Here is a 144,179-nt window from a genome sequence, read left to right as displayed (position 1 = left end):
ACAGAAGGTCTATCAAATCCCACTGTGCAATAATCATGATTGAAACAGAACAAAATCTTAGATGCTTTTTACCCAGTGAACTTGAAATCAGCAGCCCCATAAGCTTTAAAGCACAGCTTGTCAATACAGCAAGCTTCTCCCTCATACATTACCCCAATGACATCCCCAATAGAAAAATAAATCACAAGCCCAAGCTTGGGGGAGCACTCTGAATTCAATGGTCAGTGCAGGGTATCAGGGAGAGAACAAAGCATCTAATTTTTCTCCTGCCCTTTTCTTCTGCAAGCTCACACATCTTTCCATTCTTTCCTTTCCTTGGGTATTATTTTCTGGAACAACAAAAATCTGTAAAACTGAAGCCATTTTTATTGACTTCTGGAGCCACATATTACATCTGCTCCAAGCTTTTCAATTAATCAGCACATCTCTTCATCACACGCCCTTTAACTCTACTTAATAAGTTACCGGCAACAAGATCTGTTTTACCATTCTCCCAAACTTTCCTGTCCCATCCAATTGCATACTGACACCATTTGTCCTGGGCAGACACTTAGGGCATTACATGGGGGGAAGAGGGAACAGAGAATTTTTCCATTGCCAAGTGTTTTGAGTCTGCTTGATTTCAGCAAAGGGAATGCTTTATGTCAGGGGTACCTGGTGACACTTTCTGTGCAGCCAACCTGTGCAAGCCAAGGGAAGCTGTAGCAGTGTACAGAAGCTGATGTGTCCCACTCCCTCCTGACACACTTGGTTTTGTTGGCAGGGTGGGCATCCCAAGACTGGGGGCAGCAGAGGGATTGTCTGACTCTGGTTTCAGCAACTTTTGTTTCATGGAGCGCCTGGGCTGTTTTACACCACACATTCCCATCCCTCATATCCTGTCCTGGCACCAGTAATGTGCCCCAGCCAGCAGTGAAAGCAGCAGGTTTTCTCCCTCTTGCAAAATTAACACATGGTGGCACAGCTAACATCCCCAGGCAACAGCATTCCTGGCCTCTGCAAGTGCCATGATCTGCTGTGAGGGCACAAACTGCTGCCTGCGTCTGCCCTGCAGGAAAGCAGCAGGCACACGAAATGAGGTTTTCCCTCCTTTTCAACTTACCAGTCTCTTGGTACTACTCAGGTAATTATACCAGTGTGTCTCTTTGTACGCTTTTTTTATTGTCCCTAGTATTCCCCCAGCAAAGAGCTAAGGAAAACATCAATTTTCTAAAAGCACTCTGGCTTAAGCTGGCTGCCAGTGATGTAATGTGGCCATCCCTGAAGTCCAGTGCGTACAACTATAACCAAAATTATTTCTTGTTTCCAGAACAATTTATTTAGCAAAGAAAGGTCTGTAGAATAGAAAACATACACTGAATCGCTTTTCTTTTTTTTTTTTTTTTCCCTCCATGAGTACAAGAAAACATTTTTGAGGGTCTATTCTAAAAGGTATTTTGGTAAAACACTTACCTAACAAAACTCAGTGTCTGCTCTCTGGCCTCTGCCAGTGGAAAAATGCATATTCTCAGCCTCAATGCTTCCAGCAGTAGCTTTGGATTGGTGATGAGGACAGTATTTTCACCCCATGTCATTCTAGCATTTATCTGCAAGTGACGGACAAAACTGTTTTGTAGTGAAAGAAGCACAGCAAAACATTGTTATTGAAGATCAATGATGGTCAGTTTTGAGATGTCCACTAAGATAATGATACAGGAGTTTTTTTACTCATCACTTAATAGATGTTTGAAATTTCAGGAACCAGTCTTTCCAGTACAGGTACTAATGTTAATGCTAAAGAAGGGAATGCATCAAAGGGCTAAAGCTGTTTGATTGCCAAAATACCTAATTTCACTCTTCTGAATGAAGCTTTTTTTTCAGTTTTTAAACAAGCCACACATCAAGCTTAATCAAGATTAATATATTTTAATAAAACTTTTAAACTACAACAGCTTAATGTGTCCAGAAACAGTATTCTGTGGTACCAGTACATTCTTAATTATTTTTGTTTTCCCTCTTAATAAGAGATTGCCCCTGCTCTTAATAGCGTTCAAATAACTCTGGTGAAATTAAATGAGCCTGCTTCTCTTAATAGCACAGCCATATATTTGCAGTCTTTTTAGTGTTCCCTCTGACTTTTAGAACTGTTCCTCTGAACTCATCCTGGTCATTAAAACACTTTCCAAAAAGCTGAGGTAACTCTCACACCTCATCCCGCGGCATATAGATTGGCCACTCTGAGGGTTACTGACATATTTGTTAATGGCCCCTTGGGTGTTTTCACCATCAAATTATGTTGGAAGACCCAGGACCAGCTGGGAGATGTGAATTCTCCCTTCTCAAAACTGCTGTGAATGAATCTTATGGTGTAGGAATTGGGTATTGACCCATTTGTAAATGAGGATTTACAGTGACTTTATACTTCCCACAAATCCTTACCCGGTCTTGGGAGCTTGTGAGGCTGGTGCAGCTGCTGCCCTGGAATCTGCAGGTGAAATTACACCCAGCCTCTGCAATTTATCCCACTGCCTCTCCGATCTGTCCAACCACCTCTCCACAGCCACCCTCCCCAACACGAATGGCACCAGTCTCACCCACAGCAATTGAGAAGTGGCATTGCCTGCTCCTCCAGCCTTCTGGTTGTGCCACTTATTAAACAAATGTCTGCCTTACATAGGGCTCTACATTTTAACTCTTGGCTCCCCCTCTCTGGGCAGTCTCCAGCGTGCTGCTCTTTGGTCTGGTTTACACCTAAATACATTGTCACTTTCTGCCTATCAGCAGGAGATGGTATCCTTCAGTCCCAGTTAACTTGAAGGGCACACAGGTATCTGGAGAAGTTACTGTGACAACCACACTGCCTAAAGCTCATTCTCTCCCCTTTCTGGGACACCTTAACAACAGGTTAAATTCCTTCACACTTACTCAAGATATTTTTCTTTGCTAGTCTCCCTGGCTTAATGCCACATGGTTTGTTTTCACAGCAACAGGATACGTGGGAAGGCAGCCCATCCCATCCATGCCAGTAAAGGGGCTCGGGCCCTTCAGCTTTTACTCCAGGGAGCACCCTCATTCTGAGCCATGCTCATCCAAGATGTCTCCCAGCTATCCTCTCCCAAAGGTTTTTCTAGATGGTGGAGCTCCCTCTGATAGTGATACCATCTTGTTCATCGCATGCAATGTGATTTCAGTCAGTGTGCACAGCATCATTCACAGAAGGGCCTGCATGAGGCTGGGTCCACACTGCACAGCAGTGCTGTGCTGCTGTACTTTGGCTTTCCTCTAGGGCACATAAAGCTCCACCCCATCAAAGTCACATCAAGCTCCACCCTATCAAAGTCACATCAAGCTCCACCCTATCAAAGTCACATCAAGCTCCACCCTATCAAAGTCACATCGCACCTAAAGTATCTCCTGTGGCGGCCCTGGGGGCTGGATTGTGCCATGCAAGCATACACCATTTTTCCTGGTGTTTTACTCCATAAACAAATTTGGGTTTGGCCTGCATTTAAAAACAACAAACAAGCAAACAAACTAGCAAAGCAATTTAGGCTTGTTAAAGGCTAGGTAGTGTTTCCTCCTCTTAGCTGATTCTTAGATTTTTTAAAAAAGAAACCTCTGGTAGGTAGAACAGGTTTAAATGGTCTATTACCCCTTTATATTCTTTCTCACCAAGTTCTTTTGGAAAATAGGAGTCTTTAGGCACTCAAAATGCTTTCTAGCCAACAGTCGGAAAACAGCCTTTGCTGAGCTGCATTTTCTATAGCATTTGCATAAAAATACAGTTCAGTTCTCACTGTATGCTGCGAAAATCTGACTCTTTTATTTCCATTAAGCTGGAAACTGTCCATATTGCCATATGTAGCCATTTTATCTTTCCTCATTCCTTTCTTATAAAGCACAGCCCTTGATGCCAGCTTGCTTTATGTTTTTCCCATTCACAGGGAGTGAAAAAAACCAGCATGATTCCTGAAGAGACAGCAGCAGAACAATAACTTTGCTTACAATCCAGAACAGCAAAAAAATCACCAAATTTAAGCCATTTAAGCCACCCCACTACAAAAACAAGGTTCAAACTCTCTGTTTTCCTAGTGTTTGCTGGTTTGCTAGTGGGCTCTTAAAATATAAGTGATAGCAGTTTTCCCAATATCTTACAAAGTGGAATGTTTAAAATAAATACTTGATATTCAGTCATTTAACAAAACAGAGCTTCCTATTTCTGGTTTTATGTGATACATTGTACTTAAAATCTGTGTGACAGTGATGCATTTCTGGCAGCAAAGTGGAATATCTGCAAACATTTTCAATAATCTGGTATAAAGTTGATACCTTGCTGTTCAGGCTGATTTCATTCATACAGATCATAGCATCAGCTTTAGCAAAGTTACAGGAAATATAAATTCATCCCTTTTAGTTTGTGTTTACAGAGTCATACATTTTTTATAGTTCTACAGGCAGAGAGATTTCTGTTTAAAGCAGCATTTTTTGGAGAAGACTATAGCACCATCACATGATTTCAAGGTGATTATATATAAATGAAATAGAAAATTCAGAAGGCAGCCCCTTGTACACGTCACGATGAGTGGGTGGCAACGATACAGTGAGTGTTTGCATAAATGTTGAGCTTGTGAGCAGAGTTGCTTTAACTAATTGCACTGATTTTGGTCTGAATGCCAATTTTGTGTCCGACTTTACCATCAACAGACTGTACCCTCTCCTCAAACAGTCCAAATTTTCCCTGGTTTTACACATCTAACAGCGTCCACTGCTATTCAGGAATCATTAAGTCTAGTCCCATGTCATCCCTCATGCCTTGTTTGCACTAAAAAAATAATTATTTAAGCCTTAAAAACATCTGACCTCCGATTTCTTCTCTTTGACCACACTGCAATGTTAGAGAACAGAGCTCAGAAGAAAGCACTTTCATCTGACTCATTTCATTGTAACACCTTTATCTCACAGAGCCAGGGTTGTGGGGGCGGGAAGAGGGGAAAGTGGGGTTGTTTTTTTCTTCTGTTGGATTTTTGTTTGTTTGTTTGTTTGTTTTTAAGGAGGCAGAGAGATGCCTCCTGAACACAACCAAGTGCAGTTGGAAAAGCAGGGGCTCAGTTCAGCACTTTGCACATGTCCAGGTGTGGAGTGACACTGATTCCAGCAGCATCACACAGAGAAATCTGCTTGGTTTTGGACAAGTCTGTGCCAAGTGACTGTCGTGTCCCTTGCATGTCTGCAGGGGAGCCCGCAGCTCCTTGCTGCTCTCTGGGCACGGGCAGGGAGGCGAGCTCCAGGCTGCTTGTATTCCCTTGTGCTGGGATGGGGAACAGTTGAGCGGACAGAGAGGGCATCGCTGCTTTGGAAGAGTGGAATAGTTGGATGGGGAGGGAGGGAAAATGTTACTTCCTGAATGAGTCACGTCAAGTTAAAGCCTCTGGGTTGTGTACAGCAGCTGAGGCTGGTGCTGTCACTCAGTGAGTAATAAAGGAGATGCCAGCTCCTGTCTGAACTCATTTTTTATTCTGGTACTCAGGGAACTCGCTCATCTCGCTAACTCTTTGCAGCTCTTGCTTGTCACACATGCTGGGTAAGGGCTGCCTATCCCAGAAAGGCAGACACCTCCCCACCAAATGGGGAATCAAAGCCAAGCCCGGAGGAGAGAGGTTTAGCCACAGTGTTTGTTTTGGGATTTCCCATCTCAACTGCCTGTACAGGTCACTCCCTGCTCAGTAAACCCTTCCCTCCTGGACTTTCACTCAGGCACAGACTCACGCACAAGAGGCAGGGGGGAAAGACAGGCTTTACCCATGCCAACTCTCAACTCTCATTTCCAAGGAAAATTGCCCTCTCAGGCAGTAAACAGCCATTACCTTTTGGGGGGTTTTCTTGCTGCTGTTCAGCAGCCACCTACTTTCTCAGTAGGCAAGAGACAGCCCTGCTTTTTAACACTTCTCATTGCATCATATAAGAACCAGCAATCTTACCCAGAACCTGTCCAGCTTCAGCAAACGATGCTCGGATCCAGTGGCACAGTGTGAACAGGAAGCTGCAACCAGAGCCACTTGGCTGTACTCATTTTGGCATACTGGAGTGCTGTGGGCAGTGTTCCCATTGCTGGTACATTTTTAATTTTTTTTATGAAAATATAAGTGAAACAGCATCCAAACTGCAAAGCTTCCCAATGAGGCACATTGCCAGTGCTCCTTGTTGGCCAAATTGGACAGAGGAGCAGGAGCACCTCTGCAGCAGCAAAGGCACTGAGACAGGCAGGGGCTGGATAAGCTGGATTTCCCTGAACAATAACAGGTGAAAATGGAGACTTTGTAGAAAAGAAAAAAGAAACAAACAAACAACCTCCCCCAACCAATCAACCAAAAAATACCACAAACAAAATCCCTAAAACCAAACAGAAACAGGACCAAGGATAAAGTATATAAGGGAAGCTCTTATGTCAGTAAGAAGAATTATAGTGAAATTCTGTCTCACTAATGCCATCATCTTAGTTATCCTTTCTGCTTCCTTTAATACCTGTCAGTCATCACATCCTCTTGCTGACTTCTGATCTTCAGCTGCTCATCTTACAACAAACTCTCACATGGTTAACTACTGGGAACAATCCCATCCCAGTAAAACAGAGCTACTAATCTTAGTAAGAGTTAGCACCTAAATTACTTTTTCAGGACTAGGGCCCTGGCACATGAAGCTTTCCAGGCTTCTGCAGCTGCCATAAAACTGTTCAGCATCAAAAGAGACCTATACAAATTGTTTAAGCAATGTTAAAACCAACCAACAACAACCACTGGATTTGTGGATTTGTGTGCCTGGTTGCACAATGCCAGAGCTGGAGCCCTTATCCATGCCCACCTCCAGCCCCACTGCAGCCCTTGGGCTTGGGTAGCACCAGCCCTTCCCAGGGATTAATTGATGGAGATTCTGAACTTTGCCTTTATCATCAAACACCTTGGCTGGGGTTTTTATCTGAACATGTTAATTACCTGTACGTTGTAATTGCAGCACAGCTACAACCCCCTCTCGGATTCCTGCCACACTGGTGCTCGTGGTCTCCATTCAGCAGGCTTACCTGCATGCTGCCCTTCTCCTGGAAATCCAGTGGGTAATGTGAACTTCAGCACAAAGGAGCTGAAAGAGGCTTTCTGGTCACTAAAATGGTGATCAGAAAGCATTTTAAGAGTATTTTGAATCTGCATTTTCAAGAGAATGAGCAAGATCCACAGCTGTACTATACCAGCAAAATGAAAGTAGTCTTAAAAAAGGTAAAGTTTTGCCAGACAGATCACTAACCTTGGATTCTAAATAAATACAATATAAAAATACAAAAATCATTCACAAAGAGAGTGACAGAGTGAGAAATTGAAGCTCATCTTGGCTGCTCACTTGTGTTTGTGCCCAATGGAAGGTAAGTCACCCCACTGCATTGAGGGAGCTGTCCCACATGCTGAGAAACAGTCTATGATTTCCATAATGGTAAAAGGACAAAGTCCTTCCAGGATGAGGCTTGAAGTGACTCTGCAGCCTCAGAGACAACCAGCAGCTAAACCAGATTTTGCCACAGGGCTAAATAAAGAAGATCAGTGTTTAGCAAGTAACTTAGACATCCATGTTTCTTTTTCACATGGCAGAACTGGACTCAGAAGAGTGAGGAAATGCACATTGAGTAATTTCCCCAGATGCAGAGTGCTGACTTTGTCGGCCATGATCTATGCATTACCAAACCTCCATGCAGAGTGTTTCAAGCTTGTTCCCCTGGCAGCCAGAAGCACGAGCACACAAGGGATGCCATTGGCAAGGAAGGGCGAAGGAGGCAGGCAAGGGATGCTACTCTGCTCCAGCTTGCACCACAGATGCTCACCTCCTCTCCTCCACACAGTCCTGGCCTACCAGGCTCACATCTCATCTCCAGCACTTAAGGGTGGGAGAAGTCCTTCCTTCACCTCAGGATGAGCTCTGGTCTCCTTCGCTTGTGCATCACATTCCCACCACCTAGGTGTGAGCTGGGCAGTGGCCTGGCAGCTTGGGGAAGCACAGGTTTGTTATTAAAGGTACCAGGGTGAAAGGCTTTTTCTTCTTGTCTCGTTATCCTTCCTTCAGATGAGGATATTTTTAAAGTTTCGGAAAGGATTCAAGTCAGATGAGAAAAAAAGCCCCAACCACTTCTAGGCATATTTATAAAACAAATAGTCTTTTTTATTTTGCCTACTGGTTTATTTTTGCACAGGCTGTGCTCTCATAATGTGATCTTTTTCCTTGTTTTGAGGGTTTGTTTTGTTGTCTTTCTTTTTCTTTAAAAGGAAACCAATGAAAAAAATCTTCATCCTAGTGGCTAGTAATTTTCAGGTTAGATATGAGCTAAAATTAGAAGCAATGATAGAACTTTTGTAGGGCATACAGAAACAGAAGTGCTGCTCATTTCAGCTCAACATTTCAGGGTTGTGCATTTGTGGAGGTTTTGGTCTTGCAGACCACACACAGACCTGACAGCCTGTATTTCTGATATGTAACTGTAGAGCATACTCAAATGCTCTGCCTTCCTCTCCAGAGCTGTTAAATGGAGCCAAAAGGATTTTTCTGCCACAGACTGCATTCGTCAGTAAATGGGCAAGATGCGATTGGGATAAAGACTAAAATTTCCATTCCAGTTTTTTTATGGTCCCTCCAGCAGCATTCAATGCTTTCTCTTCTGGGAGCCTTGCTGATGAGCAGGTTTTCTGCCCCAGCCATAAAGCACATCTGACAGCAAGGACCTACAGCCCTGCAGTCCCTGGGGGGAGGCCAAATGATGGCCCAGCCACCCTTACTCAGATTATTTCAACACACCAGCCAGTTGTCCCTTTTTGTGGATTTTCCCCCACCTGAAGCAGCTGCACAGGACTCCCCAAGTCCATGGCTCGGGGGGTGCCCTCAGCCACCACACTGTGCCTGGCTCCTGCCACCCTAAATGCACTGTTAAGGCTTGGGGCAACATTTGACTGTCTTTGATGAACATTATATGTATTTTCAGGCAATGAATCCCTGCTGTGACAAAAAATACAAAACAAGGGAAATAAAATTGCATAGGTTGTTGTTTCAGCTTGGGATAATGACTCCAGCAGCATCTGCAGGCTGACACATTGCTTAGATTAATGTCGCTTTCAAGAACGTGGTTTGATTTTTCTTTTTAACATTTGTCTTTATCAACAAGCCACTCACCTTAGCACCGAATAATTGACTCTGCCTTGAAGATGCTAGAGCTTGTCACCATGCTTCAAATATCGGGCTGCAGCTCTTCCAAAGCCAAGGGAAGAAGCCAAGGAGACAACAAGGCCTCACCTACCTGTGCCATGGTGGGTTTGGGTGTGCTGGACCACCAGATGCCCTGGTGAGGACAAGCAGCACCTCACCACTGCTCCCAGACTTGACTGCTCAGGCTTCCCAAAACATATTGAAGCTCAAAGGTTTACCCTAGATCTGCCTGGTGAAAGGATAAATGGGAAGCACTGCTTGTCATCCAGTCCCCCAAAATGGTAGTCCAGACAGCTCTTTGTTGCTTTCTTCCTTTCTAAAACTTTTTTGTTTTTTAATTGACAATTTAAGCACACTTTTAGTTCACTGGTAAATATGACCAAGTGCAATCACTGTATAATAGAGCCTCATGTTCATTTTTAACCACGCACCAACCATCTTTCCATGCAGAAAAGAACCCACACCAACAAAAATCATCTTGACTATGAACCACCTTACCACTTTCTCCAAAGAGCTATTTTTCAGTAGTATTTTAAGCACCAAAAAGGAAAAAAAAAGAGGAAAATCTTTAAAGTCAGCAAGACAAAGGTAAGATCCGTTCAGATAAACATAAACGTGATGGCACAATTTTTTTTCATCTTCTTTCTATCAAATCTAAAAAATTATTTTTAATTGATTCTTGAGGCAGTTTTTGAAGTTCAATAAATGCTTCAGAAATCAGTTGGGAGTCCACAAATGTTAATAGTATTTAGCTCATTTCAATAAAAATGGCCTCATTAACATGCCAGCTGCTAAAATGCGTGATACCAACTGTGTCCTTCTGCCAGCCTGCAGGGAAGCATTTCTACTTACTACTCAGTTTTGCTTTAAGAGACCATTTAGAAAGCATACCCATTTTACTGGGTGCACTGAACGTGCATGCGTTCGGATAATAATTACTTCACTACTGCCCTGCTCCCAAAAATGGTTTTAAAAGTCCCTGGCAGTTCTTCCAACAAGCTGAGCTCAGGCTGGCTTTCTTTGAGAATACTTTTTCCACAGGCAAGTAAAACCTCATTTGCTCTCTCATCCATCAGCACAGAAGGAGCCAGGTGAGCAACGTGCCTGTCTGAGGCAAGAAGTTTTTTATTATGGCTCTGCTAGGTGGAAATAAATAATCTTTGCTCATGTCTGCTGCTGTCAAGCCACAACCATTGTCTGCAGCTCCCTGCACTGTGTGTAAGCACCTAACCTCCAGCCTTCACCCATCTACACCAACTAAGGATGACCTGCATTTTGGCTTTAGAAACATCTTTTCAACTAGTGTTTATGCATTGTGGTTAGATTTCTGAGACTCTTGGAATGAAAGCCATTAGGAGCTCTCAGGAGTGGGGTGATGCCTGTGTTTGAATGGACACAGCATCCAACTCCAACTCATCAACCTGTTATTCAGGGCAGGAATAACATTTGGAAGCTCATTTTGAAACTTAATTTGCTGCTTTAGGCTCCTTAAGCCAGCTACTGCTGCTGCCACCCTCCTGCCCAGCCATGGCACGCTGAGGGCTTGACCCACTGCTGTGGTGCTTTGAGGACACGTTAACAGTAGCAGCATTAATGATGTGCCAAATTAAACCATGCCATTAGGCCACAAGGTAAGTAGCACTGTATGAGTATTTCCAGAGAAAATGCAGGACACTATACAATAAAGTACTGATCAAGTCAAAGACATTGGCAAAACCCAACCCAGAAACACCACCGACAAGTGGTAATGACGAAAATTTCCATATCTAATACGTATCTCCAGCATAAAGCTGTGTTAATAATTCAAGATCCCAGCTCAGGGAAAACAACTTAGTGGCCTTTAAGAGTTAGGGTTTGATTCTCAGATGATATGAATGCCTCTTCTTCGTGCCTACATTTGTAGCTGTGCTTCCAGCTGGCGCCGTACCTGCCAGCAAGCTGTTCACGCAGTTAAATGGCACTGGATGTGCCAAGTAATAGTCATTTTACCCAAACCAGCTTGGATAGCACACACATGCCAGCCTGCCTGCAAAGCCATGTCCCCTCTCCATGGCAGACAAAAGTAGCGTGTGACTGGCTGCACCACAGGTGTCCCCAGTGCAAGCCCAGGGGAGAGGACAGCAACCACACCAAGGAACCCTTTTCTCACAGTTTTAGAACATCCCAAATGCTTTACCATGACCATTCCATTCTGTAAGAGACACCATAGAGTCTGTGAAATCCTCGTCATGCTCAGACACACCTTTGATGGGGAATCACAGGGGGAACTCAGCCCCCTGTGGCTGAAGAGCAGCTGGGCAGGATGCAACCCTAAAAAGCAGACCAGAGTCTGTAAAAGATAAGCAAAATGAAGCAGCAATGAGGAGCCACTGCAGCAGCAGGTCCTACACATGGCTACCCAGAATCTAGGCCCAAAAGTCCTTGTCATGCTGCAGCTCCTACCCTGGATGCTGGCCCAGCAGGATGCAGCTCAGACACTTCAGCACAAAGATCTGAGTCCATATGACCAATGTGAGTGGAAACTAAAACACGAGCCACCAAACATGCTGATTTGGCTCTCCTACCTCATGCTGCAATAGGAAAAAGGGAAAACAGGAAGCAGGACTCTGTTTGAAGCATCACAACCCATTTGACAATTTCCTGAGCCCCTTGTGCAAGTAGAAATGGTGTCATACACCTGCCTTCATCCTCTTTTTTATCTACTCCTTTCCAAATGCCATCTAGGACTGTTAAAAAGGTGATGGATTTTCCACTGCTCACATTAGCATCCTGCTGGGTCAGAGGCACAAGAAAAACCTCCCACTCCAGCCCCCTCAGACCCACCACAGCTTCAGGATCTGGCAAACACCAGAGAGACATCCTACCTGCATCCCAGATGTGCCCCAGCCTCTGCAAAACCTTGCCAGTGAAAAGATAAAGTGCTCCAGCTCAGTGCACTGCCAAAATTTCTGCAAAGTACAGCACTCTAGAGCACAGTGGGGATGGAAAGAGAAACGTGTCCTGCACCCATGGTGAGTGCACAGCCAGCAAAGCCCATCTGTGACTCTGTGAGGCCCTGACTGCTTGGTGCCTTTCAGTGGAGATCTGACTGCTGTTTCCCCTTGTGCTGAAATAAACCCCCCAGTCCTGTGGCAGGCAGGGTGACACTCCAGTGTCTGTCACCACCCTGGGCAGCCTGTGCCAGGGAGATGGAGGCATCAGCCCCTGCCATAGCCATCAGAGCTTCGAAAACAATTCCACTGCCTGTTAGTGATTAGTCTCAGGACATCTCAAGTTCACATACAAAGCATAACTAAAGAGAAAGTGAGGTAGACCACAAGCAGAAAAAGCCACAGGAAGACTGAACAGGTTATGAATACCCAGTTCATCTGACTTCACTATGAGGTGCTGAGCACAAAGCCTGGCAAAGATCCTCCAGTGCCATACAAGGAATCAGGGTAAAACCATGGGGTATAATCATGGGAGCTAATTAATACAAAGGTTAAAATACAAAGAGCTTCAGAAAGTGATTTGAGTTATTCACAGGAGGCCAGCCTGCCCAAGACCATGGGGTGTAAATTGCTTCTGTGTTGTCCTTGAGGACATCTTTGATGACCAGAGCACGGCCACAGGTCCATGTGCAAACACTGGGACCCCTACCATAACACTGGGCAGTGGCAGCCCATGAAGGCAGGGGAAAGGACACTGGAGAGGCCCCTGTGCCTCTGGCCACCCAACTAGAGGCAAAAGGTGCCCTCCTGGAAGCTAAGGTGGTGTGTGGAGCACATCAGGCTGTCTGCTACATAGTCCAACCAGGGATTTCAGCCACCAAGGCCAGCTTTGAAGAGCTACAAACAACTAAGTATGTTTTTATTTTTAGATTTCACTTACCAGGCTCTGTGAAAAGGCATGTCAATAGCCACAGTATTTTCAAGTTTCTCACCTAAGCTTCTTTCAAAGTGCAATTATGGGGGTTTTTGGCATTACAGACTCGAAGGTGCAGGCAGCAGGTTGGTGTTCTCCAGACCTACATGTTCATAGACTATTCCCTGTAAATCATCACTCCCATCCCATCCGTGGGCATCCGTGCTCCCTCCCGGAGCACCCACCGCAGCCTCCTGAGTCACAGGGTTGGGGGCAGGTGCCCCAGCTATGCCCTTCCCCCTTGGTTTTATTTTGGGTCACCCGTATTTCGCTGGAGAGGTCAGAGTGTGGCAGCACAGCCGCAGCTGAGGCCCTTCCTGGAGGGAGGAAGGGAGCACACAGAGCTTTTGAAGCAGTGATAAGAGAGAGCACTGCAATTAGGGGTTTGTAGTTTCTCTGGCAAATTTGCATTTTAAATTACATTTTGGCATAATTGTGTTTCATTTTTCTTTTTCACTCTGACTTCTGTAACTTTTATTATTTCCTAAGGATGGTTTGGAATGCTGTATAAGACTACAATAAAAAAATGAACAATTTTCTATAAATATTTTTTTTCCTCAAAATATTCCTTTGAGATTAACCATTGTGGGGGGCAGGAAAGTCATCTGAGATGAGGGGGAGCAAAATAAGCTTCACCCTGAGGAAGGACCTGTGGGTTCTGGCTTATTACCCCAAGCTCAGCAGAAAGCAAGGGGGTCCTTACTGTGAAAACCTCCTGGCCAGGCAGACATCCCGACCCCACCACGGGGAAAAATCCCAATTACCAGCCCCTTCACTCCAGAAGTTCACAGCTTGGCCCTGAGTGCTAAACCTAATTATCTCTAGGTGCCATTATGCAAAGATACCTTGACAGCTCTGCTGTCAGAATAGATTAACCCACAGCCACAGACCCCTGCATCCCCTCCACACTGCTGCTGGTTGTGTAAAAGGTTAAACAGTACCAGTGTGTTGTTGCTCCTTCATTCCCCATCCCTTCCTCATGGCTTCCTGCCACTCACCAAATACTCAGTGCTGCCCCTTGAATTGGGAGCAGGAGGCTTGGCCCCTGACAAAGATATAAATATGCTGAGCCCCCACAGCTGGCTGTCCATGCCATGGGAAAGATGTGTGAGTTAAGAGAAGTGCCTCAGCTCCCTCAGTACACCAAAAAAAAGGATATCTACATCTCTCCAGCATGCTCTGAAGGGCAAAGAAAAGCCAGTCAAGACACACTTCAATCCATAATAAAACAACACTGCTGCTATTGTCAGGCATCTGAATGGAGACGTGAAGGTTAGATGAGCCTGTGTTATATTTGATGCTGTCAAATACTGTTTGAACACAAAGTGTGGTTTGTGTTATTGCTGCACCCCCTGCCTGCAAGGCTGTCCTGCAGTCTGAAAGGACCTCCAGCATGTAACGGGCTCATTTTTCTGTAATTGCAGAATTCTAGTCAAGAAAATGATGGGGACTTTGTATTTGAATGTCACCTCCAATATGTCATGTTAATTTTCCTTTTTTAAGACCCTCATCTGGATGCTAATGCCAGATGATTATGTTGGTATATGAAACCAGTGCAAGCAGGTCTAAGTAAAAGGCCACCAATCCAAATCCCATCAGGACAGTGGTCGTGGATTTATTGGCACAGTGGTCCCAGTTTTGATCCAAGTTAAGCCAATATAAATTAAAATTAAAAAAAAAAAAAAAAAAAAGATTGATGGCTGGTGGGGGAAGGTCCATGGCTGGTATTAATCTGCACATCTCCTCCAAAAGCAGTGCTTCTGCAGAGACTGACCCTGAGTGGACATGTCCATCCTAGCCAAAGTGGCCACAGAGAACAGCCCAGGGGCTGTTGCTGTGGCAGGGGTGAATGCTGCTTTCAGCCTTGTATGCAGAGCTTTTATTTGTAAGCTGCTTTAGCTGTTTTATACACACTGTGTTTCTGTCAGAGGGGGAAGCAAAATGGGGTTTTCCTCCCTCTTCCCCCATCCTCCAGCCCATGCAGTAGTTTCACTATGTCTAGATTTTGCCACTATAAAAAAACTCCATTTCTGGGGTTTGTTTTTTTTGGGAGGGGGGAGGTTTTTTCAGTCTTTTAAGACAGGAGAAAGAAACAACTCAATAAATCAGTGCTCTATTTTACAGCATTGGATTAAGACAATATCCTTAGGATACCACTATTAATTAATGATCCAATCCTTATAGCTTCTCCACAGTGGGATAAAAGTTGGCAGAACAGAGAAGCTCCAGATGGAGGAAAACTTCTCTGTCAGATAAGGCGTTATGAGTGACAAGCCCCTGCCATTCATGTTTAGAGCCACAGACATAAGCCGCTTGTTATGCTGCAAATCAGCTAAAAATACCCTAAATACAAACATTTTTCTTCTCAAAACCACCTGTTACATCAGAAGCATTCAGAACATTCTGATTTGTGCGTAGGAAGCACCTTGTTTTTTCTAATGAAAGAAGAAGTTTAGAGCAGTAAAAAATAAGAGGGCAAAGGATGAACTGTGGCCACAGCCCAGCTTCAAATGCATCCCATTAAAAGCTCATGGAATAAAAAGTTACATAGCACTAGCAGATCACCTGCAAGCTCACACTGGGTGAAATTTTAAACTGATTGGCTGTCCTTTCTTCTTTTTTTTCCTGCAAAAGCCAGAATTTATTCTCACTTCTGAGCTTTTTGGAGAAAGCAGCTCATGTGGGTTTGATGCCAAGTGCACTGTAATAATAACAGCCCTAATCCAGAAGCCATAGGCAGGAGCGCAGAGCTCTTTACAAGAGCTCCAGTTCATGGGCAGGAGACCTCTAAGCCAGCACCTGAAAGGTTTCTTGAACCAGTAAAATTGGCTGCAAAACCTTTCCAAAAGAACTATTTTTAGCAGATTAAAATGAGGGCTGTGATGAAAATGAGACTGTGACCAGCAATTCATTCCCATAGGAGCTGTACCAGCCAAGCCACCACCCTGGCCCTTCTTGCTTCAGAACCACAGAGACATGCACAACTCATCCTGCTCCTTTGAGTTAGTCAAACATTTTGGACTTTTCCTGCATAAGGGGAGCCCTGGATGAGCCAGGATCTCAACTTACACAGTCAGGTCTAGAATTCACATGCACTGACCCCCCCAACACTGACTCAACCCCAAACTCCCCACTCACATCTCCTGTTCCCAGCTCCCATGATCCTGGTTTACTTAGGCTGTAGTAACCACTTAAACCCTCTCCTCAAAGTTACATAATCTTCTGTGTTATTGAAGTGGCCTTTTTTTAACTGATGAAGATTAAGTACTTCATTTTGCCTCTTAAAATCTGTGCTCTGTATCATCTCATGGTTTTAAAATGCCTGGTAGGATTAAACTCAAGACTTTGCACCATTAGGACCACTAAAGCTTTTTCAATTTCAATCTCTGTTTTTTTGATAAGACAAGAGGATACCATATAAATCACTGAAGTCTGTTATTTTTAAACAGTGCCCCCCACTCCATCTTCAGAAAGGAAAGGATAATTTGAATTTTAGATTTTAAACACTGATCTCACTTGAGACTCCTTCTATCCCAGATAGTGATGTTATGCTTGCTGTCTAATTAGAAGAGATGGATTAAGCGATAGATTTATCTCCTACCTTGGAAATTACCATAACCATTATTATAATAGTAATATCTACATCCTGCAGGATCCAAAAGTGCTTAACCAGATAAAGAAATCCTGTTTTTATTGCACACATGTAACAGCATTGGCATCTGGAACATCTCCAGGCTAAAAAAATTTACAAAAACAAACAAACAAAAAAAAAAAGCCAGGATACAATCTAGTGTGTATTTGTGCTAGGTGTAAAGCACATCTGAGGGGTGCTCACTCCTGTGAGTTTTCAGTGTAATTCATAGGCTTAAAAATAAATGTACACAGAAGAAACAATAGCAGTCCAGCCTCCACAAAGTAAAAGGAAATTAAAAAATAACCTTGCTTGAGATGGGTTTAGATAACTTAGGTGCCTAAACCCACAGCCAAACTCTGAAATCTCTGCTTTAGATGTTGTGGAAGTCTGTATGCACCTCTTTAAAAAATGTAGTGCTCCTCAAGGGTCTTGTGGAGAGACAGAAGTACTTCAGCCATGGTAGACACCATGGTTAGACATTAGAAAAAGGTTCTTCACCCAGAGGGTGCTTGGGCACCAGAGCAGGCTCCCCAGGGTGGTCACAGCATGGAACCTGTTTAAGTGTTTGGACAACACATTCAGGCCCATGATGTGAACATCTTGGGGATGTTCCTGTGCAGAGTCAGGAGCTGGAATCAATGATCCCTGTGGGTAATTTCAACTTATTCTGTGATGTTGGTGTCCTACGTACACCAAAGCCAAACTGGGTAACAAAAGTAACAGCAGATAAATACGTGCCCAAAGGTGCCGGATGAGTATAGCTTGTGAAGCAAAGAGAAGCCAGTACTAGTAGCTACTGTGCCAAGGAAGGGGCTCAGCAAGGGTTTCTCACTAACTTTATCATGCCTTACCCTTCAGGCCACAACACAGCTGCAGAAATAGAGCACCTTTGCCTGCTCTTTTGCTTTTCAAATCCTGCATTCCCACATCATTTCAGAGACTCCTTGAGGTAACAACTATAAAGGCCCAAGCCTTTAGAGCAACAAATTTCAGTAACACCAGGCAGGAAGACAGCACAGGCAGGGTGAGGTTAACAGGGAAAGTCCAGGCTGCCTTCAAGAGGCTGAGACAACTCTCTACCAGGAGAGGAGCAATGCCTAAAAACTACTGGCTGCACCTGGAAGGCGGGTGCTCAACAGGTGTAAAGAAGAAGGAGAACCTAAATGTTTTACTTAATCTTCTTAATTCAGAGGCAAGTGACAGAGAAGGTGGTTTTTAGCCAAGCATGTAAATCAGGGCAGTTTGCAATTGTAGCTGGCTTTATAGAATCCTGCGCTAAAAATCAGTAATTCTTTCTGGCCAGGAGGAAGATTATTATCTGTTGTAAATTGTCATACTTCAAAATAGCACATTAATTGCTGTGATAATTTACACCAGCTGAGAATCTTCCCTGGGGACTGTGTTTATTACTCAGCTTTGTGTCTCAGACAATAGCGGTCCCTATCACGGATGGGGTCCTGTGGTACTTTCATCATACTCATAATAATGGAAAGAGATATAAACCTTCTGTCTTTCCATTTTGGGTAACTAATGCATCAGCTGAATTGGATTTAATTGCATAACAGTGGAAGTGAAGCCTGGAAGCACTGATGGAAATCACCTTTGGGGGTTTTCTTCCTCTTCCCCCTGGTTACCTTTCACTAAATGATCATCCACATATTTACAACACTGCAGAAAACACACACTTATGTTTCAGTGCATAAATAGCCAAGCTACATTTCTCCTTTATAAAACAAATTTTAAAATGTGTGTAGGGAGCAGATGAGAGGGAGCATTGGGGTTAAACAGCTCAGCACTTGAATTTACCCAAATAAATATTGAAAACATTTTTGGCTCACTTCCTCAAAATATGACCTGTCAGTTGTGTTCAACTTGATAAGGTCTTTTAAAGCTAAAAGTAGTTGTGTGGGTAGGGCTGGCAACACCCTGCAAAGTTACTTTGGCTTTTCTTTTAAAAGCAGAGCCCTGTGAAACATTCTTTATTAATGCAGTAAATGTTTTACAGAAAAAAAATCTGCAACCCAAATAACCAGCCTACATTGATACTCCAAGAAAAATGCACTGGTGGGGGTTGCTGGGCTGCCTCTCCATGCATCCTTCCCTCTGGGTCCCACACTTGGCCTCGCTGTAGCCTGGGGCAGGACTAGTGCAAGGAGAGACTCTGGCAGGGCTGGCAACTCCCGCAGACCCCCTTCATGTCCAGGCACCAGAGCAGGGGCTGCCCCACACTTTTAGTCACACAAAGTGACACTTTTAGTCACACAAAGTCCAACATAGGTGTTGTCTGTAACCAGTTTACCTGCAGCCAAGCTGGAGAACACTGGAAGATTTGCAGGAGCTCTTTTGTTCACTACGTGGCCCCTTTTCCCCTCTCCTAATGCAAACAGGCTCTTAACCATCTAAACAGCAGCTCGGAAATGTTTAGAGCAAATGTATTCCCAGCGGCTGGCAGAGCTGTCAGTGCCTGCCAGGGGGCTGTGGGGAGCAGAGAAAGGAGCCAGGTGGGGCTCCCCAAGATGGTCAGCACCTCTAGCTTTTGAAGATCTCCATCTTTTTTGGAGTGATGGAGCTGCCTTTCCTAAAATCTGTGCAGGCTGGACTTAGTCAGCCTTCATGCTGCAGCCTGGACTTGGTCAGCCTTCATGCTGCAGCCTGCAACCTTGCATGCTGGCAACCAACCCCCTCCAAAGACAGAGGTTCCATCTGTGCTGTGTGTTCCCATTTCTGCCACACTCCTGGATATCAAGAGCAAAACTGCTGCCTAGCAAAGTGGTGTTACTCGGCTTCAGCACAATACTTGGACACAGCCCTAACCCAGCACTGTTACCAATCTAAACTCTGATGTCCGTATTTGGAATAAATCTTTGTTGCATGAAATTTGAAAAAAATTCAGAGGAAGTTTGAGGCATGCTATAAAATACTTGATATCAAGATAATCTCCTTCCAAATTCAGAAAGACAGTAGCAGCCATAATTTGGCTCACCCTCAGTTCCCTTCACTACCATGGCAAAAAGCCTTCCCCACCCCCCCAGCATTTGGAAGACTTGTTCTTGTGGCTGGCTGGGGGAGAGGACCCCATGGGGCAGTGTTTACTACTCCCATCTCTGTAAAAAACATCTCACTTGGAAAACACACTGCAAAGGACCTTGGCTTTTAAAAAATTCAAGGCAAACAAATTAGCCAGTACTCCTAAGTGAGTAATCGTCTCCAGAGACACCAACTACCCCAGAATGGCTGATGTAAAGTCACTTTTAAAATGGGAATGAATATTCATGAGAAGCATCACACTACATTCACCCACTTGCTATAGAGCAAGCCATTCCATAAATCCTGATCTCATTCCTCTGATAATGATCTGTCACCGTGCACTGCAGGTGACAAGGACCAAGTTGCCCTGTGCCTTTGTTTTCAGGAAGAATCAGGTCATTATTAGAAGTTTCCCTTATTGTTTTCAATGCAGCCCAGTCTGACAAGAAAACTGGAAATACTGCTGACATTCCAAAGTTTAAAACTTCTAATTTCCAATACCATCTGCAGCAGCTGTTATGATCAACTTCCCCAATAAACAGACTGAGTTGTTCAGAAATAACATTTGGGGCATGGGAGCAGGGAAAACAGTAAGGTACGAAATAGATTTCACTCCCAGGAGCCATGCCATGGGGTAAAGACAGCACTTCACCTAAAAATACGCCTGTTAGGGACCCCCTGCCTCCCTTGCACCATCCAGACTCTTCCAGTTAATCCAAGTGACAAGAATGAGCAGTTTCATCTCTTTGCCCTCAGTGCATCACCACCAGCACCCGTGGTGCTTTGCTGTCAGGAATGGCAGATCCCGGATCCCAGTGGAGCGGGTACCACCAGTTTTCACTGCTGGAGCAAGGAGGGTTGAGGCTGATGAGCAATGCAAAGGGCAGCAAAAGCATCAGCACCTCCCCTGCCCACTTCCAGCTGAGCACGAGGCTGTGGGAGCAGCCATTCCCTCAGGTTTGTACATGCCTAATAACCAGTAGGCTGTGGCACTCAGCAAATTGTCGGTCTCTGGCTTTTTATTCCTGGTTGTTGAAGCACAAACGTGAAAAACCCTGTGAAAACAGGTGATTGTGCTCTCAGCCTGTTGGTTCAGGTTTGTCCTCCCAGCACTGCCTTAGCAAAAGGCTAGGAGGGAAGGAGGGAAGTGACTATTAAGCTGTAGAGGCCTTTGATCTGGTCTGTTAAGTTTTACAAGGCTTTAGAGCTGGACAAAAGTTAGGGCCTGCACTTCTCATCCACTGCTGCCTTGGGAGGTTGAGCAGCAACAAATGCAGCTGGACAAGCTCCTCCCACCTCATCCTATGGGCATCCTTTGGCCTCCTTAGATTTTTTTAGAATGTACCATGGTCAGCCTGGGGACATAGGTGGGAATTAGCTCTGGGAAGGCAGGGCAGATGAAAACTCTACTCCAACCCAGCCATGCAGCATTTCTGGCAGGACACTCTCACCCTCTCCACAGAGGAAGCTTTTGGGGGCTGCAAGGGAAGGAAGAGCAGGATGAGGCAACAGGGCTGCCAACAAGCTTCCCTCTGACTGTTTCTTTGCTTGGATGGACTTTGCTGCCTCATGACTTGTCATGAAGCTCGGTTAAAAGACAGCATGTCTGACCTTGCCCAGATGCAGCTCATTCATCTCATGGGATTGATGACACACTTTCATACAAATTGAAATGGTTTAGATAGGTATTCTTAATGCATGGCAGGGTTTCGTTCTGTGAGTACTCCTACAACACAAATCTCTTTAAGAAAACTTACTTTCTGTTTAGCAGAAAGTTAAAGCGTTTTCAAGACACTGCATGGCAGAGAAAAAAAATAACAGAAAAGTGTCTTCAAAATAGCCCTGGTTACTGGGAGAGCTATTTGTGCACTTTAGAAAACATGACCTCTTGTGGCCCAGGAGAAATATGGTGAGCACATTGCAGCAAAGAGGTCGGAGAACGTGAATGTGACTCTTTTCCTTCCCTTTTGTTTGAAACAACTACAAAAGCAGCTGCTATTTTTCTCACACATGGGTTGTGGTGCGCTCAGCCTGCGGGCTTGTTTCAAGAGCTGCAGAGGATCCCGCCGGGGCCTGTGGGAAACCAAAGCTCCACACCTCTGTGAGCCAGCACCAGGATAACCGGCCTGATGCACACAGCACCGCGTCTTACAGGCTGCTCCCGAAAGCGTGGGGCTAAGGAATGAGGTTCTCTGCTGCCATAAAGTCACAACGAGCTTCGAATGTATTAGAGTGGCCTCATCCAAAAAAATCCCTCCCCTCTTCTGTACAGGAAAGACAAACAAGCCCTCTCTGCTCCAGGGAGATGCTTTCACAGAGAAAGCCCAATCTCTAATGTAACATGTTCACAGAGTTTAAGAGAGTTTTGTAGCATGCAAAAATACTCCAACTATGGTTATGTTATAAACACCTGCAAAAGCAGATTAGAACAGCCTGATAAAATGCTTAAATAATACCCTAGGTTAATTTTAGTGCAATTAAAATTTCCTGCAGCAGCTCATTAATGGAGATGTCAGTGATACTTCACTGCATGGCATATCTTGCAACAGCCCCCGGTGACCCTCATCACCCCTTCTCACACCAGCCTTTGCAGCAGCAGCAGGTTTGTATTGAATCATCCATTCCCCTGCTTTGGATTCCACAAAATAGCAAGGAGAGTATCTGAAAAAGGCCTGAGGTCTCTTTTACTTGACAGTCTCATGCTAGCATTATTGAGGATGACTTTCACTCAGACTGTAAACTAAACCAATAGGATGTGAGGTTTAGCAGGGGCAAAGAATGTCCTATAAACAATAAAAAACCCAGCCGACTGTCAATTAAACTGAGTAATTAAAAAAAAATTATAAAAATCCCTTTCAGAAATTAAGCATACTAGTCCTGCCTCATCAAAAGGTCTTATTGACCTTGGGAAAGGGAAAACATCCTGTGGCTGTACTTGCTCTGGGTGATTTCCCTGCCAGGGAAATCCCCTTCATGTCCCTAAGCTGCCCATCCCCAAAAAGGCAGCACAGGTGCCTGTCCACAGTCAGGCCCTGCTTCCTATGCGCTGTCATGCCTTGATAAGAGTGTCCCCTGCCCATCCACTTCTTCTCTGTGGCCTCATTTTCCCATGCTGGAGAAAACCAGAGCAGCACCCAGCTCGATGTCCCTACCCATGGCCAGCACTCAGCTCAACTCTCCCAGTGTCCCAGTATTGGCCTGAAGTAACCCATTTGTCTTCTCCTTATTTAATAATAAGATGAAGGACATAGTCCCTAATTGAAAGCCACTGATGTTGACACTGTTGCCTCAGTGGTGGGGATGAGAGGCACTGCATCTTTGTTTCTGCTCGATGTCAGTGAAAAGAAAATTCTCATATTAAAAAAGAACATTTCCCCATGTACAAATAAAGACTTGGCTGAAGTCTCTGGGTAAGATACATCTGTGCAAGTCTTTCCAGCGGATGTAGAAATTTGTTAAACATTTCCATCTGCTGACGACTCTGGCCATCAATTTGTCCTTCTAAATTCTTAAGTGGCATTGGTTTTCCAACACTGAAAAGTGGGAAACTTTATTTGTGGGAATATCCAAACCAATAAATATTGCACAGACATGCACACAGGAGGGAAAAACAAGGGTGGCAGGTAATGCACAGGCTTGTTCTTGCTGATTAGTAAGGGGGGTTTAGGAGTACTCACAAACTCTTCATGAAAATGGCCTTTTAGGCAGGCTGACATCACCCAGATGTTTTTAATTACAATGACTCTGGGACTAATTTCTCTGCTTATCTGTCACTGCCCTCCAGCACTGGTTCCTGTTGATTAAATCTGCCTCAGTAACAGAGTACAACTTTGGCTGGGAGTTTCCTGGTGATTGGGTGTTAAGGCTTCACTGCGTTTTCATGTAAGTTTATAAGGGAGAGCAGACCCATAGTATGCTACCTCTTTTGCTCTGACAGGGGTTCAGAGTGTGCTCCTGTCCCTCTCTCCACAAAAGTAGTCCTATGTGTCCTCACAACCCCACAGGCCAGAAGCCAGTGGCCACCGTTTCCAGAGGGGACCAAGACCTGCAGCTTCATATTGAAAGGCAAGAAGATCATCTTTGAACATAAGGTCCTCTGCCCTTAGTGGTGGAAATAGTTCATCCCACAAGTGCAAGCCCTTCTCCCTTCCACAGATGGAAAACTCACAGGGCTATGTGAGACTCCTCAGTCTGGGACCAAGCATGTCATGCCACTCAAGCCCGTGAAGGCATCACCATTGGACTTAGCAGGGCAAGAGAAAGTTTATGGACTGAGACCCCAGCTCCAAACTGGAACAAGGCAGCTGTACCAACACAGCCTGGTAAGAAAGCAAAAGCAGCATGAATCACTGGCAGCTCAGTGTGCCAGCAGCAGCCAACAAGCAGTAGTTTTTTCTTCTATACCCTTAGTGATTCTCCAAGTTTCAGAGCACTTTAAAAAGCCCTTATGAGTGTGGACCAGGATTTGGGATCATTAAACTAAGTGAAATTTATGTTTTTGCAAATCTCTGAGAGGACTTCACATCAAAGCCTGGTCTTGAGAGATATTTTCAGTCATTTCACTGGCTTCACTGGGGACGTGTATCTTGTATATAATTTAAACTGTTTCTCTGAACCATTTTAAGAAAGCTACAGGGAAGAAAAGCCTGTCCTGACAATAGGTGACCCTTCATTTGATGGGATCTGGGGTAGTCTGTATCTCTGTTTTGGTCCAAGAAGTCCCTTTTCAGGGCAACACTATTAGCTTTTATGAACTTCCCTTTACATATTTAAAGTGACTGTAGTTCCACTGTAGTTATAATTGTTCCAGACACACATTAATTTTGATTTATTAACTTATTCAATTTCCTGTATTGTAGTCTTGCCCACACTGTAAGTAATTTACTGTTTTAATATTGTGGGTCAATACTAATCATATCATCTGTAAGTTGTTTAATTAATAACAATTAGCACCTCCCATCAAGAGCTCATTTTCCTGAATGAGCACTGCTAATGTGATTTTTCAGAATCATTACCTGTACCCACTCCCAGCTGACTATTCAACATGTTTCACCAGTAAAGACACTTTAATCAGATACAGTAGCTTGTCATCTCCCATGATTTTATCAAAAATCTTGTCATATTTACTTTTCTTAAAGCCTTGGCCCTCCAGCTGAGTAATATGTGCACCTCATTTTCAATGTAATAAAAAAGTATTGATACAGCATGTGAGTGTATGAAAAGAGCTTTCCAGCATAAACAGCAGTTCAAAAACCAAAGGGAAAATAAGAACTAAAATGGTCTCTCTACAGATGTGAGTATATATTCCTTTCCTTCTTATGATTTTAAGCTGACTTCTGTTTTTTCTGAGTCCACCATTATCTTTTAATATCAACCACTGTCTTTGCTGTGATGTTTAACATGGAATGCACAGGTATAACAGTATTCAAGCCCCTTCCATATAGATCTCTTCAACCCCTCTATGGTATGACCACTTGGTCTTTCATGTCAGCAATAAACACAGATATTAAAACTCAAATTAATCAGTATCTATTTGCAAACCAAATACTCATCTTCTATCAGTTTTTCAACAGAAAAAAAAAAAAATCTAGTTTCTGAATTTAAACTGAAATTAACCCCCCAAAACCTTCACATTAATATGCAGTGACATGTCCAGTGACACAGCAAAGGCAATGAGCTGTTACGCTTCAACAGACATGGATTGGTCACATTCATTTTAACATAGGAGCTAAGCAGGAATGGAAAAGAACTAGCAGTGTGTTGGAGGTGGGAAAGCAACTCATCTGCACAGTGGTTGGCCAATCCTGGCAGCACATCCTCCTGGGTGCTGAAAGCTTACATGGGCTTCAAAGAGGCTTAGATGAGCTCCTACAAAAGAAATCCCTCCAGCACCATTATGGAGCACCTTTACTGGGGAAATTCTTGCTGGAAAACTCCACTGTAGCTCTGCTTTCCTCTGGGTGCCCACCAGTATTTTGGCCAGAGGACAAAGCAGAGCCAGAGGCTGCTATATCCCCACCTACTTCTGGGTGTGATTCCCACCAGCAGTCTTCCCCTGCGTGGCTTTAAAATCCAGAAGTGAAGGCAAAGGATCAAAAATCCTGCCAGAGGATGCTACCTGAAGGGCTCAGAAAAGCACTGCTAGCACAAAACCTCCCCGCACCAATGGAAGCAAAATAAGACAAAATATGCACACAGCAAATTTATACAATATAACCCAAATTATTGCTTTTCATCCGACTTCCTACTCAATTTCATTATGAGAAAGGTATCTTCTGGGTGTAACCAGCTTAAGTCACTTGCAAACCACACATCACTTTTGTTGTCATATTAGCATAAACCCAGACTTTCCGTGTGGTCAACAGAAATGCACACAGGACAGCAGCTCTTGCGCTCTCACGACCTCCCAAACCACCCCAGGAAATGTGGTTAACCCCACACAAAGTACGGCAATGCCAGCAGTGACATAGCAAACAACATGACATGGAAAAAACCCATCAATATTACTATTTTTACACAGATAAAGTAATGCAAAGAGGGGTGAATGAAGAACTTGAGCAGAATGGACAGCCCCACAACAGACCTGAGCCAGATCCTTCACCCATCCTTCTTTCTTGTGGTCCCCAGCATGGGATGGTCATTGCTCTTCACCACATCCTCACTTTTCCTCCCCTGAAACTGGCTCTGCTGTGGCAGGTGCCCATTCCAAGTTTGCTCTTTCCCAAAGGAAGGGGAGGCAAGGGAGCAATTAATACAAAGTTTCAGAAAAATTCATAAACCCCCAGACATGGGGGTTAACATGTCAAATGCTGTTCAAAAAGATATTTACCCCAACACAGCTGGAAAAGGTGTTACAATACAATCCTTAACAGCCACTTTATCTTAATCTTCTGTGTTAAAAATTAAAGACTGTATTAATACAATGTCAGACTAACTTAATAGTACTCCTTTATCAAGTTGATATGATGGTAGCTAATTATTAAATGAGTTAATGTACATCTTGTTATTTAATCTACCATGACTGATAGTGAGCTGTGTCAAATACTTATTAGACACTCATTCCCTTTACACCTAGCTAACACTAACATGGCCCACAATTAAACACCCATGCTCCCTCACTGCCAGGCACAATCACACTGTCCAGCATGAGCCCACTAGATATTCCTTAGTCCAAAATGGGAGCTTCATTCTCAATCTGCCTTATACTTAAATTTCTTCATTCAGTTCAACATCAGCTTTTTCCTTAAGGTGGTGGCACTAACTGAGATACAGACAAGATGCTTAAGAAACTCTAGAGCTTATCAGGCTCTAGAAACTTCATTGAAACATCCTTGAAGCTTCATTGCAAGAGGCTGAGTGGGAATCCATTGAGACATGGCTTTTGGTCACAGCACTGCCAAGGGAGATGTTTCCTTTGACCACAAGAGGTCTTGCACTGTCAAAGGATGACCGTCCCTCATCATGAGGCAGCTGCTACAAGGTACTGCTCAGAGCAAGCAAATTTCTTCCCCATTCCCAGAACTGTTCAAATTTATGTTGGACAGGGTGTTGAGCAACCTGGTCTAGTGGAAAGTGTCTCTGCCCATGGCAGCAGGGTTGGAATTGGGGGATCTTTACATTCACTTCCAAATCAAATCATTCTATGATTCTGTGATTCTTGAGCCACACTCTCATTGCCTTTCTGCACCACCATTCAGTTCATTCAATTCATCAGCATTCAGCTGGACACAAAAAAACCCAAAAGAAAGCCACCCTCCTCTCTTCTTCAGCCAGACCTGCTGGCCACTCCTTTTGGGGTTGCCGTTAGGGTCAAACTGAGCCTCGAGGTAGGAGTGGTGAATGCTGTTGTACTGAAGCAAGGCTACTGCTCTCGGGACCAGAAAGGGTGGAGAAGAGGAGGAGGAGCAAGATGCAAAGCTCAACATACCTAGTTTGCTTTAGGTCTTCTTGAATTTCTGCTCTTTCACCACTAAAAGAACAATTGCCAGTCAAACTGACAAGCAGCCTAATATTGCATTCACCTCAGACATCAAAAAAATACACCCTTCCTTTGCAGAAACTTCTCACAATCACCTAAAGCCACCAGCAGAGTGGGGCAATTTCAGACAGGCAAGCACTTTCTAAACACTTGCATGAGCCATCCTGCTAACTCCCCAGCCTGCCCCATCGCTTCGGCTTTGTTTCAGCTCATGTCTGATTTCAAACCTCCTGGCCAGGGGAGCATGTCTGCAAGCAGCCCTGAAGTTCTGACTGCGTGTGAGTTTGCGAATGGGATTTAGCAAAGCGCCTCTGTGTCTGTTTATACCTCTGGAAAACATCCCAGTGGGCTTTCAGAGGAATCTGAAGGCTAGGAAAATGAATGCTTTGAGTTATTCACACACCACTCTCACTTCTCTGGAGAAGTTTTTATAACTCCTAGCAGGCTTAGGGCAAATCTCCACCACGGCTTTCGCCTTCTGTATTGTAAGATGGCCTTGCAACAGGCCAGGGCATTTTGAAGTTCTTTCTACTGGGAAAAATCAAGAGTGGAGCAACTGGGTATTTTATTTGTTGACTTACTTGGAGGAAAGGGCAGAAGTCAGGAAGTATAATATTAAAAACCTTTCATAACTTCAGCTCATATACCATCTCAGGAAAAGGCTTAGTCCTAAAAATGGAAGAAAGTTGTTTGTCTGTTCATAAAGAAGTAAATTGAAAATAGATTAAAATACAGACTGTATAAGAACAGCTTCCCACCTGCCTATGAACGCCTAAGGGAAATTACCTGAAAATGCAGAAATTGTTATACAGATCAAACAAAAGCACTTATCTATAATTACTGGACTTATCTGTTTTTCTCGGGACTAGCAGCAACAGCTCCCATTGTCAGGAATAAATACAGTGCTGTGATTTGTATTCTCTTCTTCTATCTCTTCCACCAAGATCACTCAGGAAGGACTCAGTTTATTAAAAAAAATGTTTCCTTAACTTCACTAAATAAAGGCAAATTGAAGAGATTTGACTAGATACATGAGGGAGGGAAAGAGAGCAAGAAGAATAACCAAAAGCTCTTTAGAGAGGATTTTCTTTCCTTTTAATAACTTCAGAGCTGGACCTGTTAGTATTTCAAAGACTTTTGAAAGTCACCTGGGAAACTCCTCACACTTCTGCTACGTCCTGGCTCTCATCCTACTTATTCAATAAATAATTATTAAAATTTTAAGTATTCACAGAGGAAACTTCCTGTTGCTTAGACTGAACAGGCTCCTGCCAACTTGACAAGCCAACACTGCACTGATGATACCGAAGCCAAAGGATAATTATCTGGTTTATATGAAACTGAAGGAAGCGAGTGCCCTGCTGGTTTGTAATCATTCGCTGTTGGCCAGTGGCCATAGGGACTTGTCTCCATCGCACGCCCTCAAGTTTACAGCTTTCTTCTGGGAAAAGATGTGCCTGTGCAGCTCCCACTCAAAGGTGAAAGTGGTTAATCATGCTCTACTACTAGAGTTAAAGAGGCAATTTTAAATACAAAATAATAGAATACCAGAAATATGTCTGTTATGCCCTAGGTATGCCCAAAATGCACCTCAGTGTGCAACACTGACATCCAGATAATCTGTCTGTGTCACATTTGGCACCACACGCAGATGGAGACCCTTCCTGCGTGAGTGGTCACACCTCCAACTGCAAACGCTCACAAGCCTACAGCCATATCCTTGTTCTATAGCTATGTCTATGTCTTGTCAAGCTATGGCAAGCTTAGGACAAGATATGGTTTGTCCTATAGCCATAGACTTGTCCTGAGAGAGAACAAGTCACTCCTGCCTGAGCTATCACCCAGCACCACTGCATCCCCAGTGTCACCAAATACTGAGGTTCCAGGCGGGAAACGAGACGACTGTGCCCCAATTCCTGCACTCTGCAGCCACCCCTGCATGTGCCAACACCTCCCTCCCTGCCCCACAGGCCTCAGCACCCAACGAGAGACCAGGCAAAACCCTTGTGCTGGGGCCAGGGTGGGAGCTGTTTGCCATCTCTGTCACATTTACACTTGCCATGAGGCTCTCGTGCAAGTGGGCAGCTCAGAGGACAGAGCATGGGGCTCAAGCTGTGGGGACAGACAAAGCTGAGAGGGATGGAGATATCAGAAGGATGAGGTAGGACTGCCCCAGGGGGGTAAACTGCACAGGCTTGGTAATCAGAGCATCTCCCAGTAACTTCTAAGCCATGAAACTGTCATTATGTCAGAGAGGATATAATTGCTAGAGGGATTATTTAGTTAATCATCAGAGGACAGATCCATTATGAAAAAAAAGAAAAGCTCTATCCACGGGGCTCCCAAAAAATCAATTACTGGAAATGGTCTACTGGGGCTCCCTGGAACCACTATTGGCTTAACTGATTATTTCTGTTTTAATACAAATCACACACTCCCCCTCACATTTTCATCCACCCACTTCCTGGAAGCCAACCTGATGCCTGTGCCTGGATAAAATATTCAATCAATCTCAAATCAGTGTTGCTGCAGCCTTTTAGAGATGAGAATTTAGCTGTTAGATATTTTTGAGGCCTTTATTGTACCTTTAGGTACAACACTAAGCTCCTCCTCCAGCCCTCCAGACAAGGGTATGTCCCAGAAAATGCTGAGCCCATTATCCATTTCCAAGGATAGCTCCTCCATCTTTCTTTCTTTTTCTCCAAAGATGATAGAAAGTTGGTACTAAGGTGCACCAACAGCAAACTGTGGTGCTTTTCCGTGGAGAAAGGTCCAAGCTCTGGTCATCTTCCTACCACTTTCTCCTCAGAGGAAAGGTGTAAGCAGAGAAACACATGTCTGAGAACTGCAAGTCTTCACACAAGGGTTAGGATGAATTTCTGAATCAAACACACTTTTAGGATAAAATTGGATTTCCCACCAAGCAACTTTTTGCAAACCTTTGGCAAGCTTGCTTTTTTGGTAAGCCATCTAAAATCAAAATCCTTGGATGAGGAGGAGGGAGAAAGTGATAAATTTTGGTTATAAAGATATCTATTTTAAATCTCTCTCCCAGGAGTCCATCTCATGCTCCCTGGACAGATTTTCCATCAGAAACTGTCCCACGCATCCCACCCAGAGATGGTGCACCTGCTTAGCAATGCAACGCTGCACTGCCTAAGCACAAGAGCCTGTGGAGAGAGAGAGGTGAACCCCACAGGGTGAGCCCTTTTAAGGAACCCCAGTTTCCCAAACTGCAGCAACCATCTCCTCCTGCCTCCAGCCTCAGCTGCTGAGGAGGAGCATTTCATCATGCACCATGGTCAGGGGGCTGGCAGGGGAAAAAACATATGGGAAGAAAACCTGAATCCTGATAGCTCTGGAGAGTTTCTAAGCAAGTATTTTTGTATTTGTAAGGAAACCAGCTTCTTTCTGCAGCAGCTGTAATGGGTGTTTGGGCCAAGACATGGCAGAGGTAAAAATCTTCATCTTGCCTCTGCACTCTTCCATCCTATGGGCCCCAGCCACTCACCCCTCAGCCTTCTCACCTTGCTTTCTCCAGCCTCACTGCAGTTCCCTACAAAACAAAGCACTGCACTCTCTGAGACAAATAATCAAAATTTAGCTTTTTCTGTTTTGTTTTTTTTTAACAATGGTAATTGTTAAAAAATTGTGATTGTATGGTGAGGGTGCAGCAGGCTGTGAGATGTCTGTGTTTTCCCTTTCAAAAGCAAGTGATACTGAAACTAGCCTCTTCTTAACTTCATCTATTTTTTGCTAGCTTTGGGGTTTTCTTAATATGCAGTAGGGAGTTTTTTAGGAAATGTGTTCTCTTCATAGCTTTTTTTTTTTGTCCTACAGTAAACCTTTTTAAAATGCTGAGTATATGCTTGCTCAGATAAATGTGTATCTGAACACACAAGCAATTATCCTATTTTCATATAATTAATTTTTTTCAAGCTTCTATATGCATTTCCTGCTCATTTGACCATGCAATAATTAATTAGCATTAATTATCTTAGATTACACCTTCTCCATCTACACACAAATTCAATTAGAAAGGCAGGCTTTTTACAGCCCACTTCAGAGGGAGCACCACAAGGAGTAAAAACATTATCAGTGGTGAGGACATATTTCACACCTGCCAGAGTATTCTGAAAAACTATTACTATTTTTCAAGAAACACTAACATTAAAATCAAAGACAGAAACCCATGTGGTCTCTGCTGCATCCATGCCAGGGACTGGACCTTCCCCCTTCACTGTCCCTCTTTTCCACATCCCTGGGGATATTTTCTTCCAGGAAGAAAGGGTATTTCTTTCCTCTGGATATATCTGTACTTTGGAAGTTCTCTCACTGTCTGGACCACTCTCATGGCTCTTTGATGTCCTCTTGTCCATCTCCAGCTGATGCTTGGAAACACACAATTTAAAGCCCTCATGTCCCCAGTGCTCATTACCTCCAGCAGCTCTTTCTCTCCACTTCAGGAGCCAGCAATTATAACGGAGGACCAATCTCTAACATTGCTGGTAGATGAAAGGATTTCACCTCTGCTTTGCTAAAAGCCGAATATGTGTTTTTCCATGCTGGGTGAGCATTTTGGTTTCCTTCAGGAGGGGCATGCCCACTCAATCCAGGGAGAGGCAGTTGGGGAGATTTTCTGGTAGTGTAAGACATTTTCAGCCAAACCATTTCACCACCTTTAGACCAAGGCCTGCAAGAGTGGGATTGGAGGATGTCGTGGTAATCTCTGTCCTCCCAGATTATTAGGGATGAGGTGGCAGGGAAAATTATCACTCCTGGATAGCTAATGCTATCTGGATGCTACAAAAAGCCAACCATAAGTCAACATGAAAGGAAGGAGCAAAGTGCAAAAATCCAGATGACGCAGCTTAGCACAGAGGAAGGGAAGTGGTAGCAAAGTTTTCTTTAGAAGACCAACCACATAAGACAGTGCCCCTGGGACTGAAGCTTTTGAAGTACCAGCGCAAGGAGATTAATCATCTTGCCATTAAAAAAAAAGCAAAATATAGAAAAAAACACATCTAACCTGAGACTGTGCAGATGAGCATCACACTGATGTGGGAGATGAATCATCTGCCACCTGTGCTGACTCACAGCTGCTCCACGGGAAGCAGCTGGTGCCAAAGGCTGTGCTGCTGAGCCCCTGCACCCACACATGAGAGAAGACCCCCCCGCTAAAGCCCCCAAGGAGGGAGGGAGGGAGCCAGGGATGGGGGGGAACATGTGCCATGATGCGACATCTCTGTGCCACTGAGTCAGACCCTGTTCATTGATAAAAGCTTTGGGTGCACATGCCATACACATGCATATATGTGTACATATGAATCTTCATATATATGTGTCACTATGAATATGCAGTCATACTCACACCCCAAAACAATACACTTAATTTGGCAGCTGTTGGCACTGAGGGATGTTTGTGACTTCTGAGAAACTGAGCATCCTTCAGCCACATGTCATAAACCTGTCACTTGGAAAAGGGAAAGGAGTTTCCCCTCAGGGCATGTAAGCAGCTTCTTATCCTAGCCTTCCCAGCAGGGCTTGGTCCAGTCACCATCTCCTGCCCCGTCTCTGAGTAGGGGATTAGTTCCCTGGAAGTGTTTAGTGGTGCTCCTGAGATCTCTGCTTCCTTGAAGGGGAGCTGGCAGTGACATAATGCCCCTTTGCCCCTTCCTTATGAAGCTCCTTTCTGTGGCAGGAGCCATTTCCTCCCCAACAGATGTTGCAAGGAACAAACTTGGCCTCTAGGTACAGTGGCAGGTGTGCAGTCCCCACACCTGCCCATGCAGCTGGAGGCTCAGCTGTGGCAGGGAGAGCACCACCAGCACCCTCTTTCCCAACAAAGCCAAGAGGAGATGGGAAAGGAGGTGGGAGAGATGCAGTAGCTACCTTTCCAGTGTTTTGGTCTGGTCCCTTGCAGAGCAGGGTGAAGAAGCAAGAGATTTGTAGGCTGCCTGAAAAGAGCATGTTGAGCCTGGATTTTGGAGTCATGAGCCTGCTGTTCAACTGGTAGTCCTAACTTTGTTCCCGGAGCACTTCAGAACATCAACCAAAACACCTTTTGGTTCTCCTAGGCTTCCTACATTTGCCTGAGGATTTTTAGCATGTGTCTCCTCAGCAGTGCAGCCATCAAGCAAGCCTGGCATTCCTTTGTCTCCTCACTTTCCCTTGAGACTGTTTCTGGCAGGTGAGATTAAACCAAACTGCCCCAAACCATCCAGCAGTTCTCCCTCCCACCAAGTACAAGGGGACCAGCCCCCAGGCCCAGCCTAGCCCTGGTGCAAAGAACTGAAGTAATGAGGGAGGATGGTTTTCACATGTTGGTAGAAAGCAGGTCAAAGGATGTGCCATCAGCTGGGATGTAGCTGCACCTTGTGGCTTCCCAGGCCCCTCCAAAAAAGTGTCTTCCATGGAGGAAATATGCTCACCAAACATCCCTCAAGTCCTCAAGCGTGGCTTAGGCACATGTGATGGTACTCCTTGACTGTGCACATGTGGAGCCATCTCTCAGGAGGCAGTCAACAGGACAGCTGTGGTCCATTACAGGCAAAAATGAGGTTGTCAGGTTTTGTTTGCTTATAGAATTTGGTTGTGTAAAGCAGCACCAAGGAGCTAAACTTTGCTGGGCAAATTATTTTCTTCTCACTAGGTTAATGATTTGTATACAAATAGATATGCCAGAACATGGTTACAGTTCATTATCTCATGGAGCCACGACCAAAAATCAGAAAGTATTCCCTCAGGACAAAGCAGCTGGGCAGATATGTTTGTATGATGGTTGCCAACATCTAAAGATCATTCCCACACAGCAGACCTAAGGATGCAGAAGCTGCCCTCAGGGTTGGCATCCCAGCCAAATCCTACAGGAAACCTCTTGACACCTTCATTATTGTGCAAATGAGAGACTTACACATAAGCGTTCAGGAGGGGGAATTCATGTCCCTGCACATTTAAAATCCTCTGGAAATGCCTTGCCCGTAGTTAAATGGAGTAAATGAATTAGTGTTTAATGCCACCACAGGCTGTGTCAGTACCTGGCATCCCCGGTGGTGTCTCACGCCTGTGGATGCTGAAATCGCAGGAGTCAAGCAGTACCGCTGGCAGCAGCAACTTCTCACCTCTGGCAGCCGGGAGAGTTTGCACAGGGAAATCTTCCACGAGACTGAAAGGCAACTGCAGGGGCCAGTGCTGCCAGGTGTCTCCAGCAAAGAGCCTTTCATCTGGGCAAGGCAGAGGTGATGGGGAGGAGGGTGGGAGGCTTGGGAGGAGCCCTGTTCACTCAGGTGGTGACTCCCGCAGCACTGGGATGTGGCCCCGAGGGCCAGGATTGCCCAAACGGCTGCAGGAGGGTGTGATGGGAAGAGGGGGCTCTCCCTGTTCCCTCGTGTTTTGTGTCAGGAGGAGAAGAAGTGCAATAGTTTGAGGAGGTAGAACCTCCCTGTTCATGTAAGAACAACTTCTCTTTCCCTCAGTGTCCCAAGGAAGATTTAAGTTTATCCTTGTGCCTAGTCCAAATCCCAGCTCCATGAGACCTAGCTCCCCCCACGTCCCTCATGCTGTCTCCTTGCACCACAATATCCCGCAAAAAGGCTTGTGCCTCTCTGGGCTGCAGGATGCTGGCATCTCCTTCTCCTATGTCTCCTTGGAAAATAAATCCATTAAGGGACAGAGGATAAGGATGGAGGTGGGAGCAGCACACTGACGTCTCCCACACCTAACAAGGCTCACCCTTCCTCTCAGCTGTCCCTGCTGTGGACTATACCAGCCCAAAAGCAAGCTGCTGATGTTCAGCCCCAAGGGAGATCAAGCCCTTCCCTAGGCTGCCCTCTGGGAACCCATAACATTTCATCAGAACAAGAAAAAAAAAGCCAGAGAAAAACCCCAAATGTCCCAAACCAAGCAGTCTCAGATTTTTCTAAATGAGAATTTAAATGTCTGCCAGCCTATCTGCCGATAGCAGAAAGCAGATTGCATGTGTAACAGGATCCAATCGAGTCAGACAGTTCCAGGGAGAGCTTAATATTAGGACTATTGGCATTCACAGCCTTTGCTAATGCTTAACGATTGTTTGTGCTGATTTGGGTTGGCTTCGCAGTGCCGAGAACACTTTCTGTTCAAAACTGAGAGAGACCATCAAGGCTTTTACTGGTTATCTTGGTGGCTGCCTTCTTGTAAATATATACTTTCCACACATTAATGTTAAATAAATACATTGACAAAATTAACAAAAAGAAGTCAACTCCCCAGACTCTACTCTCAGATGGACATCTTACAGGCGATTTTCCACCCAACAGCATTTCCTTGGGAGAAAAAGCACACCTGCAGGCCTCAGGGATTTAATGCCATTGAAAGCCTGTAAAAAGCACCAAAAGAAGACAAGAAGTTTCTGCTGCCAAGGGCTACCTCTCTCTTCAGGGAAATCCCTCTCTAAATTGCCCCTGTTGCAACTGAGAGCTGTGCTGCTCTCTTCAATTTGGTGTGTGAAAGCCCAGGCAGGTTGGGTCACACTGTCACTCTCTGAGATTGCTCCCCTGACTTTAAAGTGCCTGTGTATTTAAATTAAAAGCACTTCTCCATGCTTTGGAGGTGAGTTTGGCTGCTCACTGAGCTGTACCAGTTGGTGTCCATCCTTCCTCAGGATGCTCTCCAGTTCATCCTGTAACAGCACAGAGGCACTTTGGAAAGAGGTCCCAAGCCCTCACCTCTGGGGAAGGCACACCAAACAGAGCAGGCATGTGGGGATGGCCACCACACACAAGACTCCCAGCCACACATGTGAGACTGATCAGCACTTGCAAGGTAAGTACAGACAGCTCAGTGCCTATTGCTTAGCACCTAACAGCACGAAGAGTGTCAGCTCCTTTTTGGTGGCTTGGAAATAGATGTTAATCATTAAATCTCATTTAGTGTTTCCCACGGGATGAGGCCTGGCATACTATGAGTGTTTTTTCTAATCCACTGGAAGAAGGAAAGGCCAACAGTTAAGTGGGGAAAAGTGGGGGGGGGAAATCCTTTTTTTAAACCTGAATAACCTTGAAAGCCACATGACAACCAATGAATCTATTAGGAGGAACAGCCCCAGACCCTCAGCAACCTGAAACATCCCACCCAGAGCAAACCAAGGTTTGCTTCTCCCTTCATTGGGCAAGAGCACTGACAGCATCCTGCTTTCCCCACACTCAGGCCAGCCAAAATTTGTGATACCTTAAAACAGGGCCAGTTTTACAGCATGAGGAAAAGGAGATGAATGCAGGCTCCCTGCTTTCTTAACTGCCCTGTGGAGAGGGAGGATGTACCTTGAAAAAAAGCTCTCCATGGCTGCATCCTGTGGATGCTGCTATAGCCGTGGTGACGGGGATGCCAATCAGTTCCCTGCAGAAAGGAAAGGCTGTTGCTTTCCTGTGGGACCACAGGGTGGACTGGAAAGGTGACTGGGAAAAGAGATGAGAAGGAGGAAGGATGAGAGGAAGATGAGCCCAGGACAAGGCCTTTACTTGCCAGGTTTCCTTACACATCACATTTCATACCCAGCTCAGTGCTCTGCTGCAGGGCAGCTCCCTGCCTTCACATATCATACCTAAAGACAGAAAACAAACAAGGAAAGCAAGACGGGGGGCAGGTAATGAGGGCATTGTTAAAAAATGCAAACTCCCTGCAGCTGCTGGATCAACAGAATATGCACACAAGGTCTCTGCTCTCCCATGCTGCTCTTCTCCACTCTTCCCCACCCACAGATACCACTGCAGGTGTGTGCGAGCCAAAAGGGCTTGAAGGCATCATTAAAACAGATTGTCACCTCCATGCACAGGTGATGCACATTGGGTACAGCAATGCCATGAGGAGGCTTCAGACGAGGCTTTTTACCTCCCCATTGCTGCTGATCTGCACATAGCAAAACCATGGAGTTGGGAGAAATGTATCTATAAGTTTAAATGGACTGAAATGCCAAAAACATCAATTCTAGGTGATGTTCAGCTCCCAAACCAGATCTTGCCCACCTTGCCTGAGGAAAGTTTGTCCTTAGTGAGACTCAGACTCTGGCCTGCACTGAAGCCTCAATGACAAAATTCATTGTTCAAAAGCTTCACCAGAGAAGAATAGTCTGAGACAGCACATGGTGGGGGACAGAATAAATGTTATCTGCTGGGAAAACATCATGTTCAAAGTGCAAGAGGAGCAAATGAAAAATTAAGAGCTTGTTTTTCAACATGTAAAGTGTGGGTCTCACCTAGGTTTGGAGTGAAGGGGCATTATATTCATCAAACTTTTAAGCTGTCTTTCCTGAGAGCATTTATGCATACATATGTTTACATCCCTGTCACTAGTCTAGTGCAGACACGTATACACACGTACAGGCAGTGTCTGCCTTTGCTTGGGATCGGCGTCTTTGCCCTCAGCACAGCTGACCTGGTGAAATCCCCCAGCAGATGTCCAGAGCTGTTACAGACATCAGCCTCAGCAAACATCAGCTCTGCTGCCTGTTCGTTCTCTCTAATGCAATTAGGACAGATTAACATGGGTGACTAGATGTGAAAGACAACTGCACCTCACCATCCCCATCCCACCCACATTTATTAATTTGAGTCCTGCCCTTTTCATAAACTTGTTGCTCTCTTGACCTCCCTCAGATGGAGATTTTTTTCTTGCTCAAAAATTAAGAAGAGTTCTGTCAGGGAAAGACAGCCAGCTGGAACAGTCAAAGCCACAGGAGCCCCACAGAAATAGCCCACAAAGTTTCTTTGAAAACCAGGACTCATGTGGGAGCTTCATGAGCTCCCTAGTGGCCTAGCAGCCACCTCTCTTGACTCCTTTGTCAATCCCTGGCTTCAAAAGCCCTGGAAGGACTGTGAAATTAACACCATTACAATTCTTTTTGCATGGGACATCTTGATTTTATCTGTTCACTTTGGGATGCCAGGCGTCTGCTCTCTGCATAGACCTCCAGCAACAGGGCAGACATCTTCAGGTTTGTGTCATGCTTTAGTCACAGTAACAGCACAAGTGGCTTAAAAGTGTGATCCACTGACTAAATTGGACCACACAACCATCTTTTCTTCCTTCTCACACAGCACAGCCTTTAGGCAACCAGCTAAAGCACTATGATGTGTCTTTTAGACAAACCCTTTTTGGAAAGACTCTGGCACTTCCCCTGCTAAATTATTCCACAATTTAAGAAAAAAATGTCACTTGCTCTTAAAAAGGAGAACCTTTCAGGCTGAATTCCTCTAGCTTTAGCCCTCATCTACTGTGTTTCGTTTTGTCTTTGCCTGATTCCAGGTTCAGTCCACTCCCTGGCATCCTAGCAAAGAGCAATGTAAGGTGTGCCCCCTCCTTCACTTATGACAATGTGTTCTGTAACTCCCTAAGTGTGGACAGCCTAGCAAATGGCACATCTCCACTATTTATCTTATTCCAAGCACACAGATTTTATTTACTGCATGGTCTCCAACCGGGACACTATTGTTCTTCCTGAGACTCTTAAAAAAAGTCCGTCATTTTCTTGGCAGGATAGAAACATGGGTATGTAAAGGACTGGAGGTGGCTTCTGGTCCATCTTTGGCCTGTGTGGATGTTTCCTGACAGGCTTTACCCTGCTGAGCCTCTGGTATAATATCTTCTCCAGGCAACTTCTTTAAGTGCAGAACAATCTTTACAGTCAGAAATTATTGTCCCAGCAATAGATGTGCATTGCTGCCAATTAGCCCAGGTTTTTCTTGCTTTATTTCCAGAGGATGTGAAGGGCAGTTGATCCTCAGCATTTTAACAGAATTTAACATGGAGCAGATGACTTACCCTGTCCTCACAGCTGCCAAAATCCCAATTCAGCAAACCCTTCTGCTCGGGGGAGAGCTTTGCTGTATAAGCTGTCATTCCTGCAGACCACCTCTGAACTCCCTCATCTAATTTATTACTGGAAGCACAGATCTCCAGCTGGCTGCATTTCTCCATCCAAAGCTTCACCAAGCTGTGAACACCAGAGGATACCTCCCTGTGGAGCACACTTTGCCCTTGGACAGCACCATTGGGCTGCTGGCTCCAGAGCAGCCTGCTCTGCTGATGCCGAGCCTGTGCCCCTCCTGCGGACCTGTGGGCAGGGGCAGGTGCCCTTCACTGCCAGTGGGTGACTGCTCAGCAAATGCTTGTGCAGCACCTTCCTAAACACCTCCCTTCCCACCAAGGGGGCTGTAACAATCCTCCTCTTGACACCCTCCTCTCTTTCCTCTTTATCTGTCTCCAAAGTAAAAAAATCCTCCTCTTGCTTCCTCATGAATGTCAGACGAAGAACAACCTCTCCTTGTACTTGTCACAAAATTTAACCCCCATTTTGTCTGCTCAGTTTTCCTAAATCAGCTGTGCCCTTACATATGTGTCTTTCCAAGCTGTAATCTGTCCCCCAGAGTCTCGGTGGTGCCTGTTAAATCCTGGTCTGCTTCTGTGCTAAGTATCCAAATACTTCCTGTTTATTTTCTGTACTTCTGGCATGATTTCTGAAGGAATTAAAACCAAATCTGTTTTTCTTTGCTAAATCCCTCTGCTGATAAGGGTATTAGTGTTTTTATTTACAAATGGAAGAGCAAGACAAAGTAGGACTGGAAGTAAAAATCTCATAAATTGAGTCCCTAATTTGAAATGTCCTGAAAACATCCAGCAGTTTAATTTTCTGAAAATGCCAGATAAATATCCTCTAAAATTCATGCCTCTTAAGGTGCTTCAGTTTAGGGACCTCCTACCAGTGGCATCTCCACTCCCTTGGTACTGAAGAAAATTGAGGATCCTGCCACAGAGGTGGAGAGCTCATCCACAGCTTTTTTGTGGAAGGAAGTAAGGTAAGTACATTGCAGGCTATGTGACAGAGTCCTTGGTCACAGATAATCTTCTTCTATCAGAGCAATTACTTTTTAATGTGTCTCCTAATTTTTCAGAGATGGAATTAGCAAGGCAGACATCATCCCAAAATCTGTAATTTTATTTTTTTTAACTTTTTACCAACTTCATAAAGTCATTCTTTTTCTTGTCTCTCAACACCTTATCAAGGGAAGCAGAAGACAGGGCAGGTTGTCACCAACAAGGAGCACTACAGCTGTTCTTCATTTTGACAATGGCATACTACACTGGAGGCAGTGGCTGCATGCAAAGGTGCATGTTGCCAGTTTAAGGCTGACCACTGAACATGAACATCCAGCCCTCAGCCCTGCCCAAAGTACCTGCTGATACTAGTGACCAAAAGCAAATTCTACCTGCATCACCTCACTGCCAGCCAGAAAGGGTCACACTTTGGCACATTTTGATGACAGAAGAAACCTTGTGATAGTGAAAGCTGCCCCAATAAGCCAGGAAGGCAGCTGCCTTTTCGTGAAAGAAGAGAGAATTTGAGGAGTTTTTAAGCTGCTCTGGGTGGCAAGAGCTTTGGCTGGTGCCTCATAGCTGCTGAGCCCTGACAGCATACTCTTCTTGCTCTTCAAATCCTGAGATAAAAATGCACCTTTTAATATAATGCAGTGACTGTGACTCTGATGTATGTTTGCATCTTTCAGCAGAGCTTCTCAACAGCTTTTTGAAGAAGGGCAGAAGGTTAATTGTGTATAACATCCCCACATTCACCCAAAGAAAAAGGACTGAATGTAAAGCTCCTTCCTTGAGCTGCAAAACCCCAGGCTACTGCCAGTTCATGTCCAAATGGGAGATTCTTCAGGTGTCTTGCCCCTGAGGAGATATGGTGCTGACTCCCTGCCTAAATCAGCAGCAGATGTGTAAGAAAAAAATCAAAGCAAACTGACAACTCAGCTAGGACCACAGACAAACTGTTCTGCCAGAGAAGGAAATCAAAAGAGACAAAGACAGCTACAACATTTATCTTCTTTATACATTGCTTCTTGATTAGAAAATCCACACTAAAGAGATCACCGGCATGCATGCATTTACATTGCTTTTGAACACTATTTAGCGGCTTAAATGCATACTGAAAAGCAGTTATCTTTGAATATAGCTTTAATTTACAGGGTAAAATTGATTTAAGCAGAATTTAACTCAATATAATTGTGCCTGCACTAAGGGTATGAATAAATGTGACGCTTCTGCTCAAGGGCTGAGAATTTCTGAGTCACAGGGCAATGGCAACCCTGTTGTAAGGTTTGGGTTTCTCATCTGGATGCATTGGGAGAAAGGCAACCAACAAGTCCTACTGAGCTTGTTAAAAAAGACTAATGATTAAAAACAAAAAAGTAAAGCTCTTTGAGTCACACAACCTTGCATTCCCTGCCTTTCCCAGCTCCTGCCCAGGCACACAGCTAAGGCTCCTTCCAAAGACTGGCATTTGTTGAATCACATCCCAGGTGTCTATATCAGCCTGTTTAACTGTTTCATCAGTCTCTTCTAGTTTTCCCTCGGCACTTTTCCCTTTGCAAAACTTTCTTAGGAGCTAGCTTTCATTATATGCCAGGAAATCACAGGCTGCACTGCAAAAAGTGGCACATATCCTTGGCTTCTCTCTGTTAACAGCAAAACCTCTTCCTTCCTAATTGAGAGATGAACTGTAGAAAATGACCAAATTCCTGATACCTAAAGCTGCATGTTTAAATATATACATTGGAAAATATCTAACTGAAAGGGATCAGTACTGATTACTGAGACTGTCACTAGTGTCACCAGCAGACATCAAGCTCATCTGGAACAGAGACACCTTTCCTCAGTGCTACAGACATGAGGAGCCTGTTTTCAGATACCTAATTTGAAGATGTGGTTTCAGGAGATCAGTGCTCAGAGCCTCCTTCATCTTCTATCATGGTGTTCTGAGGAATGTGAAGTTGGTTTCCAGGGAGAAAAGACACTGAGCCCTTCTCAGGACCCAGCAGCTGTAGGAATTTAGCCTTCCATCCATCCTGTTCAATTTGTAGTTGAGTAAAAGTCATGTTCAGGGACAGAGGAGAGAGAGACCCTTGAAAACAAGCAACTGTTCAAGCTGGGACACTTTGGTAAAGCTGAGAAGGCAGAATGAACACTACTCACTTCCAGCAACAGAAGCGCCAAACTATTACAAAAGCCTCCCGCTCCCATCCCTGCTTCACACAGGCTCTGCCCACACTGCTACGGAGGGCTCATCATATGCAAGGGATCCATCCCTGTCACCAGCAGAGACCAGGAGGAGCACACAGGAGACTCCACAGCCTCGGCCACCTGCCTGCTCCCTTAGCACTGCTGCGGAGCCGCAGGGCAAGAGCTGCCAGCAAATGAGGTGATGCCGAGCAGTGCAGCAGACCCCATGGGCAGCACTCAAGGATCCATGCCAGGATGCCACCCACAAGGCTGTGGAAGGCATTGAAGATAAAGAGAAAACCAAACATCAGTAGAGAAGGCAGAGGGGAAAAAAAATCAGTAAAGGATCTGGCAGCTGAAGCCTGCCTTTCCACTGCCCAGTCCACCCGAGCCCTAAGCTATTCATGCAGCTGCAAAATGCTCACAGTTCAGGGGTTATCAAAGGATTTTAATTACTCCAACAATCAGAGAATAGATGGATACAACTACCAAATGTTGCTCTAGCCCAGAAATTCAGTGAGAGACGCACACTGTCACATACAGAACCTGACACTAGTGCAGCAGTCCTGGTGGCACCTCATTGCTCAGTGATTCTGAGGAGGGTTAAAAGCAGTTTTCCTCCCCAGAGCTGGACTCACTGATGGTGTAGCTTCGAGCCACCTGATGGCTGTGTAATGCACTTGACAGAAACACAGCACAGCTCACCACACTGCTGTGACAGGCATTTGCCTGTGGGAGAACATTCAGCCACAGCAAGCCTGACTGATGAAGTGAGACTGGTTTCCCTCTCTGCTCACAGGGAGGTGTTTTGGGGAAGGGCAACCATGCTGCTCCTGTCCCCCTGTGAATGTTGGTCTGTGGTACTGGGTTGATACACTTGTTTTCCCAGCTTTGCTGCCTTTCCCAAAGGTGCTACAGTCCAGGAATAAACACAAATGAGCAATGCTGTCAGGCTGGGGACTAGGATGAGCAGAGCAGGAAGAATTGATTTTGATCCTGAATGTCACCAACTCAGTTGCATCTAGGATCTATACACACTGCTGAGCGCTCTTCCTTTGCAGGTCAGCTTCTGGCCCTTCCCTGGAAGGTTATTACCAGAAGTCAACAAAGTGCCACTCCTCAGGAGTCACCACAGATCTGGTGTCTATCCCTCAGCCCAGACCTTCCCCTACATCCCATGAGTAGAGCTTCTGCTTCTCTTGCAGGGAGGATTCAAAATTTTACCCTTAGAACCAAGAAAAAGCAAGCCTGGGATGCCAAAGAGACAATCTGTACCTTCAGAAAAGGTCCTCCTGCTTCACCTTTGCTTAAGCCTCTCTCACCCCTTCTCCTCTGCCAGGGGCTTCCTTGCTCCAGGGCATTCATCCCAACCATGATCCTGGGGGCAGAAATTGCCTAGCAGGGTGCCAAAATTCAGGTTTTCCAGCCATAAATGCCTGAGCAATCATGAGGCTACAGTCACCTTAGAGCCATAAACACTAAAGAGCAGCACAAAGATATCTACAGCCACTAGGAAAAGCCAAGGGCTTAAAAGTTGAGCCATCTACAGCTCTTAGGAAATACACATCTCCCAGACTGACAGCACTGGGCAGACAACACATCACAGCATTCCTGCAGGCATCCCCGGCCACTGGGCACCTCGCTCCCAAAGAGACAAACAAAACTCCTATGTGTTTACTCTGCAACAACTCATTTGTGCAGTCCTGGAAAAGCCCCTTCCTGTCCAGGGTAGGAATGCAAAGACATGACAAATAGTGATCTCTGATGAATTCAGGAGGTAAAAAGTGAGGTGGCATCCTGTCATCAACATGAGTCTGACAGGGCCACCTCCTGCTGCTTGCCCCAGCATCAGTGTGATCCCTCAGCTCTGAGGTTGGACTCTCAAGCTCATGGATGAGCAGATGTCTCAGGACCTGAAAAAGCCCTGCTGAAAGTATAAAGCAAAGCAAAACAACAGTTCACTGAACTGGTCCTGTTCCCTTTCTCTCACCTTGTCCCTCTAGGGCTTCTGGTGGATGCTGCTGTGATCCAGACATGGGCCCATGAGAAGTCAGGGCCCCTTGTGACAGAGACAAATGTCTTCTGGTTAGAGAAAGGACATGAGGGATTTTCTGCAGGCTCATCACATTGCAGCAGACAGTCCTATGGGCTCCAGAGGTTTGCTCAAGAAGGTGAAATAGGGTATCTAACAAATTTCTTCCCTCTCTCCTCACATAGCTGTTCACACTTTATTATGGGGGCAAGACAATATGGATAAAAACAACACGAAAAGTTGAAGTCTCAATAGAAACAATTGAATTATGGCTCTGAACTGGTTATTGCAGAGAAATTCAAAATCAGAATCAATTTGTCCCTGCAACCTATGTGAAGTGGGTAGCTAATACAAATCCACCTATTCTGCAACATGGAGTACAGGATGAAATATTATCTGCACTGTACATCTCTCTGGATGTTTCATTTGGGGCTTTGAGGAGGCCAAGTACATTACATTCCTTCAGTAAGTCAGTCAGGTTTGCTCTCTGCAGCTTTAGGAGGAATCTGGCTGCAATCTGGCCATCCTGACATCCTTGACAGTGAGCAATCTTTCCTCTAGCAGAGGGGGCAGGGTCCACGCTCTTTGAAAACGCTGGATTAATTGTGTGCAATTACATGCTGTACACATAAATGCTCTAATTGTAGGATGCTTTTTACCTATGTTTTGCCCATGAAAAATGGTGTTGCTGGGATAGCTTTAGAAAAAGCTTCAGAACACTGAGCTAAGTGTGTTTAGCACATTTCCAAAGCTGCATATATGTTTCTTACAGAATATACTTGCTTTGAGGAATGCATACAGCTTAAGTCAGGGAACAGCATATTTGAGAGGTAAATAACTTTTTGCCCCCAACTCTTTAAGGGTGAAAAAAGTGTGGGGGGTTTTATGTCACTTCCCACAGCGGTCATGTTCAGTCACCTTTCTCCCAGTTTGATAGATACAGCAAAGCAAAATGTGTCAAAATATCTCCTTCAATAAATACATTGAAGCAAACAGAACTACTCCCAGGGAGAATTTAGGTTCATGTCCCTCCCATCAGGCTGCTAACAGATACCAAGTAACAGACATTATAGAACACACTACATTTGACAGGGGTATGCCCAACAGAAAGCCATTGTCTTGGAAGCCAAAAGATCCTGGTTTGTCAAGATGTTAACAGGATGGCACCGGGTCATTTAGGAGGTTTGTAAGTCGAGATAGCTGACCACAAGCTGGTGGTGCAGGGGAGGCTCCGGTAAATGTGCCTTGTGCTCCGGGAGGCAAGATAGTACTGCTGGTTCAGCAGGACTGCCCTGAGTTTATTGAGCCCGGTAATTACAACATGCTGTCATTAGGGCAGTAAAGTTTAAAGAGAGAGAAAGTGAGAGAGAGCAAAGAATAGGGAAGGGAACCACACCTATGTCAGGAAGCATTTAAAAAATGCACGTGTTTCTCACATTCATATATGCAGGTAACACATGCATACGTGGTCTTATATCTCCAGCACAGGAGCACAGTCAGAAAACAAAAGAATCCCAGCTCAGTTTCAAAGTCCTGCTTGTGGATTTTGGGTTTGGTGATTGTTGGAGGAGTTTTTTTGGTTTGTTTTTTTTTTCCATTTTACCCACCCTGTCTGTTACCCAGGTTTGCAGCTGCTTGCTCATGCAAAGAGAATATAGGTCTTTGCTCCGATGCAGCAGCATCCTGTCAAAGCCAGCCACCTGCCTTTTCCAGCCACAAAGGGCTCACGGGCATGGGAGGAATCTGAGCCATGCAAAGGAGGGTCACCTCACCCAGAGCAATGCAAATTGCTGGAGAAAAGCACAGAGAGAGAGGCAGGCCCTGCCAAACCCTGCCAACAATGAGCCCTGGTTGGGCAGAACTAGACGGTGCAGAGGATGGAGCTGTCTGCAGTGCTTTACGAGAAGACACAGCACTTTGAACACAGTGAGAGACTGAGCAAGTTCTTTCCTTGTCATGTCAGCTCGATGTGCCACACCAGGGGATAAATCAGCCCCACACTTTAATAAAACAGGCAAACTTAAAGAAGTTTTAAATACTGATTAAAGCCTGCTGGAAATCAAGCAAGTGCTGTGAAAGCATAAAAAAGGGGCAAAACTGAGGCAGACCTTGACCATTTTTTGCATTATTTACTTTTCCAAAAAGAGAGAGACCTGAGTCTATTTGCATAGATTTAGGCTGCACAAAATGCTGCTGAAGTCAGCTCTGCAGAAGTAAATACAAAGGTCTTTGTCAGAAGCCCCATGTGTTTTCTTACAGGATAGGCTAGCCAGCCCAGCACCTTTCCAACGGCTGGAGAGAATGAGCCGCCTCAAAAAGGTACAGTGACATTCTGGCACCATCACAGAGCTATTTTAGCAAGTTGTAAGGGCAAATTTTTATCTCTAGTGTACTTCTGAAATGTTTCGCAGAAATTAAAGTAAAACCAAAACTCAGATAGCAACCTGTGATATGAAAAACAAATTACTCAGTGATGACCTGAACTTCCTAGAAATCACCCTGATCTGCATCAAATGCACATGATTTGTCTTCTTGCTGAAGCCCTTTTTCACCAGCCTGCCTGTGCCAGGCAGGAGACAGATGGAGATTCAGCACTTCTTGGGCAGCACCGATGAACGCAGCGCTTGTAAACCTTCTCCTGGCACCCCCTGGGGTGGAGGAGACACCGGAGAGGGAAAGGGGGTCTGGCCGGAAAGCTAACGCTCTCCTAAAATCCTCCCGGGCCCCGCACGCGTCCCGGACAGGCCGGAGGAAAGCAGCCTGGAGGCTGCTCAGCTCGGCGCAGTGGGAAGTAGAGGGACCCGCTGGAGGGGAGTCCCCGGGGTCTGTCCGGCGCTCGGGACTCCGGGCGGTGTTTCGGCTGTGTGAAAGCCCAGCGCCGGTTCCCAGAGAGGCGATTTTGCATACTTTTACTGCTGCTCCCACCAGCTGCCCAGCCGAAAGGGCTCCAGCTCCGCCGGTGAGAGGCGGTGAGCGGCGCACGGAGGGGATGGCAGCGGGGACCTGTCCCCCGCCGGCGGGGGCTGGCAGCCTCGGGGGCATCACCCACCGCTCCCGGGGCTGCGGGGCTGGCGACGGCAGCCAGACCTCCTTCTGCGGCTCCAGCTGTCGCGGGCACGACACCGTTTCTCCGGCGGCAAGCCACGAGCCACGAGTTTGGGAACGGTGCCGCTGGTCCCGCTCGTCACGCACCGAGCCGCGGGCTGCGGGCGCTCCCGGGAATGAGTGTCCGGCTCACGCCGCGCTCAGCAATCCCCGCTGGCGGCCCGGTGTCTGCTGGCACAGGGCTTCATTTTGGGGAAGCCTGCGGAGATTTTGTCGATTTTTTCCCCCCACACTTCTCTTTCTTGGCTTTTCATTTACGCTGTCAGCCGGCCACCGAGCGCTACCAAGCTGCACCCCCAAGCCTCCCGCCACAGCCCGGGGAGAGCAGCCCGGGCACAGCAGACGGGCTCCCGGGGCCGTGGGAAAGCGCCGCCGGCCCCCGGGGACGGGAGGGATGCGGGACGGGGGGTGTCCCACGGGGGGTGGCGGGGGCTGGCGCTGGAGGGCGGTACCCTCCGCCCCGCCGTGTCCCGCGAACCCACCGGCGACAGCAGAAAAGTCGGAGGGAGGGGGGGTAGGCAAGAGGGCGGGGGTGGGAATCCCCAAAAGGCCGAAAGAGCGTCAGCGGCCGGGAAAAAAGCCCCGCGCGGTCGGGACCGGGACGGCGCCGGTGACGGTGCTGGGGGCGCCCCCGCGCAGCGCGCTGAGGGGGGGCGCGGGGGGGGGCGGGGGCAGCCGAGCCGCCCGCCCCGGGCGGGGCGCGGGGCGGGCGCCGCCGGCAGGGCCCCGCGCGCATATTGATGCGGGGGCCCGGCCGCGCTCGCCAAGGAGCAGAAGGAAGCAAGATGGCGGCGCTGTAGGAGCGGGGAGCGCGGCGCCCGGGCTGTGCGTGCTGGATGTCGGCGAGGCTGAGGGACGCGGCAGAGGTCAGAGCGGGATCCCCGCGCCGGCCGCCTTCTCCGCCCGGCACCGCCGGGAGGTGTCGTGGGGCAGCGCCGCGCCGCGCCGCCGGGGGTCGGCGAGGAGGGGGCGCCGCCGTGGGTCCCCCAATATGGCTGATTGACAGGGGCGGCGGGGGAGCCGGCGCCCCCTCCCCACGGGGCCGGACCCGGGCTTCGCCTCGCCGCCCCTCCCCGCGCCTTTGTCTGCGGCCGGGGGACGGCGGCCGGGGGCGCCCCGGCTTTGTGCCGCTCCCCGGCCCCGGGCGGACACAAAGGCGGGCGCAGCCCGGGGAGAGGGGAGAGAGGCGGGGGGCTTGTGGGGCATGGGGAGGGCGAGGGGGTGGCGAGCGGACCGCGGTGCCGGGGGGCTCGGGAGGGAGATGTGCGTGCGGGCGAGGCGGGGGCTCTGAGCGAGGCCTCCCTTTTTCCGTGCGGTGATCCACACGCGTGTTTTGCCCGCGTTGCTAAACCCCGCCGTCGGGGCACAATGTGGCCCCGGGATGAAAAGGAGAATCACTTTCCCGAGCGTGTTCCCCTAAAATAACGCTTTCGGCGAGGTCAGGCTCGTTCTCCGCCAGATGACAGACAAGAGCAACAACCTCACCACGCCTGAGTCGGACGCGCGCTCGCTCCGCGGCGTTTATCTGCGTTAAATCACCCCCGTAGACACCAGCACTCCTTCTCGTACCCAGAGTTAAAAGGGGGCTTTTCGGCTCGCTGTCTGAGTGCTGGAAATTCAGCAGACTCTTTTCTGCTAAGTAATTTTCTTTTTCGGAGTGAGGTGAAGGGAAAAGTGATGTGGTCTAGCGTACTTTCATCGAAACGCTGCAGCCAAAGATCGCATCACAAGATTTGCTTTCCATGATGAGCGGCATGCGAATGTGCAAGCTTTGAGCAGTGATCGGCAGCTCTGAATATATGTTCAGCATCATTTTCTTTTCTTCTTCTTCCTTTCAATGTGAAGTTTTAAAGTTTCAGAGATGAGGGGATAACACTGTCCCTAGTGAAAGCAGGTCAGTGGGTGTTGTTTGTCGGCTAATGAGGCCGTTCTATTCGCGTGTTAATGGTAGGTTGACTTACTGCAGCAGGGGGTGAGTGCAGTCGCACATTCACTTGTGTATCTGCATGTGTATTCCACTATGGCACTTTGGAGGTTGTAAAGTATAAAACAGGACGTAGTTGCCGAAGATACTGAGCAGGGAGATGTAAATGGTCAATAGTCATGTCTAAACTGGATTTATAGGGGAATCTGACGGCTGCTGTTAACTCTCTGAAATAATGTACCCATCTTGGATTTTATCCCTCAGAAAACCACCATTTGGAACCAATGAAAAAAAAAACCTCTGCCAGGCAGTATTTTGTCTCGCTCATGGAAAACTTAGTATGAACCCTGCCAATGAAGTCAGAAAACATTTAAATCTAGAAGCCAGAGTTAGGGGAGGAGGGGAAAAGGGGAAGGCAAAGATGTGGAAAACAACAGTGTTTTGGTGGTGGGACTAAACTGCTGTTAATGTGAGATGAAGAACTCAAAAGTCATCTATCAGTGGAAAGAGTTGTTACATTTTGGGAAGTGACATAAAAAACCCTTTGTGAATGCATCCAGGGGATATCAGAATGTGGTTTTGTATTGCCCATTTTGAACAAATCTTCAAAAGAAGACAAGGTTGAACAGGAGACACTGAGGCACCTGAATCTACCGAATTATCACTGTTGGTAGTGAGGTTTTTAATGAGAACTTTGGCATTGTGGTGATTCACTGTGGTGGCTTTTAGCCAGGAAAACTGGTATTGTTTTGATACAGTGCACATGGTCTTAGACTTTGACATATCAGCGTTGTTTAAAGAACAAGAAACGTGTGCTTGTTGTGGAGTTATTGAGTTATTATGAAGGACAGATTTCCAAGGTCTCTTGTTGGTCCCAGTGCTGCACTGGGTAGCAGAAAGACGAGGTTGTAAATGTTTTGGCTTTTGCACACAGGATTGGGAGAACCTGTAGTTACTGCTGGAATGGACAGCTGCCAAAGTTGGATGGGACTGTTCCTTCTTGCCCAAGCACTTCAGATGCTGCTGGCCTGTGTCTTTCACAGTGTTACTTTATTAACAACAGCCAGACAGCCCTAAAGAAAAGGGGGGGGAAAAAAAACCTCATATTTTGGAAGAAATCTGCTGCTCAAAAAAACATGAAGGTCAGGCTAGATTAATGTTACTGACCCTGGTAAGGTTTACAGGGAGTGCCTCACTCCTAAGTTACTTGCATGGACAGTAGTGTTTTTATCAGAGTGTGCCTAAGCAGTGACTTCAAAACCTTTATTCCCTTTTGTTCCAAGAGGAAGATCTATTTCATGTTTCTACAGAAGCCAAGTAAGGTCCTTTTTAAAAAGTTCACAATTTGTCAAGGTGGAATTCCAGAAGAGCTGTCAAATTTGGCTTGTCACAGCAAGTGACCCCTCTACCTCTCTCACTGGGCTGCTGCACAGTAGCTCTAGGCATGGTAGCAGCATCTGTAAACCAGCTTCACAACTGGAGCTTGGAAGTGGTAGAACAAAGTTGCCAAGTTTCAAGTAGAGTCAGTGGTTATCTTGGAAACTGCACTGGAGAACACAACCACAAATTATTTTGGCAAATAATATAGAGTATTTATTTAGTCCAGCTCTCTGATTGCTGTTAAGGCAGTCAGCCAGCAGCATCAAGTGTTGTGACATCATTTTGAAAGGCAATGTGCTGGTTCTGAAATGGAGTGGGATGTACTATGATTCACTATTAAAAAAAAAAAAAAAAAGCTGTAGTCAGAACAGAGATAAAGCATATGACTGCATCATGGCTGAAAGCCAAAAAGAGAATTGTATGAATCAATCACACTTGCAGCATTATTCCCATCCCTTACTTCATAAGGCTGTGAGTACCATCTTACTCATTTAGTGATATTTCTGCAGCAGAAATATGCTTTTGAACACTGAACAAGTAATGACTAACAAGTTGCCATAGTTCCGGTTGTTACTTTATCATCAATGCTTACATGTTCAATTTGCATACCTCGTCCCAATAATCCTAGATAATAAAACCTTACAAATGGAAAGTACTATGAGTAATCACCCTCGCAGTCACCCATTGAAAAGAAATCACTTCTGCTTTACCTTAGGGTAGATAAGTTTGCTTAAAAAACAAAATATATATGTGTGTGTGTATATATATATGTGGAGAATCACTCATTTTGCCAAGGAACTGCTCAGTGGATGGATGCAGAGATGGTTGAGGTTAAGGGATAAAATTCTGACCCTCCAGCATCAGCTGGACGAATCCCAAGGACATCTGATGACTGACCCAAAAAGGTTGTTTGGATTAAAATACTGGGAATGTGCCTTGCATTATGTAGCAGGGAGGAAGAAGGTAGAGAAAAACAAGGTCTGAGAAACAGAAAGAACAGCTAACTAATTTTACCTACATATCTCACACCGTTCTTGAAATGAAGAAAAAAAAAAACATCCTAACTTATAGGTGAATCAGAAAGAGTTTTCTACAGTAATGAATTTTAAATCTGAGATCACTTAAGAGACAGTTGCTTTGAAAAACACTTTAACAAATAAAAGTCATAAAGATTTAGATTTCTGTCTTTTCAAGCAGGCTTGTTCATGTCTGTAAAACACCTTCTAGAATGCTGAATCATCTTAGTAACCTGAACAAAATTAAGGCTGTCTTTAAAAAGTGAAGTTTTCTGTGGAGGTGGGGATTCCAAGTTGGAGTGCCGTTGCCTTGTAGTATACATATGGCAAGAAATCCCAGAAGGATTATTCTTACAGATAAATAAAGGCTTGCAGTATTTGACCTAATTCCTCGTGTGTGTGTTTTTCCTCTTACGAAAACAAAAATAAAAAAATAAATACAGGAGGCATTTCTGTTGCAGTGTGGAAAGAAATAGGCTTGTTCTATGCTCAAGTTCAGCAAGAAAGGATAATTCAGCATTTTAATCAAGTACAAAGTTTTGTTAAACCACAACAGACAGTTTCAAAGAAGTGAGCAGGTGAGTTTTTAGATAGCTAAGATAACCAGGAATAGCTCAATAACCAAATACCCCTTAGAAGTGTCTTCCCCAGGTACAGGGCAGTACCATCCGCATTATGATTAAATACTATGATGCAATTTAGACAACATAAAATAATCTTCACATGTTCCTACAGCGTTACCTCTAATCTGAAATATATTCTACATGTTTTCCCAGCATATGAATATTGGTTTTACCACGTGTATGCACAAGGGAGGGGAAGTTTCCAGGTTTAAGTTGAATTTTTGCAGCTGTGTAAAGAACATCTTCTGGATTCTTTACTCTACATGAGCTACCCTGTCCTTAAACTCACATTTCAGTGACTAAAGTTTAAGCAACTCTTCTGCCTGATCTCCTTTCCAATAACGCATCAGCAGTCCAAGTTTGTGTTCCAGTGTCCTGGCGTGAGCTACTGTAAGTCACATTGCGTTGGGAAAGGATTTGGCTCCATTGCAGCGAAACCCCGGCTTACCAAGTGGGTAGGTTTAGGTCAGGACGATGACTCTCCATGTGGTTGCGTGCACGTGGTTTGAGTGTTTACAAACAGTGTCCCAGCATCCTCGGCAGCTGCCTTGACGCAGCCAGAGCGGACGGATTTCTAGGAATGTCCCTAGTCCTCATGGACAGCGGAGGAGGGGTGAAGAAATAAAAAAATGCAGAGTTTTAAGAACACATATCATAGTTTGGGTTTTGGCTGAGATTTCTGCATCCGTGCTGCATTCTAGACCGCTGGATCCTTTGTTGAATGCCTTTGTTTTTTTTCCTCTGTGCTTTAGCGCAGTCTGGGCTGTCTTGACGGGTTTGTCTGGAACAGACTGACCGAAGTATGAGATGGGGGTTAAGGGAATTGTTGCAAACGTTTCAAATTATTTTTGTGCCCCTCCTCCCCTTTTAAAATATATATAATTAATTCAAGTCCCAAAAGCTTTTATGACAAAACAGCTCTTTACAATATAAGAATCCCACTGGAAATGGTTATATATTTTTTTCTTAATTAAGCATGATTCACTGCCTGTTAGGATACTAGAACAATTCTCTTTTTTAAAAAACGAAAGAAATCATGAATCCTACTAACTTTATGAGTAAAATCAAATAGCTGAAAGTCTTTATTACTTAATGAGACATGTTGACACAAAGAGGTGTTGCTGTTACAAAAGCTTATACCACTGCAAGGCAAGTTTTGGATCTCCATTAGATGTAAGAAGCTTGGTGGAACTTCCTGCATTTACCCAATCAAGTAAATAATGTCACCAGTCTGTTGCTCAAAAAAAACCAACAAAAAACCAAACACCAAACCCCCCAAAAAAGAGGGGGGAGAAGTGGTGTTCATTATTGGGTTTGCCTTGCAGAGATGAAAATTCTGATTCTGTAGAAATGCACTGTAGCTGGTCACAAGCACCCAACTGACAATGTGTTTCATGCTCTCCTCTGTGGACTGAAACCAAACCTGTCAGGCCAGTTCTGGTCTTCAGAGATACCTGAAGCCTATGCCCTGCATGTGCTGTAGCACCTTATTATCAGAGGTTCTAATGCTCCTTATCCAGTCCCATGCACATTTTTCAGATTTTCTTAGGCAGTTTTGCAGGAAGCACTCAGAACATTGTGCAAAGCACAGCACTTGCTTTACAAAATGAATCCTAAGATCTGTTTTCTCCTCACAGGGAGGAAGCAGTTGGTACAAATACCTCTCCCATGTTCTGAATTTGTCTGGATGAGTCATGGTATTCACTGTCATGCAACAGTAGGAAGGCTGATCACAGAACTTGTTCTACACACAGCTTCTGCTAGCAGTTCTATGTTCACATTGGTTGCTCCCATTTCATGTTGATGTCTATTAAAACACTGTAATTTTGTAATTACACTGCAGTGGTGTCTTCTCATTTGCAGAACAAAATTATTTGTGTCATATCCATAATCTGCTTCTGTTTCAGTAAGCTCTTTAACATCTTTAGTTTTCTTTTCTGGTCTTTTTTTTGACCTACAGTTCCCATTACTCTTGCAGTAGTGGGTAGCAGAAGGTTGCAAGCAAGAGTAAAGCATGTGAGAGGATATGTGACAAAGGCATTCCCAAGTTTGTGCTGACTGTTCCTTCTCTTGCCACTTCTAGCACTGTTAGAGAGACCAAAGGGTAAACATTAACCCTGGGCCTGATTCTGGCAGGAGAGTTTTGCCCTCATCTTCTTTGTCCTTTAGTATCTTTCCAGATTCGTCCCTTCAAATGAAAGACAACAACTGTTCATGCAACACTCACCCCCATTTCATGCCCCTGATGCTTTTTTTTCATCTTTGTTTAATCTGTTTGTTCTTTCAGTGCTATTTCACTTGTGTTTGAAGTCACATTCTTTGAAGTTGTAAAATTTTTATACTTGCCAAAGGACACAAAACTCTTTCAGTTCTTATGTATGCAAAAAGGAGAAAAGAATGATTGCATATTTTCTCTTGTGTGCAAATAGCATTACTCTCCTGCTCACGGTAAAATGAGGAAAAGGAATTGTTACAGTAAAACAGGAATTTCTACTGTCTTCCCAAAGTCAAAGACCATAGAAGTGAGGTATTTCCATGAAGCTTCAAGTGCATCTACAGCTTAATAAAAGGAATGCCATTTATCCCTAAAAGAGAATATATGAAAGCTGGCAAATACATGGGACTCACCTCTTCCTGGGATATGAAGCAGTGGCGGTATGTGTGTGCACATAGTACAGACTTTAACATACTTTCTTTTCAGAAAGTATGCTTCCTCTGCACTCTTTGCTTGCTTTTCTATTTCATTTCAAGTTTATACGCCCAAAAAAGCTCTGAAGTATTACCTAAATGGCAACACTAAAAATCAAAAACATGAAAGCTGAACAATTGGAAAGGGTCAGATTTAACACATTTAATTTTGTGTATCTAGTAGGTATTTTGTGGGAAGGAAAATGTATGCTAGTGTGTTTCCCATTCCATGCAAAGGTAGTTGCAAATATACACATCACATACCTAGGAGCAAGTGAAAATACAGATCAAATGGGGAAAAACACTCTTGATATTCATAAAGATGAAAACTGCACAAAGCGGAAAAATACAGCCTTTTAGTTTTCTATGGTGCTTTCCATAGTTTACATGGAACATTTGTTTTCCTTAAATAAGTTTAGACCTGTACTTTTCTGCTTCCCTGTAGTCCTTAATGCAGAGAAGCTTCTGTAGGTGTGAGAAAGCAGTAAGAAAACCAAGAACTGTGCTGATCTCTTTTCTTTCTGTCTTTTACTGTGTGTAGTGTCTGGGAAGTGAGAAATCAGGCAGGAAAATACATATTTCTATCTCTTTTTTCCACTGTGTCTATGCTGTACAGTTGACAATACATTAAGTATAGGTGGCTTTTTTTTTCCCCAATGTCAGCTGACTTGTGATCCTGCAAACTGCCGTTTTCACAAAGCTCTATTCATTTTTCTTGGGCTCGCCAAGATATACCAGAAACACTTGGAGAAGTGAGGCACCTAGTCAGTCATATACTTTGTATTACTGAAAAAAGAAAAAGAAAAGTAGTTTTGGGGCTTTTTTTTTTGTTGTTTTTTTGAGGGTACAAGGAGAAGAAATGGATGGAAAGACTACAGGTGTAGAAGCTAAAATAATTTTTAGTTAGAAATTCCACCTTTTCAAAGCAGTTGCAAGTTAACATGTATTTTTGCTATCGAATGTAGACTTTGGCTGATGAATAAGAAGTTATGCTCCTGGAAGAGCGGTTCTAACTACAAACAGAATAGTTGCTTTTTCTTGAAACAACAAGCTGGTTGGAGGTACTTTGTTGGACAAGCTGGAGCATGAGTCTAATTCAGGATGGCAACTCTGATGCTTCTAAATATAAGGAGGGTGGATAGAGTGAAATTAATTATTGCACATTAGGAGGCACCTCATATCCCAGCCACGAAACAGAATCCCACTGTGCTTGGGGCTGTACAAACATAAGCCATTTTTGTTCTGTCTTACTATTTAATTCAGTAAAAGAGGCAAAGAAAAGGGGTCTGGCAGCACACAAGGATGTTAGTAACTCTTGTTTATAGCAGAGGCAGGCAGCTCCCTTTGAAAAAACTAAATATTTGCAGTAAATAAAGCAAAGCTGCTATTAGTGCCTGGTCTCTGTGTGTGTGTGTGTGTGTGTGTGTGTGTGTGTGTGTGTGTGTCAGAGGAGTTCCTAAGCAGCACTGCTGCAGACTTTTCCCCAGGGTGCTGATGTTAATGAGCAGGCAAAACATGCAAAGAAGGAGAGAAAGGGTATAAAATTAATAAGCAACACTGAGATCCAAAGCACACAGAGATCATGCAATGTGGTACAAACCCTGCTGTAGTCATTCATTTCTGTGCCTTTTTTTCATAACCCTAGAAGACCTACAGGAAAGCTGTGGTATAGCTGGGAACTGAACCCGTATCTGCTAAACCCCAGTGCTTTACCCATGATACTCTCCTTCCTGCTCATTCAGAAGTTTACTGATCGTTTTCTCTGCTTACTAAGATAACAGAAGTATCAATTTTAAGAAACAGAAACTAGACACTTTTCGCTTTTTTTTAGAATTTGGTTTTCAGTAGCATTTTCTGTTGATTGACAACATGCTCTGTGTTTGCTGCACAAACTTTTGGACCTCTAAATAAGCAGCGCTTACCCAAAACAACTCAGCAAATTAAAATTAAATAAATCTCCTTATGGAATAGGATGACTTTTTGCTCACTGCTTTGTGGCAGTCTTTAAACCATCCACTCCAAGTGAGAAAGGATGCAGGGAAGAATGTTATCTCCATTTTATTGGCACTGGAGGTGTCTCCATGTACCTCCAAACAAATAATTAAAATAATAATTAAAAGTAGTAGGTTGTGTCAGTTAATCACAGTGTGTGAAACAGTTATGACATTTCTATAAGTAAGTACTCCAGTTAACTCCCTTTAATACCCTTGATCCTCCTATTCATTCAGGCAAGATTTCCCACAGTCTGCAAGCCGTTCATGTACATCAGCTTCAATCTACCACATAATTCCCATTTGATCTGTTTTATCAGTTAAAGGTTTGTCAGGGACCATGAATCTTCATGCTGACATCACACTTGGTAGCAGAGCTTAAAGGAGGGAAAAATACCAAAGTAAAACCAATATTAATTTGTTGTCAGAAATCTCTCTGCTGAAGATGGGATGCAGAAACCTGCATTAACCTGACATTAACCACAGCACCATTCATAGCCTTCTGTTCAAGAGTCTGCCTTCATCTCCCAGATCTGAATTGGAGATGGTAAGCTTTAATATCTCTGGCCTTTGAGAATTCCTTTGCTGTGGGTCATAGTCATAGCTCAGCCTGCCTGGTTACGTAGTGCATTTAACCAAAAGCCCACCCTATTTAACTTCAGCACATTCATGGACTTGTGGTACAACCCATGATGATCTGCATTTGGAAATAAAATCCAATAGGTAATTTAGCTTGTGCAGCATCTCTGGATGCTGGTAGATGCAGTTGACCGTGAAGGACAGATGGATTTTTCCCTGCCATGTTTAGAGATACAATACCACTGCAAACTACTTTGGAAAAAGATAGAGCAGAGCATTCAGACTTGCCTCCCACAGATGCTCCTCTCCCCACAGCAGTTTGGACGTTCAGCCAGCCGAGCCTCATGTGGCTCATGTGCACATGGCCATGCTTTTTACAAACACCCTCCTAGGTGTCCCCAGGCACCACTGGGTGCCACACTGCAGCTTGTGAGAGCTCCTGTTTCTCACCCATGGTCTGGTTGCTTGTAGCAGTTGTGGCTAAAGGCAGGGCTGTGATGGGCTCTGGAGCCTGCTAGCTTGTTCAGGTTTGCTCATTTTACATTGAAGCAATATTCACGCCAGGGGTTTATGGCAAGGTTGTCTACAGTGAGTCAAAAATAGAAACTTCTCGATAGCACAGTAGCATTGGAGAGCGCTAGCTAGATGTACACACAACAGTGAGGGTGCTTTTCTGCTTTCCAGAAACACCACTAAGGAATTGAGTAACACTTACAGTAGGGCAGGATTTCAAAAAGCCTATGGAAATGAATGGACACTTTCATTTCTTTCATTTCCCACTAACAAATCAGGGACTACTTCTTGTCCAGGTTTAAGAGATGGGGCTTAACAAAACAAAAGTAGTTCGGAGCAGCTACTATTTAAAACCAGAGTTGCATTATCACTCAGAGAAGACTGCCTTAGTTCTGCTTTGTTTTAGCAGGCCACTGGCATACAGTGAGAAAGAGGTTTGAACAGCTGTGTCTTGCAGCGTTAAATGGCCTCCCATAGCTGAGGAACAAAAAGACAAAGCCCGTTTCTTTCCAGCTGCTCAGCTAAAATTGTATGCACTTACTTTTGCTACTCTCCTCACCAGTTCAGAGTTCAAGGACTCATATATCTACCATACCTTGAGTTCAGATAACAAGATATAACTACACGGAGGGAATCAAACAGAAAAGTTCCTGTTCTTCAAAGACGAGCACTTTTTCTGTACTTGTTCCCCTGTTTTGTTTCGGGGTGTGCACAGTTTATTTTTCTCCCTTTGTTTTACTCTCCCTCCCGCTCCCCCTCCCGCTCACCCTCTGCTGCGTGCACACCCTCTTCCAGCCGCCTCTCTGGCTTGCCGGGCCGAGAAGTGCAGACTCAGCAGTGACTGGTAACACTTTAACTCTTTGTCCTATTCTCAGCTCTCCCAGGAAAGGTCAAAGCAAATGACACAGCTGCGCTTGAAACAGAGCCACTATAATGGAGAGGGACATTGACCACAGACTGTTCCCCTGTCACATGTTTTAGGTTTTTTTTTCTTGAATAATATAAAGTGTGTGGCCAGTGTGAGGTGAAACTTTGCATAGGTTTGGGTAGCTGTATCTACTTATTTCTTGTTAAGAGGAAATGAAAGACTTGTGACTTTTATTTATACTGGCCATATCATGCAACTTCTACTGATAAACAGAAATAATTTAGGAGCTACTCCCTCTAATGCCTGAAACGTGGTCTTAATTTCATCAGTGCAAAACTATCAGAAAGCTATTACAGACATGAGGTCTCTGTTACAAGTCTTTGAAGTCATTTTGAAAACTTTGGCAATGTGCCCTTAGACAGTTCTTTTCCCTAAGATCCACAGTTTTGCATTGTGTTCTGGGACCATGTGGGCTCCAATTTTAGTGACTTAGGACAGAAAGGAGTTCTATTTTTCTTAAGAACAATTCAGCGTTGCCATTTGCTTATACTGACAGACGAACCTGCGGAGCCACCATCAACATTAGCACACGTCCACGTGTGCCACGTACAGGAAAAAGGTTCCCACTTGCCCTTCAAACACCCCGCCGCGGTGTCTCGCAGGGCTGCGAGGGCTAAGCGCTGGTTGGCTTAGCGACATCACACTGGCGCCAAGCTTTACCTCTGGGCTTTGGCACTCCAGGTCATGCTGGTGTCTCGCCACGTGCTTACGCGCACATGGCAGCAGTGTTTATAAACATGACCCCAGAACTCTTACGGGTAGTTATGAAAGAGGCAGCAAATGCCACATCCCGCGCACCAGGCTGACCTAGATCGCCAGTGCTGGGAACGAATAGCGAGGCGCTTGTACCAACAAAGGCTCTGAGAGACGTTCAAAGCAGATGATTTTGCTCCCAAACTGTTTTGAAGTATCATTGCCACCATGAGAGCGTTTTCCACCGTAAACTAAAAATAACTACTATTAACTAGCAGGAGCGGCGGGGAAGTGATTCAGCAGCTTAGGGATAGGAGTGACTGTATTCTTCAGCACTCTTAAGTCTGTTTCTGCATTGAACTAATTCAGCACATAAAATTTTCACAACGGGAAGAAAATGCAAAGATAGATTACCTTGCCTAAAAGAAAAGAACACTGCATGATCTTGTAGCTCCTGATTGACAGTTCCTTTTTTATTGCTTTATTAACACTTGCACTCAGGCACTAATGAATGCTTTGTAGCCAGGCTATGACCATCCATTTAGGAAAAAGATGCCTTAGTAATTTCAAATGAAACACTTCCATCTACAAAACATGAATACCGCTATATGGCTGATTTGTTTCTTTGACAGGGGCCTTAAGGAAAAAAGCATAGCTGAAATGCTGCTTCAGTGAACCAAGCACCGAATGCTCAGCTACCAAATGTTCATGTTCTATCTTCATATGTATATTTTTTACAGTACACATCTACTGAAAAATAGAAAGCATCACTTTGTCACCCTTGAAGCTCTTGAAAGAAGTTTGTATTGTATGCCAAAGTGCTCCAAAGCAGCTTGCTTTCTAGAAGTTAGCACTTTATAGTAAAGTGGAGTACATGATCCAACAATTAGTTTTTGACAGATTCTAGCATTCTTGAAGTTGTCTCAGAAATCCATGTATGTGGAGGAAGACAAGTAATGTAACTGTGAGTGAATGCTTAAGACAGTCAGAGTTTTCTTGAAAAAGCTGCTAAATGAGCAAAAATAACCCATCCCAATTAAAAATCACCACTTTTCACTTTTGGAACTGAAGAATTTAATCTCAGCTTTGCAAAAGCCTCCTAAATGATGAAAAATTCTTTTTCCCTTCCCAAATAGAAAGTTTGACTTTTCAGAAGCAGATGAGATGGTAGAAAGATGGAGGTTCTATTTTATATTAGTTATTGTAATACAACTTAGTGTTTGTAAATATCATAATGATAAAGCCTGTAGGAAAGACACACTATGAGCTTCTTCATGCCTCTTCTGCAATACAGTTCAATCTCACTACTGAATAAAATTTTTCTAAGTATAGATGTCATCTTTTCCAACTATACTCACGGCAGCTGTGCATTAGAGTTGTCAAAATTCCTGCGAAGTTTCTTCGCTATGTAAACAAAATGAAACAAGAGAGGGTGACACATGTTCACTCTGGCTTGGTCACTAGCTCATTTCACGTGGTCTCTGATAGTTCTAACCTGAGCTGGGGAACTGCTCTGCAGGTCAGCCCCTGACCCACTGCCAGTTTTGTCCAGTCTCCTAACTATTTTTAATCTTGTATTTAGAATGTGAGCAAATGTACTTGGTCACTTATTAATGTCTTTGCACTGCTTAATGTTCATTACAATGTTCATTACGCTGTATATAATAGACTTAGAAATAAGAATGGAAGTACTAAAAATAGGTCACTGCTCTGTTCCTATTTTAAGAGCTCTTTGTAGCATTTCTCCTGCCTGAGGAAAGCAAATCCACCTTACTGTGAAACTGTACAAGTATGGGCAGAGTGAGAGAATGGAGAATTAGAGCCTTAGTGTAAAATCATCCCTTAATGTATATAGCTTTCCTCTTGGGTACATCGTTATGCATCCTCTGGAGTCTTTCTTCAGAAACCCTGAAGCACAGTTTAAATTGTTCTGAATCAGAAAGTATTGAGGTTTACAAGAACTGGATTATTAGTATTTATGATGTCTGTGGGCTTTACCAGTACATTTAACTTAACCAGTGTAATAACTTTACAGATACACAAATTCTGTCTGGTGAATCTTTGACTCAGAGAATGTTCTTATTGTTTATAATATTTTCTTACATATGAGGAGCTTCTTTTAGTCAATGAAGAGAATATAAGGGAAGAAGTGCTGCTTATGATGAAGTTTATTTTATTCAATGTTTTTAGTTGGGGGCAGGAGGTAAGGGAACAGTTTAAGATTACCTGCTACAGGGTGAATACTGCCATTGTGTCAGTTTAGATGAGTATCTCAAAATAAATACAGACTCTGTCATGGGTTTGTCCTCTAGGTAAAAAAGCAGTGGAAATCTTGTTTAACAAGTTCAGCAAAAGGCACACCTAAAGTTTAATTATGTCTTCAGATGCATGGGTGCAAGTCTTACTAAAGAGTTTTACTCAACTCCCAGAGAACAGACTTAGGACTTTTGATTTTTCTTATACTTAGATGGACTGATCTACAGTCACGACAGTGCAGTTTGGGGAAGAAAATCCCTTGGCATAATAAACAACTATTCCCAGCCACAGCTCTCTGCCATCTAGGTGTGGGGAGAGAGCAAGAGATTAGCAGCACCAGTTCATATTTTTCAGTCAATACTCCTCTTTCCCCACCACTCTGAAAAGCCAGTCTACCAAAACAGCAGGGGAAGATGAAGAGGTGAAACAGCACTTCTGGTATGTACCTGAGGGTTTTGTATTAATGTCCGTTAGAGCTGGGAATCTTGGATAGGATCTGAATTTCACATCAGTTGTGCTCCAAAAGTTGAAGCACTCAATGAGGCAGTGAGAGGGCTTCCTGACCTAGGACGTAGACAGACAGGGGTCAAATTGTTCCTCTGTCTCTCTTACTCATTGTTTTCTCAGCAGAAGACGGTTTCTTAACAGACCAACTGCTTATTGGTTTTGTGCACAGAGAATAAAATGTACAGAACACCTGCTGGACAGTACATTAAGTTACACTAACAACTGCCCTCAGCACTCAAAGGCAAAGTGGGAACATACAATGCGTCTCCAAAATACACGTTCAGCATAAACCACTGGCAGAAAATGTTTCTCCTCACCCTACTTAAAAACATAACAAATCCTGTAAATTCAAGAGTCACAAGAACTATAATATGCAAATAAGAAAACAAAAACAATGAAAGGAACAAGGAGCATTTCAGATTTTTTACAGTACTGGAGAAAAATACCCAGAGGTGTTCTTAGGAAAGCAAGAAAATCCCACCTTATAGAGTGAGTTTAACAAAACAAAAGATGGCTGAGCCATACCAGCAATGGGTCTTCTTCATATTCACAGGATTAAACCTGTGAGGTGCTGAGTTTCTTCCTACGTCTTTCAGTCCTACAAGAAACGCTACTGTGCTTCGCCCATCATCCTGACTTTGGCCATGGCCAACCTCCAAAGCTTCAAAATATGACAAAAGACCTATTTCTAGTAGTCCAGTTATATATCAATGAAAGAAAGCAGCTGCATATATTCAACAGCCAAGCTGCAGAAACCCTGATTCATGAATTCAACAGAGATACACCAAAACCAGCAAAATCAGACCTTCTCTTCTCATGTTTCACTATCCTGGCAGCCTTTTTTCTTTTTTTTTCCCTGATTTTTTATCCTTGCTGTAGGTCCACAAATGTGAGCATGGTTTTCTCAAGAATGGCAATTTCCATGAAACTCCATGCAAAAGAATGTCATGCTTCAGTGTAAAGTTTTGATGTGGAAAATTTGGGTTAGTTTAATTTTGAGGGGAAGAGTGGCCGGCATCTTTCCTTTGTAAACTCCTTTGTGGCCTATTCAAACTTTCTTACACTCTTATCCAGGAAAATTCTCATCAGGATATACTAAACAGCCTTTCCCTGTACCAGTGTGCAGCAGTGAGAAAGATGGACAACCTGTTCCTAAAAGTTTTATAAAATAGTCATGGAAGAGACCATTAGTTCCATCTCTTGTTCCATCCATTCTCCCAAGTCAGCCAAATCATAAAACTGGCACTTTTGATAAATAGGTGGATAATCTCCTCTAGAAGACCTCTGCTAATAGAGATTCTGTACTTTTCCAAGTCTTCTCATTTTGATGAACATTTCTGCCTTTTGGGCAGATAAAGCATTCCAGCTGAAGCTCTGCCAAGGCTTAAGAAGAAAAGTAATTTAAAGCCTGACAAAACCACAAAAAGAGCCTGTGCAAAAATTGCCTTTTTTTTCTCAAAAAGGTTGACATAACTGCTCAGCTTGATGTTCACTCTAACTCCAGGAACTCCTGTTTCTCATTCAGTGTTTTTGCTCATGATTGTTCCTGACTTGAGACACTGCCTTCAGGCTACCAACACAAGAAACCACCTAAGAACTTCAGGAAGAAAGCTGGTGTGTGAAACAGAGAAGTTGGTGTCATCAAGGAGGAGGAAGTGTATAGTGGGGGGATCTTAACTAATTACACATTTTTGTGAGGGTCTGGTGATCCATTAGAATGTGTATTTCTTGGCCAAGGACCATGCCCATGTTATCTGGGCACACGGCTGCTTTTGCACTGCATAATGCAGTTTTCTGCTGTGGATGAAGATCTGGACAATACAATGAACAACCTCACTGTAGGCACTTGCTCAATGTGGCAGTAAAGAGAAGCGGGAAAACCAGATCCAACACAGTACTTAATCTTAGCAGTGTGTATGGCTTTGTTAAGCTGTAGTGAATGAAGACAGAAACATGTTTCAGAGAATGCAGAACACTGGAATATATTTCTCTTGAGCTATAGTGCCAAAGGTGTATGGTTTGTCCATGGGAAGATCTAAACTCTCCTTCTCTTTCTTGTTCCTATGACATTTTCAGATGAAATTTGCATATTATGAGTGTTTCCTTGTATTCTGACTCCAAATACAATAGGTTGTGCTGGATCAGGGCCTCAAAACGGGCAGCACAGATTGAGGGAGCAGGAGGTAAAGCACAGTGAAAATAACTCTGGAGTGGGAGCTAGATAACATACATTGAAGACAGAGCAGGGCTCTGAGGAGCTACCTTTGGCTCTCTAGCACAATTTGAAGAAAGACTAGTATTTAAAGAAGGTAGCAGCCAACATATTTCAAATTGCTGAAAGGAAACAAAGACAGCGGGTGTGCTTAATCTAAAGACCTTGACATCACAGCCTGTCACTACTTAAGCAGGTTCCTTTGTAAATAGCAGACATTTCTGTGAATTAGGACCATGTCTAGGCTCCTGCTCCTTAAGGATACAATCTATAGGGGGTTTAAGTCTCATGATTTTGGCTATAAGCTGAAGGTTGGCAGAATATATTACTGAGAAATTATACATTTCTCTGAGGCATTTGCCCTTTAGCAGACCATGACAAAAACAGACCGTTTACTTCAGTGTGGCACTTCTCAGCTGCTGCTGGCTGTTTCCCTGTGTGCTCCTTCCTCTAAAGACTTCACCACAGTAGAGACTACTGCTGCTAAAACAGGGTCCAGAAAATCTCTTACCAGGAACATATACAGACTGCCTGCCTACTCCAATACGCTATTTTCTTAATTTGTCCATTTTTACAACACCACATAAAGTTGTAGTTTATGCCACCAGCAGCAAGTGTGGCCACTTCCACAGTTCTCTGTAAAGCAGTGGCACAAACTGTTAAATTATCTAAAAAGAGCAAACAAGTGTTGGGGTTTTTTCAAAGATTAGATTGAAAGATCAGGGAAAAAGCTCTCTTAGTTCTTTCTTTTTGTTTCTAGTTTTAATATTTAATGAACATGTGATATTGTTTTAAGCTAGACCTGATGGTCTTGTGAAGTTAGTATTTAAAGCAGATGGCTGCAGTGCTTTAATAAGGTGGTTACTATAGAAACACAGCACTGTGAAAGCAAGAGTTTCTGTAATGCATGGTTCCCTCACTAAACATTTTAAAGACTCCTGATCTACATGTAGCAGGCTCAACGAATACTAACCAAGAAATGGAAAAGAGAGATAATATGCCTGGAGTATTTACTTCAGCTGGGGTCCACTTAAACCTAGCTGGATAGCTAACATTTTTGTGGCTTACTAAAGAGCTGCTTGAAACAACATGAAACATGAGAAGAGAGATAAGCAAAAATATTGATGGAGGAGATGACTGTAGGCAGGAGACAGATCATTTCAGTTATCTTTTTTTAGAAAGCAAGCAGGACTCAAACATTAGCACAAACAAATTTAAAAATGCAAAACACCCCCAAACAGTTAGCTAATACACCCAAATATTTACTTCATAATCCTTGGGCTTTTTGTTTACTTCATCCTTGTATATTTAATGTTGCCTATCAACACACTTGTTGCAGCCTAATGCATGGGGAAGGACACATCATGTACTTTCAAGGATTTGGGCTTTTTATTACTGCCTCTGGTTTTCTTTATTTTGTCAAAACTGTTTCAACCTGAAAGTACCTAAATTCCTCTCCATGTACCAAAGCATTTTACAGGCTATGACACAGACTTTAGAAATCCTTTTAAAATGTTAATTATATATATGAATTTCATTTGACCTAAATCAGGACATTCAAGGGAGTAAATTACAGTCTTTTTTTAAGGGTTATGGGTTCTGTGTGCAGAACTGAGCAGGAAAGTGCTACCTCATCTGATTGTGTCCTTCCCTCCAGGGAATTTAGAAGTGGTTTTCAGCAGTTTCAGAGGGTGAGTACATGGAAATATTGGTTGTAGAACTGTAGAAACTATGGAGCAAAGAAGATTTCAAAGCAACGCTGGATGTAAAGACAGCACTTGTGAGAAATAAACTTCCTTTCATACAATCTGGGCATAATGCAGAAACTCCTGTCTTGCACTATAGTCAGCAACAGCACTGACCTGGACTAGGTTCAGAGGGAGCAGGAGACAACCAAGGCCTTTTCTTTGTTTTATCCTTTCTTTTGTTTCTTTCTGTTTTCCTAAACTCAGCAGGTGTTTGTGCTTGCTTGTTTTTTTCTTTCCTCTGTACCTTAAAACACCTAAACTGGGCAGGTTCAGTTGCAGGGTTTGCCTCTGTTAGAGAGCTGAACACATCATCATTTTAAAAGCAAGAAGGGAAAAAAGAACCTGTGAGAAACACTCAACTAACAGGGTTTTCCTCTAGCCTGAGACTTAAATTCTTTCATCAGTTCCTGTTTCTGTATGGTCATATCTCATTCCTTTATGGGCTTTTTCTATGACTTAAAACTTTCAGAGAAGGAAAACCACATGTGATCTAAAACACCTCCCACTTTTCTGTTTGTCACTATGACCCTCACCACTGACATCCTCTACACACCAGTCAAGGTACATCTTACCTACTTAGCTCTGTCCTTTCGTGAGGCTTAGCCTGCCTCATTGCTCTTTGTACTTCTCTCATGCCTGTAAAGTATTACTGTGAGCAGCACTGGCCTCAGCTTTGCAAGTTTAGCAAGTCTAGAAGTCAGAGGTATTCCCTACTCTGCTTTACTTACTGTCTGCTTTGGTTTTGATGTATTTACAGTGCAGCAGTAGAGCTATGAACAGATACTCAGAAACAGGTATCAAACCCTTATCATGATGCTCACTGTTTTAAATAATTCTTCATTACAGCATTCACTCTCTGAGGATGACAGTGACCCTCAGACTATCTCCACATGCACTTACAGGTACATTAAATACACAGGCACAGCACACAGAAACAGACATCTCCATCTCTATTTTCTAAAGGGGAATATTTTTAGGCATGACAGATACTATGAAGGAACTCTGCCTGGCTGCACTCAGGATAGATGGGGCAGGCTATTTTAGGTTATTACATAGCAGTTCTTAAAAAAGAAAGCTTTGTAACTTGCAGGCAAAAGCTGAGGGAAATCTGTCCCTCAGACAGCAACAAAAGGAGCCCTAGGGGAATGGGTAGCCCTGTGGTCTGTAAATAGATTTAACCCTGGACCCATTTGGTGGCCTCAGGAGGACCTGTGTGATCCATGAGCACCTCTTTCCAGTCCTGCTGGACTTTGACTGCTGCTCCATGTAGGATTGTAGTGCTTGTACTGAAAAGCTTTTTCCCCTTTTCCTTTCATTAAGAAGAACATGAACATGAGTGTTTTTCCACAGTGGTGATTAATTAATTTCACAAATAATGTCACTGACTGCAGTGAGATCACATGTGAGAACTTACATGCATCCATGGAAGAACTCACTCTATAACCCTTTGGGAAGAAACATATAATAGTGAGGGGAGTCAAAAGGACATTTTACAACCTTCCTGTGTCTAACAGGAGGGCCCCTAGCTCAGCAGATGCCTGAAATCATGCCTGTGGTACATAAATAGCACATAAATATTTTTTCTGTATAATCTGTTAATTATTTTTAAGTGCAAATACTGGGTAAAGATGCAAAGCTTGGAAGCGCATTGAGTGTGATGGTGTAGGGTTGGGAAAATCCTTGCACCCTAAACCTTAAAGTTCTGCTTTTATGGTAGAATATGAGAGTCAGAAAGCTCTTTGTAGGAAGATAACAACAGAAAAAAAAAACCCAAATACCCAAACCCATGCTTAGTATGGCTTGGAATAGGAACATTCTGTCACTTGCCTGTTGTGGCACTGGCTTATTCTCTACACAAGCAAAAGTAGAAGTGATCACTATCTCATAGCACTATCTAGGTTAGTCCTAAAGGGCTGGAAACCTTTCACATTGATGCAGTCATAATTAAATGTGATCCAGTTGCATTTGTGGAATTAACTAATCACCGGTATGAGTAAGGGGCTCACAAGTCAGCCAGAAATTACTGTGGGAAAACCTCTGTGGGTTAAACTGAAAGCTGCTGAGAAATGTTGATATTTAAATGGCAAACACAGTAGCTCAAGAACACGGGGAATAAGCAACTCTGCTACTAACATTTCCTGGCATATGACAGTTTTGATAAGGGGATTACTCTAAACAAAATTCTCACTCTCACGTATGTTCATAGCTTTAATTAGACCAAGCGTAGATGGAAATTCACAGTCTGCTTAACCTATTTAAATCTCTCTGATATGTTCCCTTTGCACACCTGTTTGAAATAAAGTGTGAGTGGAAAGAATAACCTCGTGGTGCTCTTTCAGACTTTTATTGTACAAGATAGGTGGCTTTGTCTGCCTGAGTTGCCCTATTCCTTAGCATTTAGAATATTTTTTAGTAACAACTGGGATCTGTGTGTGGAGAATGCTTGTTGGTGTGTGCAGCAGGAAACTGCAAGGAGCAGGCTACAAGAGGATACTGTAACCTAAGTAGCATGAAGAGTCCACTAGCTAAGTCTCATAAATGGCCATGATCGTGTGCAACTGATACATAATCCTGTCCCAGTTCTGCCTGTAAATTATATTTTCTTCCATAAAACTATACTGTTCACTCTTTCAAAACCACAAATTTGAATGTTACAAGCTAGGGAGGGGGTTACTGCTGGTCAACAGGAGCTACCCTCATAGGTTGAAGTATGAATACCAAGTCTCTAATATGTGATTTTACATTAGCTTTCCAAAATATTCTGTGTTTGCTATATTGGGTGTTAGGTGTTAGGTCTGTTTAATTTTGAAAAAAAACATATGCAAGGGGCTGAAGATCCTTACTACAAAATAAAAAATCACTATTATGTAATAAAATTAATGCAGCAGTTGACTGATGCCAGCATGACAAGGATTACACAGCTGTACCCACCACACCTATCAGCCATACCGAGGAGACCACAACCCGCAAGCTATGCTCTGAATTACAGGGGTTGCATATGTGCTGACACTCTTTTTAAACCAAAATTCTAAAAAGACCTTCTCACAAGAAGATGTAACCACATAAGAAGACTCTTGATTTATTAAAAAAAGAAAGAAGTATGCTCTGTGAAAGTCCCTGCCACACCCCCATTAAAATGATGCTTTTTTTTTAACTTTTCTTAACTCACTGAAGTGAGTGAAACGAACCTAATTTCAGTGATCTTGGGATTATATATTTAAGTTTGATTAAGCAAATGCTGACCAAATACCCAGGTATAGGGCTATGAAGAATCACATCAGCTTTTCATTAGAAAGCTTTCATTAAATTCCCACCTGAACTGTATTTCTAATGAGCCCACCAACCTTCGGGATCAAAGTTCCTGATGATTTATATTTTAGCAGCAAGCTTGGCTGAACACTTGAGTATTCTGGGGTTTTTGCCTCCTGACTTCTCCCTTTCTCTCTCCCCCTTATTTACTCTGTTCTTTCCCTATCAGTATGTGCCACTGTACTGTACATGGTGCAGTTACATTAGCATTTATCTGATGGAGCTGAAAGCCTAGATCTTTCTCTGTAACTTTTGTGAGCCAAACTTTAAAAGCTTCTCCTTCTCCTCCCCCTCCCAGATCCCTTCAGGGAAGAAGCAATATGAACAACAGCACGCACAGATCTCTCAAGAATACAAATTATGTTCTGAACAGAAAGTTGGCTCATGCATGTCAATTACTTGTTATAAAGAATAAAACATTCACCTATAGTTAACCTTTAGAGGGAACGGAAAACACAAAAGTTATTGCTTGCTCTATGCTTTTTACTGAAGTGGCATCTGGCAGGATGAACTGTGTAGGGGTAAAAAAAGTTGCTCTAAAGGATTCTAGGAGAGTAATTTTGAGCCAGCAGAGAGAAAGTCTTGAAGCAAAGGACAAAATTGATTTGTTGCCAGGGTGTGCAACATGGGAAGAAGAGACATGCTCAGCAGTGGTGCTTAATTGTCCTTTTTATACTCATTGCATACTACTGTGTGTAGTCAGAAAAAAAAAAAAAAAAAAAAAAGCCCAATCCTGAGTCAAATAATGGAAATACAAAGGAGTTTGGCCTGCCTGATCCAATAGTCCTGCTTAAGCTCCTTGCTTATGTCTGTTACTAAAACACCTGTGGTTTTAGTCACTAGAAGATGTGCCATTAATTATTTATCATGATTGTTTCTGGTGTATCTATTAGTCAGTGCTTTTTCAAAATGCTTTTGCTTTTTCATTTTTGTCCTCTATTGCACGCTCTCAAAGCAGTAGTGTCTTTGGGAGACGGCTGTATTGGCCTATAGCGGCACAGTTGTAAGCCTGTCACTCTCATTAGACAGGATCAGCATATTCCATGACTTACTAATGTAAATATATGGAAAAGTACAATTACAAGGGCAGGAGGAATAGAAATTGCTTGACCAGAGTGAAAGCATCAGAGCTGATGGACAAGGTAGTGAAACAACCTATTGAAATCAGATAAACATTTTTTATGAAGATGCAAAAACTCAATTAGAGTGTCTAACTCTTTTTTTGTCCTCCAATATTAATAATAAACTGGACCTCACTCACTTCTACCCTTGCCTCAAGTCCATGCTGCTTCACACTGTTAGGGAGAACAGACTCACACCCTTCACACTGAAGTGTTGTGCTATATAGACTTCTTCACACATTGCAAGGACCAAAATATCCACTACAGTTTAGTGGATAAAATAAACTTCTTAGGGAACTTTAGAAGCTACAGATTTTTTATTTTATTTTTTTTTTTAATAATAGAAATATTTCCTTGGTATCTCTCTGGTACCTGTTTATGGGTATAAAGTCTGGTTTCATAACAGAAGCCAAAGGCTTCTCTGTTCATAGTTCAGACCCAAGTGGGAAGTTGACGTGTGAGGTAATTTAGTAGTCTAGACCCTGACCTGATGATGTGTACCTCAAAAGCCACGAGGAGTAGTTCATCTCCTCACTTGCTCCAGACACTCACATTCCTGACAGAGAGAGGCTGGTGCATTACTGTAATACTATCCATGGTGACAGTCAGGTGATGAGGTTGTGGCTGGGGTTGCTCAGGTCTTTATATTACTCTTGACTTATGGTCACCTTCTGAAGGTGAAAGCAGAGCACTTGAGCCAGGCAACTAGACCACTGGGATGTAACGGGGTACAGGAACTACATTAAGTAATTCCTGGTTTGTTTGGGGTGGAAGGTCTTAAACAAGGGCATTTCCTTCTTTGGGAAAGGGGTACTTGCAATAGAAAGTTATTTTTAGTCACTCTGTGTCCCAGGGGTTGATACACAGAGCCTTGACCTGTCTGCTGATAACACATTACCTCATTTGCAGCTTCACTGTTGACATGTGCTCCTCTATGTCCTTGCTTGAACCTGGCAGGCACCATGTGGTACAGTTGTCATGGCATTGTCTGAAGGATTAAGATGCAGCAAGGAGGTTGCTACCTTTCAAACCAATGCAGAAGCCCCAAATAAATTCTCAGTAGCAACATATCTTAACAGGAATGCTTGAGGGACAGGCTGACATCTGTGTTATACCAGAAATATCTGGAACGGTACCGTTTTACAGGAGTGTAGTAACAGCCTCACTGTGTAATGACATTGCTCAGACCTTGAGCCAAAACTCAACCAGTATGACTGCTGAAATCAGGGGAGCTACGCTGACCCACAGCAGTGCAACACCTGCCCTTGTCTCTGCTCTTTCTTGCAAAATTACCAGATAGTTTTTGGGCAAAGCTAACAGGGCATCCTGGGCAAGTGTTCAGTCTCCTTATAAAGCTTGTCACAAACAGTGAGCGGCTACCCAATGGACTCCCTTCCTCCTCTCTGCCAGGTTTTCACTGCTGCCAGCACAACGCCACATCCATCTGGACAGGCAGACAAGTCAGACTCCCTTTGGAGGCAGCCCGGCTGCCTTTCCACAAATTGGCGCAGGGTTGGCATGGCAGCGTGCCGATGGACTGGAAGCCTTCCGCCGGGAGTACGCGCGTCACCTCTGTGGCACGCTCGACATCCCTTGGCCTGAGGCCCATGGCCTGCAATCCTGAGTCAATGCTCACACTGGGTTTGTCACCCAGCTGACAGTGTAGTGACCTTACTGCAGGACACAGATTTGGTTCCACGTGCCGTAGAAAAGATATCGTATAAGCCATTTGATAATTTTGAATGGGGCGTTTTCACAGCACATCTTATGAACTAACTAGATCGGTAAATTCATCCTCCTGTATTTTTGCCACACCAGAGACCTTTTTCTCATCGTGTCCATTACTGTTACCACTTGGTCACACCACACTAGCTCTTAGAAGGAAAGAAGAACTACAACTGACATTCACAGAAACCTGAAGTTCATAATTTTGTTAGATTAGTTTTAAAAGGAAACAGAAAATCCTATTTCTTATCTCATTTCTTGCCTCTATAACCTCTTTTTCACCTCTCGTTTGCTCTGTTCACTTTCTGCAGGTTGAAAAATATCACTGCTTTATTTCAAAATATGCTTTTGTAAGCTTATTCTTCCACTATCCAGAACCTCTTTTTTCATATTTAGCCTTCTCCATTTCACATTCTCACTCATCCCTTCTTGCCCTCCTTTAGGATCCTTTCTTTGATCTCACTGTTTTACCCAAAGAAAGCCAGACATCTGAATAATCTAACCAAGGTCTGCATCTGTATCTGGATATACACAGCATTCTCCTTACTCAATTTGGCAGCTGCTTCCTCCCAAGGCACCTACACATTTTCTGCCTGTGTGACTACCCTGCTTCCCTTCATATCCTTCAAACTTCTCTCTTCAGTTCCTGCAACCAAACTTGGCAACTATCTTCTACTGTTTCCAAAACAGTTCCTTCCCAAGAAGGGACTTCTTCTAGCACATTCCCAGCTTTCTGACCCTTTTAGTTTGAGCCTCTCCAGCCTTTCACGTGTGTGTCACTTTACTGTGTGTGAAATGTTCTCTGGGAAAACTTGTTGACTGGCACAAAATTCCTACCCTGAAGCTGCATGACTTAGGATGCATTTAAACAACACAGAACTTTTCTAAACTGTACCACCTGTCTGCCTATCCCCTTCTGAATCATTGCTCTGGGCTTTATTTCTGATTTACCTTCCCCAAAACATTACTTATCAAGCTTCTCTCCATAGAAGACAAGAAAGCTGTAAATCCATTGTACTGTCCTTAGATAGTCAAATTACAATAAGTCTGTTGCTTGAGCAAGGCCTGCTCAGTTTTACTTCTCACCTTCTCACCTCTGTGATCCCAAACAGGGAGTGTCTTCCATGAACCTGCTCCACTGCCTCCTGAGGAGCTCCTAGCATAACCCCCACTGGGGATTGCAAGGTCCAGGACTTGACAACTGTCCAGACTTGTTCAAAATTACCCTTCTCTGTTTCTCCTCTCTACTTCCAGTTCTTAAAGACAGTGTTCCCTAGTGTCTCTGACTTGTGGTTAAGGTTCTGTGTCTGACAGCTTTCTGCTCTTTGGCTTGAACATATTTCCTTTTTCCACGAATACTGGTGACTATTTTGCTCACTACCACAAACTATTGCAGTCATACATCCCTGCTGTGACTAGAAAAATATATATTAAGCTAGTTTCCCATCAAAAGGAATAATATGGGATGATACTGTGCATTTGCACATGTCCATCCCCCACAAAGGAAGTCTGATTCAACTGTTTGCTTTCAGCCATGTATGACAGATTTAGTGCTCCAACTGTTGTGAAGATCAGAAGCTGAGAAAAGGAAAAAGACCCTGTAAACATCCCAGCGAGGGAACGACAAATGCATAACTTCACATGTTATTAAACACCAGAGAACCATCATGGGAGAGAACCCTTAAACATGTTCCAGCCACAGGAAAATCATCCTGTAAAGCCTGAGTTTCACAGCTGAAACTCTCAGTCACCCAAGAAAAGCAAACCCAGGGTAATCTTAGTCTTCCTGAGGCTTGGTGCTCCTGAAATTACCTGCTTGGAAAGCATGCCATGGGTCCCAAATCAGGAATAGCTCCCACTCCAGCCAGAATAATTTAGCATTTGCATTTCAGCTCACGAGTACCAAATATTAGTTCACAACATGTGTTCTTCATGCTCAGAATTCCAGTAACTACCAAAAAGACATTACCTCTTAGGTTCACACTTGGTTCTAAAAAGCTCTGTAACTCAGGATAATAATAGGTATATACTGATTCTAGAGGAATCATCAGCCTGTTTGGGTTATTGGTCTACTAATCCTCCTGTTACAGCACTTTTACTTCCTCAAGAATGAGGTGTCTGTATAACCTGCTCATTGCAGAATGATCTACTTCAAAGGGATAGAGGTACAGCTTTACAGGATCCTATTAGAGGTGTTTATTCAGGGGAACCTTCAAGACAAACCAGGAGGTTTTGAGGAAGTCTCAGACTACATCGTATTTGTACTGAAATAACTACCATAAAAGGCAAGAAAAATTATTTTACATAGTGCTAAAGTGATTTAGAATAATCTGTGCAAGGCTATAGGGAAGAAAGAAAGCATATGGCTGAAAACACTCAGGAGTATTCTGGCTTGCACAGTGTCATGCTCACTTATACAGTTATTCACATTTCTATATATAGCTCTGTGTATCCCCAAGATTGTCAAGGTGTTCTGGATAGTTTGCATAAATAAAACCCCAACATGTAAAGATCACTCTTTTCAGTTCCTGCTCTTTCCTTACTTCGAACAAAAACGTAGTTAGCTATTTCAGAGGAAGACAGATTTTTGTGCCTGTTAATAAGGCTACTTCATCTTTCTGTGCTGAGGATTTGTGGCTAACATAAAGGGAAGGTGGATTTACATATGGAAATATTAATCCTACTTTCTGTAGCATTTGGCTTTTCCTTGTAACTAAGTTTATTTACCTGCTTAGCAAGGTAGTTCCAGTATCAAGGTGAAATTGCTACTGCACTTTTTTTCTGTTTGTTTGTTTTCATAACACTTTGTCCTCAACTTCGTAAGGCTGATTCAGGCAACTGTCCACATACTGGTAGGATCTAGTGGAGGTCAGCAGCAGTTCCACAAACTACATATAGGACTGCTAACTGAATGGCATAGGTTGGTGTTATGTAGAGTGGGCTACCAAAGCACCAGCAGTCCACAGCTGAACTCGGGTATCTTGGGGAACAGTTGTGTTCACAAGCATCTGACCTGTGCTCATTCTGTGGTCAGCAAACCTGCATACCTGACTTCTGGTCAAACAGGCCCTAAGGACCATCTCTCCAGCAGCATTCAGATGTTTGGAGAGTCAGACTGGTATTTCTATAATTCCACAGTTTCTATTTATGTTTGTAAATCCCCATGACATATCCATCTGCAGGTCTACGAGCTTAAACACCACTGCACAATTTGGCCCATCTTTCATTAATTTCTTCAGTTTTGCACTCAAGTTCCGCTGACTGCCACGCTGCCATCCCTTCATAGCCTCAGCAGGAATAACCACGGCTTCCCCTCCGTGTCCCTGTGCACTGCGGGCACTCACCCAGCAGTCTGGCTGTGCATGGAGAGCTGCTTCCTCAGCAGCTGGCTCACACCCAGCGAGGAGGCTGCCTCCAAAGCACGTGGATGCACATGCAGCTTTTTCCAGCACAGCAAAGCTGTCCCTTGCCAGGTCTTGAGATCAAGGTCCTCAGAAGGAGCCAACTTGCTTCTCCCTTAGGAGTTTGTCCATTCTGCCTACAGGAAAACTCTTATGTGCTTGAAAGTTTCACAGCAATTATTCCCAAGTTTAGACAACAATGAACACACATGCAGTGGAGTAGCAGTGAAAGCAGTTCTCAGCATTTCATGTACACACAGGGCTGATGTTAGTCACGCACAGCAGCCAGATAAAAATCCAGCCTGTTGCTTCATGATCTCTGATTACTGTGGAAATCATTCTGTTGCCCACTTTGCAGCAGTCACCTCACCACTGCATTCTCCTCCTGAATTTGCTGGTTTTCCCCATTACACAACCCACTTAGCTATTTTTTCCTGAATTAAAGTTATTCCCATTCCTTGCATGTTTCCATGATTACTCTATTATTATCCATGATGTAATTAAGAGTTCTGCCCATTTGGCATGGTGTATACTTTCTGGAGTAATGCAGCACTCTGCATGCCTACTTGGTGCCTTCTGGTTTCCACGCAAGGCCATGGGGGAACAGACGCTCAGCTGAGCAGCAGAACCCAAAGGGTTTCTCACTGAGACCTAACCTTCCTGGCTTCATGGAAAATCTATTTATTCTCCTCACAAATACCCAAAATACTTTTGGAATAACAGAAACAGAATTCTTCAGCTAAAGCATATTTCCTCCTTTTTCCCTATAATTAAGAATTGCCTGGAGTGACTCACCTTTCCCCATACATCCCCTCTTGATGACTTCCTCCTGGACTGTACCCTCCCAGCAAAGCTGGCAGCCACTGGGGTGTAAGAGAAGAAAAGGACAACCACCCTTGATATTTTCTTCAGACAAAACTGTTCCTGAATTGTTCTTTCTTTGGTGTGTTCATTATTGTTGTCCATAAAATAATGAAAGGAAAAACATGTCTATGTTAGCCTGTCAAGGGAAGGAAGCAGGGCAAGAGGCTTGTTTTTAATTAGTCATTTTGTGAACATTTGTGCAAGGACAGAGTCTGCTGCCAAACAGAATCTCAATTAGCATGTCCCTGTGGGCAGACCTTGCTTGGATTGATCTGTGACTTACAAAGGTGACAGAGAGAAGATGCAGAAAGGATTTGTTTGCTTTTTTATTACCTCCCTCTTTTTTGTGTTGCTAGGAGAGGAGACTGGTACAGTGGGTGGTGTATAACTGGGAGCAGTGACCCAGTTCAATAAACCTGGCTTGGCTACTGTGGGATTGGAGCGAGACAGTGCAGAAGAGCTGGCTGGAACCACACCAGCCACAGAGCAAGAAGCTGTTTCTAGTGCTTTGTTAGGCAAGAGAGGTGAAACATGAAGCAGTAAGGCAGGGATGAGGAAAGATTTGAGAAAATAAAAGTACACTGAGCAAAGACACAAACCCAGAGAGCAGGTTTTGTCACTGGCTGGAAGTTCTTTGAAAAGCATGTATCAAGTTCTCCAAACTTGGAGAGGATTTTGGGGAGGGCTGGAGAGGAACTGAAGGAAAGGAATACTTTTTTCTTCAGAAAAAGTTAATGAAAAATATTTTTTCCTGCTGAAAACAAGGTGTGCATCCAGGCTTAAAAAACACATGATATTTCACCAGAGATATTTTAAAGATTTTGGTGTTTTTGTCACACAGCAGAACAGTGTTTTGCATCACTGAAACTCCCTGAGGAGTGCAGTAGCGTTTCTCAGCATGTTAATTGTCACATAGTGCAGCGGGTAGCTTCTGCTCAGGAGAGGGGGGTGGCAGTGAAGAGATTAAAATGATGATTCAATCAGGAGACTCTCAGAAATCTGCCTAGTGACATTTTTTTTTTTAAAGACTCAAGCTCTGTGGCATAGTTACAAAGGAGAAGTCTTAATTAAAATTAACAGGCAGATGAAGCATTTGAATGGGCATCTTTCAATTCTTTTTCTCTTTCAGCTCTCAGTAAACCCTCTTCTTCTTTTCTGTCTTTTCTCACAACAGCTTAAGTTTGCTTGAACAGTTTTGCTTGTCCATTTTCTTTCCATCACAAAAAAAATAAAAAACCTTTAAATTGTACTCTCTCTAGAGTGCCATGCAAATAACTTGCATTTCTATTATTCCTTTCAGCAAGGAATAATTTAGAGGCAGTTCTGCTTATCAGCCTGTGAGTTAGTTGGTATATCACTCCCTATCCCATTGTAGTTTTTGAAACAGGCACACAAATTAACTTAGGGTCTGCATCATGATTAGCTTTTGCTGGGTGTCCATAACAGAAGTTACACATGGTTTATTTGAAAGTTTATCAGATCAGAACAGAAATGTTGTTCAACTCTGGCTCCAGCTGCATCTGTTTCTGACACCTGTTGATAGTTAGGGATAAAATTTTATGCACTAGGACAGACAAGCAGAAATTCCAGCTTTGGAGATCCTAAAGCTAACATGAGCCCTTGAGCTTTTATATACATATACATACACATATACATACCATACAAGAATTCACTGCTACTAGCAAAAGTCATGTCATACTACATGAATTCAGATATTGGTGTTATAAATTATGGTAATCAACAATTAAATTTGCACCTCCTGTTTCACTACCCTTTCATCATGCAGGAAAAGCAGGCAAAGCTCCATTGTGTGCTTTTAACAAAGAAATGAAAACCCAAACCCATTCATATCCTTAAGCCAAATTTTCCTGACTGAGCAGATAGGAAAGAAAGCATGTACTCTTGACTAAGTGACAACATTTAAAGGACACACACATGAAATCTTTTTGATTATCATCATCATATGCTTAAACAGAGCACAAGGCCAGGTAATTTGGCTTTTAAGTTTGTTACATTGCTAGATTTTGGAAGCTTTCAGTTGAGCAACTTGCTATGTGTGTACTTTGCCACACAGAACAAGCCTGCTTGTTGTATTTCTTGCTAGGGTTTGGAATTAAAATGTAGATTCAAAGCAGATGGGGATGTTTCTGCAGCAGCTGAATAGAAATACACAGAAAATGAGAAAACTCATCCCTCCCCTCCCCCTCTCAAACAAAGTCAGCTATCGTCTCCTTCTGACAAAGGCCTATTCTTTTGCAGACCACATAAAATTATCTATCTGGTGAAGATCTGAATTTATGTACTATCAGGGCCCTTTGTGAAGTGCTGGTGAGCCCTTGGGCCAGCAGAGCCTCATTGCTTGTAACGCTGCTCTTCAACAGGAGCAGAGCGACCTGTTCAGGAACTCCTTCAACGCCTGTTTTACATACAAATGGAAGGGAAAACAAAACAACGAGAACCAAAATCAGTGAAACAGAAAATGATTTCCTAGATGGCTGGTACCTCACTGGCATTCAGTCTAATCTGTTCTGTATTGGAGCAGCACAACAAAGCCATCCTCCTGGATTAGAGGTTAGTAAGCACAGACAGCTGGTCTCCCCCTGGATCTTTCCCCTACACTGACCTTGCACAGGGAATCCCTCTCTCCTTTATCCTTAGATAAACTCCCATCATCCCTGAAACTGGAATAACTGTGCCATCTCACAGTCCCATTGCCTCTGCATCTGTCATGCATCATTGTGAATCACATTTGTTTTCAGCAGGGAGTTTCAAGTCATTACCTGCCTAAAATAGGTTCCAATCAATGTGTTAGTGACTCTGAGAGTTTTCTTTACACAGGAAGATGTCTTGTATTTGGATTTTTCTTTTCTTGGCTATTAACTAAGCTCTGCAGCAGATGATGACTTAAAAAAATTAAATAAGAACAAACCCAAAAAACCCATCCCCCCCTCTTTCTTTCTCTAGAAAGTCAGAAAATCAGCTCAGTTTCAAATCTGAATGCTAATCTCTGCCATTCTACCCTTGGTGGGTGCATTTTACTTCTACAAGCTTTGGATTCCCCTCTTCACTGCTGCGGTTTCTTTTTCTTAGTCTTTTCAGTGTAATTAGTCTCAGCTGTGATACTATGTATTTTCTTCTTCCCCTGGGCAAAATATCCCCTCTAAACAGTTTCTGCCTGTTCTTTCCCTCCCTCTTTAAATAGTAATTTACCTTTTAAAAAAACACAACTGCCTCCCTCTGTGATACTGTCCTTATCTCTTCCATGCACAGCAAGAACAAGAATTTCTACTTCTTGAGAAAACACCAATAAGCTCAAACAGAGAAAAGGTCAACTGTGACAAGGATTATGCATTTCTGAAACTCCTTCTCCTATCTAAAAAAGATTCCTACTTTATGTCTGAACTACAGAGCTAGGGTTTACCCTTGCAAAACCAAAAATCTTGCTATACCACTTGCATCACCTGCTACAAGGTGATGATATTGTTCTTCATTATGATAAAAGCTTGTTTTTCTGAATTGCTAGAATGCCATTTAAAGCTAGGAAATAATAATCCCTTTCTTTCACCCCTAAAGATAGCCAAGAAAATTCTTAACTTTGTTTTACAATTGCAAGGAATAAAAGAAAAAGGAATACAGAACTTTTTATGTGACACAAGAAGTATCAGCACGAGATTTTCCTAGATTTTCTTTCTTCCTCGTCAGCTCTCAAATACAGCTAAAGTTGAAATGAAGACAATAAAAGCAACCAGCTGTGAGGACTGTAGAACAGAGGAAAAAAAAATATTCCGCCCATCCAATACGGATTCAGTTTTCCTCTGTAAAGCATTCTTCAATTCTGCTTGGAAGACAGACACTGAACATGGACCCAAGTCAGATAAGAGTATGAATAGCTCTCTGGGTATGGGGAATCTTTCAGGAATATCCCTCTTATCTAAGACTTTGTGCTGTCATTTTGACTTTCTGGGGCTCTGCCTCAAGTGCTCAGATGCTAAATACGCATTCAGGATCAACATCATACAGGGCAGGAAACTAATGCATCTACTTTGTGCATTTTAAAATCACCAAAGATTTTAAGTGAAAGAAGCATAGTTTCTCATTTTTCATCTGGGGTGACTTGACTTTAACTAAGCTTTGTGTTGTGAGTAGAGGTAACAAGTGAGAGAACTGTGTAAATCTTCCCAGCAGATGATCTATTTGACAGCCTAACTTTGTCAAACGCACTGTCTAACTATAACATTGAAAGAGAAAGCTGATGATCTTTGCTCTTTTGAGGTGTCAGGTACTTAATATTATCTGTCTTCTTCATTCAGATATTCTAGATTCTTTTTTCCCCTTTGAAAAAAGAGAAGATTAGAATGAGATGAAAAGATGAGAAATACAGAAACTAGAGTTAAAAAATAAACTTAGAAGGCTTACAGAAGAGCTTCCCTTCAAGCAAAAAATATAAAGAATCCAAATAAACATTGGATTAAACACTTGGTATTACAACAGAAGAGCACTGTGGGAGTTACAGGGGCATGACCAATATACAAAATGCCACCACTACTTTTCCTGTAATCTACGGTAGCACCTTTAAGTTACAAGAGTGTAATGTTTCTGTGTAAAAATCTGATCTCTGGCCTATTCAACATTAGTTTTCCCATCCATTGCAGTGGATGCAAAAGTTTATGGTCCCTCTTTTCCATGTACAGTCCATGGAAATGAAAGTAATAAAGTAACAAATAATTTTGTAGTTATGTAAGTTGTTGTACCTAAAACTAAATCTAAATGATAGTAAGGCCACAAATTAGAACAAAAGTTAAGAACAGGTTGTTACAGCTGCTCTTCTTTTCAGTCGGCTTACTGAAAACCCACTAAGTCTCAAGTCAAGCAAGTTCATTTAAAACTTAAAAGCTTAGCTGTTAGTTTTACAATGTCTATGAATACTTCATCTCTTCATCCTTGAGTTTCTGGTTGGAACAAACCATCCTATATCCTGTTCTATGTGCTCAACATTTTGCCATGCCACGCTGTACACAGTTCACAGGCTGTGACCATTGTTTTATAGTGTCTGGCCACCCTGAATCCTTCAGGGAGAGCTACTCAGTTATGCTCAACATAACATGCACTAGTTACTGTTCATGTCTTCATGTGTGAAGTGTAAATCTACTTCTGAAAGGTAATATTGGGAGTATTTGCCTTAATTAACCTGATTCTGTTTATTATAAATACCTATCGGTAGCTTTAGCAGAAAGAGATAATGATGCTTACAAAATGTGTTTCTTGCATTTTGTGCATTGTTATGTATTGGTTACTGCAGTTCCCTGTGAGTCTGTATCTGTGGTTGTGACCTATATGAACAAAATAACTGGCAAATGCTGCTGCCCTGTTCCAGCTGGAGTGTAAAGGAAGTGGTGTCACGTGCAAGCCCAGCATCATTCAGTAACTCTCTGTGGGGAGTGAGAGGGCTCTCCAGAGACAGCCTCAAAGAAGTGGCTTCACAAATCCTACAGGCGGGATCTCAGGTCAAACAAGTGTGTGTGCTGGTGCCAGGCCAGATGGGAGGAGAGTACTCCAGTACAAGTCAGCAAAACTGGGAAGCCATTTGGAGCTGCTCTGCACTGGAAGGGGGTCAAAAGCTCATATGGACCAGTTCCTATAAAAACTGCTTTGAATCAAAGTTATTGCAGTTACATGGAAACGAGTGCCATAGTTGCAAAGCATGAGCTTAAGCTTTCAAGTAAGTCAGTGCAAATTCTGCAGTAGGTTCCTAGTGAGCCAGATCCAGAGGGAGGCCTCTGTAATTAACACCCAACAAAGGTCACTGCCTGCCAATTCCAGAGTTCACAGGCCAATCCCCACAGGTGCTGCAGGGCCATCCCAGCAATGGAGACTTGAAGACTGTTGGTCGGCAGTCCTTGGTAATTTAATCTCTAAAAACTACTATCAGTGTTTTTAGTCATCAAAACTTTTAGCAACAGTCTCCAGCTGCTGCACTGCCTTCCTCCAGCTTCAGCTTCTTGCAGTTCTGTGGAGCACACTCCCTCATCCCCATCCACTTCCTCTTATTAACCTTGTAATGGAAAATCTCTCTCAAAATCTCTCTCTCTCTTCCTTGTTGCTATCTGAAGTGCACCAATCTTTCCTCCAACACAATCTGACACAACAAACAGAGGGAGAGTTATTACTGCTGACCACATATTTAATCTTTTATAGCAATTTCCTTTGGAATCCTGATTGAGCTTTTCAGTATTCGGTAGACACAGGCCATTCCCAATGTGTCTCTTGTAAAGGGGACTGCAAATCCTTGAGCTCTGTATTTCCCTCCTTTAATTTAAAGCAACAGCAGTGCTTACCAGCATCTAGTTATTTCCACGACAGTTCGCTTGACCAAGGACTTAAAACCAAACATCAAAGAAGCATCTTCCATATCATGGAGGTTAGATTCATTTACAAGGCCGTGCACATTTTTACAAAGCAGTTCCTCAGCCATTAGCCCACAGTACCAGACTGGTTTTATCACAATCTCAGGATCTTTTGTCTAATTCACTGGCAGCAGCACCACTAGAGTTAAAATATTTTGGTGTTCTGTTTTAGCTCGAACATCTTTTTGCTGATTTCCGAATATCTTGTTTTACAATAGCCTCCTTCAGGCAATAGAGTCCAGAGCAAAATTTAATCTTCAGAGAGCGTAACAAAAGGAATCAGTCTTAGTTACCAAAAGATCATTAAGTAGTACCAGCTGCTTTCAAGACATTGAATTTTTTCAATGAAGACAGAAAAACTGAAGCTCAGACTAAGACTTTTATGGTGCCTGGTTATATTGCAGTGTATGAGAAAACATCTAATAACTCTGAAGACATTTCTGCCTCCACAGCTCCAGGAACAAGGGCTGGAGCAGGGAGCTCAGGCAGAGGGCGGCTGGGAGTCCCTGGGATATCCATCAGTTTCCAGGATGGGACTGGGGCCCTGCTGGATGATGCTGACACATAGCCTGTATACACTGCATACTCAGGTAGCCCCTCTGCTTGAAGAGAGGAGCATGGTTTTGTTGGGACCTATCAGTGACAGGACTTTAAAAGTGCTAGAGGGAAAAGGTAGGAAATAGGAGTCATCAGCACCCTGAACATAGAGTCCAAACAGCTTCATGACAAAATTTGTCTCTGTCATGCTACACACTTGATGCACAGCAGTATGGGGACAGTATTCTGTCTCTAGCATTCACCTGACTTACTTTAGTCCTCCACATACATTTTTAAAAGTTAACTGCAGATACTCTGGGATTTTTTTTTCCCCCCATCTTGTTTTCAGTTCTAACTTTAGATGCAACTAACTTTTCAGAACATTTGCTTAATCACCAATACCTATCAGACTTTTAAGACAATTGTGGTTTGGGAAGCTGGGGCACACATCTGATTTATTAAACACCATTTCTGCAGAAAGCTTTTGTGAGCTATATGAAACTGTTAGGAAGGTCTGTTTGCTGGGGAATGTAATAAGCAGATAAAACTTTGTCATTCATCCTTGTCCCCCACCCTTCCCATAGTAGAAGTATTAGCTCATTTTCTCATAATCAACCTGGCTGACCCTCAAAGGTTGACAAACCAAAGATAAAGTGCCCTTTGCATTTAACAGTGACATGCATATTAGCTTAACTGACTGCATTAGACATTGAGTATCCTGATAGATGTCTGCTCTCTTCTCCCAACTCCCCCTGCATTTTTTGTTTTTTTTTAAAAAACAACTATTCATTGCCCCCAGAAACTGTATAAAAGTAACACTACCAATCACAGACTGTGCTGTATTTCTCCTGAGTAAAACCAGTTACATATATCAGAGCTTAATGCCTATCATCCTTGCTTTGCCTCCAAAACTGTTCTCTCCCTGATGTGTTTGGAGGGGAGCAAGGGTGACAGAGGGACCATAGGTTTGCATTGGCAAGAAAAGCAGGGACTGTGCTGTGCAATCCACTTGGCATACAAGGACACACACACACTTACGGGAACTCAAGCACACAATGCAGGGCGTTCTTTCCTACACCTGCATTCCTGAGCTTAAGACCACCACAGCTATGAGGCTGCTGGCTGAAGGACCAGCCTGGCAAACACTCTGCATAACCTTGCCAGGTAGGAGCAGTTCTGCAGGGCTTGTGGGATCAAGTCCTCATTGCTGGAGGTGTGGATTTAAAGAATGGAAAGTCACCTGATCCTTTTGAGGAGAGCTCCCCTGCTTAGGTCCTCTTAGGAAGACTAAAGAGAGGCATTTAAAAGGCTTCCATTAACTTGCATCGTCTGTAAAAGATGTTTACTTAAGCTGAAAAAAGTCTCAGCTATGATTTATGAGTTTCATTCAAAGTAATCTCATATCTTAGATTTGTCTGTAGTTCCCAGCTTTCTAAATCCAGTTGAGTGTGTACTTTACAATGGTGAGCTTTTCATCCACACTGCTTCTTTGTGCACTAAGAGCATGGCTGTGTTGTGGACAGACAATAATCAATTAGTGAAGTGGTATCTCGTGACTGAGAATATGAAGTGGGCTTTGCAGAGGCTGACAACAGCTCTTTTAACTCACCCGTTTCTGTATGTCTCTTAAATATCCCAAAATATCAAAGGTCTTTCATTAGAGCTTCAAACTCTCTCAAATCCATGCAGGCCACTAGATACCTCAGAAGACTATGAACTGATGTGAGCTGGCAGCAAGTGGCAAGTTGCCAGAACGAAGAACAACCGACTGTTTTCAAAGCTTTGAAAATATTTGAAAAGGAAGGACAGAGAGAGAAGTGTTGCACTTCCCTTCAGGACTGCTCAAATGCCACTCTTACAAGTGTCAGCTGTGGGAGTCTAAAAGTCTTAGTGAGAGTTAAATCACAATCTGCCAGTTCCCCTGGCTCCTTTTAGCTTGGCAGCAGTGAATTTTCTGCCTCTTCATGTTGCATCCCGCCACAAAGGGAAAAAATTAAACAGGAGAAACAATGTTCCTTTGAATTACTGGAAATTAAAGGAAAGCAGGAATGCCAGCTCGTTCTGGGGTCCCAACTGTCTCTCAGCACAGCAATTCCAAGTTTTTATCCAGTCTTTTAATTTGGTTAAAGGGAGAAACTTTCATGCTAGAGCTGTGTTTTTAAGCAATCATCCCATTCACAAAATCTAGACTTGTTACCAGTTTCCAGTTTCCCTGGAATATTGATATTCCACAGAAAGGAAAAAAGCCTGTAACCTTGTAATAATCTTTTTTCTCTAGTAGTTTTCTTACATGTTTCTTGTAACAAAATACATAGAACTCACCATATACTGCCCATTTATGCTTAAATACTAAGAAGTTTTAAATGGCTACGCATAAAACCCACATCCTTTGCAAGTGGGGCTAGAACAAGATAAGAAACTGAGAAATGGCCTCAGTTCTGTGGAAACATGAACAGGAGCCTATCACTTGACCCTCAGAACAAGATTAACAGCAGTCTTCTAAAGAAAAACCTAAAAACTCTCTTGGCAAGGGATATAAAACTAAAAAATTAGAAAGGGAAGAAAAATACTGTAGCCAAGATGGTGACTACCAAACAAATGTTTTTCAAGCCAGGCTTCAGAAACTAGGCTAACATGTCGATAAAAGCTGCCATGATGTGAAGTTGGTGTCTCTTGACGGACAATTTGCTTGGGTACTGAGCCCTTTTTTCTAAGAAGATCAATGATCAAGTTCTTCCCAAGTTTGTATATTGAGTATTCAAAATGAAAATACAGTCCCACTTCTTCATCTCAAACCTGAAGCTGAAGGGGATGGCAACAGTACCCATGCCGAGCTCTCTTGTGTTCTTGGAACTGTGGTACAGCAGCACAGACCTTAGCTGTTCTTACATCGCCAGCTGTCTCTGGTCATCAAAACCACCTTGTCTTTCATCTCTGGTATATCTGGAGATGTAACTGTAACTTTTCTCACATCTGGATTTCAGCCCAATAATCCATGCCATTGTTGTGTGTAGATTGCAATAACCCACATGAAAACTGCTCCTGAAGACCACACACAAACGCAGAAAAGCTAAATGGCAACCTTAGCTCCAGGGAGCACCTTCTCATAGACCTCTAAAAATGCATTAGATTCTTATCTTCTGTGGTGCCTCAGCAACAGCGAAAGTCAGAAGAGATGTTTGTGTGAATAGTTCGAAGACTCAAACACAGAAAGGTTTTAAGGAAACAACCTTTTCTATAAAGCTCTGCTAGAAGTAACAAGCCTGCTCTGTTGAGTTCAGTGTGATTTATACAGCGAGGGAATAAAACTGCTTAGTTACTGAGGGGAAATTCAAGGTAATTCATATAGGTTTTTGGAAGATCATACAAATACATGTTATAGCTGCTTGTATATCAAGCATTTGATTTTGGGGAAAATCTAGCAGAGTGTAGCATGTGCATAGTGTCTCCAGAGAACAGACTGTGGGTTTGCCATGTGACCTCGATGCATTTGGTCAGGGAACGAATGGTATGGATATAGATCCACCTAGGGAGGAGACTGGATGTCATGAACTGGGTTGTTTATTCTGTCTAAGGGGGGAGCATTAATGACAGTTTTCAGTTACATGGGGAGAAAGAAGCCATAGCACAGAAGGAAAAAAAAAACCCAGCTCCACATGTCTGTGGCAGATGGGAAGGGCTGATCTGAGGTTATATTTTAAATGGTAGAAGCTTTCTAATAAGTTAGATTAATTACTTCACGTCACTGTGTGTTATTATGCAACCCTCATCATCAGAGACTTTTAAAAAAAGGTTGGAGTGGACAGGTACAGGTCTGGCTGGTGTTGCCCTGAAGTCAAGAAACAGGGCACTGACAAACCCATTTTTCCTATGTGTTAATGAGCAATTGGTCTGTAAGTCACGAAAGGCACAAACTGGGAGAAACAAATCTAAATCACAAGTGGGAATGAAAACACATTTTTAAATTAAATCATGCAACAATTAAAACAGTGTAAGATCTTTCCAAAACAAGTACCTTTGTTTTGGCTCCTCCAGCTCCACTGTGTAGAAGTGAAGCCTCAGCAGGACATGCAGGGGCAGGCATCATCTCTCACAGGGACACAGGACATCTCGTGGCTCACTGCACCTGTCAGGGATCCCCAGAACCTGCCCCTTGGCTCTATCAGCACACACAGTGTACACTGTGTAGTGTGGGAGCTGTCTCTGGCTGCCTCTCATTTCTCAAAAGACAGCAGCCAAAAGTTGAGTTCACTACAACATCCCAGCCTAGGTGTGGCAGAGCCATGAGAAAAACAGAGGAGGAATGTGTAGAGTATAAAGGCTACTGTAGTGAGGCCAGAGAAGGGGCTGAAAGCTCTGCTTTACCATCTGGACATGCAGGAGTACCAGAGCAGACCTTGGAGCCATCAACCTTCTCTTTGCATTCTCCCTGCTCTCCTCTCTGTATGACCATCAACTTTAAAAAAAAATTTAAGAAAACTGCATTTTGTAAAAAATTCTGTTTTCAACATAACTGTGAGACCAACAGGATTTCCTATTTAAAGTTCAAAAGATAATGGAAACCAGAGCTGTGTGAACAGGTTTTCTGAGGACGCTGCAGCCCACAAGGTTTTATTCTCTTCTATCAGTTCTTCCGCTCATATGTCTATTTTCTAATGTTTCTGTCCCAACACGATGAAACCTTGAAATTTTTAGCTTTGCCAGTGTTTTTTTTTCCTATCCAGTGGTTTTTCACTCTGCCAAAAGCTGTGATGAAATCATCATGGATAACTGACCTTTGACTAGTGCTAGGAAGTCATCAACCCAAGAAATCCGTGCTATATCCAGGTCTGAAGCCAAATGGACAAAGATCACAGAAATTGGAAGATAATGATGACAGTGACCTCTTGGTAACCCTCCCTAAACAGCAGATTGATAACATCAAGTGTACCTTGAGGAATGGTTCAGCCACCAACGCTTGCTTATCCTGGCATGCTCACAAGAGGCTGCACAGCAGAGCTTGGCCAGAACGGCAAGAGCAGTCAGCTTTTGCTCTCGGGGAGCTGATTTTAATCAGCAGCCCGTATCACCATTGCCATTTGATACATGGAATAGCTGAATTACTGAGAGGAAAATCATCCCTCAAATCACATCCTTTCTGCAGAAATCAAAAATGGATCAAAGCACCAGTTGTGCACCTGATTAACACTGCTCAACACACCTAGCCTAGCATATTAGACTGAGATAAGAAAAAGAGGGTTTGTTCTGTTTTCCAACCCAAACATCTTTGCCAGTGTTGAATTCACAGCACCAGGGAATTACTGAATTAGGTCCTGTGTGGGTCACAATTTGAAACAATTTTGCTGGTCCAGACTTCACAGAGAAGTTTCTCATTATGTAAACTCATCTCACTCAACACACGCTTATTTGAGCACCACTGAGATTTAAGACTGTAACTCCCATTCCCGCAAGCTTCCTATTGTAATTATCTAAGATTCTCAAAAAACCAGCTAAGATGAAAGTGTGTTTTAGTTCAGCTTCCCTGTGTTTGTTAAAGACATCTAATAGTCAGGGTGGTGCTCAAGAAATTGAGAAATACTGGTCTTAGAGTATGTTAGCATCCCTGCACCCAAGGTAGTACTAAACAAGGTAACTTGGGGAGCAGTGCAGCTCTGTGGAATGGCCTGTCCATACAAACCAGCTGGATCCACCATACTCCAAACCTAAACTATGGAAAAGAGCTCACAACTGGCAAGAACAGACATAGATGCCAACGTCATCTTGAATGATCTGGTTATTGCAACAGGACGGTCCTTTTGATTCTTAAATTCAACCTGGTTCTGAAGTTTGACCTTTCGAGAAACGTTTCAAATCTGGTTATACCATGGTGGCATTTAAAGCAACTACTTTCGGAGCTGAGTTTTTCTAGAAGTGCTACATAGTAGAATTAGGTACAAAGTTTGTATGGAACACAAATGACAAAAAATGGGAACTGGAGAGCTGTGTGATGTGACATTATTATTTCTGTTTACTCACATTTTATAATCCTAAATTCATTTCCTTTGCATAATTGTTTTTTCCACCTGTATTGTAGAGGCATTTAATTTTACTTCCCTTGATTTTATGCAATTGTTAAAATAGTATAGTTTTTCACATCTGGGTAAAAATTACACAGTATCCAGTCTTGTTGATGAGTAATGTAGGAGGGGAAATCACTGTTTAGCTTTACTATCATGCCCTCTGTATTAAGGTAAAAAATCAAACTGATTCAAGTGCTTTTGCAATTAGACCATTGTATCACTGAAATGCAGGAACTGGTGTCAGTAAATTGAGGGGGGTTTAGCACTAGTTGATTTTAAAAATGCATGAATTTCGAAGCATCTGGCTTGGATAAGATTTAATGAATTATTAATCCTCATATGTCACAAATCCCATGCTCTTCATTCCTGTATGTCTGCTTATATCTATATTCACTAGTCACCATTTTCCCTGTAAATTAAGGATAAATTAGCCATAAATTAGGTAACAAATTTTATCAATCCCACATTTTCTTTTGTTTGACACAGATTATCATAGATCTAAATGCCAGAGAAGACAATTATATTCATGTAATATGACCTTCTGCAGAATGCAGTCACAGTGTCATTGAGGAGTTTCTAGATTAACCCCTTAACTGCTCTTTAAAGTGACAAGAAGAAAGCAATATGTATATTTTAAGAAGAAATATAGCTTTAACTAAAAAACTTCAAAGGACAAGCAAGGTATGACACCCTTATTCAAATTATTTTCAAAGCATTGTTAATGGCCTAAATAAATAAGCTATCGAAATGAAGAGACAGTTGAACGTAGTGCAAAAGTACCCTATTGTAAGCCATAGAGCCCAGCGTACAACAGTGTCCTTGTCCTTCTGGAGCCTCCTTTATATCTCCCTTGAAGTTTCACTGTGTTTTCCTCAGCCACACATATTCAGTGGGGCAACAGTGATGCTGGTAAAGAGCAGAGGAAATCCTTAGGGGATGTTGTGGGGTTCTGAGCCTCAGTTCACCTTGGGTATGAATGCAATCCCTCTTGAAGCTGTCCTGGTCTTACGTCTCCTGTCCTCTAAGGTCATGTTGTTTCTCTGTGTATAAACTACAGTACTTTAAGTGCAAAACATATAGGAAATCCTTAAACTATACCACATGTGTTCAACTTTTTATCCCAGCAATAATGGAAATGTCTCACTAATAAGGAGCTTTGATGTGTTACATCACCCCTTAGCCATCTGAGTTCACAGCACATCTTTTCTCCTCTAGGGACTCTGGCAGTTGCTTACAGGTGTTAACCCAGGGCACAGCTGCAGCAACTGGTCTTCAGCTAGGCCACGGAATCATATCCCATAATATCAAATCTTGGTGTTAAGTGTCATTGTAACTGCTTACGTATCTTGTTCCAATGTTAAAGAAGTTTCTGAATGTTAATCAGAAACAATTTTGCATGTATGCAAGTCCAGAAGATTTAAGGTTTTAGAACAGAAATTGAGCTTTCTGATAATGTCATGCATGAGTGCCCTTACCTAAGTAATAATCACTTGTGCCTCTTCTCAAATTTTCATTCATTAGTGAAATAGGAAAAAAACCCAAACCTCTAACTTCAGGAGTTTTTTCACATGTTGCAAGTTCACTATTTATAACTCTTCGCCAGAGGCATGAGCTTCAGAGGAGAGATGCAACCACACAACAGCACATATGAATACATAGCTGCAAGTGAAGCCAGCTACTGTACACAGACACAATAGGAGCAGAAAGTACAACTTACCAAACTGGAGTTTGGCAAGACATATGGGCAAATTCACCTCCTGCTGAGAAAGTGCTGGAGGGGTTTCTTGTCTGGGAGCAATTTAGACCTCTGTGTCATCTGGCAGTGGCAGAAGGGTGCCAGCAGGATGGAGGCTGTGGCAACACTCTGGGAACAACCCAGTGAGCATCAAAAAGCTTCTGGGTATCTGACTTCTGCTTTCCTGAATGTCATACTGATAATCAGTTGAGCACAAGTCAGCTGAGACTTTGATCTGAGGATGTGTATTTCTGCTGGGGAAAAAAACCTCTGAGGAGATAAATGTCTATCCCAGCTAACCCCAGAAGGGGAAACAACCGATCTGACATCCCACCTTTTGGTCCTTTTAGGTCCACGAGTGCTCTACCACAGCTGTTCCCCCACCTACTTTTTCTCCTGGGAATCTTTCCCAGTTTTGCAGAAGATTGTACTCCCCTACAGTGGGTGTATTTATCCATTCATTCATCTGAGCTGCTTTGCATTCACAAACTCCCCAGACACAGGTGCTATAGAAAATAAGCTATGAACCTCCAGAACTGGCTAAAACTGAAGAAAGATTTTCTGTGGAAAAAATATGACACAACTTCTGCAACTGATGCTGCAGAAATGTCTTGTTGTACTTGTAACACCTTCCACAGTATACTGATAAGAGGTGGCAGGAATATGCCAGACTAGTCCATAAAACAAACAACAAAAACACTCAGGCTCTCATTCCGTGCCTAGTTTCCAGTTTGTGCCCTGTGTGCAACAAGAAATAAATGTACATACATCGATTGTGTCTGAAAGAGTCAAACAGTGGCAGTCTGAAATATAACTTGAATGCATATTGATGGGATGAGATGCTGATCCATTTGCACAGTAATGTGCTATATTTAAGTCACGCATCGTGGCATCTTCAAAGAGGCCAGTCATAATTATGATGGATTAGACTGCAGAGTCAGTCCTAGATGCAGTAATTGTTTCACAGATGCTGCTGATGTGACTTGAATTTCTAATGAATTATAGCTGAAGAAAAATATGTGGCGCTTCTAAATGGTCTGGATAAAATACAGCTATGGGAAAGACTAAAAAGAATAACTGCTGCACTTGGGGGAAGGTAGATTTACTTTGAGAGGTAGAGAGTTCATCCCACAATGATTGTAAGGATGACCACAAAGACTTTTTAAGGTGCAAGCAAGGAAGAGTACTACTTCACGGTGTCCCAGTTAAAACCAGTAATAAAGATATTGTGGCCATTTATTTTTTGCCAGTCCTACATTACAAATGACATTATTTTACATTTGCTGTGATTTGTAGTTGCTTGAGGAAGATTTTTACTCAGGTGTGTCTTGAGGATAATGAATAACTTGAGTGTAGATAGAGAGAGAAAGAAGTATAATGCAAAGTCACCCCCATCCTAGATGCATTTCAAAGAATGCAAATCTGGCACTTTTAATGCATGAATTAACTTTGTATTCTGAAGAACCAAATGATTCCCATGTTCTTTGCAACATCTAACACCAGTGCCTTTTTAACTGAAAGTGGTCAGAATTTGAGGGTACATGAGATCTTTAAGAATGCCATGAACGATAATTCACCTCATAAGGTAACTTTCTGGGTTTTGAGGACAGCATGAACCTAAGACTCTGTTCTGACCACTGATGTGCTCCTTTGAGGGGTTTCCAAGCTAAGTTTAGAGAAATCAGGGAGCCCCTACTTCTAAAGAAAATGGTGGGTTTATCTGATAGATAGTAAGGAGTTGAGGAAGAAAGACTGCCTGGGAATTCTCAGAAGGAATTTGGTTGCAACCCGCAGGTTACACCGAAAAAAGCTGCAAGGCAGACTTTGAGGGCCAGACAAAGTTTCTCACAGCTTAGTTGCACAGACTAAAACTTTTTAAAGAAATAAATCTTTTAGAAGCAGCTTGTCAGCACAGTGTTAATTACTATGGTGCCCTTTATTTCATTTCATACTTGCGAAATGCAGCAGCCTACACACTCATGTCTGTGGTTCACCTGCAGTTTTTAGGAATGAAAGGTGTGAAGGCAAAGAATGGCTTCCAAATTAGTCTGGCATTTTATTTTTGAGACACTCCAGGAGCATCTTCCTGCTGCCTGGCCTAGAATGACACATCAGAGGAATCCTATTCACACAGCTTTCTGCTCAGCATGGAACATTGTCTCCCTGGGAAAGCTACAAAGGCTCATGTCTTGTGGTACTATAAAGCTAGGGTGGGAAAGACCTCTAGAAGGGAATAAGCCTATACTACCATGTAAAAAAAACCCAGGCAAGACTGACAAACATATTTTTCCATCTCCCTGTTCTTAGCTTTCCCTGCAAAATTTCTTTTTTAAAGTACTGTTACTCTTGCAGCAAGAACTTCACTACTTCTGTTATAAAAAAACATAAAAAATGAAAAATTGAGTAAAGAAAGGAAAAAACCCCAAACTTCAGGAGGTCAAAAGTAAATCTAAAAACAAGTTTGGCAATCGAAGGAAATAAATATAAGTTATCATATAGGTGCTTGCTGGTCAAAATGTGCATTTGAATTGTCCTGCAACTGAAATCAGAGGTGCAAGCAGAGAGAATTCTGCTGGATGCAATGTATTTAATGAATTAATATTAGTTATAAAAGCATTTTGGAATGATATTACTAAACTGAGTACAGCAATACTGCACTGAAAACTATATAAATTACATTTAAATAACATCTAAATTTACATTTTAATAACATAAAAATATTAATGTAGGATAAATACATAAGCAGAGCAACCATGATGGGAGAATTTTTTCAGTATAGTAGTTCTTCCTATGTAGTGGCAATAGCAGCCACATGTAATGCTTTTCCTGACTGCAGTCCAGGCACAGCTTACCTGGTAATGGAAAACGCTTCAGATTCTCCGTAATGCAAACCAAAAATAAAAGCTTCAGAACAGACATGCATATGTCCAGATTTTCTCTGTGCAACTTCATATCAGTAAGACCCACTGTCAGTCTGCTTTCTGTCATTTGTGACTGGTTGAGAACCATAAACCAACAAAGAATAAATAATGCAGAGTCAAACAAAGGCTTTATGTATGTGAACTGGGTCTGTGAATTCTGGGAAGATGCATATGAACAGGATTAGATTGTCATTGTATGGAATTTGCTCACTGCACATTGTCAGTACTTTTATCTAGCTAAAAACTTCTCTTTGTAAACAAAGAGTATATGAGAAAATGGGATTTCCCATACCAAAAAAAGAAGAAAAAAATCCTAGCTCCACAGCTGAAGAGCTCAATTCAAAACCCAATGCACAGTTTAAGCCATGCTTGATGCCTATATATAAATTTGAAAGGATATTGATACCTGAAAAAAAGCATTTCCATCAAACCTTTCATAAATCACTCTATTTCTGTCAACATTACCGATCTGTTGATGAACTGTATGAGTTCCTGAGGACAGCAGTCAAGCATGACTTTGTCCTGTGTATTGTGCCACTTGCGTGGTCTTTAGGAATTCCAGTTTAAAAAGACCCTGTCAGACAGCTGAGGGCAGAAAAAAAAGGTTTTCCCCTCTAATTGGAAACTTGGTGGCGATACTCCAAGTCAGACAAAAGAGGTTTGGCACACTAAATCAAATTACAGGATTAGGACCAAGACCAACCATAGTTTCAACATGACTTTCTGCCTTACCAAGGGCAAAATGTGATGACAGAGGAGTCTGTGCAAATCATTCAAAAGCAAAGAATATTTTTGCACCACTACAAGAGATTTCTTCTGGTAAAATACCTTCTTGTGTGTCATATGGGGGTAAGGAAGTCACTCGGTATTTTCACTCTCTTTTCATCTTGAATAACAAACCTTTAAGAAAAAGGGACACCTGGGGGTGCAAGATGCACTAGGATAGTGAAACACCCCTTGGGTGTTCTTGCAGGCTCATATGTGTTTGGGAGCTGGTCAAGGCAAGGGGTTCTTGAGTGGTGGAGGAATTGTCAGTAACTGTCTGTCCTTCAATGGAAACTAAAACTGACTTAGATTCTTTCCTTGTTCCTTTTCTCTTTCAGATACGTTCAGAGGGTAGCCTTGTGGATGGCCCCGGAGCAGGCCAGATGGAACAGGGCAGAACCAACCATGTTGACGGCAATAGATTGAGTCCATTTCTAATACCACAGTCTTCTCACGTTTGCCTGGCAGAGCCTTCTGCAGTGAAGCTACAGAATGGGAGTCCAGCAACAGAGAGGCCTGAAGTGGAAGTAAACGGAGAGCACAAGCCGCTATTCAATAAAAGCAACTTTGGAGTGCCCCACCCGAAGGGAAGTCCAAACAATTGTGTTAGCCCTGACCTTTTACAAGAAAAGAAAGTATATTCCAAATATATGCAAAATGGTGGGATCAAACGCACTTTTAGCGAGCCCTCTCTGTATGGACTTCATGAGAGCAAGAAAGTGAAACAAGACAAAGAGGTAAACGGAGAAAAAGCTGAGCCAGAAGACAATTGTGAAAAACCAAGTGTCTCCAATTGTTACAGTGAGAAGAAATATGAGAGTTTTACAAGACAAGAAAACAAAGCTTCAGATTTGATACCATCTACAAGATACAACAGCGTTGGTTCAGAAAACCCTCATGACCTTCCAATTCAGAATGAGCAGGAGCGGGAAAATATTCATTGCCATAACAGGGACATTGTCTTACTACTTAAGAACAAGGCAGTGCCAATGCCTAATGGTGCTACAGTTTCTGCCTCTTCCATGGAAAGCATGCATGGTGAACTCCTGGAGAAAACACTGTCTCAGTATTATCCAGAACATGTTTCCATAGCAATGCAGAAGAACACATCTCATATTGATGCCATTACCAGTCAGGCTACTAACGAGTTGTCCTACGAGACAACACATTCATCCCATACCTCAGGGCAGATCACTTCCCCACAGACCTCAAACTCTGAGCTGCCTCAAGTGCCAGCTGTAGTGGTTACTGAGGTCTACAACACAACAGACTCCAGTAAACCACCTGTATTGCCAGGTAGCTGTTCACTTCAGAAACCAGATCTACAGCTACAACAACAGATTCCAGGCTATGATCCTCACCAGTTACCTGTAGGAAACAGTAATATTCATGGAAGCATAGGGCAGGTTCCCAACCAAGACCTCTCTCTAAGTTCCAGCAGTAACCTGCAAGCTCAGAGCACTGCTCTGGAAAGGTACTCTGAGCAAGCAGAAAATAATGGTGCTTTCTTTACACAGAACTCAATGTTTCACAAAGATTCCTCCACCACTCCTGCTCCAGAAATGAATAGTGCACTGTCTGCCGCGGTGCAAGAAGGACACCATTCCTATGACAACAGATGTGATGAAACTCTTCCTGGGGAGATAAAAAATGAAGGGCAACAGGAGGGACCAATGTCAGAAAGTCCCAGCCTCAGCCAACAACAACTTCACCCTCAGCAGAGCCTTCTGCAACAGGCACAAATGTCACAACAAGATGTCAGTGAAAGCAACCCGCAAGCTGCTGTGGCCGCCTCGATTTCGCAGCGCCCCAAAGAAGTGACGCTGGCGTCAGAATCTCCCCTCCAAAACCTGCACGCACACAAAAGTGAGGGTGAGTTGCAACAACACTATCAGCATTTCCCAGGACAGAGAGAACCTGAGACTCCTCCTGACAAAGAGAAGGACCAAGTGAAAGAGCCTGTACAACAAGCTCAACATTATTCAAAACCAGGCTGGATAGAACTGGTTTCCACCCAGTTCCGCCAGGGAGAGCCTCCCCAGAAGCCCAGTGAAGCATTATTGCGGTCAATTCTTCAGTACCAGGCAAGCACAGCCCAAGCAGTCTATACAAAACAGTATGCTGGAAGTCCTGATTCATTAAAGGGGCCTTCAGGACAGGCCCAGAGCCAGAAGATAATGCAACAGGAACAATTTCCTTCACTGTACAAAAGCGAGAGCTCCCAGCTGCAGCTGCATCCCCCAGCTGACCAGCAGCTGCCGTTCCAGAAACACTCATCGCAGCCACAGCTCACAAAGGTAGATTCCCTTCTCAAGTCCCAAGTGCAGCAACACCCTCCACAGCAGCTCCATTTCCAGCCAAGATCAGAACAACAAGCTGAACAGCCTTTAGGGGCCCCCTTGAAACAGCAGCACTTGAATCCCCAGCCAGGGGAAAATGGGCAATTCTTGCATTCACACATCTTGCAACAGATGCTGCAAAAACAGGCACATCCAGTGCAACTGCCATGCAGTCCACAGCTAACCCCAAACCAGCAGCAGGCTCCGCAAATGAAAGCTAAAGACCTGCCCCAAGCCATATCCCACCCCCAAAGCAATTCTGGGCAGCCTCTAGACAGGACCTCCTTCAATCAACTTAAAGTAGATGAATGTTTCCAAACTGGGAGTAAGTATGCTAAATCAGCTGCATTCCCACTGCCTAACACTCAGCTGGGCCTAGAGCAGGTACAGACCATGAACAACAAAGCTCCCCTTTACACTCAGAAGGCAAATGCCAGTCTCCAGCACCCTTGCCCAAACAACAGGCATCTGATTTCTGAGAAGAAAGGGAATGCCACAAATATGGAACGCTTTGGAGCCAACAAAATGCAGGAATTGCAGCATGTGCAGTATTTTTCAAATAACTTGACCACAAAGCAAGATGTGAATCATTGTTTTCAAGAACAAGAGCAACAGACACAACAAGCCTCAATTCTGCAGTTGCCACCCCTCCAGCCCTCACAGGGCTATGGTGCTAGTCTGAACCAAGACCTCCCGAGCAAACAAGCTCCACAGATCCCTCAGCAGTACTTACCACACAGCCAAACTGCCCCACATGCCCAAGACCAGAGAGGCTGTCATTTGCAGTCCCAGAACCCTAAGGATTTTCAAAAGCACGCTGCTCTGCGGTGGCATCTTTTGCAAAAACAGGAGCAACAAGCATACCAGCAACCCAAAACTGAGATTGGTCCCAGTGCAGCACGCAAGCCTATAAAAATTGAGGCTGGTACAAAGTCTAATGTCTGCATGCGCCCATCAGCTGGACAGCTGGAAAACAAAATGTGGAAAAAAACAATTAAACAGGAGAATCAGCACTTTGTCTGCGAGAACATGCAACAAAAGAGCATCATTGAGACAATGGAGCAGCAGCTAAAACAGATACAGGTCAAATCACTGTTTGATCATAAGACATTTACTCTCAAATCACCCAAACATGTGAAGGTCGAAACAGCAGGCCCTATTACCATCCTATCACGAAATACCAGTGCTGCAGATTTTGACACTCAAACCCCAATCTTAGATCAGCAAGCAAACTTGTCTGCTGAGAAAACCCCGACCAAAAGAACAGCTGGAACTGTTCTCAATAATTTTTTAGACTCACCTTCCAAGTTATTGGATACTCCTGTAAAAAATTTATTGGACACACCTGCCAAAACCCAGTATGATTTCCCATCTTGCAGCTGTGTTGGTAAGTGCTGAGATGTACTAAAAACATAATAGCTCACAGGAAGGAAATGAGCCTTCAAGTTAGGATCACAGGGTTAGTTAGATGTTTTTGCTAGATTTTTTTGAGGGATTTTTAAGAACAGTTATTAGTGAAGACTTGTAAAACTGGGATTTTACACACTTATGCCTACTCCACTTACCAACCCTACACATGGGCCTTTCTCATTATTTCATAAATCAATTACCTATTTGATTTTTCAGTCAGAATGCTTATGGCCTCATATCCATTCTCCTTGAGCAGCAGACATGTAACAACAACATACTGATAAAAAGTAGATCATAACTTTATGACCTAATTTATTTGTCAAGGTTAGATACAGCTTTTAAAAAAACAATCCCAGTCCAAAACTTTAGAGCCTTATGGGCATTTTTTGCTCTAACAGTGAAATTGTTCCCTTAGTAAAGCCTAAGCGAAAACAGATGTCAGATTATTCCTCACTTATTGCAAGAGTTTATCCTCCTTTTCAGGCATGTGCAAGAGATCCACAGTTTCATAGAGAAGCTACACAATCAGCACCAAAAAAAAGTGGAGTGACACTTCTTGTTGCTTGATGGCAAACCCTGTCTCCAAGAGCTGGAAAAATAGAGCAGAGGGAAGCAGAGTTACAGGCATGGTCCCCCAGCCCAGGTTTTCATACAGTACTGACATTGCATGTAGCAAAGTGAAACAGGCACTTTCAGACTCTACTGGGTATCTACTGGATAAACTATTCAGGCTGAGACAAAAGGTTCACCAAAAGCGAGAAGGAATTAAAAATCCTTGTTACAGTTTCAGTTACTAGGATTTTGTATCAACTATAAAAGAGGAAAGCTGAATCAATGCTCCTCCAAGATACAAAATGGACCTTTTTGCCTTTTTGAGTGTTGGGGCTATGTCTCAGAGAAGACATGTGGGAACAAAATCAGGAAGTAGTCTATTTCTAGAGCTCCCAGGAAGAACTCTGGAAGCCAGTTCCTTGCTGTTCCTTGTTTTATAAGAAACAATCTTCAAAATCTAGGGTTTTTTTTATCACATAGTTGTCATTTGTTGGAGTTTTTTAGTATTATTTCTTCCATATAGTTAGCACGAGTTTTTCTGGCAATTATTTCCTTATCCTCACTTATTTTTTTTTTTCATATTGAAACCACTAAGCACACTTAAGAACTTATTCTCCATTTACATTTTAATTCTTCAGTCCTAGCAGACACGAGGAAATACAGGAGTATGAAACTCCCTGAAGAACACAGTGCCACAGCATAATCTATAGGTTTATTGCTCTTTCTTATCAATATTGTCCTTAAGAAGATTAAATTAAGCCATTCCCCACTGACACGTTCAGATTTATACCATACCTTCATCATACTTCCAGAGGCTGTCTGTCAAGAGCAGCACCACCCATCCAGCCCTTGGAGTTAGCATGGCATCAAGTTATGTTAGAAAGCATCAAGTCAGCATTCAGACATCAGCCAGCACAGCTCCACCATCTCCTGAACCCAAGCAGGGCCTGGCCACTTCTTTCACACAGCAGGAGCATGCTTCCTGGTACCAAACCAAACATACAGCATGTATTGTGACTGCTGCTATGGTCCTACCTACACACAGGAGGCCACATTCTTGGCATACAAGGGTTTTGACCAGGCCTTATGCATTAATTTTTCCAGCAAACTTGGGGTTTTTTTTCATTTCACAGTTTTTCCGCGGGCAGCAGGAATTCTCTGTGTAACCTTAGTGGCCAGTTTTTCAAGCTGTAAGTTCCTGCACTGTAACACATCTGCTGAAAAACAAGTACGGTACAGCTCCCTAATATCAATATTTACCACTGTTATCCCATTATCCTCCTTTCTATATTCTGGGAGAGGAGGAAGTGGGAGAAGGAGAAACAATTGTTTGCTGATAACAGGAAAACGCCAATGTGAACGTCAGTGTGGAGCCTGAGATTGGAATAAGTGTTTGTGCTAGGGAAGGGCACACAGTCCCTATCACAGCTGCCTGCAGGATTAGCCATTGCTTTGCATGTTTTGTACAAACTGTGTAGGCAAATACCTTAGACTTAAGTGTTTGAAAACTGACCCTAGGCCCATACAGCAGCCTTCTAACAAGCTAGGTAAGCTTTGCAATGTGACATTTTACATGAAAGGATTAAGCCTCAAAGTAATAACCTTTATTTTTCTTTTAAACAGAGCAAATTATTGAAAAAGATGAAGGTCCCTTCTATACCCATCTAGGAGCCGGTCCTAATGTGGCAGCTATTAGAGAAATCATGGAAGAAAGGTAATTAGCACAAAGGCACAGAGCACATTAACGTTTATCCTTTTGTGGATGTCAGAATTTTTCCAGCTTTTGCACATAAAGAAATAAACAACTGCAAATCAAGTAATTACTTGTAGGCATAGCTACTCCAGTGTTGCCAACATTACGCACCCTGCTATTCACCAGAGAGTCACAATATTTGACAGGGCTAATAGTCTGCTGGCTGGCACGGGCTGTGCCCTGGGAGACAGATGCCAGCAAACCCAAGCCGGAACAAGTTCTCACCAGCTTGCCAAGCAAGGCAGCTGGCAGTGGCTGCAAAGGCAGGCAAGGAGCTGGTGTTCCCTCTAGCTAGGAGAATGCCAGCAGAGAAGGAGGATGAAGAGCAGAATACCAAATTTCAACATTAGTTTCCCCTCACCAAATTACTAAATGTCTAAATCTCATTCGTTCATGTCCAGAGGAGTGCCACAAAATTGCTGGATGGGATTTCAGCCCAAGAATTGATAAGTAGTCTTGTGAGAAAACATTCCCCTGCCTTGGAGTATTGCACAAACCCAGTCTTATCTTGATTATGGACAATCCCTGTTATCATGTTGCATCCTGTGGTGTATCTATTACATCAATACCAACCAAATCAGGAATTTTTAAAGGCACAGAAGAGATACATGATATGTGCTGTTTAAAAATATGTGTAAGCACAAACCCCACCAGCCTAAGATATACAAATTAAAAGCTGTCACAAAAGTGACTTCTGCACTGTGAATTCTGCATTACTTGCAGTCAATAATGACTAGATTTTTAGAGGCATCTGGGAATTTAGTTCCCCCCTGAACAAAGAAGCTAACAAAGAACTCTTCAGTTAAGTCAAAGACAGATGGGAATTTGTTAGTACCTTAAAAATCTGGACTCCAGAAAAGCAGTGAAGCTCCAGCTAGCTGCAGAACCAAATGCAAGTGGGCATTATTGCAATGCTGGGTCTGAGCTAAGGAGCACTACTTCTTAACAAGGTCTGTTAGTTTGTGCTCATCACTGCACAACCATGGGGCACTTGTAGCCTATTAAACCCTTCAAACTAAATCCTAAGGTCCTTTCTCTTTCTGAGCACCTCCTTCCCTGTGACTCTTGTGCACGGCTTGCCCCAGTAATTTTCAGCTTTGACAGCAGCTCAAGTGCATGTAAGCTACATAAATCAGCTTCCTTCTGGGAAGAGAGAGTGAACACTGATGCTCTGAAGAAATTCTTTACCATCTGTTATCTCTAGAGCTCTCGTCAACTGGTTTTTTAGTATTTACAAATAATAAATATAAGAGGAAAGTAATTCATGTTGTAATGTCAATTATAGAGATTATTTTTTTTCAGTTTTTTTAATTCGGAAAGTAATTTTTCATTCTTAACATTGACCTCACCTTTTTTTTTTCTTTTTTGAATTTAATTTAATTTCATGTTGGCAGAAGGAAAGCATGAGATATCATAGATAACGTGCAACTAATCAGCCAGTTTCAGCAGAGTATAGCAGCAGCCACTTGAACAATAGCCAGTGTTCAACTGTATGGTATGAACTATGAAATTCTCTGACTAAAAAACTCCAGAACTCATTAGTTAATTTTGTATCCCTAAGTAAAAAAATCCAAACCCTTTACTATAAAGATACTGTCAAGCATACATGTGCAGTTGGTGACATTAATCACAACTCAAGCACTTTTAACCTGGCTTCCCATGCATATGGATTGACTGTTAAGGTATCAGCACTGCTAAAGAAGCCAGGATTTGGATTTAGACTTAAAATTAATATTTTAGCTATAGCAGAACTAATTTCTTGCAGAATCCACAGCAGATACAGACATTTTACCTCTTCATTCTCTCAATTCCTACTTCATGCTCAGGTAAATTAGCTCTAGTTTTTAAGCCAATCAGCTTTGGCCTGAAAGTAAGCATGACAAACATCAGGCACAAATTCCTTTCTGACAGTTGAAAAAATTTGGGATGAAGTCCATTTCATTTCCAGTGTATAATGCACAACATACTTCTACAGAGGCATCCACACAGTTGTCCAGCAATCCAGATTAGAAAACTGATAGAAAATGTTAAGATATAATTTTTTTTAATGTGGTTAATTAAAGAAACAAATAAATACTAATATCCAAGCCTAAGCAGGAAAAAGTGACCTAACAGTTGCCTGCAGAACATGTGTAGTACAACTTGATTTTGATGTTGTAGTACAACTTGAATTTGTATGATTTTCTGTGACACTGGAACTTCACAATGAAATCACATCTAAAAATAAGCATTTTTCATTTCCTTTACAGGACAAAAGTTTAAATGCAGATACTGGCCCTTAAATATGTCACCAAGATTTTAGTGCAAAAACAAGATGACAAAGGGCCAAAAGGTCATAAGGCATCACTAAATGGCTGCATAACAAGAACATACCTTGATTGCTGTGTAGGTAAAAGGCAAAGAACAAGGAGATCGATTCAGTTAGTCCCCACATTTGACTGTCAAAAGTTAACACCAATGAGAGTGGCAGCATTCCAGAATTGGAGATGGAAGTGCTGTTTGCCCAGCACCCAAGGAGAGCCGGGCAGCCACGGTGGCTCAGCCTGTAATACTGCGGTTTCTGCCCTGGCAGATCCCTGGCACACCTGCCCTGGTGTGCTCCCAGGATCAGCAGGTGGGCAATCCCAGAGAAATGCCTGGTAATGGCTCAACACATCCAGCACTTACTACTGAGTTAAGATATCCTTCACGTGGCATTTGCCATATATTTCCACCTGGAAAGTGGATCCTTTTTGCTCTGGCCACAGCACTGCTTGCACATGGAGCTAGAGCCTGCCTTGAGAGCATCATCCCCTTGTTTAAATGCTTCACCCATTGGGTGGGAGCTTGCCCACCTTGGCTGCAAATAGACACACAAATGGTGTTATTTGAGGGCACCTTGTGATCCTAGCTGAAGTACAGAAGTCGAGTATAAGTAAATAAGTAACAATTTATGATGGATGATTAAGTTAAAAAAAATAGGTATGATACAAATTAATTCTGACTTAACTGATTCACACTAAGACAGAAACAAGCACAGAAAATTAATAGAGTGACTATTACATGCCAGCTGTTCCATGACAACTTAATTATGTACATTTCACAAACAACTTCAACCCAGAAATTAAAAGAAAAATATAAAATTCTTCACCAAAATAAAGAGACTCCTTTTGATTTTAAAAAAGTCCACTTTCCAAAATGTCATCTATAACAAATACTCTAATGAAATTGTTAAAATATTTGGTAATATTAATGTGATAGTGATAATTTTTATCCATCTGGGATGTATTAAAGACATTTGCATCTCTTGATATATTATTCCACCACTGTAATAAAATCAAGAAGACAAACCACATTGCACATCTTTCCTTGTAATTCACAGTGTTTATTTTCTAAGATAAGACTGGCAAATATTCTCCATCTCTTCAGTGTTCACACTGAACCAAATGAATCTGCTTATTGTACATATTTTTGTTTTGTTTAAGATTTGGACAGAAGGGTAAAGCTATACGAATTGAGAGGGTTGTCTACACTGGGAAAGAAGGCAAAAGTTCTCAAGGATGTCCAATTGCTAAATGGGTAAGTGATGTAAACAAATTAATCTAGTCTAGTATGATGGTTCATGTAGCTGGCAGCAGTGAAGTGTCCTGTTAACTGACACTAGGAAAGTTAAAATAGCTCAACAGCAGCAGAAATACGAGGTGCCTGTAGCCTGCTCCCACCCATCTCTCACTCCATTGACTTGTTACATGGAGAATAGCAAGAATAAAATTTAATTTAAAAGTATGAAAACCTAAGAAGAAGGGCATGTTTGCCTAGATTTAAGTTTTGCACCACCTGGCATTTTCATTGCTGTTTAATTTTAGGCTACAAATAAATCCAGTAAGTTCACTATTGTGATGTCTTTAAAATACCCTCCCAGGTTGAGAGAGGTGTTAGGACACCCTCTTAGCAAACACTGTTGTACTTTGGAACAAATTACTGAGTGATTTGGATTGCTGGGGAAAGACAGGATGAGGAACATTATAATTTAGTTTTCCTAAAAAACTACATTATAGTTTTTATGCATGCCAGACTGCACCCTTTTTAGGAAATGCTTCTCAGTGTTTATGCTACTGGAAGGATACTGTTTTAATTGAAGAACATCTACTGCTTCCAGCACTGTAATGTTTGTATGTAATAAGAGTGGGTCACAAAGCTGTGAGGCTGGTTATGAGTATATCTGCTGAAGTTCGGAAGGGAAGGGGAGAGAGCTCCTACGTCCAGTTATTTAGTCCCTTCCTTACTGCCTACTTTTCCCTGCATGCTTCCTGCCCTAGCAACCCAGTTCTGTTTAGGGAGACACCTCACTGCTCACTTCCTCTTCCTCACCAATCAATCTGGGCCACAACCATAACACAGATTCAGGAGAGGATTTCTGCTGAATCAGAGCATGGAGGATACTTTTACAAAACTGGTTTCCACCACCATGGCATTTCATGCCATCAGTCAACCCCTTAGAGTCAGATTCATTGAACACAAAGGGTAGCCCTGGCATATCACCATGAGAAAAACAGAGTGAACTTCCAGAAGCAAAGAGGAGAACACAGGTAGAAGTAACGTCCACACACACAGAGTAACACTGAGGTTTCCTGTTCTCTCGCTCTTCACATTAAGAATGGCATCATTTGTGTTGGGGCTCTGGGGTGTGTGTTGCTGTACATGCAGGTAGTCCGCAGAAGCAGTCAGGAGGAGAAGCTGCTCTGCTTGGTGCGCGAGCGAGCAGGACACACATGTGAGACGGCTGTCATCGTGATTCTCATCCTGGTCTGGGAGGGAATCCCAACCAGCCTGGCTGATAAGCTCTACTCTGAACTCACCGACACTCTGAGGAAATACGGCACGCTCACGAACCGGCGCTGCGCCCTGAACGAAGAGTAAGTGGAGCAAAGGCTGTGCTCACCAAACCTGCAGGCCCACCTTCAGACCCAGCACCTCTACTCATGCTGTTACCCTGAAACATCTACAACATTCCCAGCTATTTCAGGTGGTTTGAAAACCCACAAACAAAGTAAACACTCTTATAAATAGGGACAAACATTTTATCAGAGTTGTGCAACATCTCAATATATTTAAAAGAGATCTCAGCAGGGGCCAGGATAGCTGATACTTCAACCTTGAAATAAAAGCTGGGTGCACTAAATCATACTTCTGTAAGCTGACTAGCCTCAGTCTAAAGAAATTGCATCTTCATCCCATGTCTTTCTGAGAAACAAGAACATTTAGACCAAAATTACCACAGCTATTACTGTATGTTACTTTGACTTCATGGGTAGAGTCATATATCAGGAATTATTGCTTAGCCCCTGTCAGAGGGCTCCCACATTCTTGCAGCGCTGTCAGCACAAGCCCCTGTGGCACCATGAATATCAATACCTAACAAGGCACCACACAAACATACCCTCACCCGGGCAAGCTGGATTTCTCACACAAGTGTAGAACCCCCAAAGAACCTGCTTTGTAACCATGAAATTATTCACTCTGATAAATTCTTCTGTTATGATGTGTATGTCTCCCTCTTGCATTTCTTCATTATTTACTGCTGGAAGATGATCCACACCACTGGTTCCCTGGAGCACTGGCAGAATGCTGATAGCTACTGCCTGAGCACCACAGGGGGACCTGCCTGCTGCTAACAGCTGTGTTCTCTTATCTTTTAGACGAACTTGTGCATGCCAAGGGCTGGACCCTGAAACTTGTGGTGCTTCATTTTCCTTTGGTTGCTCCTGGAGCATGTACTACAATGGTTGTAAGTTTGCCAGAAGCAAGATTCCAAGAAAGTTTAAGCTGATGGGGGATGACCCAAAAGAGGTTAGTGTCCATTTCTGAAACAAGCTTCATTTGCAAAGAAATGTTTTCTGTCGCTCTGTAAATAGAGATACAGTATGAGAGAGCAGGGCCCGAGGCCTCCCTGAGTGCTGGACAAGTAGTGTAATTAAATAACAGCCAGTCAAAACCGATTGATTCCAGTCACTGAGCCAGCTGAATTGACTGTCCAAATTCTGACAGCTGGTAAAAGCCCTGAGACTTGAAACCATGTTTGCAGGCTTTCACAATTAGAGGAGAGGGCATGGCCTGAATAATTCTGGCTGTATTAGGCCTGCAATTGAGCATTCCCCAGTGGCACAGTGGAAGGTTTACCAGCTAATGGCACATAACACTGCAACTGGGAACCAGAGCAGACTGGTTCAATGGAGGCAACCGTGATGAAACTCTGAGATGACAATAGGAAGAAGAGGATAAGAAGACTCATTCTACATACAGTCCTGCCCCACTGAATGTTTCCAGACTGGGGTCTGTGTTACAACTGGCAAGTATTTAAAACAAGCCAGAGTAATAAAGACTGACCTTAGCCTGGACACAAGATATGCTGAAGTTATGACTGAAGTGACTCTTAGACACCTCCAGCAAGTCATGAAGCTCCAGTGGCCCAGTCTGCTTTCTGGCAAGGATGTGCAGATTGAGTCCCTTGCTTGTGTACTGACACATTAGTGCACAGTCTCACTGTATTTTGATGTGTTACACATATCCAAGCTCAAATTACTCTCTCATAATCAGAGAGACAGGTACTTCTGCATCCTACCACCTGTGCTGAAAAAAGTGCACTGTTCAGAATATCATCATAGCTAACATACAGGTTTTCCTGCCCACTGCTCTTCTACAGCACCAAGAACTACAGAATAGCTCTTCTCCAAACATGCTGTGGGAGAAAGCCTTCTTTATCACAGCCTGCAATCCTAAACTACCTACATTTCTAAGATGGATACCTGGCCAGAGCACACCAGGGCACTCTTCCAGCTTTCATGCTTGGATTTACTTCATATGGGAGCCAGATTCAGGAAGGAAAGGTGGTTTTACCCTCCAGTCCTGGTCCCAAAGTTGGGGCAGCCAAAATATGCATCCAGACCAGGGGCTGGGTTCCACAGACACAGTATACACAGCACAAACAGAATCCTCACCAATAGAAACCAGAAGTTATATTAACAAATACTAACCTACAGGCCATACAAAAGCTCCACATTCTGACAGCAGGCACAAGGTCACAGCAAGATGTTTTTTGACAATTTCATGTCAAAACCAAACTAGGATATTGTCCTGTAGTAGGGAATACAAACTTTCAACACACCAAATGCATTTCTCTCTGAAACCTGTTTTCTCACAGTGCTTCACATCTTCCTTAAATACAAAAGCTCCTAAAAACAAATATGCCACTCCAGTATGCCACCATTCTGTATGCATTTAAAATTAAAGATAAGGGCCTCATACAGACAAGGTTTTGAATTTGGGATTCTCATCCTTAGATGATGGGGAGTATGTTATTAGATTATTTTTTTAAAACGTTTTATTCTGACAGTGTTCAATTTAGAGGAAAAAGGAGGTGTGGTCATTCCCACTTCATATCACCAGTTACTAAATACATCCATGATTCTTCATTGCTTAAGAATTGGGAACTTTTTGAAGGCTGCAGTATTTAAATATTTTTAAATTTCTACATGTAAAAATACTTCAGCATGTCAAAGTGTTGTCATTGCAGTGTGCAAAACCCTTAAATTAGCCATATTTACTTGGACCATTCTGATGTTATTACTCTCAAGCTTTCTGAAGAGTATTATTTTCCCACAACTCCAGAAAAGGAAAATAATGAGGATTATCACACTTAGGTCTAAAACATATCCACGTTGAAGAATGTGATTTTTCTCAATATAAAACAAAAGTATAGTATGTGATGTTCTATTGCGTTTCCCACTACACTGCTGTAACTGCTTCATTCCTTTAAAGGCCTTGGAACAATAAAATTAAAAGGAGATTCATAACAGTCACTGTCTAAACACCAATGATATTGGTTTATGCCTTTACACAACCATCAGTGTAAACATGATGGTGTAAAGACCCTAACTTGCTGGATCTCAAATGTACAGTATGGAAATGTCATTGAATCCTGTTTCATCTCTAACAGGAGGAAAAACTAGAATCTAATTTGCAGAATCTGTCAACCCTGATGGCACCTACCTACAAGAAGCTTGCACCTGATGCATATAACAACCAGGTATGATGGGGATAAAAAGGAATATTAGCAATCATGGAAATAACCTGATTTTTAACATACTTCCCAATGCTTCAGCCTTGCACCAAACTGTTAAATCCATTTTGTGCCAACATTTCTTTGACATCAGCATAAAGACAAATAGAAATGAACAATTCCACTTAAAATGCTCTCACAAGTAAAACTAGCAGGATTTGGTCCACTAAATAGAATTAATCTTTTCACCTACATCAACACAATAAAATTATTTCGCTCTTCAGCTCCAAAACACAAATTTCTCAATTCAGCATGACTTACCATCCAAACCAGCAAAGCTGCCATGAACACAGTTTGAGATTGGCAACAGTTTGCACTCAAGTCCTGAAGCCACAGTTTCAGTTCTGCTCTCTCAAGAAGCAGATGAATTTAGTTTTTACCAAAACACCCTTTATAAACATGCTTTTAAAGTGAAGTTTTGTATTTGAGTACACTCAGCTCTGCGTATGTACACAAGTGCCTGCACCAGCCTTCTTGCATGAGGAGATCGTGTGCGCCTGTTTTCCGTGGATCCATGTTCTTGGACACCAGCACGTTCAGAGCTTTGATGCTGTTCTCCCTGTGGCTGTGTCTTGCCTACATTTCATTACAAAATGTTTTTCAGTGAGTTAGACCAAAATGTGACAGCTCACCACCTGCAAACAAGTAACTGTTAACCCTCATTTTCATTGCTCAGGTTTACTACTGTTAGGAATATTCACAGAATTTACAGTCCCCAAACTTTCAGCATCTACTACAAACTGTGACATTATCCTGCTCTCCTACTGACAGAACTGTACAACTAGCACAAGACATATTCTCAGAAACAGTAAACTAACACAAAACTGTCCATTATTATCTGCAGTAAAATTCACTCTTTTACTGCGTACTTAGTAGCAGCTAGACAGGGTAATCAGACTCAGTGCAGACTTACCCAGTTTCACTTACCTGATCAGATAACATTTGGAGACTCATTATGGAGAAAACTGTGGCTATGTGCCCACTAGCTGTGGTTATCTGTTCAAATATCTGAGAGGCATTCTGCAAGAGAAAATAGGAAGAGAAAGAAAACAACAAAAAAAAAAAGAGACCAAGAAATCGTTTCTTTGCTTGGGCTGCTTTTCTTTTCCCACAAAAATTCACTAAAGAACTTTTCTCCAAGTAAGCTGTGGTGCTGAAACATTTGCTGAAAATACATGCTTTTACATGTTCAAATTTTTACCTTATGTAATAAGGCATGTGTATAGCTTGGCTTATTTCAGGAGCTTCATGTAGACCTTATATTTGTAGGGAAATTGTACTCAAGCTACTGTCAGGGGCTTTAAAGAAAGATGATTGAGTTCTAATTTGTATGATATTGTAAAAGGTTCTAAAATCAAAAAAGCACTAAAATCACATTTCAAATTCCCAGATTTATTCTAATCCAAAATTTGGACCACTTTTGGATTACAACCCAGAACTGGAAAGAGTCTGTTTCCCAACTGGACTGAACAGATAATTTCAGAGAGCAGCTGCACTGTATAGCTTGATCAGGCAATTATAGTCTGGCTAACATTTCAGATCAGTCACATTTAATTCCAAAAAAGTTTACACAGTTTTCAAGTTTTGTTCTGCTTTTATTTTCAGATTCCAGTGAAGTAAATAATCCAGATTTGAAAAATCAATGAGCAATGTGAGCAAGCTAGACATATTTTTAGTGATTTTGAATGAAGACTTGGCAAAGCTTCTAATTTGACCTTAACTTAAAAAGGCATCCATTAAATTCCAGTAAGTGTAGATGTTCTGTGCATTCACTTGAAAGGTTCAGGAATTTCAGCAAAGCATTTTATAACTGTGGTTTCATTTTTAATTTTCTAAATAAAATATGAAGCCATAATTTTTCCAAGGCTTTATCTTCCATTACAAAATCCTTTATTTTTGTTAAAGGTCTGTTGTTGCATTATGAGTTCTTTGTAAAGCTCCTTAATAATGACTGCATGGGTACAAAGCACTGTCTTGACTGAATTCTCTCTTTTTAGTCAGGGGTTAGATTTGTACTTAAGCTAATGAAATATATGTTTAGCATGCCAAAATATTACAAATCAAAAAGCAAATTATTATTTTTAATTAAGTCATTCTGAAGTCAATTTTCTACAGGCATTTTCCCTTAATAGCTTGGTATACTTCCAGTCTACACAAACATATCACTCTCAAGAGTGCCAGTCATGGAAATCATGCACTGCATTTGTCATGTAAAAACACCAACCCCTGGCAGAAAATCAGGAGTAATACACAAGGAGAAGTATTATTGACTAATTTCACAATCACACCAGAGACTGAAGGTACCAGGGAACAAAGCAGCAAGAAATGAAGCATGGATACAAATCAGCCATCGAATTTCTGTAGTTTATTTGCTTTCAAGATGTGTTGTCACCTCCAAGATGTGAGGGAAACCTGCCCTTTGTCACAGCAGAGCATTCCTTGTGCACTCAGTGTCCTGCAGCACCCAGTGAAACCTGTCCTGTCTCTCCAGATCGAGTATGAACACAGAGCCCCCGAGTGTCGCCTGGGTTTGAAGGAAGGTCGCCCATTCTCAGGGGTCACTGCCTGCCTCGACTTCTGTGCTCATGCTCACAGAGACTTGCACAATATGCAAAACGGGAGTACTCTGGTAAGTCTGGGATGTGTAACAGCCTCCTCACCCCAGCACTCAGCTCGTGGCTTTGATTCATTATCTCCTCTCTGTTTAAATTTATACTGCATAATGCAGATTAGTTAAAAAAAAAAAAAAAAATAGGCAGTAACTGAGCTAACTTATTACCCCCTACACACATTTTCCTTTCAAATGAATGAAACTTATGGTGTATTAAAGAAAGGTTTAACACAGACCTGGTAAAAGAGGAACTGTGGAGACAATGGAAAGAAGGTCCCAGCAGAGCTGAAATGCCCGTTTCAGTGTTCTTGGCACTAAACTGTTCATACTTATCCTCTTGAAACCCTTCTTCTTCTAACAACTTTGGATTATATTCCTGCTTTGGATGAGCAGAAAGTCTGCAAGTCCATATACCCCTTACTCTCCTCAGTTCTGATTTCTGGCAGGTACAGCAGAAGTTCTAAAGAAGATATAAGAAAAACAAGCTGGTTCTCAATGTATATTGGATTATTTCTGTGACAAAACAGTTGGGCCAAACATAGGAAAGAATACTCTTCAGTTCTGAATAATCATAAAGGCTGTGGTTGGAAGCAGCTCCCTAGATTTACAGTGCAGCTCTTACTACAACCAAAGAGAGTATCTGCCTTTTCAATTCAAACTGAATTTTTCTTGTTTCCAGAGTCTGACTAAATTCACAAGTTAATCACCACTAATACAATGTAGATTTCCAGCTGAGCTTTCTTCCCAAATCTGGGACAATGATTTTCCTGCAGAATATGTCCCTATCAGCATCTTTTTCCACAGAGACCCTCCCAATACCTATGCTAGCTAGAACTAATACTACAGGCTTGCTGCATGACAACAGTAACTTCCCTAAATCTTGTTATTAACATTACAGTTACACTGTAAGGGGGTGTGAAGTGTAACACCAGTGTGTTACATTACACACTCTCTCTAACCGTAGCTACCCTATGTATTGTAGTGAAAGAGTCTTCAGGTGAGTACAAAGTCCCCAATTCCACTGCTTTAGCTCTTCGGCCACAGTACAATGGATCACAGAGTTTATTTCATATGAGGGTAATCCCTAACTATACTGTTTATTTCAGAACAAGAAAAATAAATAGATATCTATACACCTTCTGTTTCTTTTAATACTGTCCAACAAAGTAATGGAGGAAATTATATTTGCAGGCTTGTTGTGATATGCAAAAATTGCACAGAAACTTACAGTTTACAATGAGCTTGCGAGATGCCAGTGCTGACAGTGTCAGGGCAAGGCACAATGCAGAGGTAGAATTTCAGATCTCTAATACACTTTTCTAACAGGTTTGCACACTGACTAGAGAAGACAATCGTGAAATTGGCCAAACACCAGAAGATGAGCAGCTCCATGTGCTCCCATTATACAAAGTCTCTGATGTGGATGAGTTTGGAAGCACTGAGGGCCAGGAGGAGAAGAAGAGGAATGGCAGCATCCAGGTCCTTACTTCCTTTCGACGAAAAGTAAGGATGCTAGCAGAGCCTGTTAAGACCTGTCGGCAAAGGAAGCTAGAAGCAAAGAAAGCAGCTGCAGAAAAGCTTTCCTCCTTGGAGAATGGGTCTAGCAAAGCTGAGAGAGAGAAGTCTGCTGCAGCACGCAACAAGCAAGGCACCTCTGAAGCAGCAGGTCACGCAAAGCAGCTGGCAGGTAAACACAGGAATCTGAGCGGGGTCAGCAGTGGTAAGCATCCTACAAATCAGGGTCAATTATAATCAGCCTCAAGAAAACCATTATTTTCAGCCCAAGAACGTACTGAAATAAAAAGGCAAGAGATTTCTTGAAAGCAAATATCACTATTATATAAATACTAGAGTGCCGAAATTGGTACAACTCTAGAGAAGAAAAAATAAAGTTGCAATGAAAAATCTTATACTGTTGGATAGTTAACACTTGTAGAAATCTAGAAACAAACTCTGCTTGCCATCCAGTGTATTGTAAAGTATCTTTAAAGCACTAGTAGTGCTAGAAGCCATGAAGAGAAGTATGTAGTGCTACTGTCAAAGAATGACCTACTCATCACTCAATGCCTGCCACTGTTACAGAGACCCTCCTAATTTCAGGAGATACAAGCACAACCTATTTACCACTATTTATACTCTCTACCTCCAGACCAAAAGCAAAGCAGGTTTTGCGTAGTGGAGTAAGAGTTTATGGCCTTTCACAGCAGCAGATTTGAAAGTCCTGAGCAAAGGAGTTACCAGAACTATTTCATTGTTGCAGCAGTTTCCCCAGAGAGGAAAAAAGCCATACATCCAGGGCCACCCAGAAGGTCACTGAAATACCTAATAAATGAATAGAAGTCAGCTGTCCCATGACCCAGGCAAGGGTTGTGGCCATTAAATGATGCCATTGCACTTTAATGAATGGTATTTTTGCTCTCATGTCTTCAGTTAATGTCACTTATTACTGCACCGTTCTATCAGTGAATGTTGGTTTTAACATACTCTTAGGAACACTTCTTGGAGTCAGTTCTATTCATGTAGATGAGACAAATTATTTATTCTTGGGGAAAAGAAAGTCACTTTGTGCACAGCTGTTTGGGAGCATTTTGATGCCCCATTTCATGGGGTACTTAAAAGATAATTCAACTCTTTGGATTTTGTGCATGTGACTCAGAACAGACTGCACTGTCCTCTTTTCCTCACTGCCACTAGCATCTGATCTTGTTGGATACATGCCAAAGAGGAAAAGTAGCATTAGTATTTACTCAGCTTCTTAAAGGATGGTGTTTGAGATATGAGAAAGGGAGTGTCTTGTTAATGAATCTACTTATCTTAGAAATTTCATATAATGTATGCAGTTTGTTGGGTGGTTGGGTGGTTGGTTGGTTTGGGGCTTTTTTTTAAAAGCCTGTTTGTTGTGTGGTTGTTTTTTCCTTTTTACGTCTACAGATCTTTTACGTCTTTCAGGACCAGCCACACAACAACAGCAGCAGCAGCAGCAACAACATCCACAGCACTCTCTCCCTAACAACCCTCAGTCAAATCCCATTAACTCTTACTCGGGTTCAGGTTCTGCAAATCTCTATGGAAGGTTGCCTAATCCAGCCAGTGCTTATCCAAACTCTTTGTTCACTTCAGATCCATATGGAGGGTCCAATCCCATGAACCTCTATACAACCTCATCACAGTCTGCGGGGTCTTATTTGAATTCTTCCAGTCCAATGAACCCTTATTCAGGATCTTTAAGTCAAAATAACCAATATCCCCCCTACCAATGCAATGGAAACATAGCTATGGACAACTGCCCCTCTTACTTGGGCTCCTACTCTTCCCAGCATCAGCACATGGACTTGTATAGTTGCCAGAGCCAAGACCATATGTCTAAACTAAGTCTACCACCCATCCAAACATTATACCAGCATAGGTTTGGGAATAACCAGAGTTTTGGTCCCAAGTACTTGAATTATGGAAACCAAAATATGCAGGTAGACTCCTTCAGTAATTGCACCGTTAGACCAAATTTACACCACGTAGGGTCATTTTCCTCTTACTCAACCCATGAGGCCAATGGCCATTTTATGGAGGTTGCCTCAAGGTTAAAATCTAATCTGAGTAATCCAAGCATGGACTATGCCTCCATGAGTAAAACAGGTGAACATCATCACATTCAACCCCCTCCACATTTATCACATGACTACCATTCTGCTCCAAGTATGTTTAGTAGTCCTCCTAATTCACTGCATCTCCAAAATAAGGATAATGAGATTATTTCACATGCAGTTAATGGTTTGTCTAACATGCTTCCAGGTCAAAATCATGACAGGACTATTCCCCAGGGTGGTTTAGATAAAACTGACGTGCTGAATCCAGAAAAAGCAGAGGATCCCGATGAAGTCTGGTCAGATAGTGAGCAGAACTTTCTGGATCCAGAAATTGGAGGAGTGGCAGTTGCTCCATCTCATGGGTCAATTCTCATAGAGTGTGCAAAACGCGAGCTCCACGCAACGACTCCCTTAAAAAATCCCAACAGGAACCATCCCACCAGAATATCCCTTGTATTTTACCAGCACAAGAGCATGAATGAGCCAAAACATGGTCTGGCTCTGTGGGAGGCAAAGATGGCTGAGAAGGCAAGAGAGAAAGAAGAGGAATGTGAGAAGTATGGTCCAGACTACGTGCCTCAGAAATCCTATGGCAAAAAAGCCAAGCGGGAGCCTGCGGAGTCCCATGAGCCCTCTGAGCCAACGTACCTGCGCTTCATCAAGTCCCTGGCACAAAGGACACTGTCGGTCACCACGGACTCCACCGTAACTACATCTCCATATGCCTTTACACGGGTTACAGGGCCTTACAACCGATATATCTGACTTCACACCTTGGTTGGTTACCTCATTTGAAAAAACACCTTGTCACTAGGGTAGTAGTGCTTTAGGTTTTGTGGACAGAACTCATCGGTTGAAAAAGCCTCGGCACACCAGCAAAAAGAGGTAAATCTCACTAGAGCACGTGTTTTCCACTGATTTTTAAGTGGTCACAGATGGCATGTAGGAAACAAGACCAAAGCATCCTATGCAAAAACAAACAAACAACAATAAAATAGAAGAAGAAAATAAAAGGAAAGAAAAAAGGAGAGAACACAACAAAAAGCATTTCACAAGTTACATTGGAAAACACTGGCTCTATTACTGAAAGAGATAATCTGCAAATGGAATTTTTTTTTCCTTACAGTTTTGCACATCTGTGGCCACTTTTAATGTCATCAAGTTTGCATAGTCATGGAACAGGAGCAAAAAAAAAAACCCTAAAAAATAATACTGTAGTATTACAACTGCAGGAATCTTAAAATAACATCTGGTGCTGAATCTATGATGTACTGAAATACTGGAATTATGGCTTTTTAACATGCAGTTTTTACTGTAATCTTAATAGCCTTTTGATTTTATTTAACAAAGTAGATAAGTATAAGACAAATAGACAGCAAAACACTGAATTTGTTTGAATATTCTAAAACCATGGTGCTATCTAAGAGAATGGTGTCTTTATTTTATCAGTCAAACAGTTAATGCCTTTATAACAAAATGTCAATGATATAGTCAAATGTTCTTCAGCAACTGGGAGGACCTTTTCATTCATGTATGTATTGAAGTTACCTGGTGTTAAAATAAGCTTACTTTTTAACATATGGGAATTACAAAGACCTCTGGATTTTGCTCATCCAGTCAAGTCCTAAAAAAGGACAATAAAAGAGAGAGATATTTTTTTTTAAATAGTGTTTCGAAAGCACTTTGTCTACCTAAGCTTGGCAACTTGAACAATGCTAAGGTACTAAGACATTAAAAAAAAAAAAAAGAAGAAGAGTTTACTTTGATTTTAAAATGCAAAGATAATTTTTTTAAACTAAAAAAGCTTTTAAATACTTTTGGTTTAGCCATGCATCAGCTAGTGGGCTACATATCCATTTTTAATACAGTCAGTTATGGTAAAAATGGGGCTTACTGGATATAAGGGAATACTTAAATACACAAAACACATTTTTTCTGGTGCTCATCTCACACAGCTATACTGTAAACTGTTTTCTACAATTATTATGACAAGTTCATTGCTCAAATATGTACAGTTTTAAGGAAATAATTTTATATTAACCACAGGTAATAATTAGCAGCATGCAACAAACTACACCTAGTTAGCTTGGGCTTCTGCTGTTTCTAGAGATCTTTGCGCTCCCACTATGGAATGGCAGAACTGCTTCTGTGTTGATAATTATGTACATTGTGGTGCAAGTCATTTCTCGGTGCAAGTGGCCTCTTTTCCAGAAAGACAGAGCAGACCGATGCCTACATAAGATGAATGAAACAGGGTTAGTTCTGTGCGATTCCGTTGATTAATAGAAAAAAAAAAAATAGGCAGCTGGCTTGCTGTGGTGGTTTTAAATCAATAATTTCTATTAAAAATAAAAAAAAAAAAAGCAGGAGAGTTGTATAGTAAATTAAATTGTAAACAAAACTTTTTTTAACGCAATGCTTTAGTATTTTAGTACTGTAAAAATATTAAATCTATATATATTTGGGTTTTGAGCTGAATTCACATCATGGTGCTACTCAGCCTGCTACAAATATATCATAATGTGAGCTAAAAATACATTAAAAGGTTTGAGTGATGTTCCTACTTGTCATATACCTCAACACTAGTTTGGCAATAGGATATTGAACTGAGTGTGAAAGTTTATATATTGTATACCATCTTTTTCCCCCAATAGCCTTTGAAAAAAACAAACAAAAAACTAAACAAAAAAAAAAAAAAACAAACCTCTCGATACTTGACATTTTAGCAAGTATAACTTGAACTTCAACTTTTTTTTTTTTTTCTTTTTTTTTCTTTTTTTCTTTTTGGTTCTAAAAATTCAGGGATATTTCAGCTCATGTTCTCCTATGCCAATGTGTCATCTGTGTGTATGTAAAGCTGTTGTAGGTTAAATATATTATTCTTGGGGTTTTTGGTTTTTTTTGTTTTTTGAGAGATTTAATGTTTTTCTTTTGAATCCCTTCTCTTATTTTTCTTGTACATGTATTGTGTAACTAAAACTAATTTTGTAAATTTGTTAGCTCTTTATTGTAACAGAAGTGTTTAAGAGATTTAGAATGTTTTGACTGTTTCAAATGATTAAACAAGAAGAAAGTAGAATGCACTGAGCTGATTAAAGGGAAAAATGTAAGTCAGGGGTTTGGCAAGTGACTGTTTGCTAGAGTTGTTCAAGTCACTCTCTAAACAAGGCTTCTTAAATACTGTAATGAATAAAATAAAATATAAAAAGGTACAGTCTGTACAAGGGCTTCCCTAAACATGCAAACCTCCATGTCCCAGCTATATCTTGTGCAATATACTGTAAGATTAAGTTTGGTCGAAATTAATTCTATCCAACAGAATCACAACCTAACTCAAGTAAATCAAAGGAGGCCTTTGGGTTTAATGGTCAAGTATTTATTATGGCAATTTTGTTTTTTCTCAGTCTGTGACTTTATCCACTCATTGAAACAAAAGTTTTGCCTTTTTGAAAAAAAAAAATTATGGTTATATGTCAGATTAAGTAAATCATTATATATCTTCATCTTTTGGTGATTTTTTTTTTAATCCTATATAATTCACGTAATCCACAGTAGATGTTTGGTTAATATACCATGCACCGTCATTTGCCAAACTGCTGGCAGCAGGAGCAGGAAGCTTAGTTGGAGAATCAGTTTTGTATTGTAAATACCTGAGCTGTAATTTTTGGTGTACAGAACCCTGCCTCAGTTGGAATGAATGACAAAGCAGACAGAGTTGCTTGTATAGGATTATCAGGTTGACTATAGCCATACTTGAAGATGCTTCTGAGAGTTGTCAACTTTACTTGAATGAATTTTTCATCTTGATTGACGCACAGCAGTAAAAAGTTCACTTCTAAAGCTAGTGGTTAACTTGTGTAGGAAACTTTAGCAGTTTGACACTAAGGTAATGAACTTCTGTGTGCATTTTCTATGCTTATGTTCTACTTTTTTTTTTACTTTAGTTTCATTCATTTTCATGAGATGTTTGGTATGTCTATAAAAAGAATCCGAGGATGGTTATAAATACTGTAAGTATTGTAATGTAATGCAGGTTATTTGAAAGCTGTTTATTATTATATCATTCCTGATAACGCTGAGATGTGGGTGTTTTTAATAAAATTTATATTTATTTAATGCACTCTAAGTCTGTCTTGCAGAAACTTGTCTTTCCTTGTCATTTCTACCAGCCAACAACAGAGCAGGCATCATGCTCAAACAAAGTACATCACTAGGGACTCCAAAACAGGAAGCCTCAGCCTCATATTTATTCCTAGTTCTGCTTTGACTCTTACCTCTAAGAGGCTGGGACACAGGCTGCTAAGCCCAGGCTACTGCTCCATAAAATCTGTGTTTACAGGAAAGGAGGGAGGCATTTTTATGGGCAGGAAGAGACAGTAGGTTAAGAATTTTTCTACTTTATTTCAAATCACTCCCAAATGGTGGGATGCTCCAAAAAATAGCATCGTGCCAGGGGAGAGTTAGATTGGATGTTAGGAAAAATTTCATCACCAAGAGGGTTGTAAGATTGGAAAAGCCTGTCCTGGGAAGTGGTTGAGTCACCATCCCTAGAGCTATTCAAAAGACCTGTACATGTGGCACCTGGGGACATGGTTTAGTGGTGGACTTGGCAGTATAGGTTTACTGTTGGACTTAATGACATTAAAGTTTCTTTTCCAACCTAAATTATTCTGTGACCAAGAAAAACCCCAAAACTATAAAAGCCAAAAACCACAGGTATAATCTAAATCACTCAGAAGCTAGAGAAAAGCAGAAGCAGTAACAAAGTGTGTCTGAATAAATACCAGGACATACATTCTTGGAGGCATCACACAAAAGCTTGTTCTCCTGGTCCCTTTGTTTAACTTCAGGGGGGATATCAGGACTGAATTCTGAAACAGCCTATTCTGAGGGAAAAGGCAGAAATTGCTCTCTCCACAGTTGCAAAATGTTTCTGTGACAATTGCAAGAATTCTCAAGCTTCCTTTTTTAAGAGTCCGAGTTTGTGGCAGCACTGGTCACCCCATCCATCAGCACCGCACACCTTGCTATGCACATTCAGATCACTCAGTGTCTTGGGAACGTGGCAAAAACTCAGCACTCAGTAATGTTCCCCCCAGCTCTCAGTGTATTCCCAGAAGGGAATGTCTTGAGACAGGCTAGCACCCTGCAGCAGCCAAATGTTGCTCTTTTCTGTGCACAGGTGCACTTTCATGCATCAGACAGCTGAACAGATGGATGCACTGGCTTTAACAGAGCTCTCACAGCCCTTCAGCCTTCCTTGGGAAAGAATCCTGCCATTAATGAACATCTCCACTGGACGCCTTTCAGCATAATTTCTTCAGTGCCTTTCCAGATATCGCACTCCAGAGGTGCTAACATGGCACAATGTGCTCATAGCCAAGACCACAGAGAAGTCAAACCAGACCTTCCCATGGCTCTTCCCGAGACTTGGGCAGTTTGCTTCTGTGCCCCAGGGGGCCGTGACAAGGCACCGCTCACCATCACCAGCCAAACCACTGGCAGTAGCCCTCATACGGTGGTTACAACTGGGAATGCCCAGCTGAGCACCCAAGTAGCTTCTGCCTCACCTTTTCTCTTCACTTCCCTGTCTGTTCTGTCATTTCCCACCTTTTGATACCTCACAGGACAGCATTTTAATGGGAATGACTGGAAAGCCTGTGGTGGCAAGCCAAACCAGGGTGAACAAACACCAAGCAAAAATTAAGAGCAACAGGCAATGATGCTCACACATATGGAAAAGTATCCAACAAAAAAAGGATGAAAGTAAGAACACAACAGTTTCCCTTGGAGAAGCAAAGCAACTTACAGAAGGCTGGGATTAAGTAATGGGCAATGGTGGCTTGTCAAGAAACTATTTCATTTGGTCATCATGCACATTTTCAACACACTTTCAAATAGAAAAAAATTTAGAAAAGCCCAAATCTTTTCACTCAAGTTAAGCTCTAAGCAGAGGAACGAGATCTTGGATTTAAATATGAGCACTGTGGTTTACCCTGCCTGCAAAACAGAACCTATAGAAAAGCACGTTCTCTTGCCCTTAGGCTGTTCCCAAGAGCAAGGCCCTGCCAGCAGAGCTCTCCACTACCTTCTACACTTGTGTGACAAGTGCCACCCCTAACCTGCAAAGGCTTGCTGGTAATCCAGCAGCGCCGATACTAAAACTGGCACATGTCATCTCAGCAGCAAATTAATACTCTGCTATTTAATTGACACAGTAACATTTCTTTTTCCTGAAAAAGATGCATCTGTCAAGTTTCTGTTACACTGATGCAGACACAATTAATAATTTGGAGGCATGTTTTGTCTTAGAGGACTGACAGGTCCACCCCCACCAACCCATGAGCCACAATGACCACTGTCCTTGCATCACTCCGTGACACTCTGCTTTCCAACTATGTTTATGCATTGTGAGTCCATTTACTATGACCTGTAAATGATCCCCTAAATTAAGTTAATTAGGGAAAATATTGTGCTAGGAGAAATTCTTGCAGAACTTGGGAGATAAAACATAGAGCTGACTTATTTGTCTCAGCTCTAACCAGCAAAGGGAGTACCTGTCATTAGGAGAGAAAGCTCTGGTGATTTAAAGAAACAAAAAATGCTCATTTTTAGAGGGAAGAAAAATCTTGCACTGGGGGCAAGAACATGAGAAAGAAGGAAGAGGTCTGTTCAAGATCTACTGTTGTCCTTTCTGCTGGGAGAACACTGAAGCTGGAAGCTGCTTACTTGACTTGGATGTTGCAACATGGGGCACTTAAGCCCCAGACAAATACCACAGTCACTGCAGCAGAGTGGGGGCCAGGGGCCCCATCCATGCCGGGGAATACAAAAGAAGGATCCCCAGATACTAGGCCTTGGAGAAGGGAATGGCATACTTCCTACAACATACTGTAAAAACATCCCCAAAGATTTTCTATTTACCAATCTCTTTACTCGACTTAAAAAAGTCTCCTTCCTAGCAAGTTTGTGAGAATAAGGCACATTCTTTCTCCCTCAAAACCATTTTTGTCATTAGTTCAGGTGTTTGGAGTACTCACAACCTTGGCACTCAGGTCCTCCATGTCTGAACAGATTCAGATCATCATTCTAAAAGGCTTGAAGTACTCAGGGTACACACAAACACATCCCATCAACCCCCTCCATCCCACATCACAATGAAATACTTCCCACCATTATATGAAGGAGTGAGGGAAGCCTGCTGTTCTGTGTCCTTTTAAGATGGGGTTTAATCCTCAGTGTTAAAACCAGTGCCACCCTCTTGTTTCATGGTCTCTGCAGAAGCAGAACATCACTGCTGGAGGCAGCCACAGTGGAGGGTTTGCAGGGATTTTTCTTTTTACAACCCATTTCTCCCACTCAAGACTTGCTTCAACTACCACATTAAATACTTCATAGTATTTTACACAAGGAAAACCATCCCTGGGTAGGTACATTTACTCCTAACGTCATGGCAACACAGCTGTACACTCCTAAATCACAGCAGAAAAGCCCTCCTGGCAGAAGGAGCTTGGAATTGTGGTTCAGCTTCCTTTTAGTTTCCACTGCATTAGCAACTGGAACCTCATTACATTTTCAGGCATAATCATCTTCCTCTTATTTTTCTGCTCCTGTTGTGATTATTTGTAAAAATGACAGCACCATTATCTTCTTGTATCTAAGGCCTCATACAGACCACTTTAGTAAAGAGATTTAACTGGAGGGGATGGCTTAAAGTGCAGTCTGCTCTGAAAAGGGCTGTGTAAAGTGGCATCCTGGGGCTCCCAGTCTGCATTTTAATTATTGTTGTAGGCCAATGTGCCTGATTTGGATAGGGGGGGTGGCATTTCCCCCCATCTATCCCTCCCCAAACAGATGTAACAGATCTCCTCTGACTGGCCCTTCTCCCCACCTGTGTAGTCCTGGCTCTGTTAACATTTGCACAGGCACAAAGCTGGTCAGATGGCAGCAATCCAGTTCTAATTAATGGGAGCAAATGGTTTGCTATAAACAGAGGAAGGGCTGGCATTGGGGAAGGTGACAGATGTCAAGCAAAGGGAAAACATCTATTAGCTGTTCAATCCTCCACTGCCACCCCAGTGCATTTGTTTTGCATGACAGCCCTTCAGTTCAGGCCCTGGTTTAAAACATCCAGACTCCAATTATTTGATCTGTACTAGAATATTTGTAGCATCCACACAGCCTTCCTAAGATAGGATACTGGAAGAGATTATATTATGTATAAGGCAGAATTTTAAAACCTCAGGCTTGCCTGCTCTTCAGGAATTTATACAGTCTTATAATCAGTAACCCTGGAAAATCTGCACTCTGTTCATCTCTTCTGTGAACACTCTCCATACCAGAAGCAAGCAAGCATTTTTCAGAGGGCTGCAGTTCACAGGCATTTATTCTCCCAGTGCTTAAGATGAAAATAATTGCTCATTTGCATAAAAGAATTCCAGTACCTCTGGAAGGATGCAACCAAGAGCAGCCTGTTTGCACCTTGCCCCAGCTCCTGCAGGAGCCTTTGCCAAGCTGCAGAAACTCCTCAGCTGAGCTGCTCCAGGGAAAACAGTGACCAAGTCTGTGGCACAGTGCTCATGCATTGCAGAGGACACTCTGGGCTCTTCTTGCCCACAAAGCCAGGCATTGTGAAGAAATACTAGCACAGAGGAAAGTCACCTGTATTAAGACAATGCCGCTGTGAGGGGATGCCAGGTGATACCAGCCAAATCAAAGCAGTACAGGGAGGAGAAGGAAGTCTGACAGCTCCTGGAGCACTCAAATTGCCAGGCACAAAGCCCAGTCACGTAAGGTGACAAGACAAAGGTAAGCCTCTCTCATAGGACTATCAAGACAACATTTAGATCTGTTCTCTTGGTAATTTTCCCAGCAGCAACACACACTGGCATTTTACAGAAAGATTTGCATCTCAGGACTCCTAGCCCCAGCACAGGCAGAACATAGTTTCCAAGTTAAATCAAATTGAAAACCAGCTGTGCTTTTGACAAGGAAACCAGGTCAAGTGTAGCCACGAAGTTTCAGATCTCCTGCAGCTGTGCCTGTTACATGAAGAAAGCAGTGCTGCCTCCTCCTCTACTACATTCTCTGTTGCTGCACAGCAGCAGCTGCTTCCTTGGGAAAGCCAGGCAAGCAGCTTAGTTACACATTCTCAAACTCTCCCCAGAAAAACACACTTGTTTTTCTGTGTGAGGGAAAGAAGAAAACTTCACAAAGTCTGAAGAGAACAAGCTTCCATGAATCCAGCAAGTATTTCTATGTGCTCTCTTCATGCATTTGCAGCTAGGCTCTAAGGAGCTACCCAGATACACAGCTAAGTATACATATTACAGAGTAACAGAGAATGGGTCAGGCTGGAAGGGACCACAATGGCTCATCTGAGCCAACTTCCCTGCTCAAGCGGGGTCATCCTAGAGCACATGGCACAGGATTGTTTGAACCAGAGGGTTCTTGAGTATCTCCAGTGAGGGAGACTCCACAGTCTCTCTGGGCAATCTGTTCCAGTGCTCAGTCACCTGCACAGTAAAGAAGTTCTTCTTCATGTTCAGGTGGAACTTTCTGTGCATCAGTTTCTGCCTGTTGCCTCTTGCCCTATTGCTGGGCATCACTGAGCAGAGCCTGGCTCCATCCCCTTGACACCCTCCCTCCAGGTGTTTATAAACATTGAGTTCCCCTCTCTGGTGTCTTCTCTCGAGGCTGAACAGGCCCAGTTCCCTCAGCCTTTCCTCGTAAGAGATGCTCCAGTCCCCTCATCACCCTTGTGTTCTCCACTGGACCTGCTCCAGGAGCTCCATGTCCCTCCTGTGCTGAGGAGCCCAGAACTGGGCTCAGCACTCCAGATGTGCCTCTCCAGGGCTGAGCAGAGGGGCAGGATCACATCCTGACCTGTGGCACTGATCTTCCTGATGTACCCCAGGATACCAATGGCCTTCTTGGCCACAAGGACACACTGCTGGCTCATGGACAATTTGTTCTCCACCAGGACACCCAGGTCTTTCTCTGCAGAGCTGCTTCCAGCAGGTCAGCCCCCAGCCTGTGCTGGTGCCTGGGGGTTATTCTTTCCTATGCATAAGGTCAGGTACAGATAACAATTAACTAGCTAGCTAATTAATTAGAAGCCACTTCCTTCCTCCTAAGACAGAAATTTGCTGTCAGTTGATAACCACAAGTTACACATGGCTGTTAAGTTACACGGTGAAGACCTTTCTACAGAGAAAGCTATGGGTTGTCACTCTAGGAAAGCCAGTGCCCTCTTTTAGGGGGTGTTTGTGTTACGCTTGTGCTGATAAACAAACCAAAGGTTTGCTGCATATGTGATGCCTGCCTGCTTGCCTCTAAAGCACAGACCAAGCAGTGAGCAGTTTGATCCATGGAAGGCCCTGCTGCTAGCAAGTATTCCCAAACAACTCCTGCAAAAGAGAAAAAAAAAAAAAAAGAAAAAAAGTGCTTGTCTGTTCAGTTAACACTGATCAATCAGCTACACTTAAAAAGACAGATTACACATTATACAACCTCTTGCCACAGAGGCTGGAAAGAGATCTCTTGCCTACCACACACACACAAAAATCTTCCAAAATGCAGCTGGGTTCCTGTTAGGAAGTCTGGTCATCATTTTTAAATGACTGCCAGAAGAGATTCAAGCCTTCAGTGCAGGGAAAGAGCATTAGTCCAAGACATGCCTCTCCTCCAGGAAAGGGATTCCTCCTGCCACTCAATCCGAATTATAATAATGCATGTGCTGGGCCAGAGGGAGAGAACTATGCCTAAAGGGAGGCAATGACTCTGTAGTATGGGAGTGAAGAGCTTTGCTGCCTGTTCTCATTTCTGCTTATGGATGTGATGTTAATATTAAACAGCACATTAAAAGATGGTGCTCAGAAATCGCACTTGACCCCTGCCTTCCTCTCTACAGGCAAGCACCTTCCCCTGCAGGCTCTCTCCTTTCCCAGCCACAATTTAAAAGCAGCCAGAATAGAGGTGTGATGCTTGTCAGGAGCTTGGTTCCCCCGAGCAATGAGTGTACTTTGATCACAACTTAGGCAAAGAAACTCTTCATTTTCGGGTCAAGCCACATTTCCCTATGAACTGTGCTGTGGGACTCCCATTCTAAGCAGTCCTGGGTAGGTACAAGAGAAAAATGCAGCTGGTCATGGATGTCAGGGCAGTTCCTCACCTCCAAGGGTAAGTTGTGACTGAACAGGGAATACACAGACTGCAGTCTGGATTTCAGCATCTAAACTCTGCTTAGAACCTACTTTAGGTATCCAAGCCCCTAAACTCAGTTTCTAGGTCACAGCTCTTTTCCAAAAGGTTCTGCTCCAAACCACATGGGAATGCTACAGCAATAAACACATTATCAATTTAACTGTTCAGGTACTGTGGTACCAGCACCTGAATTTTGTATGCTTGAACTGAGCGAGTTCAACTGCTTTTTTTCTGTTTATGTTAACTTTCGTTTTTCCTGCTTTAAACTTCCACTCTTATGAGGCAAGTCCTATTAAAACACACTTGGCTTTTCCTCATCTTTGCTTTAAAAGTACCTCCTTTCGAGAACTGTTCCACTGTCAAGCAGTTTATTTAAAAAAAAAAAAAAAGAAAAAGGGTGGGTGAGGGAGAATAAATGAAAAGATGGCCTTCTATAAAATCTTCCAGCTCATCTAGCCCACCTCAAAGCAGGTATAGACAAGAATAGCTGCTCAGTGTGCATGTATTTTACTAAATGTGGAAGGAAAAGCATTGATTCAGTCTCATAGACATGAGAAGTCAGGATTGCATAGAGTTGCCATTAGTGCTCTTGCTGCTGTGAAATCTGAAAGGAGTGGGACAGCCACTCGCTCAGAGGCCAACATAAAGGCAATGAAGGAAGCCAAAATTACTCTTCTGAATTTCCTCTCACTGCTGCTATAATTGGGCACCCCAAGGTATTTTCTTCTTGTTCACAATGCTGAGCAGTCAAACCCATCACTGCATACACAGTAGGCAGCACAAAACTGACAGCTTTTTTGTTGATTTTTCATAATATGATCAATCAATTATTTCACTATGACCCAAAAAATCCTATGTGCATCATCAAAAGATTGGAAAGATGCTGAACAGAAAAAATCCCAACCCAAAACACAAAAAATCCCCAGAAACAGAGATGCAGATCTACTTACTGTTTTTTCTCCAGTAAAAGTCCATACAAAATGGTTTCCTTTCCAATTCTAATCACATCAAGTTCTGGCATGGAGAAAAAAAACAAACCCCATTGGCCAGAATAAACTTTCAGCTGGAGAAGTGCCACACAATTCAACAACCATGCTTGTAGCTGCCTCAACAGCCAGAGCAGTGTAACAGGACTGGCTCTCAGCATTACAGGCACACTATATTCCCTTGTTTGCAAGTAACAGCATGAAACAGCCCCCCATGCAAATTTTACCTGCTTGCAGTGAACTGCCCCAAATGTCAAGCTGAAAAGTGCATCTTGCCACTGGCTGACAGCTCTACAGGCAGAAAGGCCCCATCCCAATGCATCATCAGTGACCTCAAAGAGCTGATGGGGATTGCAAATGGCCCTGGGGCAAGAGGTGTTTTGTACTCAAATACATGTTTTGGCCCATTGGGGTAAGATAATTAGAGGTGAAGACACTGAAATTCTCTTCCTCCAGTGTAAATCCATATGTGCAGAAAGGAAACCCCTCCCATCACTGTGGCTGAAGGGCCCTCAACTTTAGAGCTGGACTTGATGATCACTGTGGGTCCCTTCCAATTCAGAACATTCTGCAGAAGAATGAAGTAAATCTTGAAGTCTATAGAAAATGTGTGACCAAATACACTACAAACTCTTGGAACCTTAAAAGGTTTCAAGCTATGCATGCTGAAATCCTTGGAAAGCCACCTGATTATTGGAATATAAACAGGTACTTCAACTTCTTTTTAACAGCTCACATTAACTAGCCAACACTCAGCTGGCCACTTAGAGAAGTATTTGAGTGCAGACTAAGTGTGCATCAGACTACAGTAACATCCATTTCATACTTACTGAAACATCTTTCTTTTTCCTCCCCCCTCCCCAATTACAGATTTACAAAGTAAACCTTTTTTTTATACAGTTTTTGATTGCTCACAAAACAGTTCAGCTACACTGCAAAACCTAAGTTTTGGGATATAAGTAGTATAGATTCTGGGAACTGGTTATGAAATGCGGAGCTTTCTCAGAGCCTTGCTTTACAGGGCTGAGCTCAGCCAGTGAGAGCCGTTTCAGACAGTGCTGCTCTGACCCTAGCCCTTTTAAGATCCAACAAACTCTCACAACAGCCTAGTTCTCCAAAGGTCCTTCCCAAAAGGCAATTCATAAAGTTTGAAAGCACTAAGATGCCGGTGGATATAGGACTTGTGGGAAAGTTCAAGGCAAGACAATGCAGCCACTCTGCAGAGTGCTACAGAATGACCGCAGAAGGTGTAAGAACTGACACAAACGAGCGAACTGTCCTCACCCTTACCCATTAGTCAGCAGTACAACAACTGGGCAGTGTTTGCACAACACCAGCCAGGCTCACCAGAGTTTTTACTCCAAGATGCACACAAGCAACACTGAACCAGAAGCACCATCTGGTAACTGCTACCAGTCACAGTAAGACATGGATTGGAGATTTCTGAGTGGATTGCGTGTGACAGAGGAAAGGCTGGCTTGAAAGAAAAAAAAAAAGGAAAATACTCCATCTCATTCAATATTCTCCTTAGAGAAAAAGAAAAAAACACTTTAACAGAAATAGTGAAAGACAGCACAATTCTGGCATAACACAGAAAGGGGAAGGAGAGGGAGGACAGTCTGAGGGGAGAAACTCTGACTGTTTTTTGCTGTGGATGCGATTTCATCATTGCCTGTTAGAAGCCGCAGGAGTCAGGCTGAGACAAAGAGGATCATTTACACTGCAAAGACAACCTCCTGAGTGTCCGGTTTCTCCATGGGCCTCATAAGCAGAGACCTGAACACAAACCATGACCAGACAGCACTACCTACAGAGCAACCCCTGGGAACTGAGCTCGGTGTAAAGTGTATTCATGGGAATGGCAGAGAAATTGATCCTGGCAGCCAGAATTCAGTTTTCAGAGCTGCAGCATGGGACTACCAGGACATCAATAAAAACCACAAAAACCTCTCAATTCTATACAGGGCTCTGGGAGTTTCTGCAGCTTGCAAATTCCTCCAGGGATCTGAAGATTTCCTTCTTTGCATCCATTTTCAGGTGCTGAAGAGATCTATTTGAACAACAGGTTGGAAACAGATTCCTCCTAACAGAGAAGGAGGGTCATTAGTAAACACCATTTCCCACGCTGTTACTTCTGCTTGGGACACTCAGACTTTTATGCATCAGTTACAAGACATCTTACATCTTCTAAGAAATCCTGCTTTCCTCATTTCAATAGTCTCAGACACCTAAACTTCACTGCACTGTAACTGCAGCTTGACAGGAGCCTTTCAGAGCTGTCCCCTCTTATGCCAGGCTCACCACTCTGACTCAACAGCATCAGCTGGCAAAGAAATTTAAAGAGCAAAAGTAAAAAGCCATTCCTAGAACTATTAGGTGAATTCTTCTTATCATTGTGCTATTTCTGTTCACAGTGGCATATTTTAATAAATTGTATGCTTGTGCACTACCTTCCATCAGTCAAAAAAAGCCCAAACCTGCTTATGCCTTCATTACATTTTCCTGCCGTGGATCTTTAATACTATGGCCATCGATACTAATCCCAGGAAATGAACAAAAGCCTTCAACCATCAACAGGAGCTCACGGAGGACTCTACAAGGGAACATCACACAGGCTTTTGCAGCCACCAAAGTGCTTGTCAGAGTTTCCAGAAGAATCATACCTATGAGCTCTCTTCATTCTCCTCCTCTCGTTTTGTTTAATCCCCTCTACCCCCCTTTACAGAAACTCAATAACCTGTTTACCATGCCTACAGAAAACAGTATTATAAAAAGAATACCTGTAAGAAAATTAATAAAAAAGCTTATCTCACAAAGTGTCAAGGAATGGGATTTAAACCAAGATGCTATATAGGACTCAAAATTCATTGATATTCATTGTGACCCTTTCACATCTTCCCTTTTAACAGAAGCAAAAAATATGAAAAATAGAGTCCCTCACTTCAGATACTTTGAAAGGAAAGTCAGTGAACAACAATCTCTTCAAGTACTCTCACATGGAAGCCACACCCAAACTTAAAATTTTTGATTTTAAGACATCTTGAAAATGAGAAAGTTAAAATGGACCTGGGGATGACTAATTCCCTTGGGCTGGAAGATGGCATGACTGGATAGTTAATAAAAATAAATTATATTCAGAAAGTCTAGGAAAAATATAATATACTCTAATGTAACTAGCAAACAGGAGGAAACCCAAGGAGAAAATTCCAGAACCTCCTCACACATTAGAAGCATGACAGCCCAACTCTTTTTCAATATCTTTCACAAGAAGAAAACACCTACACTTCTGTAGCCAAAACAGACCTCTTGTAAAATGGCCTGACTCATTCTGGATAGTCAGCAGGCAAGTTTATTTATTTGGTCAACTAACAGTAGGTTGTGTAAACAGCGCAAGACCACCAGGTTCCTTCACCTGCTCCGTGCCAGCCTTGTTCACACTGGGCTTGTCCCCTTTGCAACGGGGACATACCATTGCTTATGAGCTCTCCCAAGTCTCCACCCTGCCCAGCCAGGAGCTCACTTTGAATAGTTACACTTCTGACACAGAGTGCTCCTTATCAGCTGAAGGGAAAGGTTTCACCCTGCAAAGTAAATGCTTGCAAGCTCCACAGGAATAGAACCTAAGCTGTAATTCCTTTTGTAAGGCACAGAGAGCATTAACAGGGTGAGTAAACAGAGAGAAAGGTCAGTAGCAGCCAGTTAATCAACTAATTCATGCTTCTTAACTGGAACTCAGTCCTAAAGTTAGTAAAGATCTAGCTGAAACCTGAAATGTTTACTCATGCAGGCAGCATCTCAGATTTGTCTTTGGTAACCCAGGATTTAATGGCATCATTCCCCTTGACAGGAGGTTTTACCTGTTTTCTTGGGCCCCAAGACACTAACCTAATTTAAACACACGAGCTCTTGTGCTCAATCACATATTTACTTCCAAAATGTGTTATTACACTAAAAAAACAGTCTTACCAATGCTGGATTAAGAAAAAACCCCAAAACAACCCAGACAAACCATTAGCTGTAAGAGCATTTAATCACAGCCTGAAAAAGGTTAAATGCAGGAGCAGACTTGTCCATACATCACAAAAGTCCTTTTCAATTTCCAGGGACAACACAGACAAGCCTTTCACTTTCTCACAGCCCATCAGATGAGCCTTAATCACAGCCTCACACTCATTCCCTCCCCCATCAAATCAGAACAGATGCCACACCCCTCATCACAGCCCATCCTTGGGTTTGCTCACAGAACACCTCCAGGCAAGGAGCTTGGGAGGATATTATAGACCCTCTCCCAGGCTATTTTATCATGTGTGGAGCACAGAAGGAACATAGATAGTTACACCACAGCACAACCCAGAGTGGTTTTATCATTTTCCAGCTGTGTTATGTTTTTATTTAATGGGGTTTTTTAAATTTCTTTTTTTGGAAGTCATATTGTAAAAACAATCAGCCAAAAAGATAAAATACAACTATCCCCTGTAAGTTACCAGATGCTTTATTACACAAAGTATTTTCACATGTTTCAGTGATTTCTTTTTTTACAGTGCTAACAACAAGGAATTCAGCCACAGTGGGACTCGAGCAGCTTCACAGGTAGCACTGCAGGGTCTAATCAAACACTAGGCCTTGAGTGGAACTTGGGACTGTGTCAACAGAATCACTGAGCTTACCCAAAATTCAAAGACAATCATATTCCTCAGGACATGCAGAAGTGGCAGAGCCCAGCCTCCCTGGGACCTTCAGGTCTTTATGTAGAAGCAGCATCACTGGCCTATGATGCACATCCTCTGATTAAAAGAAAACACCTCTAGCTCTACTTTAAAGGCAAGAATCATTGCTTTTAAACCATGACTAATTTGGCATTTAGCTGAGATGTGGTAGATTTGGCCTTAAACCTTCTCTAATCAGGAGAGGGATCCAATTTTATAATTCTTAGTTCCCAAGAAAGCATCCTAACACTTAAGCTAACAGTATTCCAGAGCCCGAGATTTCTCTTCTCTTCCAGTGGCTGATCATACATTTCTCATTATATGGCAAAGAGCATGAAACAGTACACCTCTGTTCAGAGAAAGCTTCACTTCACTTCAGATACAGGCATTCAGACTACAAATCTCTCGGGCTGCAAGATTAATAAAAAATTGGATGAAGGCTTCTTCCACTGAACAACCAATTGTTTCCACCTCACTGTAAAACTCCACTGCAAGGCATAAGGCAGAGACCCCAAGCCCTGAGACCAAGGAAGGAGTTAAATTGCTGCCTCCTCACAATTACCTACTACCATAATCTCCTTTCCCCTTCTCTTGAGCTTTGCATGTCAGGCATAGCTGCCATTTCACGATGGGAATTACACTTCCACAGCACCAGAGCAATGATACCCAAGGCCATAAAGAAAAGGTCCTGTTAAATCCTGTCAGAGCAGTCAAGGAAGAGTACTACATACTCTGTACTACAAGGAAGAGTAACACATACTCTGAGGTGCAAACATGGTGGGAGGGGGAAGAGGCAATAGAAAAGACAGTTGCTCTCCAACACACTCTTAAAAACCTTCCAATTTTAAGCTTCGAGATTTCTTGCCACTTACACTGCTCAATGCCTTCCACACACACCAGTGGTAGGTACTAAACTGAACTCACCTGTTTTCCCCTAAAAGCTGTCATGATCTACCTTGGAAAGAGGCCACCCCTCATTTGCTCTTATTTTGTAACCTCACTTAAGAGGCAGCAGGTGCACCCTGGGAAGGAAAAACCCTCCCCTCACTGCTGGAGAGCAGCCCCCAGTCCAGTGCTGAACAAGTCCCAGTCACACCCACTCTGCCCAGCTGCAAACCCTCCTGTCAGCTAATGGAGAGCAGGTGAATGCGTTACTAAAAAGCTGTAGTACTGTGTGAAAACCAGAGCAGCTTCAGCTGGGCGCTCTCCTCCAACAATACCTGTCATTTTCACCTAGAAACTGAAATATTGTGCACTTGACTGATTCTGTCTCATAGGTGTGCCGGTTTACCTTTAAAAAAGTGGAAATGACAAAACTTGCTTTTTGCATTCCTCACAGTTAATTACATTTAACTGGGTGGGGAGGAAGAGAAATCTCTCTGCACTGGTTTGGTTACTTTGCATGTAATGGTGTAATTCAGCTTTTCCCTGACACTACAGAACCCAGCTTTGCTGAAGAGCAAACTCCCATTCTGGGAGTCCAGACGGTTTCTGTAGCTCCACAGCAGACTGTCTGAGACTGCTGTCTCGGGCACAGAAGCATAATTATACTAATTATGAGAGAGAAAAGATAACAGATACAGAAGTTCTTTTCCCTAATCAGCTCTAGGCCAAAGCTTTACCTACAGCTAACAAGGAAATAATCTATTAATGAGCCCACGTCAGGAATCGGCATAGTCACAGCACTGCAAACACAGAAAGTCATAATTTGCAACAAATGGGTTAGAGCTACATTTTTTAAAAATTGGAGTCTTGGGCTTATTACTAAAGACATTATTATCTTTTAAACTGCAACTGCCTTGGTGCTTGGTCTTAGCTTGGAAACAAGGGATCCACATAAAGCAATGAATACGATATACTGAAATTTCTGAGTTAGGGCTACCAGAACAAATGCTGAAAGTCCAAATCAACCTCTGAAAATGCCAGTGCATTACACCAGGTATTTTGAAGACAGTTTTTCTTATTTCTCCTGCTAAGCATGTTGGTTATTCAAGAGAAAGATGCCACTTATTCTTGAATGATGCTAGTGCATATATCACAGGATTCTGGGTGTTGGACCATCCCAGGTGGCTTAGAGCTTTCTAGAGAAAGTGGACTGTTTTGTTCTTGTATGACTATTTTATTGTGTACTCTATATACAAATAGTAGACTAAGAAATTGATTGACAAAAATATCAGTGCAGCCTTTGGATATGCTACAGCTGGTATTACTTTTTGTAACAGCTGGTAGACGACCCACCAGCAGCTGAAGTCCAAGGAGATGCAAGGAGCTGATTGTCAGTGCTGTGTGTCCTGTGCTTCTAAGAGCATGGTGATGCACACATTAGAAGCTATCCTGGCTATATCTCCTAGCTGTTGCTGTGACTGATAAGCTTTTCAGGGTAGCTGTCTGCAAGCAAGCCTGCTTTTTGTTTTTTCCTTTCAGGGAAGAAACAATTGCACAGATGCAAATCACAGCTGATGGCTGCTCTGCTGGCAGCCTGTGGTGAAGGTGGGACATGGGGTCTGGGCTTTATGGTAGCTCCTCTAATTCTATTTCAACTGTCATAATTGTGTAATTATTGGGGGAGTTAATGTATATTTAATATGCAGCCTACTGGGAGGAAGGTTTGGGAAGAAAGCAGTGCCAAATGCTACTTTTCCTCTGTACAAGCACATATTTCCAGAGTATTGTGGTGTTAATGTCCCCTAAGGAGCAAGCTGTTAATCTATTTGTAGACCTAGGTTTTTGGCACAGCAGGGCTGCACAAAAGGACATAAAAGTATTGCAGTCTTCAGATTTTGCAGGAGAAGCAACAGTTGTGATTTCAGCGAGTTCCCCATGCAATGTGCCAGAGAGAGCGCAATCCATGCAAACTGCTCTCTGCAGCACAAGCTGGTTCAGCACCAGGGAGCTCTGAGGAGGGAGACGCTCCTTAAACCTCCCCCTCGTCAGGGGGCTCAGGCTGCTCCTGCAGGGCATCAGGAGGCCCTGCTTTTCATCTGCAGTTCAGCATACTGAGCTCTGCTCTGCCTACCCCTTTGCTCTCATGAGGAAGGGCAACATCTCTACTACACAGCATGAGGAGAGGAAGCAGCAGTTTCCTTGCCCTTCCTTAGCGGTTACAGCAGTCATTCAGGATGTGGGAATAAAACATAGTTCCGTGTCTACATGCTGGAACTCAGATCCATCTGTTCAGTTTTGCAAGGGCCGAATTTCCTCAGAAATTGGAGAACTGAACACTCTGGACCATTGTGTAAAATGACTTGTCTGGAAGCTGCTTAGATGGAGCACTGCAGGGAGAGAAGCCTACTTATGGCTCAGGTGACACAGACGTGCCACGGCACTTAGCCATGAAGAAAAAAACAAAGGTGTTTCTGACAATGGCAACAGCAGGAATGTCCAAGTCCAAGGATTTATGTATGAAAACCAAGGATCATAGAGTTTCCAAATTTAGATGGCCACAAGCAGGCTGCAATAGAAGCTGTATTAGTTCTTCCTGCAGACCAGTGCTTGCGACTTTCATGCTCCAGATCAGAGGCAGAACAGACAGCATCTCATGTCCATGATAATCAGGCTCACCAGAGCAGAGCCCAAGCACAGTGCTTCCCAACAACCCAGACATAAACAAATCATAGGACTATCTCTTCATTCAGAAAATTAAACAAACAATATCCAAGGCCTTGCTTGCTTCCCTGTTACTTATTAAAATTTCCCAAAAAGAAACAATGCTTAAACGGTGTATCTGCTAATAATTTGCCTGTAACTTCCCATGTTTTTTGGCCAACCAGCAATCCAAGATTGCAGCCTGAGAACCACCCAAATAATGATGGTTCTTCAAATACTACCATCCTTTTCTAAAAAGATTTAAATTCTGACAATAATGGGGAACAACTATCCAAAGCCAGGCAAGGCAGTATCTCATCTTGCATAAAGGAAAGTCTGACAACCTTATGTCAAAGACAGATATCATACTTTGTTTGTGATCACAGTTAAGAGTTCAGGGATAAATAAGGAAAGCACTCACTGTAATGGAATTGTTAGGTTCAGCTGGGAGAACTAGCTTACACTCTAAACAGGATAAACCAGCTCCGACCGGTTTACATAAAACACCCGAAATAACAATGCCAGCACCATGTGTCAAATCACTGAACCAACAGAGCACAAGATCAAATTGCTGTAGGATAATCAACAGGGCCTCTGAGCCAGATTGTGCTTATCTTCAAAGAACTGGTCTTCACCTACTGATTCGTTAAGGCATCTCATGCTCTTACACCCTAATTTTCTTTATAATATCATAGAATGCCAAAAAGATGGTAAAGTACAAACATAGTATGGAAGACATCTTATCTTCTCTGTTCAAATGCACCTTTTGTGGCTATCACAGGACCCTCAACATATACAGGATGGTGCTAAGCACTGCACTCCTCCCGAGTCTCCTCCTCACAACCCTGTATTTCTCACATTATCTTCTAGACCCTTGTCCAGCTGAAGTGACTTTGGCTGGTGTGCAGAAATTATATTGCCACATACTTGAATTTGAACCTCTCTGCAGTACACTGTTTCTGGTCTGTCTGGCTCAGGCAGCTCTGCCTCAGTGCAGTCCTATGCTTTTATTTCTGTAATACAGCAACCATTCAATCACTGTACCATTCATAAATATGATTCTAGAAATGACATAGCAGAAGTCCATTTTTGTTTGTACCAGCAATTACTGATCACTGCCTGCTTCTCAGCTTTTGGGGTGGTTTGCTTGTTCCCAAGTTTTGGGTGTTTTTTAGAGAAAGGATTCTGTTTTGATTTAAAAACAGGAAAAAGAGAAGGGAAAGTAGTTAACCTTAAAAATCTGTGTACATGAAAGCTGTGTGTTCTTTCTCAAGTAATGCAAGTTATTTCCTGCCTTTTTATTTGTGATTGCAATTATTCTTACGTTGATAATGCAGAAGTCAGAAGCCAATCTGCTTGTTTTTAACTATGTTGACCATATAAAGAAGATTTTAATCTAAACAATAAGCAGATTGAAGCTAGAAATAAATGTTGGTCTCCAAGTAAAGGAAGCCTACAGGATATTCCCAAAATAATATTTTTCAGGATTGGATCCACTGATATTTGTTAAGTGAAATAAGTTGGCAACAGTTCCTTTATTGACAATAACAACAGAAACCACAGTAATTCCAATCATTATTTCCATTTCTTAACATTTATAGAGACCACAAGTTTTTTTGGCTTTCTAGCTTTTGTTTTGTTTTATTTTTCCCCTAAGTGATTACACAGCATAGATGTAGTTAAACAGAGGATCCAAAATGCATCTGCCCACCTTTGTCAGTGCTGCATTTAGCCTGACTTATTTAGTAAAAAACAAATTACACTCCAGATTTATGGGGTCTGAAAAAAATCCATTAGTGAGAATTTGATTTGCATAATTAAAGTATCACCATGGAAAGTAAATGTTATTTATTATCACAAAAAAAACCCAACAAAATTGAACTGGTGTTATTAGGTGTTCACTTGCATTGCAATGGGGAGAAAGGTCAAAAGCATTTAGCATTTCTAATAAAGCAAAAGTATCTTCAAAGTTGCTCACTTCCAAACACCTAATTCATTCCTAACAAATCCCTATAGCTCCCATAATTTATGAATCCCAAGGATGCACTTAAACATCTGCAATTTCATTATTTCATATTTTATACCATTGGCTTAAAATTTTGACGAGTCATTGTGCAGGTAACAAGTCGAGAAGTTGAATATTACTATTGCAGGAGAAGCAATGAACCCAGCTGTTCAGCATCATCAAGAAAGGATTATTTCCTGTGACAGGTCATAGCAGAGGATTTTCTTGCTGTTGTTTAATACCTGCAACAGCTGAAAAAACAGCTGCTTGGTTTGAACATTTAAAATTCCCCAATGAGAAAATAACCTTTGCTTTTAATGTCTTTTGTGTTTTGAGGAGGATTGGTGGTGTGTGTTTTTCAAGAAAAAATGCAGAGCTTACAACCAACTTGTTTGAGATCTTTCAAATTCATAAAATCCTACTGCTCTTTTACCAAAGCATAGCAGTCTTTTACAAGAAACCAGCAGGGTAGATATATCATAATAGCCTCATGAAATAAACAAGGATGCTTTACATATACATTCAGAAAAAAGGTACTGAAAATTTGGAGCATTTCCAGAATGGCAGTGAAATATTATGCAGCCAGTAGTGAAGAGCCTCTCCCTCCTGCCCATCCACAGAAGTGGCCACAGCCACCGGCAGGGCAACGTGCCTTGAGGATATCCTTTGCCTCACAGGACTTGCCTTTAGCCAGAGTCTAACCCCTTATTCCAGTTTTCTCTCCCCTTGTAATTACAGGAAGTGAAGCCAATATCTCAACTACTCCATGGCTTTCAAATTCACACACCTTCTCCAGGAGTTGCTCCATCACAACAAGCCATACATGCCTTTCACATCCTTTTCTGAAGTGTTCCATGAAGCCAAAGAATTACAGCAGCAGAACTAAATCAGTCACTACCCTGTCTGCTTCTACTGCTCTACCTAATTTCTGCATTTAGTGCTGGACTAAGTATAGAGAACGCAAATGCTCTGTCTGATTCAGCAGCTCTGCTAATGATCATACAAAGAACACCACTACTGGCTTGCTGCACCTAAATGGTAACAACTCCTTTTAGACTGCAGTTTCAAACAGGTTGAGAGCAGTAATTCACTGGCTTCCCTTCATCTAGGTCAGGACTTCCCAAACTGTGGTTTCCACACCATGTGTGATGTGCAAAGCCAGTTGGAAGAGATACGCACTAAAAGCAGACACACCCAGAGTTGTTTCTGTGGAGGAAATAGGGACAGTAAATGCTGCCCATGCAGCTCAGTGCTTCCTCTTGTGCCTGCCAGCAGTCCCAGACCTGCCACCACGTCTCTTTGTGTGAAAAAAGTCAATATTGAAGATGGAATTTAACAATTTTTGAGCATTTACTCATTTGGACAAGACTTCTTCTGTGCTCTAGGCCTGGGTTTTCACAGAACCAGGCTTTATGCACAAAGGTATTTATTTCACTGTTCACTGTTTTCACTACCCATCATGAAGTATAGCACCAGAGATTCTCCCGTGCCACATGAGAGTGGGTCCCAGTAGTCCCTCTGCTTTCCCCTTCCCTGACTTGTCCTTCTGAAGTAACCAACAAATTACTTGGTAAGGATGTGAATAATGTGACCGTGCAGCCTTGCAGCCGTGCTCAGTCATCTGACTGCCACGTAGCATTAACTTGGAAACTAATCTGGATGAAGCTGTCATTCACTTTCCCTCACCTCACCTTCCTTCTTTCCATACCTCATGAAAATCTCTTATACGTTCAAATGGCATTTTTCTGCAGCAATCGCAGCATTTGCCACAAACTCATTTCAGCATCAAGAAAACAAACTTCATCAACCGAGTCCTGCATGGGGGTGGGAGAAAGAAAAGGCAACGGCGGTAACTCCCATCTCCACGCACACCTCCATAGGCAGCAGCGTGCTCCCAGAAAAGCAGTCCTCTGAGCCACCAGCCTGCACCACTTCCCCTTTCCTGTCGCCGTCCCCGCGCAGGCAGCGAGGCGGAGAAGCTCTGTGGTTACTGCCTTGGCCCCTCGTGCCAGGGAAGCAGGAGCGAGGCGGGGAGGGCAGCGGGCTGCCCGGGGAGCAGCGGCTGAGCTACCCCTGCTGCTGGCGGGCAGAAGTGCGGGGCTCTGCCCTCGGCCCGGAGCAGCACCTGGCATTCCCCGCGGCTCCAGGCCACGCTCCGTGTGCGGGTGTTACACCGAGAGTCACACAAAGGTCACTGCACTCCGTCTGCAATAAAACTTGAAAGTCCTGACGCTATAAATCTGCCACTTGCTGAAACCACTAAATCACGTATAGAAATCAACATCTGTAAGTCTTCAGTTTCACAAAGCATGACCACACTTCAAATTTGAGATCTGAAACGCAAGAGACAATTTTCCAAGTACTTCAGGAGGGAAAATTACCCAGACTTGAGCCCACTTTTTTTTTTTTTTTTTGATAGTTTAAAATTTGACTTAATACTTACACAGCTCCCTCCTCCACACATTTATTTTCATTTGCCTGCACTGCTGAAATATGCTCTCTGACCAACTTCCCTAGGTGATCACCTTAATGAAATAAACCATTGTCTGTTCTGACTCGATAGAAGGGATTGGACTGGGTCACTGGGTACAGGGCAGTAAAAAAAAGCCATTAACAAAAATTTGAAAAAAAAATGGTGAACGCATGATCAAGGGTTTTTGCAAACATGGAAGTACTACTACTTTTGTTCCATCTGGCATTTCCAGCTACCATTTTCTTCCTGGGTCAGTGCCTGCATCCTACTGGATCATTTCTTAAGACACTGTAACTAGGAAAATAACACAAGATAGATGGAGAGCTTGACAGCTTTTAAGAAGTGAATGAATCAACTGTTCCGCCCAAGATCATCCTTCTTTCAGAAGTGGTTGGGGCCTAAAATAACTGGGGATGTTGAGGCTACCACCTCTGTAAGCCCTCTCTAACCACAGTCTGACCATGTTCTCATAGTGAGAAACAAGCTGCTGTGGTCAGTGTGTGTCACGGGATTTTGTAAATGATACAGAAAAGATGATGGGCTCTGAGACACACACCCAGGCAAAAGGGTCCTCTTTCATTCACTCCCAATCACAAGTATAAAATCAGAACAGTAATGCACAAGGTGGGAAAAAAGATCCTTCACAAAAATATATTTCTTTTAACTTCACAGTCTCTCATTTTCATATATATATCACCTTCTCTCACCTTCAGCACAGACAACTCCCATTCCAACACTTCCTACAAATCCATGCTCTCCAAAAAGGAGCGCACAAGCTCTCAGCTTGCCTGCACACTCACTATCCCCAGCCTCAGAAGCATCAGCTCAGCAAGGAGAAAACTCTCTAGAGTTCTACTGCTGCCTAATCCACATGGCAGATTGTAAATTCTCTGTGTAAATTCCTCAGCTTTTCATTCTCCACAGCTCCACAGCTGTACAGCTCTTCTGCTCCCTTCTTGTCTCAAAAACAGTCAGAATGCCTCTGAAGGCAGACATGTTTCACATGGGATGCGAAAGGTCCATCTTCTGCAGAAATCACTTGTGGCTGGATCATACTATGATGCTAAGTCCTTGTCAGCCCTCTCCATGAACATCTGAAATGGGCCCAACTAGAATTAACAACTTTGGAAGGGGAAAAGGGAGGGAGGAAAAAAGAAAGAAGAAAAATGGCATAGTATTTGCCAACAAACCATAAAAGTTCCGTTGAACTTCTCCTTTCTGCCTTCCTCAGATGGTTCTCTTTTTCAAATGGAAAGGGGAACTGTAAAAAGAAAGACTTTTCTGATCCTCTTTCCAAAGTGGCTTAATGATCATCCAGGGTTTGAAGCTGTTGTTAGGAGTTGGGTTTTGTTTTTTTTTTAAAGGCTGAATACTTACTCAAATTCTGCACTTCACGGTCACATCATCCCACCACTAGCTGTGACCCCACTAAGTAATGTCCTATTCCTTACTGTTTAAAATGAAGTACAGAGATTTTATTCCTGCATTGCAGTTTCAGTTCTGACATAATCTATGAACAGACCATTTCCTCTGGCTGCAACAGAGATGTCCATCACTAACTGTTCATGCCATGCTTTGCTCAGTTACCAGTTCCTCAAATCTGCTGACTTTAGTTTGGTTATCCCTCTGACAGATATTTCTATCAAAATGCCCTTGCTTCAGTTATGCAATCTAAGCTATAAAACTTTGAAAGCCTGATCTGAGAGGTGGAAAGCTCATGAGGCATTTGCTACAGTTAGATACTGTGCATCAGCAGCCTTTTGGGGACAGTCTATTCAACTGCCTCAATCTTACCGATAAAATCTCTCTTCCAGAACTACTGCTTAATTTAAAATAGCTAAATTGTGCATTATCAAAAGAAAGACATGTAACATTTTCTAGCCTCCTAACAAGGAGGAGGGAGGATGTAATAAAATTCTGGATATAGTCACCTTCCTATCCCTCCCTCTCAGGAGCTTCAGGTTCAAGCAGAATACCTCTTGGCATTCCCCCTCTACACTGCTGCACAAGGAATTAAAGTAGTGATTAGAGAACAACTTCTAACAAGGATAGATCTGCCCCAGCCCATTAGAAAAATTAGAGAAGAAAAAAAGCAAGATATGCTTAACTGATTATCACAGCTGTTTTTTGCTAGTAATATTGTAATTCCGTTAATAAAGTTGCAACTGAGTTTAACTTGGCTCCATGTTCTTTAATGTAAATAATCTGCTGCTGGTATTAAACATGTTAACATTTGAGCATATGGTGGAAACACCACAATTCTACCGAAATAAACATCATCAGCTTGAATAAAAAGCCAAATACACAGACTCCTGCACCAGAACATCTTACTAATGGAAAACTACTAACAAATATATTTATTTATTGGGACTGTATGAATAGTTCAGTTTAGATGGCTACAGTCTCATCATACAAATATTTTCAGCCACTCTGCCAAAGGAACTGCCTCCACTTTAACATACAAGATTGGAAGTAAGAAGAAAGGACTACAGCAGGTCTGTACTGCATGTAGAAGTTTCTTCACGTATTAGAAGATTTTAACTTCCCACCCCTGCCACCATGTGTGATGTGAGAGTTCTCTGTCAGTCCTGTTGAAATATTTTACAATAACACAGGTTAGGTAGGTCAGTAATCTCCACACCAGCTCAAAGGGTTTGCAAAACCAATTTAAATTATGCTAGCTTAATCCCTGTAAAGTGACTATTCACTCATGAACTCTTCAGTCTGGTTGCATGTTAGAGAAATACATGTTGGCAGGTGTCCTTCCTGAAAGCTCCAGGATTCAGCTGACAAAAGGACACAAGAGATGGGGTTTAGTTCCAGAGAAAAGAACTTCCTAAAGGTGAGTTACAATTTTACCTCCTCTGTGAGCACAAGGCTCCTTTTCTGGACCTCTGCAACATGTGGTATGTAGGTCAGCAAGATATTAAGATACAACAGCATTCATTTAAGGTCCCAATATCCTACATTTTTACTATTTAGGGTAAGCTAAATTTATGCTGCTTGTGTGCTGTTTTGTGTTACAAGCAGGCATTCTCCTCCACA

The 144,179-nt window shown here is 42.7% G+C and overlaps 1 protein-coding gene across 2 annotated transcripts; it reads left to right on the top strand.

The window, feature by feature from the left end:
- Positions 1-48,657: 48,657 nt before the first annotated feature.
- TET2 (tet methylcytosine dioxygenase 2) lies at positions 48,658-120,290 on the top strand. 2 transcript variants are annotated; one of them, XM_014261717.2, is made up of 10 exons: positions 48,658-48,794; positions 96,166-99,553; positions 101,752-101,842; positions 105,346-105,439; positions 106,568-106,776; positions 107,560-107,710; positions 109,857-109,946; positions 112,471-112,608; positions 113,917-114,277; positions 115,540-120,290. In XM_014261717.2, the coding sequence occupies exons 1-10, from the start codon at positions 48,765-48,767 to the stop codon at positions 116,937-116,939; spliced, it is 5,952 nt and encodes a 1,983-aa protein (XP_014117192.2). In that variant the 5' UTR covers positions 48,658-48,764; the 3' UTR covers positions 116,940-120,290. The 2 variants fall into 2 exon arrangements, with proteins under 2 accessions (XP_014117192.2, XP_005517551.3); XM_005517494.3 differs by having other exon boundaries at positions 115,522-120,290.
- The last annotated feature ends 23,889 nt before the right edge of the window (positions 120,291-144,179 follow it).

This window comes from Pseudopodoces humilis, chromosome 6 (assembly GCF_049639895.1).
Source record: "Pseudopodoces humilis isolate 2021_Gansu_Grassland_sample_001 chromosome 6, ASM4963989v1, whole genome shotgun sequence".
Lineage (NCBI taxonomy): Eukaryota > Metazoa > Chordata > Aves > Passeriformes > Paridae > Pseudopodoces > Pseudopodoces humilis.
This window is presented reverse-complemented; position numbering and strand designations above follow the sequence as displayed.

Bases quoted from the DNA above. Each gene is read 5' to 3' on its own strand.
- TET2 (XM_005517494.3), top strand. From the start codon at position 48,765: ATGTCGGCGAGGCTGAGGGACGCGGCAGAG. The intron at 99,554-101,751 runs GTAAGTGCTGAG...TCTTTTAAACAG, and splicing joins CCCATCTTGCAGCTGTGTTG to AGCAAATTATTGAAAAAGAT. The intron at 105,440-106,567 runs GTAAGTGATGTA...CTGTACATGCAG, and splicing joins GATGTCCAATTGCTAAATGG to GTAGTCCGCAGAAGCAGTCA.